This window comes from Pelecanus crispus, chromosome 5 (assembly GCF_030463565.1).
Source record: "Pelecanus crispus isolate bPelCri1 chromosome 5, bPelCri1.pri, whole genome shotgun sequence".
NCBI lineage: Eukaryota > Metazoa > Chordata > Aves > Pelecaniformes > Pelecanidae > Pelecanus > Pelecanus crispus.
In genome coordinates, this window is record NC_134647.1 from 5,609,712 (window position 1) to 5,753,890 (window position 144,179).

General features: G+C 39.3%; 2 protein-coding genes across 4 annotated transcripts in view; both read right to left on the reverse strand.

The window, feature by feature from the left end:
* Nucleotides 1-76, reverse strand: part of ARHGAP15 (Rho GTPase activating protein 15) — a 322,363-nt gene extending 322,287 nt beyond the window's left edge. Inside the window, exon 1 of the mRNA XM_075710898.1 lies at nucleotides 9-76. The gene's annotated coding sequence lies outside the window, so the exon portion shown is untranslated. The remainder of the gene's footprint in view (nucleotides 1-8) is intronic.
* Nucleotides 77-26,467: 26,391 nt separating this feature from the next.
* Nucleotides 26,468-89,381, reverse strand: KYNU (kynureninase). Of its 3 annotated transcripts, none has more exons than XM_075711179.1 (14): nucleotides 89,334-89,381; nucleotides 81,376-81,565; nucleotides 75,385-75,505; nucleotides 68,454-68,536; nucleotides 62,635-62,696; nucleotides 61,162-61,233; nucleotides 59,680-59,754; nucleotides 58,190-58,336; nucleotides 51,852-51,950; nucleotides 51,005-51,078; nucleotides 33,463-33,515; nucleotides 31,865-31,950; nucleotides 28,151-28,381; nucleotides 26,468-26,620 (listed from the first exon to the last, which is right to left on the reverse strand). In XM_075711179.1, exons 1-14 carry the CDS (start codon nucleotides 89,340-89,342, stop codon nucleotides 26,468-26,470), a joined length of 1,455 nt encoding a protein of 484 aa, XP_075567294.1. In that variant the 5' UTR covers nucleotides 89,343-89,381. The 3 variants fall into 3 exon arrangements, with proteins under 3 accessions (XP_075567294.1, XP_075567295.1, XP_009480359.2); XM_075711180.1 differs by lacking the exon at nucleotides 89,334-89,381 and adding an exon at nucleotides 87,068-87,085; XM_009482084.2 differs by lacking the exon at nucleotides 89,334-89,381 and adding an exon at nucleotides 86,288-86,379.
* Nucleotides 89,382-144,179: the final 54,798 nt, after the last annotated feature.

Sequence of the window (144,179 nt, forward strand, 5' to 3'; positions counted from 1 at the left end):
CGTCTTACCTCATGTGTCTAAAGGTTGGCTTTGTAGTCACTCTTTTCTAGTCCAGTATTTGAGGACTTTCTGCAAATAAAAGCAGAAATGGCCCACAGGGTTCTTCAGGCAACTCTAATTTACTTGTACCCATGCCTCTCCTGTGGTCAAAGAGAAGAATAAAACATCTTTTCTGTTTTGGCTGTAGCAATATCTTACTGCCCAGCATTACTCTGTTAGCAGGTGTGGAATATGCTGTTCAGTACATTATTCACAATTTTATTTATGCTCTGAGGTATGTAATCCAGTCTCTATGAAGGATGCACCTAAAGGCAAATTTCTTGACAAAACTTGGCCCAAATCATAGCAGACTTCCTCGGCAGTAGTGCAATACATGAAGTAAAGCATTTTCAAGCATTGTGAAACAGCTCTTAGGCTACAGAATCTTTGATCCTTGAGTTTTTAACTTGTTCCTTGATATAAAACCATTTTTTTGATTTATTGTCTTATATCAAGACAGGGTTATATTTTACAATAACCTTTGGTTAATAACTAGATAATTCTCATGATTGGAATCTCACAGCTTAATATCCAGTAGGAACAAAATGTGTTATCATTTAAAATAATTTCTTCCTACTTTGTGCAATACAGGGCATGCAGTTCCAGACAAATCTTAAAGGCCTGATCTTGATCTCGGGTTCTCAGTGAACCCACTGAAGTTGATGAAGTTACAGCAATGCAAAGTAACATTAAGCACACTTGAGCAGGAAAGCCAAAACTTTTATTGCATTATGGAGCCAAGGTGTGGAACTATATAACAGATTGCAAAAGGGAAGCACACAGACTTGCACCACTGTGCAGCAGTAACCATGTTGTTTAATTCTGCATCTAAGAACATCCTCTAAGGCTGTTTTGATGACTGTGTTCCTAAGAATTAAAGTGTTAAAATGCAGTACTTAATTTCTCATTCCCAATAATCACCACACGTATTAGGAACATGTGATTCTCCCCATTACAGACCTGCATGGGTGTGGAGTCTATGCCACACAGTAACTTACAGACTGTTACAATTTGATGCTTCAATGATTTCCTGCTCATTGACGACAGTGCTAAAAATATGAGTGTTTACTGTTATAAAGATTGCAGGTTCTTTCTACTTTTCCAACTAGTAATAGAACCTGACACAATAGAAAAATAAAAGGATAAAATAAAATAGTAGAAGGCTGATAGAGTCCCATTTTCTACCAGATGGCAGCAAAATATCTTAACCAAATATATAGTTTCAGTGGAAATATTATTAATTTTTACAAATTGTTGCTTGATTTGTGTCAAGGATTGGATGAAGAGAGACATGAAGACAGAAAATTTCAGAAAATTTGAATAGCTGTGCTAGACTGGCAATGCCTACCAATAAGGATTTAAGCAGGGAGCTAAGGTCCTCCTTTGTGTCATTCTGAAAGTTTGTAGAAGAAGATAGCTGAAAGCCCCAGGGTCTGTTCCCCACTATATGTAGACCCTTAAAAACAGCAGGATCAGATGTCAAAGAAAACCAGGGATCTGGAAAAGCTACTTGTACCCTATAGGGCAGAGATGTGTTATCTCTGGAAATGCTTTCCTATCTGGATAGAAACGGCTTAAGAATTAGAAAGAGAAGAGAATGGGAAACAGTTACTATTGCAAAGTTGTGCAGATACAATGACAAACTCTTCACATCCATATTTAATGACTACAGATTCATCGCTAATCCTGTAATCCTTCATGACCTACTGTCTACAGGACTTCCCTGCACAAATAAAAGCTTGCTAAGAAATATCACTAGGATATTACTGGAAATAACAAAACTACATGCAAAGGGTAAAAGAGCTTCTTCAAGTCAGCAAGTGACTGCATATGGTCATGTGTCTTCTTGCATCACTTAGTTTCATAATTATATTACATGTGAAGGTCTCAGGAAATGTAATAGTTGTTTCATCTGTCCCAATATGTCATATGGGATAGCATAATGGAGTCTATTTTCACCACTCCTATGACAATTTAATATCTCAGTTTCAAGTGGAACTTTGTGTACAGTTTGGCCTGCATATGTTCTGGGAACAGTCGTCCATAGTAGAAATTCAGTTGAATATGTAAAAGAACATGCCTGGGAAAAATTGCTACTTCTAGGTCTTCCTGCTGGCAGCGTGTTTCATTTCTTTCTGGAGTGCATCTGATCCGTGACACCTGCCTCCATTTTCCATGCTGTGCAAGCTAGACTACAATCCTTCAAATGATGAATATTGGTCATATATACACAGTATTAAAAAACCAAACTATTAGTGTCATCCGATATGTAACACTTCTAATGCAACCTGCAACACTGAATAGCGGAATGAGTATGGTTTAGTCGTTAGGCCAGTGACAGCAAGTAGTTCCCTACATCATAGAAGTTCATAACAATTTAATTGATTTAACACCAAATAAGACCTGAGAAGTACTAGAGGGGCCCAGAGGAGTACTGTTTGGTTACTTCTGACCCGCCCTCACCTATCAGGTGAGGAAAAGATAGTTACCTCCCACCTCTTTCTTTCTGCTGTATATTTAGGTACTGCAGATAAGTACAGATTAGATTCATGGATTTCCAACCACCACAGGTAGGACTGACCACCTCTAAACTCATTTTACACCTGCGTATGATGCTTGTCGCACGGTAACTTTTTAGTTTAAAGCTGTCTAATTCTGAATAAAAAGAATCCAATGTTTTCTCTAGGAAGCTCACATAAGAATCACAAATTTTCTCCGGTGCTTGAAAGAAATCTGTTCCTATAGCCTAAATGTTCAGAAAAGTGTTGTTACTTTTAATGTTGCCAGATCTGAAGTGATGAGATACTATGGGAAAGGTTATTCTTGCAGTATTTACAGATACAAGCAGAAGCAGAAGTGACAGAAATTTCAAAGTAAGACTGCTTGAAATACTTCCAGCTCAATTTTGCAGAACTTCTCCTCACAGAGATTCAGATATTCATCCAAACTTTCCATGCTTACCTGAACTAGACATGTGGTGATGGTAATTTTGGAACAGCCTAAACTCTCTGGGGAAGTGGAAGAGTTAGTACCACAAGACGAACGGATGTATTAAAAAATATTTTTCTAAATGTCTGAAAGCTTGCTGCAAATAGCCAAAGAAACATACTTCCTATAAGTACTAAATTTTACAGCTTTGCCAACACGAATTTTGGTTTCAGTTTCACAACAGTTATATAAACAGGCTATGACAAGGCCAGCTCGGGTAGGACGTTACAGCGCATTTGTGACCCACACCACATTCATGTACATGCACATGCTCCACGGGTTGATCCACAGCGGAGGAAGCACCTCGTGTTCATCGCTGAGTAAGACTATACACAAGTTTTATCCCACTCTACCTCTGAATCAGTTATGCAGTACTGAACACTTGGAGCAGCTGTAATCCATGCCTCAGTTTGCCTCCCGGTCCTTAGTTCCTGCAGCAACAGCATCCCCTTCACTAGAAAAAAAATGCTTTCCTGAGCTCTATTAAGCCTTTGGCGAAGCAGTGGCAGTTGTTTTAACCTCTTAGAGTACTTAGAGTCCCTCAAGTTAGTAGTTTCAATGCACATTTGCCATGCCTTAATCCTTTTGCTGTTCCATATACCCATCATCCTACAGAAGACATTTCTGTCAAACTGAGACACAGAGATTAGTGAATAGGAAAGGCTCTAAAGCTTCTCAGACTTTAGAAACAAAATAAAAAATAAAGTAAACTTATAATACAACTATTTCTTTCTGACACTACCTGCCTCATTGGTGTCTACAACAAGAAGCTTGCCCCTTATTCGGACAGCAAGACCCCCTCCCTCCCACTCCCCAGGATAACGTTCAATTCCCTGTGCTGTGCACATGAAACAGTCCCTCCTACCCTCTCTCAATCTTCCTCCATACATATCTGCAGCAGTTTTCATGCTGTGATCATGCAGCTGCTCCCTTACTTCTTCTCACTGCTCCCACTTCCCATCTGAAGGGGGAAAAAAAAAGCTCCAGACACTTTTAATCTGTTCCCACATTCCATCTCCACTTTCCTTTGCACAGCTCCCGGTGCTGCTCTTGTAAGAGATGCTGCTGTGAAACGCAGCAGAGCCAGCACCTACAATTTTAGGACAAAACTTTTAAGATACAGCAGGAACGAGAAGGGGAAATTCTTTGTGGCTTGCATTGAGCAAGCCCCTCCCGTGCATCTCGTGGGGCCCCTGGTTTGCTTTCTTCACCAGCCACCTCTGCCATGGTCCAGAGCAGAGCAGAAGGCGGCAGGCGTGCCTGCCCCACCACGCTGCCTTTCAGCTCCACGTGGCAAAGCGGGGAGAAGACAAAGGCATTTGTTTTATGTGATAGTATCTGATACCACATTGTGTAGCTAAGATGTCTGCTTTCAGCAAAGGGGAAATACCAAGGGTATTATGGTGTCAAAAATATACTTTCTTTCATTATGCAAGAAGCTTGAACATAGGCTCTGTTAATTGTGTCTAAAATTCTTACTGCAACTGTACATTGTTTTGTGAGAGACCAGTGAAAACGTGATTTCACTAAGGTGGTTCAAGATGACTCCAGAAACCTTGTATGTATGCTTTCTGCAGGTCAGGGGACCAGAACACACGTGCACCACCAGTCCCACCACAGACGTGCTGCATTTGGTAGGAGCAGTCAGAGTCAGCAGCAATGACAGCAGGAGTGCGATGGTGCCAGAACCCCACGTGAATACCAATAATCACGGTGAGAAGAGTGACAGCCATTCATCTGCCCCCAACATTGTTAAGAACAAAAATACTTAACAAGTATTATATCCTCTGTCAGCTGTGGGTTTGTTAGGTAGCGTGGTAACATGCAGAGCTGATGGACTCCTCAAATCCCTTATTGGCTGAAATTGCTGCACTCAGCTCAAGTGAGCCCTTGTAGTCCTACACAGGGGGATGTGCCCGAAGGAGGCTGTGACCCCATGGGAAGCCCGAGCTGGAGCAGGCTCCTGGCAGGAGCTGTGGCCCCGTGGAGAGAGGAGCCCAGGCTGGAGCTGGTTTTCTGGCAGGGCTGGGGACCCCGTGGGGGACCCACGCTGGAGCAGGCTGCTCCTGAGGGGCTGCACCCCATGGAAGGGACCCACGCTGGAGCAGTTCGTGGAGGACCGCAGCCGTGGGAAGAACCCCAGGCTGGAGCAGGGGAAGAATGTGAGGAGTCCTCCCCTGAGGAGGAAAGAGCGGCAGAGACGACGTGAGATGAACTGACCGCAGCCCCCATTCCCTCTCCCCCTGCACCCCTCAGGGCGAGGAGGGAGAGAGAATCTGGAGTGAAGTTGAGCCCGGGAAGAAGGGAGGGTGGGGGGAAGGTGGTTTAAGATTTGGGTTTATTTCTCATTACCCTATTCAGTTTTGATTGGCAATAAATTAAATGGGTTTTCCCCAGGTTGAGTCTGTTTTGCCTGTGATGGTAATTGCTGAGTGATCTCCCTGTCCGTATCTCGACCCATGAGCTTTTTCATATTTTCTCTCCCCTGCCCAGTTGAGAAGGGGAGTGATAGAGCAGCTTTGGTGGGCACTTGGCATCCAGAGAGGGTCAACCCACCACAGCATGATACAAGTCTGGTAAGAAATGTCTTCATTTAACTTTTTTCATTCTTCTATTTTATACAATTTTTGCTCCACATCTTAATAGATTCCCTCTCTTCACTCACTCGCACTCTAGGAAAGATTTTATGAAAACCTCAAACGTTAGATGAAAATTAAAACTAGAAAAGAAGTTTACCAGTTAAAATCTCTGTACAGCAATTCTGAACATCTCAAATCTATACAACTACATACTGCTGAATCCACAGCCAGTGCTAGACTGTCCAAAGAAAATTCAAGAATGGTTTGAAGAGACCAGTTTCTCTAAGCCTCTGCCAAGACCAGGGGCACACCTTGCCTTTACCAGGGCCTAGGGATTAATCATAGAATCATAGAATCATAGAATCGTCTAGGTTGGAAAAGACCTTTAAGATCATCCAGTCCAACCATTAACCTACACTACCAAGCCCACCTAAACCAATCAAGGGTAGACTAGACTAAAATGAATGAGAAGGAACTGAGATGCTTTTACTTGGGCTCTTTTCACTTCCTTTGCCACTCCAAGAAGAGTGAATGGATTAGTGCCACCTCCTAGACCAAAAGTCACCACAAGAACTTGATTACACATTACTACTGGTTATTATACTTTGCTTTTTTTGCTAATAAAGTAACCAAGCATGCAATGTACTGCTGATAATAGAAACATTAATCTTTCTAGATCAAACCTCAGAAATACTCAGCCCAAAGTACAAAAGGTAGCATGTGTCAGAGCAGCTCAACCAGTTGGAAAGTCTGATGTAACATCTTCCTACTGGAAAATGTTGAATCATTTGTAGCAAAACCATTAGCTAGAAATGAATTTTGTGTGAGAGAGCCCAGGGAGGCTTCTGTTGGTGTTTGCTGTGGCTGCCCATGGTGTTACCATCAGGCTCTCCTGCAATGTGAGAGGGGTTTGGCTCTGGCCAGCATCACGATGTGGGCTGAGGATCCCCCAACCAGTAGGACACGCTGCCAGCATTGGGTCCATTCCCCCACCGTGGACTGCTCAATTCCTCCAGCTCCACTGTCCCAAGCAGACATCTGGCTGGCCCAGCAGCAGTGTCTCCTGAACCACAGCTGCAGCAGAAACACCAGAAATGCTGAGAGCATCCTGACACCCAGCAGGCTGCTGATGAACCCACCAGCCATGGAGGTCACTCTCTTGGGGACAGAACTCCAGAGCTTCAATTGTCTTCACAAAATATCTGTGTCATTTCCCTCCTCGCCCACAAAGGAAGAGAGTTTAGTAACATCCTGAGCAGCAGACAAACAAGTACAGGTGCCAAGCACTATGCCTTGCCTAGGAGGAGCTTTGGTGCCTGGTTCAGATAGGTGCTTCGGTATCTGATTCAGCACCAAATACAGTGGTGGCTTTGCTTTGGTCAGGGTGTGGCAGGAAAAGAAATAAGAAAGAAAGAGCAAGAACATAATACTTAAAGCACGTCTCTTCAGCTCTAAGCCACATTCACTTCTGGTTTTTCTTCCTCCTTTTCTCCCTCTCCCCTCTTATCATGTTGCAGTTGTGCTGAAAATGGATGGATGTCTTGGAGAAGGAATCAGAAGTCACTTTAAGTTCATTTATTTGAGGACTGCACCCGTTTAGTATATCAGGCATAGACTTTGGAAGAAATATTCTTGAAAAACCACAGCACAAACCCACAATACCCAGCTTAAATGCAAGTGAATGATTTAATACCTGTCAATCTTCTCAATTGTCAGGAAGTGTTATATTGTGTCTTAAAGGACCTTAAACCACTAACCATAGCAATATCAAACTAGTTTAGTTAATTTCTTGAAGAAATTCTTCAGTAGGTATCTGTTCACCGAGCTAGTATTTTACTATGTAACTTGCACATACCCCCAGAAGTTTAGAAGCTAATTTGGAGAATACCCATACCTACTAAATAACCCTCTGATATCTTTCCTACTTAATTCCCAAAACAGTTCTTTCTCATGCTAAGTAAGGGGAATGAAAATACAGAGAAATTAAGAAAAAAAGGCCAAAATTTTCAAGCACGTATGAATTTGGGGTTCTTAGTTTCTGGCAAAGTGGACTCACTTTTACACATGCCAGACCTCAACACTTGCAGGTGACTTCAGCATGAGCCAGTAATGCACTGGAAATCAGCATGACCTGGCTGCATCCACAGACTGAAGTCTAGCGTGAGTTAGATTTCCGCCATGGTCAGTTTGCAACTTTTAAATACCTGTGCCCAGAAAATTAATGACTGCTTTTCTCATTCAGCCAGCCTTCTTAAAAAAATAATCAATAACATTTCTTTTGCTTCTATTTAAGCAAGCCTGGAAGTTTGTACCCCAAGGTGCTTCAAGTTGTAATAAAGATGATGGGATTCCACAGACTCTGTGATAAGAGGACTCAGTCTTAAAATGAAAAGAGATCTGCATTGAGGAAGTCCCTGTGCAAATGAGGAGCTAGCAGCGTTTGTTTTGTAGTGAGTCTCCAAAACAACCTTTTTATAGTATTTCTCAAAGCAGGGAAGACTGACAGAGGGATGTCAAGAGCACAAAGGCACAATCTTAACATCCGGCACAGCAAAAGAACAACCACCTCTGTCCTTCAAATGTCGAAAAGAGAGTTGTCAGTGAAATTAAGATTCATTGAGACTGCTGGTTGGAGCAGACCAACCTTATGAGAAGGTTTCAGAAGCAGGTAACACCATTGCCTCCTGACCTAGAGCAAGCTCACAGGTTCCCAAATGCACACCCAACAGGGAATTGTGCCACTGTGAGCAGCAGGACCTTCAGCCTACTCTGAGACTAAGAGGATATTACGGCAATTAGATTGATGGTGAGAAAAGCTGTTGGAAGCCACCACAGGATGGAAAAAGGAACAGTTTTGTGCAGGTTGTGTAACCACGTAATCTGTTGTTGTGCTCTAAATGGCACTTGAATTATCATGGAAGATACATGGTCAAAAGCTGGGCCAAAATTTTATCCCATCTGTTTTCTTCAGGACTAATGCTATCAACAAATGAAACCAGGAAAACGATCAAATCATCTTCATACAGCTGGTATCCACCAGTACCAGCTTCTGTCTTTGTAGCACTGAGAAACAGGTTTGATGCATCCATGTGGAAGTCTTACTTTGGAGAAAAGTGAAACATAGAGTCTTTAGCTAGACCTTAAGTGATGCTTTGTTTTGTCTTTAAGAGAGATCAGCCCGAACAACACCTACATATACAGGATTAGGGTACATTCTGTACAACTGCCATGTTTCAGGTTTCTAATTAAGAACATACCTAAGCGCTAACAGACCTCTTCAACATCAAGAGACAGTTTTTAGCAGCACACAGGCTTTAACAACTCATTAAATGGTTAGCAGCTCACACTGATTGAGCTGACACAGCACAGATGCATCTAAAAAAAGTCAAGAAAAATAGGCAAGTATCAGAATTACACGTTGTGAGCCTCAAAATACTCAGAAGACGCTGCCTATAACCCACTAAGTCCCATGTGACTCAGTAGAAACAGGCCATAATACAGCTAAAAGTCTGTAGGACTGCTTAGCAGAGAACCAAGCTGAAGTCTCTGAGCAGCATAGCAAAAGCCATCCTCACTACAACACCAGAGATCACGATGTGTGCACCATCCCACTTGCGTAGGATACTACTTTTTAGCACCTGGCCTGAAGCTCCGCACTGCAAAGAAGTAATAACTTCTGGGACCAGAAATAGATAGAGAAATCCAAACCAGAGCTGTGTACAGCTGTTTCAGCTAAGCTAGCACCACAGGTTGTGGTGCTGTGCCACCCAAACATCAGGAGAAGAATCGAAATGTGTCTCTGTCACCATTTTAGTTTCTGGTTCCTGCCTCACTCCAGGTGGGGAGGAACATGCCCGAGACCATGGTTTGATACAGACCTCTCCTTTGCTGCCCTGGCAGTACCAGCCCCGGTGAGAGAGACTACCGAGGTGGCCTCACACTCATGCTTGGTCGGAAGAAGATGGGAGTATCTCTTCCAAGCTAGGGTACCTCTTGTATCAAAGCAAAAGGAAATTTCTATAAGAAATGTTGCCAAAAAGGCAAAGTTTTTTTGTAATTCAGTAATAGTGTACAGCAGGGGTTTTAAAATACAGAGAGTGCTTCAGCTGTTCACTCATTTTTGGAAAAGAAAATGAACAAATGTGCATTACAGATGTAATTGGATTGAGAGGTAAAGTGAACAAGAGATGCTGTTTTTAAATGAATTTCCTTTGGACACAAAGAGGTAAGTTGCAGGGAATGGAGAAAATAAAGAAAAATAACTCTGAGAATTCAAACTACTTTACCAAATCTCACAGCTCTGGAAAATGCATTTCAAATGACTCTAAGACATTGCAGCAGTAACATAAAAACCACTACAAAAACAGCCCAGGAAGAGAACATGTTCTTTTTATACAGTTTTCCTGTCTGTGCTGATTTGTGTATGCAGGCAGGACAGCTTTTTTTCTCCAAAAAGTACAGAAAATTTGAAATGTAATCTTACAACACTACGCTAAAATCTGTCTCCAATTAGTATGCACAATTTCAAAATGAGCTTCAAGCCACGTGTGATATCTTTCAACTCTGACCCATATTTCCAAAAGAAAAACAAGTTGCTTCTGACGATAAGGCTATCTGTTACAAACATGAGTACATGTCACAAAGTTTACAGCAAACTACATGTTACCAGGAAAACAAATCTTCACCGTAGAACAAATCTTGCTAATTCTGGCTCTCCTTTACGTGGCCCGTAATCAAAGCCTTATATCGTGTTATTTTAACATCTTCCTAAGCTACTATTTCCTTGTAAGGCGCTGAAGGCCAGAAAGCAGCGTTTGCCGACTGACGGCAATGCTAAGCAAACTTCTGTGATAGAAAGCTTCGAGTAAGATGGGGACTCGAGACACACAACCTTCTTCTGGCCAACTCTGAAGCAGAGGAGGAATTAGTCTGGATCTAAACAGCTCTTGCGGGAAACACGCTACCGTAACATCTCCATTGAGCAGCTCCACAAGGAACAGCGTTGAGAGTGCCCATAAGCAAACCAAGGATGTTTTTTGTACAATGTCCCTTATGCCTCCCCGTGTCTTATTCCTATTAGCACCACTGATGAATAATGGAGTGGTACCAAACCTTTTGATACCGAGCAGGGCAAGAGACCCCTCTATCAACCTGTTCAGTCTGTAGTGATACGAGTATCAACTAGATACCTACCCTTACCACTCACTAACTCTTACAGTAGCCACTGCTGCTCATCTCCTCCCTCGTGGTCACCAGCAGGGAAGCCAGTTAATCAAACAGGGCCAAACTGAACCTGGAAAAGGCAAATGCTAGGAAACTTGATCTAATCTAATTTCCCAGCCAGTGCCACCAGCCTTTTCTACCTTTTGGGGACAAATAGTTAGTACCGGCAGGGATAAGAGAAGTGGTTAGTCGTTTGGGATACTAGAGGGGGTCAAATACAGTCGCATCTTGCATAGGACGCAACAGATTTGCTAGATTCTGAATACTGATTTTGCCTTTAAAACATCGTTTCACATCTGTACCCTCTGCGTCGTTGCTCATTGCTTTCAAATTCACAAACGCCAACAGAAATAAAATAATTGTGTAATTAACATAATCCATTTTGAACGCGTACAAAATACATGCAGTTATGAGTATTTTAAATATCTTTAGCAACAGGTTTCCTAAACTTCATTAAGATAAATTTAAGGCTCCTTACCTATAGCCTCACAGACATCGCCGTCTCATCTCAAACTGCCATCAACCAGCAACAGTTTTAACTATTTCAAAAACGGAAAACATCTAGGTCACATGTCTACAAACAGCATTTGGGTTAATCTCCCACAGCTCATAAAGATAGAAAGAAAGCAGGAAAAAAAAGTAAAATAAAACCACTTCCTGCAACAGCAGAAGCAAACCACCTCACCAGTGAGCAACTTACACCCAGGTTTAGAGCAAAGCTCTTCAGGATTGGCTAAAAAGCAAAATTTTAAAGTATGAAAGCAGCTCCTCTGTTACAATTGCAACAAACAGGGAGGGTTAGTTTTTGCAGAAGGTAAACATGAGGTTTAAAAGGAAATGCTGGAAGGAATTACGATTCTAAGTCTGAAGACAACTTCCCTTTTCTTACCTTCAATGAAACCCTTTGAGTACTGAAATAAATAGCTTGTAACAAATCTGCTTTGCTATTTTAAAATGTAGCTTTACTAAACATGACAGTTACCATACTGTTACTTTATATTTATAAAACAGCAAATTGTAGCCAATCAGAGTTTGCTACTGAGAAAAAAAAAAAAATTACTGGTAGTATTGCCTCATGAAGTTCACCCAGATAAATACTTCTGTTTCTCTGATTTTCTGTTTTAACACTTCTCCATGAAGCAGCCCCTGGAGAAGCACAGACACACACAGCTGCTGCCCCACTTCACTTCCCACAGAATCTCACCCTGTAATGGTCCCTCTCAGGCAGGGTGAACCCAGAGAACCAGCAGATTCTGACGCAGCTCTGCATCTTCTGGGCTCTAGAAAAGCCCCTTCCTTACATATGCTTTCACCAGCATCTTCCCCTGGTGTGGCCTTTTTTTCAGCAAGGAACAATAACATCTTTCTGGTGTTTCTAGCGTGACTTACAAAATGAAGGCTCATCTACGTGGTGCAGCGGGGGTTCCCTTGCAAGGCAGGGTAGCTGTGCTGTGTGTACGAGGACCATCACGGTGCTCGTCAGGATGAAGAGCCTTCTGTTGATGCTTTGGCAGAATAGGGGGAATTTTTTGGTTGTCTCCTGCAATAAAACAAAAAGCTGCCATACAACCTGAAAAAAACAAGACAATCCTGAAGGTTAAGGATTTGTCCCAACAATGAATTAAATGAACCTTATTGACAGGGGGTGCCAGTGGAGTTCCTCAAGAAGATGTGCTCTGTCTGTCCAGATGCCCAAATTCACTGGGTACCCTAAAGGAGGATCCTGTAGAACATCTCGTGGAGAAAGGGCAGAGATAGTTAGTAAACAAGGGCTGGGGCTGAGGCTGGAGTCGAGCTTAGGAAGACCTAGAAAGTGATCATGACAAATTTTACAAGGCTGCAAAGAAAAGACTGATTTGCAGGCAGCTTATTTCCTATTGCAGCAATAAAAGATGCAAGAAAGTTCCTGTAGAGAACAGCTTCAGTGCATCATGCACTTACGGAAGCACATTGGAAACAAGACCTTCAGGGACTCAAGAAGAACACCGGAAAGACAAAGGGGGAACATAGCACTGCTGAAGGAATGGCAGAGCTATTAGGCTACAGAGTGACCCTTACAAATATTATTATCGATTTTGTAGTAACTTCTACAACCTCCATATCATGGCCAAAGATCCAATTATGCTAAAGGCCATACAAAGCCAGAACCAAGACCATCCTTATTCCCAAACACTTACTATGCGTGCCAAGAGGTAACACACACTACAGACAGGAGAGGGAGTTGAACACCATGACAGATGGTCTTCACCATTCTGAACTGAAATATCATTTCTTTGTAGGCACTGCATTTTAGGGATGTATTTTAAAGATGGACTTTTGGAACAAAAAAGTGGATGTTGCATATGAATGGTGATGAGTTGTTCCCTCCAGGTGTGAGGAGGTGAGAAAGCAGTGCTGTGCTTTTGTGTAAACTAACAACTGCTAGTGCTTAAAGAACCTGCAGTAGCACTAATTAATTTCTAGCTCTTTTAGAACCAGTATACGTTTCAACTAATTTTGTCATATGGAATAAATTTTAATTGAAAAATCTATTGTAGCTTTGTAGATCTTAAGATTTCCCTCAAATTAAACCATCAAAATGCATTTTTACAATTACAAAATATTTGTGAACAGTGTGGACAACAGAACTTCATCACTAAAATGTGAAGAAACCATCAGCAAACCTGTAAAATACTGCAGCAGAATTTGCCTACGTTACCTTGTCCAAAACCTAGATTACTGGGGACATGACATTTTTCATGAAAATGTCTTTCACTGTACACCTAACATTTCAAGTCAAGTTGCATACTCCGCCTGATTTCCTTCGCATCCATTTGACAGTATGTCAGTAGTGACAAAATTCTATAAAAGAATGGCAGCTTTGCATACTGCTTAAACTTATGCAGCACAAGCTTCCTGTGTGATCTCTGAAAGGCTGAAAATACTTTAGATGTGCAAAAAAACAGTTTAGCAAAATCTAAGAGCTCATTTAATCTAAGTGAAACTAAACAGGAAACAGAAACTGCGTAGACATTACCTGGAGCAGATTGCTGCTCAATAGGTTGGTCTTTGTGTGTTTGCTGTGCAAGTTAAAGATGGAGCATAATTTCTGAAACTCAGATTTCTTGTCCCTATTTCAGTGACTCATGGCGTCATTGCTTGTGAGACATGTCATCAAGCTGGTGAACATCCAGATTTCCACTTCTCATAACTGAGAGCACAGAGCATTAAGGCTAAAACTGCAGTTTTATAAATCACTATTGACTGAGGATGCTGAATGCCCAGGAGCTGTTACCACCTCAGTTCTAATAAATTCAAGAAGTATCTTAAGTTTCATCAGGTGCTTGAACAGATATTCCAAGACGTGTTCTGGACCAGCAGTCTCCTGAGGGGGAAAGAAAACTTGAATTCTTTTTCTTTTTGCTTCGTTCAGCCTTTACTCTCTGTTGGAATGACTGACAGGCAGCCCATAGTCTGGCTCGTATAGCAGGCACCCAGTGGCAAATATAATTCAGTGGGTAAATCAAGCCATAATAGACAATACAAACCTGGACAGCATGCAGGCACAAGCCTGGAAGAACAACTATGCATGCAATGGCTAGTTCCAGAAGAAAATAATTTTTTGTTAATGAAAATGGATAAAGTTCCAAAACTCTGCAATTCAGTGGGAAAAACCCTAGGAAACTAGTAGACTATGTGATAATGGAGAAACAATACATTATTTCCCACATTCTTCACCAGAGGAATGATTTTTTTCATATACATACTAGGTTTTAAAATATTTAAATTAAAAAGAAGAACAAAGAATTAAGTCTGTATGGACCGTAATTCATACTCTTGCTCACAGCAATTGTTTGCCTAGAGAGCTGATGTCCATTCAGTAGCCGTTATTTTTTTGCTGTAAGGGCTTTGAATATTTAGTCCCAGTAAAAACTTTTCTAGGAGCACATTCGTATGTATCAAGAAGGCCATGCATGTGGCCAAGTAACAACTCCAATAGTTTATAGTCCAAGTTAACAGCAGTCTCTCATATTGCCTGCTTGGGCAATAAATGCCTATTATGTATGTGCTTGTATGTAAATGTCAATGTAAATATATGGTAATGGTTAAATTCACACAACCCTCTCAGCCATAGCATGTATTATAAACATTCGAGTATCATCTTCCAAAACCTTTTACTCTGAGCTGATTTTTCCCCAAACAATCCATTTTACTTACCGCAGTCTTAAAAGCCCAAAAGATACCTTCAAAAAAAATTGTCACAGGTGGTAGAAAATAGATCTTTAGAGATTCTCCAGCAGTTTAATGTTGGCTATATGGAAGGAACATATGCGCTGTGACTTGAGGTCTAAAACCCACAACATTCAAATTTTAGGAGACAAATGATCTTGCATTAAAACACCTCTTAATAGCTGAGCTGCTAAAGTTCTGATGCCAGACATACTTTACAAAACAGCAGAGAAGTTTAGGATAGAATTCTCTGGACATTTACTTCCTAATAAAGATGATTTTGGCTTATAATGAGGCTTGAATTTAGAAATATGCATAGCTAAGGAAATAACATATTTCTTTATTTTTACACTCATCATTTTCCAAGCCTACCTAATGTAATTTTTACTGTTAAAAAAAAAAAAAATTAAAACACTGAAGTTAATGAAAACTACTAGGCAAGAAAGTTCTACATAAATCCAAACTGGTCTTTTTCTCTCTCTTTCCCAGCTGTTTTGGGGATCTTGACACTTACTTTAAAGGTCAGCCTTGCCTAGTGCTATTTTTAATAACTTAGAAAAGCCAGTCCAACCCATTGTATAGCTATACTGTACTAAAAAAGAGACAAAAACCTAGCATATGTTGATGCATTATGTAAAGACTTTTCTTGACAGGATTTAGTTACATGCAAGCTTTAAATGCAGTGTAAATGCATTTTCTGGAGTGTTAGGCCTCCAAGTGCTAAAAGTGTTACAATACCAAACTGCCAGAAAGGTGGTTTTACATCACGCAATAACGGACCTTAAAAAGACAAATGAGTGGTGCACTTTGGGTGACAGTATCTTAATCTATGCACCCGTGAACAAGTCAGAGTTACAAGGTGGTGCTAGAAAAATCCTCTTCAAAGCCCTTCTCTTCTCCTTGGTGTCCATCACTGGCTTCAGGTGTGACCCAAACTCTCCACATCAATAGCTTGTTGACTGGAGATGTTCCAAAAACTGTCAATGATTTCACAGTAAAGGAAGAATGAAGTGGCTGTCCTTGATATAAAAATGATACTGCAGCCAGTGTTTTTTCTACCTCTATTAAAAAAGCTTCAGCTGCATGGTGAATAACAGTGGGGAATTATCAAGTCCTCTAAAATCCCGTGCTGAGGATGAATGCAGAAGAAACCTAAGATGTTCTGGGATATTCTCTTCTTTTGCTTCAGCCTTTGAGGAAGAAGAGGATCATTTCTCCAGTATCAAATTTCACATTCACAAAAAGATAAATGTAAGCATACAGCAGTGCAAGGCATTCACAAAAATAATGTGGCCCCATCAGATCTAGTGAAAATAAGGATTGCTGAAGTCATTGTTTGTCTCTTCCTAATACAGCTTTTATCTGTGCGGTAGGCTCTGCTCTTCCTCTGCTACCTCCCATGCTGCCATTGCAGAGTGAGTCAGAACTGCCTGAGCAGTTGTGCCAGATGAAAGAAGTCAATAAAAAAAAAGAGAAAGTCAGATGCAGGAAGTAAAACTCCTCTGCAGACAGATGATTGTCCTCTCTTGTGTCCAGAAGCTTTCAGGTGGGACTATGCTGCCTGAAATGGACTGGGAAACAAAAAAAATAATCAGTTTATCAAAGACTTGAAGCAGTTAGTTGAATTAAATAATTCAGTATGTCTGTTCCAATCGCTTCCTGTGATTTTATTTGCCCATGTAATACAAGGATACTTTTAGTTTTTGTGCATGGATGCACTCCGCTGCCCTTCTCCCCATCTCCCTCTTTCTGACAGGCAATTGCTGTTGAACATTTTCATATGATCTGGGAGATGTCAGGAAATCTTACTGGTTAGAGGTGAATGGGGATATCCAGATTTGGGGAGGGGAAAAAAAAAAAAAAAAAAGAAGGAAAAAAAAGGAATGCACCACCAGTGCAACTAATAACACCAGGTTGAGTATTGGGTACGTTGGCTGTTTGCACTTCTTGGAAGACTTCTTCACAGAAGCCACCCACAGAAAATAAGGAGGTCTTTACTCAGACAACTCCAATATGTCCACACAAATACATTTGATTTCAGCTTGCTTCAAGCAGGCAAAAATAGAAAACTGATAGCCCCCCTTCTATAGCTTTTGAGATTGTTCCAGTTTTTCAGTTCCTTCTAACCTCTATAGTCTGTTGTCGCTGAAGTCATATACTTCCTTTTCCCTCATTTCTCAAGACCATTCTGTCCTCCCCTTTCCTCTGGTTCAAGCTTGTAAATTTGCTTTTATGACTGCCTTTTTATTCTATATCTGCCAAACTTAATAGGGACTCTCCTAAAGCAGGTACACAGCACTGTCGTATTTTGATCCTGTAGTTACCTATGTAGGTTATCGTAGAATAATCACCTTTAAGCTATGACAGCAGGTGCCTAGTGCCATCCTTTACAACATTTCCACTCCTGTGTGGTGTGGGGGGGATGTTTAGCAAAAATATTAAAATGCTTATTTCTTATCAGCCAGAATTATGCCTTCTGAGCTGTAAAAGACATTCGTCCAGATTCATTATTTCTATTAGTCCAGACAAGTTCTGCAATAGGACAAAGTGGACCATCAGCAGTTCAAAAGGCAAGTGGCATTTAAGGTTAGGGAATATTTTTAGGTTTTTAGGAGTATTTCAGGTTTAGGAAAATGGGAGAGAGGGAGTTTAAGATGTTAGGTGTGGCAGTGCAGGTAGCAGCCCCCACTCCTTGGTCATGCACGTGGACAGGAGTGTCAGCAGAACTGCATCTCTGCTGCAGCCTCTGTGGTTTTATAAAGACTCAATTAATTATAGTCCCTTTAGTCCACCCCCCTACCTGTGTTATCCGTTCACCTTTATTTCAAGCTTCAGTTATCGTGACCCTTCTAGTTCTTCTGAGCAAAAAAGCATTGAACCTGAAGCCTGTTGGGAAAAGTACTCTCCACAGCACTTTCTAATCCTGGTTTATTCTTCCCTTGGAACAGGGTCTGCAAAACCGACTTGCACTCATTACTCATTTCTTCACAGAGCCAAGAGGTTTTTTTGATAACCTTTAACAGCGACAGTGCGATGGAGGCACCAGCCCTTCTGCCCTCATGCACAAGCTTGCAAATCTAAAATAGGACCTTAATGAAAAAAAATTTAAACATTGTAACTCCGCATTATGATATACTGAATGCAAAGCAGCTGTTCCTAACAGATTTGGCATATAACAGGGGTAATGTAATTTTACATAAATCATTATGTTCATTATATTAAATTAATAGATTAAAATCAGTCAGCAATGTTTTTTAAGACCATCTTACCCGTAGATCCCTTTATCCTTATATTCTAAGAGTGGGTTTTTTTTCTCCTCAATATTCTGTGCAAAGGACATAAATGCCCAGATCACTAGGAGCATAAGCCCCTAAATTCATGGCTGTTGAGCCTCTTCCAATATAAGCATCTGAAGGAAAGGTACTTAAGGGAAATAGAAAATTATGTCATTTTTTTTCCTGATCTTTTGAAGAGTGAATTATTTTTTCCCATCCTAGAGGAACAGATTCTGGACTAATTTTTCCTGCTAAAGGCTTTAAAGTCTAAAATTCATCAAACATCTTGTCCTCAGAGACAATGTCATCCAAGTTCAAAGGATCTATAGCCCTGCAAAACTGATGTCTTATTTCAGAGCTAACGTCTTTGTTTTCATTGAATGTTTGATTTCATCAAATTAAAACACTTCTTACACTTTCTATAAATGTGAAAAAAAATAGAAGACAGAACCAAACATCTCGATTCTCTGAAGAAGAGTACACATATAGACACATACAGATGTACATATATATCATATACATTCAATTGGTATGTATTTCTGTCTAAGATTTTTCCAGCATAGATTTATTGTAGATTATGGGTTTTTTCAGATGCCTTTTGAAGAGCTTTTGAATTGAAAATAGTAGTCTTTCAAGGCATTTGTTTTAATGAACATCATTATAATTAAAAGCATGCTTTTCATAACTAAATATAAAAAGGATTTTTTTCCCCAAGTAAAGTCTGGGTCTGATTACTGATGGAGGAACTTCAAGATCTTTTTTTTGCTAAGCATTTCAATATTCATTCAGAAAAATGTCAAGATAACAGACTTTAGCATGTAATTTTGGTGATTCATACTTTTTCTGGGTTTTTATCACTTCAGTTTTAATATCCAGTTAAAGCAAGAAACTTTGAATAAAATAAGAATACTAATGAAAATGAAGCAGTCATATCTTATGTCTATATTCCCACAGAATTTAAGATCTTCCAAAAATTGACCCATAGCACTATCCTTCATCCATATCATACAGAACAACAGTCTTTCATTTGTTAGCTAAATTTGATAAGTTGAGAGTAATTTCTTTCCAAAATTCAGTGTACTTGGCACTCCTGCTTTGGTCCAGAAGGAGTTTACCTTATTTAACTCAAGTTCATTCAACAACAGATGAAACTTAGATGCTATAAAGAGGTTTATAAATTCGTTAAAATAATGTGCCACCGAACTATGTTCAAACTAGAAGTCATCAACAATAACGAATGGGATTTTCACATCAATTTAAGAGTCAAGTTCCACTATTTTTTAGTATGCCGCTATACATGTTGTATGCCATTATCTTACTAAGCCATTTTTGCACAACAGTATATTAAACAGGATAAGATCTAGGAAAGCAGGAAGCATAATCAACCATTAGATACTAGAAACCAAGTGTGAGGTCTCGAAATGCGCTTTAGCATGACTTCATAATCAGTAAAACTGAAATACCTGACACCAGGATGGAGAACCGTAGAAATCGAGTTGTGTCTTGAGGTTCCCTACTGGGTGGAGAGGAGGTCAGGCACCCAAAGGCAGGCTGCACCGCCAGCAAAGGGAACGACGCTTCAGCAGGGCTTTCCACTACCCCTGCACTGAGCAGAGTTACCCTAAATTCAGCAGTGAAAAACGTCTCTCAAATTTTTGCCAGTTCCTGCTGGGCTCAATGGCTCTGGCACACTTGGCAGCACACCTCTCCAGGCTGAAGCTCACATGTTGCCTGCCTGTCGTCCCCCAGCACAGCTCTACACAATTGCAGCTGTTGGTTAGCATCTATTTATAAAAATGGAAAAAACATGGAATTCCCTTAGGCTGACAATGGCATAGTATGCAGAGGCCCTGCTCCCCCCTGCTCCCAGGGCTGTGTTCCCACCACTGAGCTCTTCTTAGTAAGGCTGATGGCTCCAGCATGCACTTTTCCACCAGAATAACTATCATTGCTCTACTTGCTGCTGGGTTTTACCCAGCTGGGGCATGCCAGGGAGGTTTTCTCAATTCTCACTTTGACTGGGCTGCTCAGGAGACCAAAGCACTGCTTCGGTCCTGGATGATGAAGGACGAACCCTTCAATCCCACATTCTAGTGGGTGAAACCTCTTCTAAGCTGATGTGCTGAAGACCTTTTAAGATAGCCTATTGTAAACAAATGTATGTTATTAACCATTATATTTATCCCTCACTCATAGATTCTATATTTTATAGCTATCAGATCAAAACCATTTTTACAGGCTCAGTGGTACAGAAACTCAGCCGTGGAATCAGGAAATATAACCCTTTCAAAGGCAATTAAGAGAACTCAGAGGCAGGTGAATCTGGACTTTCACTCACAGACAATTTCTCTAAGGAGACCTTCACCGTATTTTTCTCTGTAGGAAGCAACAGTACAGGAAAGTGTACAGGAGCATTCTTAAAAAGAAACATCCACACATCTGCAAGTTACCCAGTTGCAAGGTGTTGTTCTGTCTAAGAAGGTAAGAATTGGCAGAATCTGTTGGCTCTTGACCACCCTGGTTTAAATTTGATGTCGCGCACAAAAGCATCTGAGCACTTTGCATAAAGTTTCAGCTAAGACATTAAAACTGCTTCTGTGTCCTATCTGAAGGATGAATATTTCTGAAAATTTCCTTTCGCCTCCCAGGTGGAAATTCAAATAAAACACTCATTAAAAAGAAACACAGTGTCAATATGCATGAGGTATGTCAGACATACCTCACTGCTAAAATAGAAAATATATTACAGGCCTGTTTCTGTTGAGATTCATTAATGGCATTTTAATAGCTCCCAGTTCTTAATATCTTGCGCTCAAGTGTCCGTGTGAACTTTGCAGACGTCCTGCAGACAGCCTTGCAACAATCACCTCACATAACGCTCTCTCCCAGAAGGTAAACCAAGGCACTGGGAAAATTTGCCAAGTAGCAAAGTTGCAAGCTGGACCCATGAGGCTCGATTCATACTCTACCACCACAAACGGATGGTAACACCTATCCCACTAAAGTCTCTCCAGCAGCAGGGAACTTGCTCGGTGTTGCAGTAGGTGAGACCATGAGCTGTGCCGCAATCCGTGTGGGTATCTATACAATCTATACTCCACTGGGCGGGTGGCATCCCAGAAGGCGTAATTCCTTTCAAGCTGCAGTGGTATCTCTAGTGCTCAGATGCTTGCTTTCATTCAGAATGTGCTTTGTTATGAAGAAAGAATTGGAAAAGTTTTTATATAAAATCCTCCTATTTATACCTTGCACTGTGATGATAAAACTGCCATTTGCTTTTGTTTCAAATGAAGGGTTTTCAGTACTGCTTGCCCCCATGCTTATTTCAGAAGCCTGCATAAATCTTGCCCCGCATGGGAGTCATTTTGAACATATTAAATAATGATTTTTCTATTGTCTCCCACTTTAAGGTAGCCTCCTAGGAGAAAGAACTATCCTGGATATACAACTTGGTCATGTTTTAACAATTTGATGATCTCTTCAAAATCCTTCAATTAAAAGTAAGTTTAAAAAAGAACAACTTCTGCACCTATCTCAGTTGGTAAGAGGCCCTGTTCCCCACAAATTATAATGTAGCAACTTTTTGAACATATACTTTAAAATCACAATTCATTTCTTATTTTTAAATCTATTTTTTATAATTTGATTAATTGCTTAAAACTGTATGAAAAGATAAAGGGAACTTTGAAATTCATACCTTGGAGTATTAACATGTGCTCAGGACTCGATGTAAATGTCAGAAAGAAAAAAGACCTAATGAACTCTTTATTGGTGAAATACTGTATTGCAGATGCCTAGAAATTAAATGGTTTGTAGCTAGCTCCAAAGCAAAATAACTGCAGAAGTTTACTTACAGCATGGACTCTCATTCAGCATTTCTAATGTATTCTTCCAGGGTAGATGGAAGCCATTTGTTTTGTTAGAAGTTGCAGCTACTTCATTTTGTTGAAGTTTAGTGGATCCTCTTAACGTTAGCAAAATGTCCAGGAAAAAAAAAAAAAAAAAAAAAAAGAAAAAAAAGTGCAACCACAGAAGTATTTTTCTGTCTAGAAAATTACACAACCATAAGTTTTCCTTTTCCCTGATGTCTTCTCTGCCATAATAATGGCTTCAGGATTTAAATCCTTTGCTGCTATTGTGACTTCAAAGCCTTAAAAATGCAATTGAATGAAGTAGTTCATCTGTCATTATTCAAATATGAAGCAATTATGATGAAATAAAGATAGAATTCCATTGAGAAATACCCCAATCAATTCTCACTTATATTTAACTGGAAATATAAAATGATGCTTAGAAGAGTAAGTTTAAAAAATAAAAACTTGGAATATAAAAAGTATGAATTACTGATCTATAACTTATTCATTTCTGAATAAGCTTTCTAAATATATTTCACAAATATTGACAAAAGTTTAAGCTTACAATGCAAAACTGTCTCTCAGCTGGTTGTAAAGAGTGACTAGCTTTTCAGAAATACATTTTCATCAGTTTGGGTGCCCAGAGGTTCAGATGGGAACCTGCTGAGATTTTTAAGGGTCTCTGAGCAGGTCAGCTCCCTCAGAAACATGTTAGATCATGACATATTAATTACATCTTAAACTAGCGGGGTTTGTAAGTGAGTATATGAAATAACACACCGACCTTGTCCATGTCTTCATTATATTGCTGTCACTGCTTTGATGTTTACACATCCTGTAAAGCCCCTCTGCGGATTTAGCCCTAGGTGCTTATTTTCACCTTTCGGAACACAACCAAGGCTCATCCCTACCCCTGGGGCTAGAATTTCATGGGGAATTCCCACCTGTACCCGGTTGTATTTGGGAACATGACCATAACATAACATAACATAGGTTAAAAAGTTAATTATTTTGTTTTATTATCTTCCATCCCTTCTTTCTCCTTTCATCTTTCTTGCTTAATCTACCCACGTAAAATACTCTGCTGATAAAATGAAAGCAAGGTGGATTCTGCAGTAGTCAGTCCAAGGGCTGCCAACGTTTTGCATCTTAAACTCTTCAAATGGGTCATGCCCTTCTACCATTGTCAATCACACAGCAAGCTCAGATGAGAAAATAACTAATAACTAATACATCATACCTTTTTCTTCACTCATAGTATACTGGTTTTGGAAAACGAAAACATCCTTTTCTGCTTATGCAAGAGAACTTTGCCTTCTCTTTAGCCTTCCCATGGCAAAACAGGGCAAAACGAAATGCACAAATGGATCCTATAGTATTTTTCCCTCATGTTTTCAACAGTTGCAGTGAGTTTAAGAGATCTGTACATTATTAAATTGTGCCAAGAAAGATCACATACAACCAGGGATCTACGTATTCACGTTTATCTTCTTTCATTTTACAGGCATTTTATCACTCTACCTAGGTATCAATTTTCTGTCACTTACAGACACTCGTGTCTTGCAGTTTCATTTGAAAAATGTAATTTCTCAACAATCCAAGAACTAAATGTTATCACAATTAGAAAGCAGTAATACTTAGTCCTGAATTTTAAATCAGAGATGTAACTAGCAGAAGCATTCGGGTTATATACAATTAATTATTTCACACATAATTATTCCTGATATTACTCTAACTGTGATAACTTAAAACATTTGAAAAAGCAGACTGTATTTTTTTTTTTCACAGAAGCTCTTTCACTTGATATTCTCTTGCTAAATAATATGTAAAATACTGACACCTAATGTTAACTTTCAGTATTATTCATTTTGCAAAACTTTTACTACAAGTAGGAAAAGAGGATGTGGAACTGGTGCTTATGCTGCAATTTGGTTTTAGCAAAATGCCATATAGCCTTCCTTCACTTTCTGGAAATAATTTTCTGAATTTATATATATGCCTATAAAAGCAAGGGGCTTTCATGTTTATCTTCACAGCTCACAGAGAGAACAATTCAGAAAAGTTGAAATAAGTGAGTTTTGACACACTGAATTTATTCAAATCCATAAAATGGAACACAAATGTTTGTTTATAAAGTCAATATTTGTACCTGTAGCCTGTAGAAGCATTACTAAAAGACAAAATACTGTTAAACATTTATTAATAATCTGTTATCTTTCGAAACCTGGACTGTATAGATTCAGTAAGTACTTTACCTACCGTACTTGGTTCACTTTCCGCAGAGACACAAGGATTTGTTTTCACAGTTCATGAATTTAATGCAGATGCCAAACTGTGACCTCAAAATTCACCATTTATCTCCCTGTAACTTCCAAGACAGATGGTCCAAACCTGATGTTTAGGTGCTATTTAGAAAGAGATGTTGTGGTTCTTACTCTTCCTGGGTTTGTCACACAACCAAGGTCCAGCTGATATCAAAATAGGGTATATTTCACTATGACCTAGTGTCATATCTGGATTTATGTTAAGCTTGCCTGACTTTATAGGGAAAACATAAGTGACTGTTAGCCAGAGTTGTACAGCAGCACAAGTGCTTCAAAGGCACTGGCAGTGAATTAAACCCTTTTTCAACACAGCTGACCGTCACAGTTTTATATTCAGTGCCTTTTTCGTCAACAATCACTTTATGGAAAATGGTCCTTTTCTAAGATTGTGTCACTTGACAGATGAAAGTAGTTGTGCTGCAGATGCAAGTATAAAAATAAACCCACAGCCACTGAAATACAGATACCTGGTCTGCAACACAATGACACAGTCTCAGCTGAATTACAGAGCAATGACGTCAACATAATCAAAACCTCTTGAGTGAGCCGGAGCTTTCCAACTGATTAGGACTCTTGTGCTGTCCTTTCTAACAATATTCTAGTTCAAGAAGCTGTTCTTACTCTTCACAGGTGCTAAAAATACCAACAAATGCTTTATTTGCAGTTCTTTCAGCTTTCCCCTTCCCATTACAACCAATGAAATAAGTATTACTGCAACAAGGATTTTAAAACTACCCATTTGGGGGGAATTTTAGAGCACAGGTAGACACTGCAAAGTCTCTTGGGTTTTTCTGTGCAGCAGGAGATGCTGAAAGAGTGTGAAAATTTCAATCAACAAAAATGCCCTTGAGCCAAAATGGAGTAGTCCTTGCTTCTTCTCCCAAATCCTCTCTCACCCCTGAAGCATAATAAAAGGGACAACCAAAAGTAATTTTTTAAAGTGTTTCATACCAAAAATCAGACACATTGAGTATCATAAGACAGAAAGTTTAAGTTGGTTCTTGAAAAAGGGTATGCACTGAATAGCTACAGACGTAGGAACTCAGTTACCATTTATACTAAGGTGTTATTTATGTCTTAAAACAACTCCTGGTAAAGTGTTGGTTAAATGTAAGCAGTTTTTCTTCATTGCTTTTAGCTGTCTAGTGCAAATCTCTGTAAAAATTTAAGCCACGCTGCAAGTTAACAATGAGATATTTTGCTGCTGCTTAAACAGTTCAGAGTTCATTTTGCCTAATCCAAAATAAGCCTTGCTAAAACTGCAGTAAGTGCTCATACAGCCCTTCTCACTGGCTTACAATTTAAAAATGTTCTCAGCTTTCTCAAGCATGTCATCTCCAAGATGACTACCTAGAAAGATAAAGAATAAATGTTTTGTTTTAGCCAACTGTATCACACCAAAGAAGGTATCTGCATTGTAAATTCATTCTTCAATTAAATAATTAATTAAACTAGATTTTCAAAATGTTGGGCCCTTTGAAAAATCCAGTATGCAGCAGTTAACAGTTTTTAAACAATTGTTCAACTTTTATTTTTCAAGTATACCACGTACTTTAAATAGAATTGATAAATTAAAAATGTAAATTGGACTGTATCTTTTAACTGTTGGTGATTTGTCTATTTTTCACTTTTTATTATGCATCATTTTTATAATAAAGAAGGGATTTTTTTTTCATTCCTGTTCTAGTTGATAGCAATTCTTCCATGCTTCTCAAAGCTAATGTAATAAAACTACATAAAATGTTTAAGAAAAGCCCCATTAAAATATACAAAGCATACTAATTCATGAAGTCAAAGTCAAAGCAGAGTGGAAATATGAGCTTTAATAAAACTATGTCTGTTGTAAATAACTACTCAAGCACAGTCATTTTTTTGCAAATTGCATGGGATATAGTTCAGTCTACTCGAAGCAAAGAATCGCTCAGCAGGATAAATGCATCTTAGTCAGAAATAGATTAAAAGATACAGCTGAGCCATCAATAAGAACCAGATAGCGCAGTATTGTTTGCTGTTTGTTTTGAAGATGTAATTGCAGATCCCAGGATTTCAAGAAATCTGTGCACATCATGGAAAGAATTGTAGAGAGGAACTGGGGCAATGCGAAGAGCATTTGGTTCTCGCATGTCACACTGCAAAACAGAAAGGGAATGCTTAGTAAATTCAGGTCACTTCATACTTATCTGTCAGAGTATATTTTTAAATATCATCCTTGTTTTCAAGGAATAATGACTGGACTGACAAGGAGATACACGTAAAAACTTGGGGAGCCCCAAGAAACTACCATGAGGAGCGTTATTGTGAAGAACATAGCAAGAAGAGTGGTGTGTTGCCTGAAAAATTATGTCCTGCCCAGAATGGGCAAGACTCTAGCAGTGCCATTGAGGGGCTCCAAACCAGTTGTGTAGCCCCATAATTCACCTTAGCACCTACAGCAACCCATCGTTGAAGAGGCACACAGGTGACAAAAAAGCCACCACAAAACAGAAACATGCCAGGATGATAGAGTGTCTTGTACTACAGGTACAAGTAATGTCGCAGGGCTTGCAGTATTTTTCTTTCCTCCCCTCCATGAATTTGAACATTTTGCTGAATAGAATAATCTCTCATATTTGAAGCATATTACTGCATCGCAAAGACAAGCCAACAGTGTAAGGCCCCATGCCCTCTTAAAAGCAGCAGTTCCTGGAATTCCCTGGCAGCACCAAACCAACAGCACATTTAGCCTAGAAGAGTTGCCCTTTGGGGACACAAGTCACCAGCAGAAATAAAACTCATATATCATTTATATGGCATTACGCTATCAGCCTCACCTCCCAGCAGTTCTAAATCACTGAATGTATAGCCTTAAATTTAGCTTTTATTCTTTTTGAGCAGTGCTCGCCGGTAACCGTGCCATTACATGCCACTGCTGTTCAGTGGCCTCTTTTTCTGAGTGCTAAAACACGACTCTAAGGGAATGATACCTTTTTAGTTTCTCCATCTCAATGCCTCACAAAGAGCAAGGGTTTGGCCATTTGCAGATCTGGAAAGGGACCGGTGGAGGTTCAGAGCTCCTTGTCATTGTCAGGCTGTAGGTGTGCGAGTTGGGGCACTGAGGGTGCTGAGCACCCCTTGAGCTCTGCTGACTACCAGCACCCCAGGGTGGCACAGATCTCCTCCTTGTGCTCTCTGGCCTCACGCCTGGACCCACGGCAGAGGACCTGGACATGCACACTGAACAGGAGGGGCCTGTGTAGGCATTGCATTGCCCTGGGCATCTCTGACACACTCATGTTTGTGTTTTTCCAGTGACTTTTTTTTTCTCCTATCTTTCCTGTTCAGACCATCAGCTTCAGATCCATAATGCCTCCCCCATCATAATGCACCCATAAAGCAGCTCTAACCTCAGTGGTGACTCCTGGGTGCTACCCACAGAACTACTGGAAATAAATCAATAGAGAAAGGGCAGTATACAGACTAACAAATAATTTATAAAATAACTCTACTTATTTGATTATTTGCACATCTAAAGATTGAAGTTGCTATGTAAGCAATTTTCATCATTCCTAATCCTTTTTGGCCTTGTACAAGACTACATTTGAACAAAAGCAAAATTTTTGCTTTGGTGTGGTATAGGTTCGCAAAACAGTGCGTAAGAAGATTAATTTTGATTTACTTACAGCTACTCCTCTCTTCTCCAGCTCTTTAAACACAGATTTGATTGGAAGGGAAAAAGATAGCGTGAGTTGGCATCCTCTTTCCTCAATCCGAGATGGTGTGATTATTTTTACAAAGGGCTTCTCTGGATTTTTTTTATCCTCACTGTAGTAATGCTTTATCAGGTATTCCAAGTAACCGGTGAGAAGAACAGATTTCTTTCTCAATGCTTTCATTGTAGTTTGACCAAAAACCTATAACGATTTTAAATCATTAGAATGATAATACACTGCTATAGAAAATAAAAAGGTAAAGACAACTAAGGCTATTTCTGAGCTTTTTAATAACATAAATCATTTTGGTAATACAAGGACCAAACTCTGTCATCCTTACTTTGTTAGGTAGCAGATTTCTCTATACACATTATCATTGGAATCAAGCGGTAATATCAGATAGACATTATAGATAATGTCTTTATATAATGAAAGACATTTCTGTCTACTGTCAAAGTTTTACACACATCCATATCTGCATAAATGAATTTGCCCACAAAAACACTTTGCTAAGAGAGCACTCTTTTGCATATCTGAAGAGGTTCCATAATTTCTCTATACATTCAATAGGGCTGCATGAAACTCAAAATCACATACAAGTTTTTCCTTGTAAGTACCTCAAGTAACAAAAGCCAAGGGTCAAGACCGAAACATCACGACTGATCTACAAACTCTTGTCTTTGAAAACACAAAATTTGTACTAACGTATTGACTTTAGTGTTTTAAGTCCTGTACAGGCTCTGGCTCTGTCTCTGCTAGTCCACAAGAAGAAAAAATATATGCTTGATTGTGGTTTAATAGCTCTGTGCTCTTACATGGCTGCAAGGACTGGTGAGCTGCAGAAACTCAAAACATCACGAGACACGCAAAAGTGATTGCTTAAAAATGGCTGTAGTAGTTTGCCATACAAACAAGAACAAACAATGAGGCAGAAGAGTTTGGGAGCAGGAGAAGGTGCGACAGTTTCTGCTTGTGCTCTGGAAAGGCTCAGTTACAGGGAACAATAGCAAATGTGAGCCCAGAAACAATATCACACCTGCCTTTCCCAAAACCCCCCTTCTTGTCTTCCCATGCAAGCAGCTTCAGGGAAAGATGACAAGATACAGACATGCAAGTACCCAACAGTCACTTCAAATCAGATTCTGGCACATAAATGCCATATAGCTGCTCACGGACAATTGTGCCTCCACTGGCTGCAGCTGCAAAATCAGAGACAAGGTGGAGGTCCTGCATGAAAATCCATGACCTTCACTCTCAAGAAATCACTGCTCCACACTAAAGGAGTAACGCTTTTAAGATTACTTATGTCATAACCTGGAACAGTGTATAAAGAGGTAACTGAGAAATCCTATTCAAAATACATGGTCTGGTTTCCAGCAGCATCTGGAAATCACTCTTTTGTAGAATATCCCAAGTATTACTGCATGATGCCATCACAGCCACTAGATGCTGCACAAAACCAAAAGCCTCTGCACGTATTTTCTGTGAAACAAAATATGGCTGCCTTCAGACAGACATTGCATGGAGATGGTGCAGTCACGGAAACGAATGTGACGGGGACCAGAGCCGTCAGCAGTCAGCACTTGCACAGGTCAACAAAAATCTAAAGGTTCTTCCCTCACCACAGAGGCAAGCCGAGCGTGCACGTGACTATTCAGCACATTACTGGAGGTGAAACGGAGACCTGCCTCCTATTCCTCTGAGCTTCGCAGCAGCATGAGGGATGGCTCTCCTTAGGCTGCATGCAAAAATCTGTTTGCTCAGGCTTTGTGCAAGGAATATTTGGCCTCCTGGGTGAAGTTTTTTTAAAAAGATCTTTTAAATGTGGCTGTAGAGCACTCCCCTTTTTTCCATAAAAGGGAGCAGCTACTGCCATAACAGTCACTTTAAGCATTATTGAGGAATAACATCCATTAACACTTGCAGTTTTCATTGTTTCCATTGGAAACACTGCCTTCTGCTTAATGTGTCCCAGTGAAGGTGGCATGCAATTTCACTAGCCATCTCTTGCCAGACATGAAAACTATTTTGTTTCCCACTGTATTAGAGCAATTAGCACTGGGAAATCCTGGCTGTGCCAAAAGGTAATGCAGGCATGGAAAGGGGAGGCGATGGAAACTGCTCAGCCCTCATTGTTTGAGGCTCCCTGCAGTGGCTAAATGACATCAACCCACACAAACTGGAGCACTGACAATCTGGGTCATAGCAGAATAGCTTTCAGCTTATCTCGAAGGTCACATAAAGTTTAAAAAAATATATTGGATGTTTAAGGAGTAGCAAAAAAAATTGTCAGGCAGAACAAGAAGCATTGCTGTGCCCTTTGCAGTCCTTCAGCATTGCATGTAAGCTGGAGAGAGCGCAACTGGCAATTTTCTGGCTTTGCTTAAGATACTGTTTTTCAGTAAATAAAGAGGGACATACCGCCGTATGGACATTGTTCTTTGTTCCAGCATCAGCTTTGTTGTGACGCTAGCATTAATGGAATGCTAGCAGAAATAAATTTCTCCCGTTTATGCTGATGGCAAAACCTTGCTAAGCAAGGCAGGCTTGAAAAGCAGCTTAGGAAAAAATTTAATATAGTAGCATATGAATCATATAGTAGGGAAATCTATGTAAAACCATCCTTTTCAGCCACAAAGACCTGCATTTCAGGTGTGAATGATCCATAAGAGAAATGCTGCCACGTCTCGATATGAAACGCGGTGTGATAAAAGGTGTTTTGAGGACAGCTACATGCCTTCGGACAGGGCCGAATTGTGTGTGCTCTCCAAGGTGGACCAGAGGGCTTTCAGCACACGGGTGACCCTTTCCTAGCCAGGAAGGGATGAGCTCTGTATGGCAGGACTGCCCTTTCCATAGCTGCGATCTCAGGTCTTCTTATAGAGACGGGTCAGAGATGGGGCTCTGCTCCTTTGGCCACCAAAAAACTAATGAAGAGATGAAACAAAACCCATTCTGGAGCTATACCACACTCATTAATTCCCCTTTTAGGAAGCATTCACAGACAGCTTCTGTCTTTTCTGTTTGTAATAAAAGGGACTCCAGCAGAGGATAGGTTTCTTGAGCCACCAGTTCAGTTTAGACTCCAGGACACCAAGTGGCCAGATCCATTTTCTTTCATAAAGGAGCTAAGTCTGTTTTGCTCAGGGAAACACATGTAGAAGCAACTCTGGATGCAACTTTTGAGAGTTACATGATTCCTTTTCCTAGGAAGGTCTCTAACAGCATCCTTTGCATGAGTTGCACTGAGGCAAGCCCTGAGTATCTCTATGGGAAAAGCTGCTGTTTGTACCGAGCGCCTACAAGTCGGGACAAACACAGTGCTAGCACTCCAGCCTGGAGGTGCAAACCTCAAGTATACTGGGTCCAACAGAAAAGTTTGTGACAACAGTGAAGGGATGAGTATATTTATTAAAGGTCTTGGTCTCTCAGGGTTGTGGGGATATGGTTTAGTGTGGACTTGGTAGTGTAGGTTAATGGTTGGACTGGATGATCTTAAAGGTCTTTTCCAACCTAAATGATTCTATGATATTTTGTTTGTTTTTCATCCCCCCCGCCCCCCCCCCCGCTTCATTTTTTAGCTCTTCTGCAAAATTTTTTAAGGGAAACGGCAATAATACACGTAACATTCATTTAACATTTTTATACTCTTAAATTCAGGCTCAAAGTAAAGCAATTACTTACCTCTAAACTAGCTTGCAGAGCACAGACCAGTAAAATTGGAGGATTCGATAACCGAAATCCATTAATTCCTTCACTTAGTTGTAATTCTGGAAAATAAATAACTTATATTAGTGTTTTTGATTTCTTCCTTTTAATGGATTGGACCTTATCTTGAAGTCCGTCCTCACGCAATAAAATATTTCACTAATGTGGCCTGTAGGAATCGGTCATTAAAAGGAAATAGTAATCTATTCACAGCTAATACTTTTAACTTCGAGAGAAGCCCAATTTTATCCAGCGGAAGACTTCATTAGCAGCTTCATGGGAACTAGAGAACTGCAATTAATTTGTTTAAATGGTGTGTGTTAAAACCACCTTTACACTTGAATCTCTTTTAACACTGACACAAAACAGAGAAATTCCAAGTCAGCAGAGGCACGCTCGTGCAGAGCCATGGTGCTGCCACGAGCAGGGAATCAAGTTCCTTAACTTTATTAAACTGACGAGACACGTGGGAGACTGCATGTGCAGCTAAGTGTAGCTGCAGGCCATGTAGAGAAGTTGCATAGACTTTAGGCTGTGAAATTTCACAAAATCTATTTAATAAATCTATAAAGCCTCGCTGTAAGTTCTGTGTCACCGTTTATATTTCATGCTCCAGCACCAGAGCAAGAGGATGCTGCGGAGGAAATGTTTTTCACGCACAGCCGACTGGCTAATTTTATAATGATTGTTGCCCAACTTCTTCCCTATAAACTGCCCATGGAAACAAATAAACAATGTTTTTCTTCTTCTAACAGTATTTCAAGGCAATTTGTGTCTCCTGCTGGCTTTCCATAGTGCCACTCTCTTACATTTGGTCAGAAAACAAAGAGCAGACTGAGGCTATTAGAGAGGTGTTCTCCAGCCAAAGTCACATCAATAGGCTCTGTCACAGAAAATTAAAAATATATTAAAAACAAAACAACCAATCAAACCAAAAAGCTCCTTTCTCCTCCTGATCCCTCAGGATATTCTCTCTGCCATGCTTTAAAATGGAACCGAACAGTCTAGCTGTCAGATTTGGAAAGGAGTCCTCATTTCACATTGGGACAATAAATACGAAGCTATTCAGAGAAGGTTTGGTTTTGTCTTATAACCCATCATTCGCTAGTGCAAGGAATTTGGAGATGCTGAAATATTAGTAGTGTTTCATAACTTATGTCAGGTTGCCTTACCTTTATTTAGATAATTTCTCATTAATTCCAGTGGAACTAATCCTAAAGTAAGATATTACCCAAGAGAAAGATAGCAGATTCTCGCTCCTCAGACTTACGTGTTTAATTCACTGAGATACTTTGAAAGTTTCATCCATATTCTATATGTGCATTTTGAAGGTATTTCAGCAAAATGTCTAGAAGCAGACAGTCAGACCCATATGCCCAGACACTAAATTTATTCCCACATTTATTTTGTTAACTCCATTGCATTACATATTTGGGATGAGTTTAGCTTAATACCTTTAACATAAGTGAGGAAATGTAAGGTTCTATCCTTTCTACTCAAACTACTATAAAAATGAAGCTGGTTATATATAAATTCATCAAATAAGGTAAAATTGAAAGTGTAAAATTACATACTGTTTTCCATGAGGAATCGTGTTTTGAAGTCATGACCCCACCAGCCGATTAGCCTAAGATTTTGTAAAGAAAGTAAATTAATAGCAATCTTGGTAGAATATCTTTGAGTTTACATTTGAGAGTTAAGAAATAGATAAGTAAGACTAAGAAACACATACATTCCTAATAATAGATTGAATTTCTAACAGTGACATAAAAACACAATAAATTCTATAAAGAGCTACCACTAAAAACTTAATATTACTGTTTAGGAATTTCTCTTTAACTTGTAATGATAAAATGTACCACATCTTTCAATTAACTATCGATTTCTAACAATATTCATTTTGCCTGAATTTGTTTCACAAAATGAAAAATAGAACAGAAATATTTCCACTGCTTTGTTCCAAGGCATTAAATTCAAACCCCCACTCAAAGTCAGTTTAATGAATATTGAAAGCTAAAAGGTGTTATAAAATCTGACTTAGTTCCACCAAGAAAAAGAGCTAGTGATGGACAGCAGACAGATAACAGGACTTCAGAAGAAGGATTGTGCAGGCATTGCCTTGTCCTTACTGTGAGACAGCAATGTGAATTTTGAGTAAACTTTTCTTCTCCTGAACTAAACTTATTTTTCAAAAAAATTTCTTTAAAATAAAAACCAAACCCGTTTAATCAAGAAATCTTTTTTTAAGATCATCTTCCAAAAAAAAAAAAAAAAAAATTAAAGATCAATTCTTTTGAAAATCATTTATCCAAGCTTCTACATTGAGATGACACTATATTAACTCATATTTGCTGAAAAATATGCTCAAGGACATAACTCTAAACAGTTTTCTACAGCAGCTGGATGCACTGGATCACCTAGTGCCCAAGGCACACCTAGTGCCCAAGGCACTGCAAATAAAGTCAATATTGCAAAATTAAGGAATGTCTCCCCACCTCCCTTGGGTTCTCTACTTCTTAATTCAGTACATGGTAATATTGGTGACTAATAATGTCAATACTACTTGAAATTTCCCAGGTATTAATGCTGTTACAATATTAGGAAGTCACCACCACAGACTCCTTCCTGACCTTCTAAGGTCTCCAGGACTGGATGTACTGGACACCATTTGTTCCAAGGCTTTGCTCAGTTTTCTCTGTGCCAGGTAGCAGAGTTGTTAGGAGCAAAGCCTGGCAAGTGTTCAAAATTTGTAGTAGTAAAAAAAAAAAAAAAAAAAAAAAAAAATCTGTAAGTAAAACTCACGGTAGATCAGCCTTCCTGGAAATAAACAAGAAAAAAAACAGTCATTGCCCCTCTCTAAAGCAGGAGCAGTTCTTTGCAGTATGCTTAAAAGAGCTTAGCTCTGCAGAATTAAGACCACGTTTGAGTTAAAAACTTGTTATATGAATACTGCATGGTGTAAAATAAAGTACTTCATATTTCTGTATAACAACATAGGTTTTATGTTTACTTCTATGAAAGGCTCAGAGCTGCATCCAAACATAGTGTATACAGAAAAAGCATGCTTTTTTTCTTTATTTCTGCATGATGTTTTTATTATTCTAAGACCCATGAAACTCAATAGTGCAGTATACATTCATTTCAAATGAGATATTACATTGGCAAAATGAACATACCCCAAATAAAGTATAATGCAGCTTCTGCCCAAGTGACTCTGTTCCTGATACTTTGAATCATAAAAGATATTCCAGCTATTTAATATGAACTGTATAATATACATAGAACATTTTACTACTAACTCTGAATATTGTATGTTACTACAACATACTAGTAATGTCAATGGCACACACATTCCATGAATTCCAAAAGTTTTAAACAGAAAAAAAAAACCACATGGGAAATACATTTGGACTATTACTTTGTAGCAAGGAGAAAACAATACCACGTTCTGTTTGGACCACATCCTGAAGTCAAAGACAAAATAAACGTCAACCAGAATATTACCCAGATAGAGCCTGATGAAAAGCACTCTGACTGCATTTTGAATGCTCAAAACTTGCTAACTCTGAAGCTGGCTTAAAACCAGATCTCTGCTGCAGCACCACATTTGCAACTTGGAAGCACAAATTTCAGAACTTTTCCAAAATGACAGAATGAAGGATTTTTTTAAAGACAGTTTTAGCTGTCTTGCCCTTTCCTACCATAACTTTGACAATTTGCTTTTTCTTTCTTTTTTTTTTTCCTTTTTGGCTGTTCTAGAACTTCAGAGGTGTCACTACAGGATGTGCACTTTGAGGCAGCTCTGGTCCTACACTCTCATTGATCTAATGGTCCATATGGATGTCACATTATTTGACATTTAAGTTGACAGGCTTCAAAGCGTGGAAATTAACAAAATCTTTACAAATTAGCAATTTGCTGTTTACAAATTTCTGTGAAAATTTTGAAATGAATGTTGCCACTGCTATGGCAAATTTCAACCTGTTATGATGGGAAATAGCTAAGGTGTTAAACCCCAAACATAAGGCTTTATAAATGCTCGCTAAAAATAATAGGCAATAAAACTGCACATTAAGATACTGCAGTAAAATTTCTTATTAAAGAGTTGCTACTCTGCATGCAAAATGAGTATTTTGAAATGCAGTCACCATTTTGACCATTCCTGCTTCAAAAACAAAGGCACCATGATCTAAATTGAGTTTGAATTCCAAAACCATAATCTTCGCAAAATGCATAATGTGGAAGGCTCTGAAAAGCCTTATATGATGGGCTTGTGTTTAAAAATACCTTAAACTTGTTAGTTATAGGACTGTAGACTTACATCCTTTTCATTGCAGATAAAATCCATTTTCTGAAGTGTGGTAAAAATCAGTGTCTGGGGAGAAAAGGGTCTAATTCTGCCAGACGGTCCACTCTAAACCTTTGACTGGTAAAACACTATGATGAATGACATTTACATGTAAATGTAAACAGTGCTCTTCTTTTTTAACACAGCACTAATCAAAATGGTTATCCCAGCGATGGCTGACTGACATCCTACTGTCAGTCTTAGGTACCCGCAGCCTCCCAAGGCTGCTCAGCAGAGGTGCTCCTGGAGCACCTCTACAGCTAACATCTCTCCATCCAGCAGCAAAAGCATACACGAAACCCATTGCCATCATGCCAAAAAGGAGAGTAAAGTAGTGCTGAATCAGCTCTGGGTTTTTCTGTGAGATGTGCATGTGCTTACAAACCTACTTCTATTTTAAAAGTTATTTTCTTATAGATAACATGTTGTTCTATTTTATGCCTCAAATAAAGCCCACGTCCTCATGGTTTGATAACACTGAGAATTTCCCAGGAAGTTCTGCAGCTTTCCAGTCTCTGCACAGAACTAGTTTTTGAATGTACCACATAAAATTTAAAGCAAAATGTTACTAGCTCAATTTCATGAAACAAGTAGGCATATAATGAAATATTGCTGAAAGGTTTTCAAATTCCTTATTTCCACCCCAACAATATACTCTTATTTTACAAATCAATGAACAAACATTTGCTGGGTTGGAAAACGACTCCAGAAACAAACAGTATCCTCTCATTTAGTCATACTCTCTATAAGCACATTTACACCAGGGAACAATCCCTTCAATAAGTATTTTTATTTAGTTCATTTTCCTCCTTCATATCTGTCTGCATTAGACTGAAACGCTGGTTGTTCATAACTTGAGTCATCTCATTTGTAGTTGCATTAATGATGCAAGAGTGCAGGATATAACGAACATGATGTATGTGCAGTGTAAACATCAAAGAAGATCCAGTTAAAAAACACAGGAAAAAATAGAAAAAAATTCCTTTGACCTTTGCTTCGAAGTTACAGATGATCATGCTACTCATTTATAATTTACAGCCTGAAGCAACACAGGTCTCATTTCCCTTCTCGGCAAGGGAAAAAAAAAAAAAAAAAGAAACTCTTGAATAGTGATACAGAAAACAGGGAAATGCTATTAATGTGGCCCAACTTTTACAATCCAGGGCAATGCACTGGAAGTATCCAGTCATTATATTGTGTGAGAAATCATTTTATGTCCGTGAGAAAGCATGTTGAAAAGCTGCAACAGGAATGCAGTGTGAAATTAGTGATACTTTATATTACACTTGCCAGCTTCACTGGGTATGGAACAGTTTGTCTTCTCTCTGTTATCAGGTCGCAATGCTATCTAGAGATTTCATATTCATTACTTGGATTATATCTATATTAGGAGAATATACCAGCAAAGCATGCTGTGTTTATGAAACCATGGATTAAGCTAAATCACAAACAGGCAGCTTTGGGGTGGACTGTGTCCGCAAAGCAGCTGATGTAGCCGCTGGGTAGCAGCTAAGCTCTTCATTCACACATCACTTTATTTCTGCAAAAACTTCTGGGTGTTGGCAAAGATTTGTTTGAGTTTTCATGCTCCTGTTCTAGTTATGAGTAAGAATCAGCTTTGAGTAGTTAATGAGACATCTCCCTGCTCCCAAAGTTTATTACACAGAACTGAGGCAGACATTATGCTACGTCTGCAAAGGCACCCTTGCATAGGAAAAGGAATGAAAGGGCCAACAATAATCATTAAGTTCAGTTTGTTGCAGTCCTGTATGTCTATGACACAACTGGCTGGCTGAAGAGCACATCCATAACATCCATTCTCTGTGCTTATGGCTCACGACATCTTTAAGACCTATAACAGACATCTAAGAGGCACAGTGTGACACATGCTTAAAGAGTAGAGGTTAACTGTGTCTCCAGTATCACTCCATTAGCAGGAAATGTGTTAAATAAACAACCCATGATGTCTTCAGAATCAGACTTCAAAGGAATACGGAAAGCCTGGAGGCTGGAGCCAGCCTGAAGTTAGGAACAAACTACATCTGACCTCATCATGGTGACTTGACCGGGTTTGGTCATCAGCCTGCTGCCTAGGAGAATGTGATGGTGCCACATCACTAATGCCACATCCAGAGTCCAGCTCTGCCCAGCTTTCTTGTTTCAAAAGACACATTAAAAAAATACACCAAAAAAAACCCCACACCACCAAACAGTACACTCAGCTCCCAAAGATAAAAAGCATTCCTAAACGTGCATTACACCTATCTATGAAGCTCCAGCTCAACTGAACATTTACTTCCTAACCTTGGAGTACATTCCTCCAGTGTCCTGGGCTCCATGTAGCACAATATAGCTAGAAAAAGTAGCTAGGACTGAGGTCTTGAGCTGGAGCATCTCCTAATGCTGCTGCACTCAGACAAAAGTCAATCCCAAAAGCCAAATTCATATAAACAATTGTATCACCCCCTCAAAGCCACCTTACTCCCACCCAGATTTACAAACAGCTTTCCACAAACTGCGAGCACAGACATGATCCCCAGGCTCAACAGCTGGGGCAGAGTCTCTGCATTCTACTCTGCATTAATTTTATTGCAGTTTTCTAATTGCAATTTTTTATGTTTTAATTTCATTTTTATTGCATTAATTTTATTGCAAGCACATGCGCATGATTGTGTTTCTTTGGATTCGATGCCAAAATTCAGAATAAATGGCAAGAATGACCTGCCTCCCCCCCCAGCCCCCACAAGAAAACAGAAAAAAAATGTTCATTGCTTTACATAGTGTATTTTTGGCTCACTGACTAGAGTTTGAGAGGAGTTTCAATTTTCTTTGCTATCACAGACTTGTCTGATCGTGGATGAGTCATTTAGTCTTTCCATGCCTCAAGCCCTCAGCTCTAGAAATGCTGCTCAGTACTGCCGTAACTCTCTGGTGAGTGGTGAGAATATATTTGTTAAAATGTTTTCTCATACTTAGTAATGAGGACCATGTAAGAATGGAGAAAAAGATTTCCTTGGAGTATCTTATACTGGATTTTTTGAAATACAGATAGGAAAAGGGATTTGGAAATAATAGCTGATGCCACTGTTTTCTTTTTTCCCCTCCTCTCAGCCTTTCCCCAAATTATCCTGTCAGGCTCAAAGGTTGTTTCCAATGTCAGGTTTCTGTTGAGTTCAGAATTTAATATTTTTCTTGATCCATTTCACCTAACTGGACCTTTGGGGGGGTGGGGGTGGGGTGGCAGGGGGGTGGAAGGGAATCAATATTTCTATTGCTTAATTCCACACGGTGTTTTACAGCTCTGCTGAAAAGAAAACCTGAAGCCCAAGTGGATGGACAACGTTATTCCACTGCAACGCTCCCCTCCGTACTGGGACCACAGCAAGGTCCTGCTCTGACCCAGGGCTCCGCTGCTGACAGCTCGCTGGAAGGGAGAAAAATAATTCATACAATATTTGGCGTGGCGATGAGGAGTCTGTTTAATCAAAACAAAGAATAATTGAAAAGTGACTCCCAGTTTCACCACTGAAATACAGAAATCAAGTATTTTAACCCTCCTGCGTAGGTGAAATTCTTCATATACTGTGAAGCTGTCAGTTATGGAGTGTACTTCATAGTATATATATATGGGCTAGGATTTGCATGGGGGATTAAGGGAGTTAAAAGCTAGCTCCTGTTAGGCTCTAGCAATATTTGGAAACCTAACTCTCACTGTCTCCTTCAGAAAACCTTGCCAAGATTGCCAGAAGCTATATTTAAAGCCTTTTCTTTTCCCCTCCCTTATATCTATTTAGATATCCTTTATCCCAAATGGTAAGATTGGATTTCTTTCATTATTCTCTTCTGTGCAATATCTGTTGTTAATTTTAAGTAGGATCTGTTGTTAGAATTTGAAAAGCTTTTGAAGCCCAGGTAATTATTAGCCTCAGACTTCTGTAGTTTTGGACTTGCACATACTCTGATGCTTTCCTTACCCTTTTCAACTCATTACAAATGTTTCCTAATTATTAAGCATATGTGACTTGTGAGCAATGCCATACATTATTAATGGCCCAGTCTCTTAGAACTCAGTGGAAAAAATCAAAACTCCTTATGAAAAGTTGCTACTGTGAAAGTGGTAACTTTTCATATTTAATATCAATGAGGCTTTACTTTGTCAAAAGACCAAAGTAATATGATTGTATTAGAGGCTAATAGCATGACATTTTTCTTCTGTTAAGTAGCTTGCATTTTCAGTCCCATCTAAAGGGAGATAATTCTTCTCCTCTATTTTGAGGCTTGTCTTGGTTAAAAAAAAATAGCTAAATTCACATTCTGCCTAGCAGCAAATTTTAACAGCAAAGACCAAAATCCTGAAAAACAGTTTCATAATCTAAACAATGACACTTACTTAACTATGCAATTGCGATGGGTGAAATTAAGAAGTCTCTGGATTTGAGTAATCACCCTTTTTCCAAAAGTAGGTGGGCAGCTCTCAGCTCCCTGAGCTTCGCTGTTCTCTGAGGTGGGGAATTTAATGCAACTGTTGCCACAATTAGAGACACTCTTGGGTGAAAACCTAGATTGTTTGGTCAGTCAAGTGCAAGGTGATTTACAGCTGATAGGTATTTGAAGATAGAGGGTACACACGCTCTTCTTGAATTGATTTTTTCCTTGTTAGTCTTTTAGACTCAACACAAGTGGGAATACACCAATTTCAACATGTCCCTCCATATTACCCCTCCAGGTCAAAACAAAAGGAGATTGAGTTCACTTTTGTAGCAGGAAACAAGCTGCTGTGATCAGGGCATGAGAAAGAGAAATGGTTGCAATGCTGCGAATCCAATCAGAGCCCCTTGGAGTCACACAGAGCTCTCCACCAAACCTCTAAGGCGCTTGCGATGAGGGATGATAATTTCATTCACCATGATCAGGCAAAAGAAAGGTATGATCAAGCGGCAGACAAAATGGAAGCCTAAATTAAATCCCAGGAGAAGATCTCACAAAAAACAACCCCTCTAAGGCTAATGAAGTTGAATTAAAAACTGTTAAATCAGCTTACGAACAACTATTATCACGAAGCGCTCATATATCACTTCCACTAGCCAAATATCAGATATATGAAAAGGGGGAATACAGCCAACAGTATGTTAGCACATTTAGTAAAGGGAAATCAAATATTCTGCCTAACACCAGAAATTAAAAATCAAGCAGGGAGCCAATTTACTCATAGAGATATTAATAAAGTTCTCAGTGATTTTTATAAAGTATTGAATAGTTCCCAATTATATTATGGTGATAAAAAAAGCATATTACATTCTTTAAGAATTCAGTAATTTTTTCTAGTCTGTTTCAAATAGATTAAATTAAACAAGAAGCAAAAGCAACAATCCCTCCTAGAGGTACTTTTAAATGTGAATTCTGACTTAAAGGAGACTTGGATGGTTTTGATTACTGTGATGCATTTACTGAACTATACAGTCTCCTCAATCCCTTGAATGAATCTTTGAGGGGATGATATCTAGATAGATTTCTAAATAATACATGCATCTGACTGAACTATAATATAAAAATTTTAAGATATGGGAAGTGGCGCTTCCTTGGGTCTTTGTTGTTTTTGAATACAGTAATCACAATATTAATGCAAGACCTTTATCATACTAGAACCTTTATTAGCTAAAATGTAAGTTATCACTTCTGCTCTTTGCCTGAAACAAGAAGCAATCCACATTAGATGAGATTTTTTTTTTAGTGTGGTTTTTTTTTTTTTTTTTAATATCAGTGGCTGGAACTAATTGAATTCAAAGTTTTAAGCATCAGCAGAGTTGTCACAGAATCCAGTAGCTGTGTTACAAAACATTTACTAACACTAAGTGATACTCAAGGAGAAAAGAACTCAAATGGATTTTATTGAACAGAAGTCTAAGACAAAAAACTATTAAGGGAGAACAGAAATGGGCATTTTTCAGAGTTATTTTAAAGAGTCCCTCCTCAAAAAGTTGAAGTTTCATCCATAACTAGAGAACATGAGAGAAATGTGACTTAGGGACCTTTCTTTACAGGGTTGCTGTTGCCCTAATTTTCAGTAGGACATGAACTATTTTGGGCCCTAAAATATATGTTTGACACAAGGTCAAATGTTTGACATGAGGTTCAACACTGGTTTCAGGAGCCCCCAAGCTCTTCTCGCTGCAGGAGCAGGTGAGAAGCCATCAGATAAGGACACTTACATGGGCTTATTCTCCTGTCACAAGCTAACTGTATCTGCAACGCTGACCACCAACACATACTGACCAAATCTCTCCACACCTGCTTACAATGGGTTGCTAGAAAGTCAAGTCAGAAAACTGTCAATGAAAACAGAGGAATGCTGAAAAACTGGATTAGGTTAGGAAATTATTAGATTTTTGCTCAATAAACTGTACACAGCTAAAGAAATTAATAAATAATTCTTCACTTTGAGAAGATGTTTTTTATGCCGTGGGACAGAAAGAGCCTATAAATTTCCTAAAACAGTTGCATTGATGGGATTATGTCCCTGATTTGATGCCATGCCAACTGAGAAACTAGGAGAAGAAAGGTGAAGAGAGAGGGATTCAGTGTCCCTCCCAGCATCTCACTGGAAACTGCTCTTCAGGCACTTGAGCGAGCACTATATTGCTGTAGCTGCCCTATAGTTTCCACACAGTAGAAGGCAGCAAGAAGCAACTGCCAGCAAGTACTGCCAACGACTTCAATGACAAATGAGGAGTAGTGACTGTGATAGTAAGACTCTACCATCAGCAACAAACAGCCATGAAAATAAATATTTCACAAATGGAAAGTGAGAGGAAGGATGGCTTAAAGCAAAAGGGCAAGAAGAAACAATATATGTCGTGAAGTCTCTAAGAAGCTCCTGACTCAAAGATGTGTGGAGATGGGCAAGTAGTAAAGGACAGCAGGCTGTGGACCTGCTTTGCTGGACTTACCAAGAAAGGATCTATCTTGCCCACAACAATGGTGAAGATAAAATAGATTTGACTAAGGGAGCCCAAGGAAAAAGAAAAAATATGAAGATGTATGCCCTGGTGAGACCATCTTCTCCTGGCTGAGCACCGGAGAGATGAAGGTTCAGCCAGGAGAAAAGGGGGGTATGAGGGCCAGAAACCCCATGAACAAGTAGAAACAGATAAGCACAAGCGGTACACCAAGCAAAAAAGAAACCCCCCATGCAGTCACCCCAGTGCACGCACACAGAATGCCAACTTTGCAAGAAATAAAGAGGCTGAATTAACCTGGGCAATGACCTTCCAACTACCTTTAAAAATGCTTATGGTTTGAATCAGGTGCCGGCTGTGATATCAATTACAACATGAGCTGTATGCATGTCCTGGCTAAAGCCAGAGAGGTGTTCAGCCAGGACAGGGACACAAATAGCTCTGGGAGACACGCGGTGCAGGAGACCCCATCTGAACCGGTAACTGACAATTACAGGAATATAGTCCAGGGAACATAAGTGGAAAAAAAGGTAACTGTATTAATGGCACAAAAGCATAATGGCTATCGCCGGTACTTTCAGCTTAGAGCAATTACGAGGCATACCACGATCTCAAAGCACATTCAGTAAGGAAAAATTAGAAGCAATTCCACACTGTGGGCTAATGAACTAATACAAAAGCATGAGCAAATCTCATTCTTAAAGGACATGTATAGACTACAGCTTTAATTGAGAATCTTAGGAGGGAAGCATCATAGAAAGTACCAAAAGTGGGAATCTGAAGTAGAAAAAGTGAAAAAAATGATCAAATATTGAAAGTAAGTCCACATCGAGTAGGAAACCCCAAATGCAAAATTGCATTAGTTCCAGCACATTTCTGCACAGAGGTAAGCGAGCTCTTAAGTGGAAAAAGCAGAAGATTTACTTGACGTTTTTTGTTGAAAATAAACCTTTTTGTCCCTAAGAGAGAAAGGTTCTGTGAGGCTGATACATAAACATATAGATTGAGATAAGCATAAGAGGGGAGATAATGTCTCTGTTTGTGACTAATTCAAGAGGCAGGCAAAGAAGGTTTTCTTACCATCTTGTTAAAGGTGTGTGACACTAGTTTGAGTGTTGCATCCCTGGAAGTTTGTTCAGCCTTCTCTTACTGGGAAAAATCAAGACACAGCAAAGTGCTTTCAAAACCACCTGTGCCAAAGTGGAGAACTGGGGCACAAAGAGCAGGCAGCTAACAACACACGTCCTTTGAAGTGGGGAAAAAAAAAATCACAGCAACCATACAGACTCTGAGGAGAGCCCCAGGATCTCTTCCTTGCTAGTTAACAGGGATGCAAGAGTTGCCCCCAGGCTACATTCACCTTTCCATCAGGCTAAGCCTGTTGGGTTCCTTTCATGTGTTCAAACAGTTGTGTCTTACACCATCTGATGAGAAAAGCTAGAGGCAGCAGATGGGAAATCACATCCACAAGGAAACACAGCCACCTCCCTCTCATTTCCAAGGCTGGGAGTGGGAAAGGGCCATGGCAGAGCAGACTACGTGGTGTATGTCCCTTCAGCGTGGTCCAGAAGGAAATGCATGAGAAATTTGAATCTGCTCAGATCTGACACATAAACTCACTAGTTTAATGAGTGATTACTGAAGAGTGAATACCATTAAGGACCTATTGCAAGAATTTGACCAGCCTCAGCCTTAAAATAAAAATTATTAAAAAAAAAAAAGGGCTGTGACAAGCATCATGCTTTAAATGATGTTTCTTCATATTGTTGGCGGGGTTTTGGACAAAAGAAAGAGCAAGCTGTTGGGCAAAGATTTAAATATACATAAAATCCTCAAATCTGCCCCCAAGATAAGATACCTGCAGATGTCTGCAGCCAAACACACGTATGCTATAAAGACTATTTCGGAGAAGATATGACGCATAGAAGCTAAGTGCTTTTGTTTACTTGTTCATCTCCACTTATGCCAGCATTTTGATGCCTTGATAACAGGCATGAAAAGCAGAAATCAGTCCAGCACCACGCTTTTTAAAAAACACTGCTTTAAATATTTGAGAAATTTGACAGGAACCATGTCTCTGATTTTCCACACGCTCCATTTTAAGGTTTGAGTTTTGAAAACTAAGAGTAAGTGGTCTAGGTAGCATGGGAGTACACACAGGGAATGAAAACAGCTCATTACTTTCACACTTACTCCAACTATCCTATAGGTGACACAGACTTGATACACAGCACATTTACTCGTACACAGTCCTCTGCGTTTACAAGGAGGCGTACAGCTCCTCTCTCAAACACCTTCAAATCTAACCAGGGCAAAGATGACAAAACATAGGGGAAGACCTTCAGGAAGGACAGAATGAGGAGATTATTTATAATGAGAGAAGCAGCAAGATTGCTTGAAGATACGGCTTAATTACAAGGGAGGATTTGAAGGAAGGTAGAAAATGCTTGACAGAGAACAAGGAGACAGTCATGGGAACCACATATAAGGATGTACAGAGCAGAAGAAATAAGAAAGAGAACAGATGATGTGATTGCACATTAACCTCTCTCTTTTTTTCTCCCAGACTCACTCCAAAGTTAAAAAATGCTCTTGGATATTTGCCATTCAGTCGGTGAATCCGAGAACGCACCCCTGCAGGCCCATCATGGGTCTAGATTGGCCTAATAAATCACTTGTCCCAAGACAATGCAATTACGCCTAATTAGCCAATGCCTTTATTCCTAAACAGTCTCTTCCCAAGGGAGGTTTTAACTTTTGGTTTCTAAATTAGCTCAAGGAGCTAAATTGTTCTCATCTCCTTGGCAAAGAAACAGCTCATTTCTACCTTAGTACGTGATACTTCATGCACTCGGGGGACGTGTTGCGCTCCACGAATAGTTTATCCGTATATTAGTCCACACTTTGAGCCCACTAGGACCAGCGACAAACCCTTCTGCAACCAGCAGCGTGTACGCTTCCATCTGTGACCACTAACTTTCCACCTTGTTGCGTTCATACAGCTCCCTGGAAGTCTCTACGTTGCTTCTCCAGATCCTCTCCTTGGCTGGCCAAGTTGCTCTGTTCTGCTAGAACTTTCAGTAGTGCTGAGATACTCAGAGCTCATAGACTCCAAGGGTAAGCGAGACTTGGACCATCTTTATCTATTATTCCTAGAAGCATTTTAAACAAGAGCAGCTTTAGAACTTTCCAATACAGTAGTTATAAAACAATGATCCCAATCTTTTTATGTCTGTCCTTTGCTCCCCAACTCACATTGCTCCAAAGCTACATTATTTTCAGCAGTTCCACAGAAGCTTCAGCTATTTAGTTTGGGGACTATGTGGCTCTAATTCAAAAAGGAGTAATGTGGTATCTCCTCATAGATCAAGAAAATAACTAAAGAAAAACTCAGCTGGAGCTACCAGCGCTGGAAGGGGTTGTGCAAACTCTTGCAAAAGAAAGTTACTGGGCAGAGAGGGTTTGCACTGGAGCAAGGTGGGAATACAGAGCACCTGGAAAAAATGGGAAGGGGGAGGCGTATGGAGTTGGAATAGTGTATTTTTGTTTATCTCATGCCAGGGTAAAAGGTCGCATACCAAGAAGCTGTGCAGGTCTCTATAACATCGTGGCAAGAAGCCATTTGTGCTCTGGCATTTTCACTGGAATCAAGATGCCAAAAACAAAAGTGATCTAAGAGAAAGGGGTGATATCTCACCTCTGTCTACGAAGAAATTTTCTGAAAATACCTTGTGTTTCTCAAAGCTAGTATGAAATAGTTACCTTTTTGTTTCTTGTTCTTTGATACTTTTTTTTTTTTAATCCTATACTAAAAGCAGACATGCTCTTTGGACATCAGCTTCTTCCTGCACATACAGCATTTCTTCACATCACACAAACTTTTTATTTTTAAACTCTACCTGCTGCTAGTTTGTGCTAAACTTAAGTCTTGATAAATCCTTTCATTTTAAACACTAGACTGTGTACAATTTTCATTTAATCCTCTGCTAAGGCTTGTTATTATTCTCCTGGCCGCTTTACATACATTTATTTCCCTTTCATCTTTTTAACTTGTGCCTCACTTTTTCTTAGAGGGATTTGACTAGGACTTTTTTTTCTTCTCCTATCTCTGGACTCTGTGAGTTTGTCCCCTCCTGTCCCTTATGCCAGCTGACAGCAGAGCTGAACTCCCTGCACATTTACAGCTGCAGATACTCTGCTGTGAACACCTGACTTCTCCTGTACCTTCTTTCCCAGGTGCTCAAAAACATTCACATTTCTTTATAGCTAACTTGCTTCGTACATTTTAGTTATCCTTCTTGTTAGAAATGAGGAAATTGAGAAACAGGGGAAGAAAAAAAGAAGGGGAGAAAAAAAAAAACCCCACAAACCAAAATTTTCTGGAGCCCAAAAAGCTAGTCAAGCAAAATTTCAGTATTAGTATGTAACCCTAGCACTCTCTGTGTCTTGGAAACCTGTCTTCCACAACATAACTGCGTTTATGTGGAAACTTGGTGGCACAGGATCAGCCTGCACTGATCAAACAGTTTCAGTAGTGTTTCATAGCTCTGCTCTGTCCAGGTCTTTTTTTATTTGAAACCTTCCCATAGAGAAATCGCCCTAGCACAATTAGCTAAGAATATATTGCATCGTGATATATAGAGCAGGTATTAAAAAAGCTATTTGAGTATTAAAAGAGACTTCAAAGGAGGTGAGATCATGAGAGAATAAGGATATATTGGACCCATATATGTCAGATTGATTCAGTGTTACTGCTCCAGGAAGAAAGATAAAGGACTAGCAAAGGACTACCCAAACATATGTGGGTCCAGGTGTTAATTAGGATGGTTACAACATGTAACTTTTAGACCCATGGCCCTTGCAGTGAATTAGAGAACTAACCCTAGCTAAGCCAGGGAGCACGGGATGGTGTTTGCAGTCACACAGAGCAAGGGGACATACGAGTCTGCATTGTCCACAGCCTCCATCTTCCAGCCGTCAGACCTAAGGATCAAACTTTGCTCTTGGGCATAAATCCTTTTCCAAGTTGGTGGATGACCAACTTTTAAAACTCTTGTGGAAAGCTTGCACATCCATAAAACAGCAATATTGGTGTTGCCTTTTGTCTGCTAGGATGTGACACAATATTACTGAGTAACACCAGTTTTGGGTCATGTAGGTTTGCAGTTCGGCTGCCACAACCTCAGTCTGCAGACTTAAAGCAGAAAGCAGTTTCCGCATGGTTCTAGCTGCTGGTGGTAAGGCTATTAAATACATTAACAACTCACTCTCAAGTTGCGTTTTAAAAGAAAGCAGCAGCAAATAAGTGTTTTGCTGTCCAGGGAACAAGCTCTAGATGGAGCAGTACCCATGGGGAGCCCAGTTTCAGAAACTGGGTTCAACTACAATGTGAGCACCTATTTGCTTACACTGCTCTTGTCAGCAAGACTCTGGGCATAGACAAAAGCAAACTCGTGGAATTAAGGGAAGTTAAAACAAAATACCTAAATGCCTTTGGTGATGGGCAGGAGCTGAGCTGGGGGGTTTAAAATTAAAATTTTGGATTGAGCTGTGTAATTTTCAACAAGTTCCAAAGTCCTTTTTGCCCCAGCCTCAGTCGGTAACAGGCAAAGGCACTTGGCAAAAGTTCTGGGTCTGCCTCTCTGAATTATGGTCAGAACATACGTTTTGATATTAAAATACAATACATTATTTCTATATAAAAAAGAACTACCTAGTCAATAGCTTAGAGAAAATACGAAGGATGAGACAAATTAAAGAAATCTATATAGGCAGGTAAAGCAACTTGCATAATATTGGCCATGAGTTAAAAACAATATTTCAGACACTTTGAATGACAAAAGGATTATCAGCTGGATTGGAATTTAATTACCTGCTTATATGTGGGCTGAGATGCAAAGAAACAAAGCATTTGGTGCTTCTGTTTTTGAACGAAGTTGTCTGGCCACTGGGTGTCATCCTTGATTCAGATGACAGCCAAAGACTTTTTAGATACAACATAAAACCTGCAACTTCCAGAGCAGTTAAATTCCACTCTATTTGATTGTACAACATACAGAAAATTGCTCTGCATTTAAATCAGCTATAAAATTGAATGCTTTGACATAGACAAATTCTCCTTTGTCTCAGCACCTTATTTGGAGACCTGAAATGGCTGGTTGATGCAGAAAAGAAAGAAAAGTAATGCAACCGGGGCATATTAACCACAAACAACTTGATGAGTGATTATCAACTCTCAGGAAATATGAAATAACTATGATTAAATAATGCAAAGGGTCTGTGAAGGAAGTTTGGAATTATACCCTTAATTGGACCCCAGGCTGAAAAAAAACTATTTCATATAGGCAATTGTATTTAAGACATTCAGTATCCAGATTCAGTACACGAGTTAATGACTATGTATGAAGAAGCTGGTTCAGGAAAAACTAATTTAAGCTCTTACCTACAATACCAAGCTAGTACCCTCACAGAAGTTTCAAAATTTCATCAAGGAGGAAAAAAGGCTTGAAGTCCTTGAGTTTTATTTATTCCTCTTATTGCTATTCTGTGATTTCTAGCTGGCCTACATTTTTTCACTGCTCAGCATCTTCCCAGCTCCCCACAGAGCTGGTCCAGAGGTTTGGCCATGAGAAGAATGCCTGCACCTGGCTAACAGGGAAGCAGGGGGAAAAAGAAAAAAAAAAAAAAAAAACACCACAAAACTTTCCAGAAGAAATATCCAGATATTCAGAATATTTTGCCAGTCTTCACACGTGAGGATCGAATCAGCTCACAACAGGTCATATGTCATCCTAATGAGTTTTCTGTTGTGGATGACTGAGAAGAACTTATCAGTGTTATTTTGTTATCTCCTAGGAGTCTAGACAGTCTGAAACCAACACACAGTGCAGTGAAGCTGCTTATTATAATATTATTTCTCTCTGAAACCTGATTTAGTTTGCCTTCTTCGAGCTAGAATAAAAGTGCCAGAAATTTCTCCAAACATTATAGCCAGAAAGAAATGTTTACATTTGTCAGTGCAATAAAAGTATTAATCCTACTGTTCTTAATATACATACATAGTGTACAGTCATATAACATTTTAAATAACAGGGTTTTTGTTTTTGTTTTTGTTTTTTAATGCAGCTAACCTCAGTTGATAGCACAGCTTTTCATGGATTACACAGTCTTTGAGAGCACAGATCTCCATGTAATGCTTCCTAGTTTTACAAGTGGATATAATTTAATGAAAACATGCCAGTATTAAAGAGCTGTTAGACACAGAATTGAAATTGTCTTTGATTTTGTTCACCAACCAAAGACTTCAATGATTTTAAAAAATCCATTTTTAAAGAGAGATGTTAAATATTCTTTTTACATTAAACAGTCTCATAGGCATGATTTAGGTTACTTTTTTTTAATATTATAAGCATTCTCTTTTATGATTATATTTAGTTTAGAACTGGTAGCAGGCTTCAAGGAGAAAGTGCATTTAAGATGTAAGCATGTACATTAACAGTTTGAAAGTTTATAAAATTAGTGTAAAACAACCCATCTGAGGTAACAAATTCAGATAACCAAATTATCTAAACTTGTACTACCATTTTCATTCATGCAGTAAGTCAGTAACAAATATTAGCCCAATTAGTTTTTTTGAAGCAGGGAATTACTTCTGCATCTATAGATATATACATACATATATACATAAATACGTCCATAGTCTATGACTAGGAATCTATACACTTTCTCATTTTTAGATCTCAATTCAAAGAGAAAATATTTTCCCATTTAAACCTCACAGCAACTTTTATTTGGGTATAGAAATACACTTACACTGGTTTAATACTCTGGGAATGCTTCTCATGAATGTAGGCACCAGCAAGGCCTCCTGCTCCAGAATTTAAATACTGCAAAGAATAAATCAACATGTACATGTCATGCTCATTATCTGTAAAGTATAGCTTTTCTTCCCTCACCCTGCTCTAAAAAACAGACTAATTTTAACATTTCTAGTGGTTTCTAACAGGAGAACTTAGCATTTGTCTCAAAGTGCTGATGTAGGTAAAAGCAGATATTTTTTAAGATTAGCTCTAAAAATATCTTTCTTGGCTTGCATATGATGTTTGAAGTCTAACAGACAAAAGGCTAGAAAATTGAAGTACAGCTGAAATAGTCCCATGTCATAATACATATAGCAAAGTCATCAGACAATTCTTCTGACTATATCTGTCGATTCTTAATCTCAAGAGAAGTCAAAGGAACTAAAGATAACTTGCTCTATGATCTGAAGTTATTTAAGTTTAGGCAAGAATGTTCTCTTATTTAGGGACCACTTGAGAAAATCCTATAGCCCCAAGACCTCGGTTTGGGAAATAAGAGAAGATCCTCTGATACTGTGACCACAGAGCAGAATGTGCTTCAGAGCAGATGTTTAACCACCACTAGCATCCATCTCACATCCACAAGACCTTGCAGGTCATTGCCACTATTATCTTTTGGAACCTCTTGTAATGGGCACCGACTTTAATGGTGACTTTATCTCATCATTGTGGCTGGTTCAAAGATTCAGCCAAGTCTTGATCAACAGTTCAGGTAGAGTTCTTACTCCTCTGACCTGTTTTCTGACCCATCATATAAGTGACATTATGGAAAATAGTCTGAAACAATGAATCTATTTTACCTTGTAGGAGCACCAGCAGGCAAAATCTACTCCCCAGTCATGCAAATGAAGCTCTACATTCCCAACAGCATGAGCCAGGTCAAATCCAACAAAGCAACCCTGCAGGAAAGAGATAATTAATATACTACATATCAAGATAATCAGCGCTATCAAAATAATTTTTAAAAACATCTTTAGAGCTTTACTTGCTCTCCATATAGGCATTCTATCAAGTCCCATCTGTTTTGAGTTATTACTAGAAACATGTTTTCTATACCATAGATACATATAGAAATCATGAATCGTTTTGTGGGCTTGCCTTCAAGGATGCTCGGATATGGTTTAGATTCCTAAGTTTTTTCTCATGCAGTGAAGTAGAATCACTTGAAATAAGTATTCAGAACAAATGCATAATTTCCAACCGCTGTATGGCATGACAAGTTCTAGGCAGAGACAAAATAGTAGCGTACATAATGATGCCAGTCACTCATGAACAATTACTTTCCACTATATACTTATACTTGAGGTGTCCCTGATATTTAAACTATGAGGATCTTGCTCTTTGAGAATCCAACTGGGTGAGATAACATCCTATGCAACACATCGATCTTTAAGTACTTTTGTACTTGTCCCTAAAAAGTTACAAAAGCATTCTGTCGTTTCTCTGTAAAAAGTGTTGTATTTGTCATAACTACAATTTGCATAGGGCACTGGGGCGGGGACGGACAGGACACATAAGGACCACAGATGTATAGATCAAAAAATAGCAGTTTTACACACAAAATAACCACTGGATGGCAGCATTTCTAAACTAAAAAGTTCTTCCAAGCTTTGCTATTTATTTAAGCGCGGGGAAATAAAACTGCCTTTTGTGCCTGGACTACAAATGAAACACTATTTTGCATTTTGCTTTTAAAACACAAACAGCCTGTTTGCAAGCAGCATGGTAGGAATAAGAGTGAGAGCACAGGCTTCAGAAAAATCAACGTCCAATAATAAAACAAAGGGTTTTTTTAAGAACCTCTTGCGGTTTCTTGCACAAAGGGAGCCTTAGCTAAATTATTTAAATGGTACTTTGGTATATTTAATCTTCTGTATAAACTACATAACAATTTGAATGAAGCAGCATTTTAAGAAGATGTGACACACTAATTCTAATGGAAGCGTTAGCGAAGATATCAGCTTGAGCAGTCGCTCCAAAACGATGGGAAGAAAACTCACTGCCATAGCATTTGCACAATCTGAACATTTGGTCTTTAATAGAACCAAAGTTCCAATAAATAGTCTTGCCTTCACGCCATTTGTGGCTTATCTTCACAGGGACACTCAGAAGTGAGTTAAGACAAATCAACTGAAATGGTGAAGCTAATGCAGAGAAGCTGAAGCACACTGAGTGTCCATGGGAACATTCTCATTCAGAGATAAAATGGCCTTGGTTCAGAGGAATAAGCTACAGCAAACTAAAGCAAATCTGCTATTGAACGAGAAGGTTTTCATAGGGTTTTGAAGCATTAACTTCAAAACTTCAGTTGACTGGATTTAAACATTTACAGGTATCCCTTCGTACATACGTCCCCCACAAACTTTGCTGAAGAACTGCTGTGAGAGATTCATCGGTTGCAGTGGAAACCAGGAACAACAAGATATGCTAAGAGTCTTGCAGAAGGTATGTGTCTGGCAGTACAGTGACAAAATTAAAACAAACAAACAAAATGGTAGTTACTCATTAAAAAAAGCCTGCAAGAATTGTAATTCTATGGTAAGTCTTGTGTTAAAATCAGTTGTCTTTTCCCTGTCAGTAACTGATAAACTTTATTAAAAAAAAAAATATGTTCAAGCACAAGATGGCAAATCACAAAAAGACAGTAGAGGGAAGGTAGGACCAGGCTCCTTAAGACACCAGCAGGTTGGATGCCCTCACAGTCATGGTAGTGTAACGAGGCTCCATAGCCATATCTATACCTGTAACCTCAACACCCCCAGACTTCCCTGGGCACTGACACTGGCTGGAATAGGACAGCTTGCACCCACACCATGGGCTCGTAGCCTGCAAACGGGATGGGCACCGACATGTCACCCATGGGTCATCTTCCTGAACTGCTTTAATTGCTCCCCAACGCTTTGAAATTGGTTGATAAAGCCTACTGTGCACTATTGAACTTACTAGTGAGGCATAGCCTGAAAATCTGGGTTCGGTGCTGGCAGGTTTCCTGCATCATCTCAGAAACACCCACTCGCACCATTTTGTTCAAGTCCTCATCTGCAGGATGGGCGGTGCTGGTTTGCTTTCTCGGGGGAAGCGTCTGGCACTCGAGTCGCACAAACAGCAAATGTTTAGCCACACAGATTGCATGGGAAAAAGTAAAACAAACTGAAACAGCTCTCCCTGCACAAGCCACGCAGAACAAGGACTGCGTGGGAACGTCGCTTCCCCAGACTGGGGGGAAAACAGAGCTCTCCATCTGCTCTGGGCGAAGAGGGGGACATGTGCTCTCCCCTGCCTCTTCCGTTTTATTCTAACATCTAAAAGTCATTTCTGCAAAGTGTCTGGGTAGCTGCTGATAACCAGCAGGTAACAACTCAGCATGGACAATGACATTTGGAGAGAGGGAAAGAAATGACAGCTTCACACCAGCAAAGCTGGGACATTTAGAAAGAGAGACAGGAAAAGAAATGAAGATGAAGGATCTTAAAGCTCTTCCTACTGGGACTCAAGAGATTAAAATACTTTACATACGGTACAGAATCAGTGGAAAGTACAATATAACTTATGAAATGAAAATTGTATTTGAAAGCTAGAGTCTCCTAAAAGTCATCCATTTCTTTGCTTGTAGAATAATAAAACGATTCAACCCCCTCCATCCTCTAGAGTAAGCTCAAAAGTATGAAACAAGGAAAACTGTTACATCCTCTTCAGCCTGCTGATGAGTCTCTTGCACAATACGTAGTAATTTTGATTTATCTGAGAGACCCAAGATGGAAAAATAGCCTACGGTAATTTTTCAAGCTTAATTTAGTTCATTTAATATTTAATGACTTAATGAAGCTGTCTATGTGCAGAGCCTTCACTCTGGGAGGAATCTTAACGTACGCAGAGAACTTAAGAAATTGGCTTAAAAAAATGTAAAAGGAAATCAGCAACTTAATTCATAAATGATTGACCTCAAGAATCCTAGGACATTTTCCAGACCTGAGCTTGCAGCTCAAATCTCTAGCCAATCCCTGACAGGGCACAACACTGCAGGATTTTATTTCAATTGTACATTAAAAGCATTATTAAGACCATCTGTGTAGGACTTTTCTCTCTACTACACTAGATGAAAAGTGATTTTTTTTCCCTCCTCTTCTCAAATGACATTTCTACCTTGTATTTTCCCCTTCTGACTTTCTTACTTGTCAGCTCTCCCCAACCTATTTTCTGTTCAGGAGCATGGGGTCATTCACTACCCTTCATCACCAGGAAGGGGACCCTTGCATTTCTGCTATGAACAAGACTTCTCAGGCTCTTTTAATATACATTTCAAAGGATTTCCAGCCTCTCTGTGACAATGTGTCATGTAAAAGACAATCGTTCTAACCACTGCTGGTTTCATCAGGTCCAGAAGCTCTTGAAGGAGATATGGTCTTCAAGTCCACACACTTACTGTCCTGAAAGCTTGCCAGCCTGGGGACAGGGACTGGCTGGATGCCACCAAACAGAAATTAAGCTCACATACAATACCTAGAGGCTAATGACTCTGGTTCAGCAGATTTTTTTGTTCACCTCTAACCCAACAGCAGCTCCTAATATCAGCTCTGACCTGGGAGATAGGAGAAGAGCCAATTGCTTTTGACGATGCAGCATTTTGGGCTTTTTAGTAACCAGAAGCCCTGAGACTAAGAGAAGGAGCAGAATCCAGAACTACCTCTTACCAATATTAAGACAACAAACTTCATGAATCACTGATTTTGTAGCTGTTCAAGCAAATATTTGCCACATGCAGATGTTTAAGTGTGGTGTAACAGTACATTACGTAATGGTTTTGTAAAAACATATAAACATCACTTAACCTGGGGGCAGAATCCATAAAGACATTGAGCTGACTGTATGTGACAGTAGGGAAATAAAAAAAAAAAAAAGGACTGGCTCATGCTTTTCAAGCCTTATGGGTACTCAAGCAGTTCTTCAGGCTGAATTACTTTTTCTTTTTCAGCACACTAATGACATTTTAGGTCATGAATCTACCTGGATCCCAGTCCTACTTGCTCTACCCACAAAGAGGCTGGCAATTCTTTTTTTTTTTTTTTTCAAAAAAGGGGAAAATCTCTGGAAGAAGAGATTCACTTCTGCATTGACCAGCTGGGTTAGCTCAGTTGGTTAGAGCACGGTGCTAATAACGCCAAGTTCACAGGTTCAATCCCTGCTTACTGCAGTGGGGTTGGGCTCGATGATCTCTCAAGGTCCCTTCCAACACAAAGCATGCTATGATTCTATGCTATCCTATGATTATGGCATTTCTAACAAGCATGCAGGTGGAAACAGGCCTTTGACATCTATCTGTGCCTGCTGGAGTACTGAACTGCTGTCAGAAATTGCTCTCTCCTTCAGTAACATGATACAGTATCTGCATAAAGCGTGCAGTGTTTTTGTGTATATCCATGTGGAAGTACATACCCCTGAGTTAATAATATTTTTGCACTGCCTTATAGAAATTTTAAGCTCTCTGCCAAGTCCTGGTTATCTCCTCAGTTAATATAAACATGAAATGCATTTTTGCTCCATATAATAAACTATCAGTGACTATTCTTCCCCAGAACACAGGTTCTCAGCCACTTTGGGGTAGTTTATAGCTTTTAGTGAAACTGCATCACTTCCACTGATCCAAGCATGCATTCCACAGTGCAGAGAACATCCTTAGAGAGGCAATAAAGTGATAGGCTTTTCCCAGGTTGTTCATATTTACAGTAGAGAAGAAAGATTTCTCTCCCAGACACCTTTCAGACACTTCACAGAGCAGATTTCGAGGAATAAGCACTGCAGGCACGTAGGCATTGGCGGCTGAATGAAGGCTTTGCTGCCACCAAGAGTGAGAATGAGAAGAGCAGTGGGTGGCATTGTGCTATTAATAACCTATCTTCCCTTTCAAACATTTCAGCATAGCCTGCAGATTATTTGTGGTCAGCAAAGTACTGGAAGACCTTCAAGGAAGGCACCATGAAGGTGTTGCTTTTAGAGGTACATGGAGCTTATATGCAGACCTGTTTCCCCCTGCAGCCGACTCCCCCTATTTCATTCTTCTTTGGATTTCTGCATCCGTGTCAGAAGGCAGTCTTGTTTTGTAATGTGTTTGGGACCAATTTGGTTGCCAGGTGCTGCTCTGTGAGAACATTCCCTTTTTATATCCCACGGGCCCTGCACTAGCTCTCACACCTGCTGTGCTCTCCCAAGGGAGACTTTACCATCACTTTCCAGCGGCATAACTTACTCCCTGACCTCCAGAAAAACTTCCACTGCCAAACCTACAGCAACAGAAGATGTATAGCCTGATGTGAGCCAGGAACTTCTCCAGAGAGTTAAAACATCAAGTATACATAGTTAGCTGGTTTGCCAAAATCCAGTGATGCTAAACAAGTTTCTCCTTGAGTGGTTTAATCTTATATGAGATAAGGTACATCCTATAAAAACTGCTCCTACGTCTTGTGACATTCTGTTGATAAGAAGACTTAATTAAAAACTATTTTCTCTTGGATTCCTGAGGCAAATGAGATGGTTAAAGAAGTTTTACAGCTATGTCCACAGAGCACGCTGCCTGCAAGCTCCAAAGGCTGTCATCATTAAAATACAGTCCTCTTGCAACGCTGATGTGCTCCACATTGTGCCTGTCTCCAAAAAACTGATCAGCTGAGTCTGAACACTGATGGCTTCATGGGCAGCTCACCTCTCTGCTCACTGGGGGCAAAAACTGCCACAGCGTGGCTGCAGGAAAGGAGGAAAATCGTGAAAGTCTGCCAAAAAGCAAAAATCTAACACAAAGTAACTTTTAAAGACAGATTAGAGCTGTGATTACCTCCTCCTCTTTCTCCACTGAACCTCTTGAAATTCTATCCTTCAAGAAAAGCCCTGTAGAAGTTAATAGTCATGAATTATGTCTCCATATAGTTTAAGTCACACCTGCAAGATTGCTCTCACAGGGCTATTTCTTCATGCAGTACACAGCCCCCAAAGGATCTTGGCACAGAGTGCTTTTACTTTTTATCAGAGCCCCACAGGTTTCCACATGGGCTCTGTTTTGTTCTGCAAAAAGTAGAAATTAAAAATATTTTGCAAGGAAAATTGATCTAAAATTGGTGTTAAAAGGACAGCTCTGGAGTAATCCTACCTTTTCTTGGCCAGCCTTTGTTATTCTAGGGATGTCAAACAGCTGTCCCGTGTAGTACTGCACCCCACTGAACAGAATGACAGCAATAGAGTCCCCTTCCTTCTCAATTACAGCAAGGATGTCTTCAATCTTCAAGGTCTCCTCCCCCTAAAACAAAGTTAAAGCACACATTTTACATCAACCCTGGCAGTAATGAAACTGTCATTTCTTATTTCATAATCTATATTTTACCATGAGCTGTGCTGCTTGCATAAGGAGATCAAAAGCAAATCCTTAGCACGGTAATGATATACAAAGGTAGTGCTCTGAAGTAGCCTATGAGTTAGTTACCTCAAAATAAAAAAATCATTAGCAAACTTATCTTGAAGGTGCCAGTTACAAAAAGTCTATTCACTTCATATTCTAGCCTGCTTCATACTTTTTAATATTCCAGACAGTTTTAATTTACAGTTAAAAAAACCTGGTGCAAACAGCATATATAATGGTTTTTATGTCATCTGAAATTTGTGACACCCACAAGACTTGAAAGTTGCCTATCAGTTTCACTCTGCGCTTTTCTGATAAACTTCGCATCCCACAGGAAGCTATTATAAACCTGCCATATTTATATTTCAAAAACAATAAGTCTCACATCATCAAAAGTACAAAAATCCCCAAACCTGGAGTCATTAAATATAGAGGAATTTCAACCAAAAAAAAACCCCACCCTAATTCTCGATTCTTTATAGGAAAATTACTGCCCCATCCTCCTCCCGTCTTCCTAGCAAGGGATCATGTGAAATATACCACCATCTAGGGATCAATTAGACAGCAAAAACCTAGAATTAAATTAGACTTGTTACTGAAAAGAGCTTGGGCAAGATTGTTGAATTGCAAGTAACTGTTATTATCTCAACAATCTTTGCAAATCTATCAAGCATTCAGGAGTGGGCTCTTTACTCACAAGATGACTCAGATTTCAGAAGCAAAAGGTCACCATCAGTTTATAGTTAGGTGGCAAAGTTCTTAATATCACAAAAGTGAGGCAAGGCAGTCTTTCAAATTAATCTGAATTGCATATTACTCAAAGCAGACCTTTCCCTTAGTCTGTGCTCATACACAGACTGCTGTTGTTCATGTTATGGCAATCTTTTACCTTAGGACATTAAAAGAACATTGGGGCTTCTTAATGAGCTACTCTATTTTGCAGTTCTCTCAGGATGCTGTCAGGTTTTGCAAACAGGAAAAACAGGGGAAATAACATTTTTTTGTTCTATAAAGCAAATGCACTAGTTGAACCAGACAATTATGAAATGGGTTCTAATACCAAAAAAAAATATACACAGAAACAGAATACGCTATTCATAAATTTTTACCTAAAAGTATTAGTAGGAATAGATTATAACTTCTGCAGGCAGACACTAGAATATTTGAAAATGTATGACTGCTCTCCTGTGAATATGCTTCTGTCCTTAGCAATAGCAAGCAGAACAGACGTATTTCTCACCAACCTCCCGTGGCTGTATCATGAGCATACATTTCTCCACATCAAGCCCGTGAAGTCGAAGTTGGGACTCAACAGCATACTGGAAGAGATTTCCATACAGAACATGTTAGCATAGTTATGTGATAAAACAACTAAAAGAAAAACACATCAGAACTTCAGAAAAGGGATCCAGATGCCTGCCTTTCACTAAAACTGAAACACTTGAAAGCCTAATCCAACTCCACTGAAAACTTTCTAGATTTCCTTTGGTTTGAAAAAGATCGGAATTTAATTCACATCATCAGACAGCAAGGATAAAGTCAAAGCCTAAATCCTACAGGATAAGTTAATGGAGCAGATTGAAGGTAGAAATGTGGTGGAGGATGTGTTTTACCAGATTCCAGCAAGCAAAGCCTGCACAGATAATAGCCACGGAGAAGACTGAACATGACCTCTCCAGGGGCCCAGGGTACCCGCTTTGCTTGGTAGCACATGCTAAATCCCAGGCTGTCACGTATGCACTGCTGTCAACGCAAAAGAGGTTTGGCCAATGCATATATGCCGTCCCATGCTGTTCTCATGTCTTAGATTTGCTGCACAGCTGGGAGGAAATGAGAGCTCTCAACTCTCGGGCTATTTTGAAAATCCTACCCACCGATTTTATCAATAAATAACGGTTCTGGAGATAGCATAAAAATAATCGAATAATACCATAAAATAGTTCAAAATTACATGACAGGAACTGAAGTGACGGCAGTTGCACAGGTTATTACTGAAGTGCTGTAGAAATTTAAGTAGATGGAGTCCAAATGTACAAGTGCGCCTGGAACAAATGTGGGATTAGTATGAACATTATTTAAAATAAAGGCAATCTGAGGTTTATACACATCTGTGCCGACATCTTCATTACAAATAAACCTGTTAGTAGCTTGAGTCATTTTTATTGCACCTTAGAGATCAAACTTGTTATCAATTTCCACGAGTTTACAGAGTTGATGGTAAAATAGCAGTGGGCCACAAACCCAAGGATTAATTTGCTCTAAGCTGTGATGCACAGGCTATTGTCTTCTATTTTGTAGCAGACAAATTATGTTTGAACTAGTAATCTAAAGTGCTAAGAACAAACATTTCCATCTCTGTCTGGGGATATATAAGTGTTAATGTTGTGAGTTTGTATTGATTTGGTTTCATAAAATAAAACAGCAACAAGAATTAATAAAACATTTACAACTTTGGTTGATTTAGGCCAGTAGTTTGCTCAATGTCTTTAAAAAGACTAATAAATCAATGTACCCATTCAATCTTTTCCTCTTGTAACATTTTTTATTTGAACAAAAGGAATAAAGCTACGATCTGTAAAACATGCTGAGCTCAAAAGCTTCTGACAGATTTTTTATTGTAATGTTACTTGGACAAGATGAGCTAATAAATATTCAAATCAGGCTACTGATATTCTTTGGAAAAATAGGATTAATAATACAAATATGGTGAAATATTAATTTCTTACATGGTCAGAGGGAAAGGCTCTGGCTTCTAGAAGAATTTTATAGCGTCTTGGAGTAGGCTTAAAGAAAGATAGCTGTTAAGAACAAAAAACAGAAAGATATGTTGAAACGTATCTAAGCAGAGATGAAAGAGATGCTCCCAGTATATAACTTAATAAAGACTGTTTTACTTTCATACAGACTACAGAGAATCCCCCAGAAATTACAAATATTTCTTTGCCCATATAACATTTATCAAAGTAGGAAAGCATTATAATACTGTATTCCATATATCCTTAAAGGCCACAAAAATCCAGCAGTGAAAACTTGCACCTACAGGAATCAACGGCAAAGCTTTGACGGTAGCCAGGGAAGCGGGGATTTCACCCAGCTCCGTCCCACAAGCAAAAGCAGCAGCTGAAGAGTAGCAAACAGTGCAAAGGAATTGGATTTCCATTCCTGCCCTGTGACATTAGTTATTACATCATCCCCTCCTCTGAAACAAGCCTGAACAAGGACTGAGCCTTCTGCAGAGACCTCAGCTCAGCACCTTTAGGTGAATGGCCTTTCCTTCACAGTTCCTTCCGTGGAGACAAGCCGGGCTTGCCACCATGCCGAGAGGCCTAGGAGAAGACTTACAAGCCCTCCTGTTCATGCTAGCAGTGGTTACACAGAGCTCAGCACGGGCTGGGCACCTGAGCACTTTGCCATGAGTCTGGCTGCATTGCACCTAAGTGGCTTGTACTTAGCCCCATCCTTCCCTGCTTCAGGTTTTTTTGATTTAACAAAGGTCAGAGACATGTTACAGAGAAGCAGATCAGAGTGATAAATCTTTTTGTGTGAACTACACAAAATGAAGCTTCACGCCTTCATTCAGCTGAACCAAATCTTTGGTAATACTAGAGAACCAGAGACAGGCTGTATGAACCAGCAGGGAGATGTGCTCATAAGGAAACCACATCAATGGCCACTATTCGATAAAAATCAAAATCAGATGCTTTAACACGTTTTAGGGGGGTATATAAATATATATAGAGAGAGACCACAACTCAAAATGCCATCTCTTGTATGCTACTGCATTTTAAGCTTGACTGAAATTACAGTTTTGTCTTGCTCACAGGTGAACTCTCGTTTCATAAACTTTGAAATTTGGTGTGAAATTCACATTGGAGAAGATATTTGTAAATGTTTCTTAAATAATAAGATCTCCTTTCTGAGGACTGACATGTAGCACATGCAAGAACAACTCAAACTTTCCCTACAGAGTCCTTGAAAATATTTCTCTGTCCAGCTTTTCTGCTTAATATTAAGTAGAGCCAGGTCTTACACAAGCCAAAGCATCATTCAAGATACAACTTCCAAGGCTTAAGAAAAGTTAGATTATCATCCAGTGCTGTCTTTGTGAGGTCCTCGGAAAACACTTTGCTTATATTCACAAAGAAAGGAAAAAAAAATATTTGCCAACACAACATCAAATAAACATCATAAAGACGTACCATCTGGAGGTGCAAGTTAACAGTTAACCCATTCATTAAGGCTACTTCATGTCTTTGGGCCCCTGAAACAATAATAATAAAAAAACCTGGTTAGGGGTTTTGTTTATAATTTCAGAGAAATCTAGTACAGTGTTGAGAAAGCAAAAGTATGATTTCAGTCAACATTTCTCTAAAGACTGGAAAGTAAACAAACATTTGAGGTGTTATCACAATGAAGTAAAAAGATTTCTTGTCTGACTCACTGCACCACACTGGCAGGAATATATTTATTTTTTTCAGGTCAGCCACAGAAAACAAAAAACAATGAAGTATTTCCATTTCCCAGCAAAGCACCAGTAGATTTATTATCTTTAACACCTCAGACAAAAATCAGGTCAGAAGGCTACATGCAAAGCAAGACTTGCAGCCTTATTTTTGTCATAAGTTTATATGTAAAGCAAGTCAGAACACATACTGAGAAAATCATCTATTGTAAGTGGTTATTGTAATGTCAAGCTAAATCTCATCCCTAATAAAAAAAAAAAAAAAAAAAACAAGCAAAATTGACCTATTGAATATAACAGACCATTATTAATGTAGCAACTTAGCAAGAAGCAGCCATAACCATATAGCTCCAAGGACACTACTAACAGATGACTTTTGGCTACAGCTAATCACAGGCAGAGCTAATGGAGTAACAACTAATTGTTATTACAAAGTATTTAGTAACAAATTCTCAAACCCTTATCAACCAGTGGTGAAAGGTTTTAGGCAGGACAAGGGACTGCGTGTTGGGCAGGGCGCCACTGAGATATGGAGAAAATCAATTCCTGTTTCTTTCCGTTTTGCCTGATGTCTGTTGTTGAAAAGCAGTAACTCATCCTTGACACAAATCAGTGCTTTGAGAGTCTTCTTCAAGCTGGAAGATGGGCTCATGTGCCTTGCCCTAGTCATCACCCCAGAAGTGGAGTTGGCCGAAGGTGGAGAGAGGTTGCAGACAGGGAGGGATGAAGACAAGTGTAAGCAGACAGGGAGGGCAATAGCCACCCTTGAGATAGATAAGGAGGAAAGGAAAACATGATGTTGGGGTAGAAAGGGTAAGGGTAGCCACAAGAAATGGAGATATGAATCCTGGCTTTCTCCTGTCCCTGACTTGGAGGGCACACAAGGTCCCAGCCAACATGGGAGAAAGGCAGCAAGAGCACCAAGACACTCCCACCATATCCCACAGAGTTTAGGTTCATGAAGTTACTACTTTGCCAACCTAGGAAAAGGCATAAGCATGGGTTGAACTCAATACGAGCAAATATAGCCAAAGAACATGGAAATCTATAATTCGGAAGGGTTTATACATAAATCCTTTCCAAGCAGACCTCAGTTTCTGCCACCACAGGAGAAGCCAAGAATCATTCTGATTGAGGTATTCGGGGGCCTTTCTTGGTGTTGCTGAAATCTCCAAGTATGGGACAAAAAGATTTGTCAACAGATGTCAGTGACTCCAGAGGATCTGTCCAGGGGATGAGCCAGGAGGAAGAAGAGATGTCATCAGTAAGTTCCCTCCTTCAGACACCAGGAACACCAAGTTTGTGGGAAGAAACATAAGTGGACCTAGTTCTTCATAGGGGAATATTAGCTCTTTTCCTCACTTAAACTCCTCTCCTTTGCTTTCATTTCTTCTCTCTGATAGCGTTGCATCTGCAGGCTCCATGCTGCTGGAAGAGGTCACCTTGTGGCTGTTCTATTGCAGATACAGAAGACAGCTAGAGAGAGTGATTGCAGCTCAAAACAGTATTATTTGCAGTCTTAATATTTCTATGGAACTCTTGAGGCTGAAAAAAGGGATAGCATCAAGAAATGGTATTGTTCTTATTTCTCCCTCTGCTCCTTCCATGAAATCTGTGGCTTTCACGACAAATTCTGCACAAGCAATCCTCTGCCTGCTGTACCATTTCCATATAAAACAAATGGTTAATCTGTAGATCACTTTTAGCTGCATGCTAGCATCCCAAATTAAATATGACACTACATTTGTCATGTAAGTCTTGGTCTTCTGTAAATTATATATTTATTAAAAGCTTTCCATTATTGAATTTCATGCTCACAAAACAAACCTCATCCGTGTCATTGGAAAACTGTTATCCTCTATAACCTGCACTGCGTTTCAGAAAACAACCTTTCTATGATCCAATTAACCTATTACAATATTCAAAGACCCAGCACACAGGAGGCAAAATTGTGTTTGCTTTCTTTATTTCCTAACTTTATATCGTATCTGCAAGACAGGCTAAAACCTGTATGTTCTGCTTGATAAATTTCCTCTTTAATAAAAGGAAGCAGCATTTGCAAAGTACAACTTCAGAGACAATTATGATTGCGTTAGGCAGACACTGCCATCCTTCTCCTCTCTGACTGCAGCGGGAGCCTGATCCTCAGCAGAGTAAGTAAAAAGCATTTTGTAAAATGATTGAAAAAAGGCTAAGGGTCCCAATTCTGAAAACAGCTTGGTTATTCCAAATAATCCTTATCACTCAAAGTCACTACAAATCTGCTAAGCACTCAGTCTTCCCTCAACAGAGACCTGCCTGAGCACATTGTACGGCAGCAGCCATACAGTTAATCTTGTTCCATCAGAAGGTGATCCTGCCAAGGTTGTAATGTTTTAATAAAGTCTGGTAGGAGAAGCCAAGATTACCGTCGCCACGTTATGCCACTCGGCGTGAGCATAGAAAAAAAGCTTTGGCCTCCACTGACCTTGACTCTGTATTTCACAGTGTATTTACTACTGTAACTTTCATTGAACAAGAAAATGTGACTGCATTTAATAAGCAAGGTGTTATAGCATTATAAACCATTAAACAGACAAAGATATTTTACAGTCTTTAGTCCGTTCCTGAATAAATCTCACCAAATAGTTTTTACTTACTACTACTACTTAGAGTGAGAAATGACAATCCCTCCTCCTCCATAACACATTAAATATTGAATAGAAAACAGGGTAAAATTCTGTTTATGTTCTTACATTAAATTCACTAAAAAAGGAAATTCAGAATTCACTCAACTCATACATACTCAGTATAACACCTTGCTGTGGAAAACAGTACTTAATTGAAATACCACATTGGAAGAGAGCATTTTAACATAACATTTTTCCTGCATTTATTTTCTTAACCTTTTCACTATTAGCTATAATTTTAAAAATCAGATTTTGTTACAATGCATCCATTATTTGGGAATTATTAATTCATTTGCATTCTAAGAATCACTCACCTAGGTCCTGAAAAAAAAGCTATGAGGATATTATATAAATAAAACCCTGCTGGCATGGGAATCCAAGGGCCAAATTTTAACCCCAACCACATTTTGTAGTTCAATTAAAGTCCAAAAAATCCGGAGAACAAAGTCCAAACTGATAATGTTGACATACCCTTTACTGCTGAGGAAAACAAGATGACTATGAAACCCTTCCCAATAAAGAATTTTGAGAACAAAAGTAGGTTAATAGTAAGGTGACCTCAGTCATCGTAATTTTTTTAATAGAAACTTTAAAATATATGCTTAAAATTAACAAAGTTGTAATAAGTTCATTGCAGTCTGGCCATTGTGATAAAGAAAGCACCAGTGCCATATAGAGTTTGGAAAAGAAAAGAAAAATAGACTGATAAGAAATTAGATTAAGTTTAAGCAAAGCTCTCATTTTCCTCTCCTTACACCCAGAATACTTTTAGTTAAACAACTATTATAATACACACTGAGCTGGCAGCCTCTACAAGACAGATGGTTAAGGGAAAAAAAATCCCAGCCTGACTCCCTGCTTTCTGCAGTGACTCTTAACCTAAAGCCAAGGCCGAGCTGATGCTGGCACCGGCACTGGCGGGCGGGCGGCGCGTGGCCTGCCCCGATACCCTGTGGGGAGTTCACGGGGGCCCACGTTTTGCTAACAGAGCAGTGGCAAACATTCACAGAAAGTGGTGCAGAGAAGGATGGTAGTTCAGGTGCTTCAAGCTGCCCTTTGGGGGATCTTGACCCTCTCTCCTGGTTACGTGGAGAGCATCAAAGGTCTTCCTTGTTACTTTACTAATTTAAGTGCCTGAAAGCATGTAGCGTGACTACTTTCCCATTCTTATAAGACAGAAGACAAATTCTCCACCCTCCAGTTAATTAAGTTCAAGGTTTCGGATTTAAAAGCCATTACTATGCATCGGGCTAGTTGTGTGACAGGTCACATCTCCCCAGCTGCCCACAGCTTCCCAGTCATACCCTACCAGAATCACAACATCCACTTGTCAGGAAAGATTAGTCAAACTGGAGAAATCCCTAAATCAGCTCTGTTTAGCATTTCAACACCCTCCACCCCTTTATATTCTCACATTTTTATGTTCTATGATAGCATACAGATTAATCTACTGGGCTTGCCCTTGAACGTAATAGAAACCAAGAAAAGTAATTTCTCAACCTCCTGAGCAATGCTAGGTACTACAGTAGCAACTTCCAAAATCAGAACAAACAATCTGCATTTTCATTTTTATTTCATTCTGCAGATAGGATCGCTCCACATAGACCAGTGATGCCCAGTCTAGCCATGCTTAAATTTATGTTATCTGAATGTTTACATCATGGATAGACCAACTATAACAATGTTTTCTTATATTTGCTCTGCTCCAATAATAATGTCCAGTATTCTAGCTATTTGGAAACTTCATGAAGAAGTCAGGAAGTGACTTTATTTTAAAATAAATAAATAAATCTGTTATGAAACAATCCTTTATGTCTCTGTTTCCAGTTGTTCAGACCCCATTTGCCTCTCCTGAAGGAGAAAAACCATAACTTTCTCATTGAACACTTGTCTATAGTTGGAGGAGAAATTATGAGACAATATCTAGCACACAGTAGGTCAACTTAACAGCAATATTCTTCCTTAGTGAAGGCACAAATGAACACTTGATAATTCAGTTCAGACAATCAGTATTGACAGTAACATTCAAGAGCTAAATTGAAATACTGGCCAAATCTCACTAAAATCTACCAACCCAGCCTTGACAATGGCTGTAAGGGTTGGGGAGAACAAGGGTCTGTGAGAAACCCTGCCAAGATCATTTCTCTTCCCCCTTCTGACAGCAACAACTCCGAAGGAAATCCCAGTGAAAACTTATTTCGGCAACTACACACAGGTTAGAGTAAGAGGCGATAGAGGAAATTTGCATTCAGACTCAGACGACTGCTTTCATGGCTGGCAAACTCACTAGGAGAAGTCTCCAGGGCTCCTCCTCAATCTCTAGGATAACCAGATGCATTTACTGCCAAGGTCCTGCAGCACTGCAGGCTCCTCAAGGGGTACAGCAGGGTAATGGGGACTTACAAATAGCAGGTCCTGGCCCAATTATCTGCTTCATTGACATAAGCAGTTCTCAAATATGAGGCTGGATTTAGTGGCAAGGAAAGGAGGGAAAGCAGAAAATGTCTAGATAGAAATCATTTTTCAAAGGGGAAAGTTAATTGTTTTACTTCTAGGAGAGAGACTGAGAATCTGTAATGCCAAGTGCCCTTTAAAAGGACTTCACGTGTTAGACCAAGTGGTTTATCAAGCTCCAAGAAAACCTTTGCTACAATTAGTTTCATGATATGCATATGCTCATATACTATCGCATACGTTCATCTCTTAAATCACTTGCAGCCTTAAAATAGTGTTAGTCTACACACAAGGCAGTCAGAAAAACTACTTTAAAACAAAAGAATGCAAGGAACTAAATTCTGGTTACAGAGTTTCAGGAATTTCAGTCTTAAAAGAAACCAAATTTGTTTTCGTTTCTAGAGAAAGATTTTTCCCTGCAGTTCACACCTACCAACCAGCTCAGCCATCAGGTCCAAGATGCACTCATCTGCCAAAGCCCACGGACGCTGACCATTGAAATGGCCATGAACACCTCTGAAAAGGAAGAGGCAAACGATGAAAACATATACTGTTCCCTTTGGATCAGTCCTAAGGAACATACCTGACTTGGAGATCCCACATTTGGAGGAGGGAGGAGGAGACTCGCCTAAGATGAGCACGGCACTTTTATCATGCCACTGAAGCTCAGACCAAATGCAATTCATTTGTTGTTTTTTTAACGGGTTTTCAATTGCTTGAAAAATATTTATTTTGGCCCTCAAAATTCCTCTAGAAATCCCTCAAAATTAGAGATGATAGCTTTTTCACAAACCCTCTGGAAGTGGCTGCACGGGTACAAGAAGTCTCCGGGAACCGGCACACCAGGAAAGGGCATGGTGGTGCCCAGCACGGGATGGCACCCCGCTAGCCCCGGCTCACGTAAACTACACAGAGCAGAGATCACCCTGCAGAGTTACTCCGTCGGCATTTCTATAAGAACATTGTATGGTGCAGAGGATGGTAGACTTGAATACAGCCTTGCTCCCAGACAGAAATATTTCTTGTCAGAAATAATTTCTGTCCTCCTGAATCTCCTGTCTGAACTCACCCTCCTGCATAAACCAGCAGGTACTTAATGTATATGCAGGGAAGCACCTGCCCAAACAGAGCTGCTTGCTAATTTTTATTGCTTCTCTTCTCTCTGCCAAATTGTTCTAGATCTAAGTGTGCGTAAAGCTTTTTGGTTTGACAGAGGGCATTTAAAAATTTTATTTTGCAAACCGTTCCTGTCTACACTGGATCATACAGACACCTTAAACCTGAATGCATCACTAGTCTGAAGTGTCAGATATGTACATTCAGTTCTGGATTAAGTGCTCTGAACTAATTTTTGCTTCAAATGTGACAGAGAAGTAAACTTCTAAGGTAGCCACCATGCATATATAAATAAAAAGTTGCAAAGTTTCTAAAACATGCAGGATAAGGTATACAGATTTAAATGCAAATGAAGGCAGATTGTGAAAAGTAATAATGGTGCTAATCCAGGGGAACATTGCTGTGGGCTTCCATCTCACACTGGATGATTTTCATATTTGCTGAGCACCACGGGGTACTTGTAGAGTCAGAAATGCCAGGCTGCATGCGGCTCAGGCAAACCAAGTATAAAGCTGTTTCAAAACAGCGACAAAAACGGTAGAAAACTGGGTAAAGAGCAAAAAAAGCCTAAAAAAAAAAAACAAACCAAAAAAAAACCTTTTTAAAAAAGAACAGGCACACAATGTTCACTCAAAATCATGAGAAGACATCTGGCAGATTAAGACATGAGAAAGGAAGGTGTATGAGACAATACCAGCTAGTTCCCCATGCTTAAGGCTATTTAAAAGATTGGTTTTCCTTATTCACCTCCTACTTTCCCTTCTCAGGTAGAATTCTGTCCTGTCTCCCACACAAAGTACCTGGATGTTTGATAGTCAGACCCTTTCTGATTGACTTGGGTCTAATTCGTGCCTCCTAAGGATTTTTCCAAAAGAACCACAATCCTAAAGAAAAGAACTGCTTCAAAAAGCACAATTTGTATTAACCATTTAATGCCTCTTATCCTTGCAAAATACTATTTACTTTTGGACTAGTTTAGGTCAACACCTGAAGGAGGGCACAGGTACAACTGAACACCTCTTACAGATAAAATAAGCTCCCTACGTTCAACAAGTCCAGCCCCAGGCAGACAACAAGGAGGACCCCGATCCCCAATTTGGATAAGGTCGCGGTACACTAGCTGACCACTTTTCTCCATTTCTGAATTGCTCTCTGATGAGAACTTGATAGCAGAAAGCGGGCAGTGTGAAATAGCACTCATTTGCAAGAACATTTCATAGATGAGGAACAAAGGCAGTAGGTGGGTAGGGGAGAAAATGCAGTAAGGGGCAGGATTAGTGCTAAAAGTTCCTCCCTTCTCTCAGACCATAATGCAGCTGCTTTCCCTGAAGACAGTGGTATGTGTTTCACAAACAGCAAGACATTTATTGCTAATTTCCCTTCTTATTCTTAACTGTAATATAGTGACCAAGGGACTTTGAGGTAATACAGACTGTTAAAATGAAAAAAAAACCAAAAAAAACCAACCAAACAAAAAAAAACCCAAAGATTTTCAGTGACTCCCAGCCCAAGGGGATCTGTATTTCTGAAAGAGGACAGTGAATGTAACAAGATGGAAAAAAGAAGACCTAACTACCTGTGGGATTCTCTTTCATTAGCTTTCTCTGATTTTATAGCCATTAGTGTCCTTCTAATGGGAATTTACTGATGAAAGCTCTCTCTACCAGCACACAGGACTAACAAAATTTCAGAATAAATTTCCAAGTTATCATGAAAACAAATATGAGATTTTGGGCATGAGAATATTTTATTTTGAGAAGAAAATATTGAAATTTAAGTATATTGAAAGAGGGGAGAGCTGGCATTAATTATTATTCATATTATTATTATTATTACGGCACAGCTTACAGCTTGCCTCCCTCTTGATGGCCAATATAAATGCCAAGAGAGAAAAAATTATTGCTGCTAAAATGGTAGTTAAAGGCATATTCTTGGACCCTTCTTTTATTTTAATTACATGAAACTCTGTAGCCTTTGCTGATGGCACAATACATCCTATTACACTTAGGTTGTAAAATTCTACGCTCTGCCTCAGAGAATTTATATCTCTGTATATTATGCCACCCCTCTCTCAGCTCTGGTAGACACTGGGGGTAATAATCTTTAAGGACACAACTGCAGTGCTTCTGGCATTCCCCTCAGACACGGATAGACTATGTCTCATTTTGTTTCCTCTGCACCCTAGATAACAAGAGAGAGATTTAAATCGAGGTACCCAAATTAATGAATACAAAACATGGCCTAGCAAATCATAAAGCATCACACAAACAGAATTATTTCTTAAACTACTGTGAGAGTTCCTCATTGTGCAAATTAATTTTTAGTCCGTTAGCATTTTATTTTCAATTTGGCAAGAAATCACAATGCCACATTTTATTCGCTGAGGTCTGGTTGATTTAAAGCTCGCTAGGGGAGCTAGAAACACATTTTCTGATACAATCCCAGGGTTTAAAAGGAGGTAACAAAAGGGATTTAAATTAATTGCCAGCTTCAGGAATCTTCTGCGCTCATCCAAATCTTGTTCAAGTGGAAATTTCCTTCTTGCTTCTTTGCCAAAAATGATGCAAGGTATTTAATGAGCCAATACAGACTCTTAAGTTTGATGATGGTCTCAAGTAAAGAAATAGCCAAAAGAAAGGAAGACATATCCAAAGAAAAAGAACTGTATGGGGCAGTAGACTGAAGGCAAAACTAAAAAAAACCAGGGCATTAAACCAGGCATTTACAGCTTTAACATACAACCTGCTGAAAGGTGCAACGCAGAGATGACTCCGGCCGAATGGCAGGAGAATTGAGTTTGTCAGAATATGACCAAGCCCTGCCAAGCTGCATTGCTGCTTGCAGGGCTGTTAAATCTTGCAGGATTAGTTCAGTACATAGAACCAAAGATACTTTTTGACTCGCTGAAAACAGACCTTTGCTGCTGCAGGTTCTATATTATGAAGCCCTCCAGTCTTGGGGTTTTTTTGTCTACTATACTCATGTCAGAAGCCTGTTGCCAGACTACTTCAATGCTTAGAAGTATATACACATATTTAGTTTCTAATTTCTAGAAATTTATTAATTTCTAGTTTATATTTACTCTGACAGCATGTTATTTCACATAAGTGACTTCTTTTTCCCTCCTTCTATGTTTACCCCTTGATACATTCACAGAGAACAATCATTTTTCCTTTTGGTCTTCATTTTGCTCAACTAAACAACTGTAATCCTCAAGACTTCCATTCAGCAGGTTCTCCACTCCCCAATCACCCTACCAGTCCTTCACAAGAGCATAACAACTGGCTATGGCAGACTCCATTCTGTTTTAATAGTTCCACTTTAATGAGTTACTCGGACATGAGAGACATTGCCCGCTGCAGTAAGTATGTTCATGTGCAATAATGATTCTATAAAACACATTAATTGCTTAAACAGTTGTGGCAGGGCAAAGCAAAACCAAGACACTGCAAAGCACCTTTTGGCCTTTATCCAACCAAACAAATCACTCGAACCTTGGTCTTCTAGATTTTAAAAAAATGGATTATTAGCTACTCTAGGCTAAGCACGGAAGAGACAACTCTTCATCCCTTTTTGCCCCTCATTCAATAAATCCTGGATTTAGCCAAAATCAAAACAGGAAGAAAGATGAAGTCTCAAAGGCTCTTTTTTAATCCATACTAAGAATGCCAGTGGCTTGAATTTGTAGTCTTTATACATTAGCATAAAAAAGAGGACTGAGGAATGTGGAAGGAAAGAATACAAAACCCGAACAGGTATGTGGGAGGCAGATGTAAGAGAAGAAAGCTATAACCTACCATTTAAATGCAGGGGGGGAGAAAAGACGGACAGTGACACTGTAAGAGGGAACACAACCAGAAAGGAACATATGAAAAGGCCTCTTTTTCTCCAGGCCTTACTTTAATGAGTTGCCATCACTATGCAGAGCTAAAGCTATGAGCTTCCCTGCCCTTGACAACAACTACCAGGTAATCTTCCTTTCCACTCTTGCCATCAGCTATAAGCAGTGAAAACCATTTAAATAGACAAGTATAGTAGCTATGAGATGAGTCCCAAGACACAACAAGCAGAAAATGCGATAAACCAATTTATAAGAGAGCCAGAATCTATATCAATGCTAACTTGAAGGATGTACCTAATTTGCATGCCACTTCTTAGATTCTCGCTACTTATTTATCTAAGCCACAGACACTGAATTCCACACTGCAAACTCACAAGACATTGAACAGGCTTCGGCTGGTAACAGCTACTACCTTAGACTGGATTTGCTAAGCTATCTTTGGTGACTGGAATAAAAGCATCCATTTGTGCATCTTCAACCACCTACTGCTTTGCAGCCCCCTGCACCCAATCCCGCCATCAGCTTCTTCAACATAAATTGCTCTGTTCAAATTTAGCTTTACCTCACCTTGACTTTCTCAGTTGCCTTAGGGTCATCTGCAACTGGCAGGATTTTGTTGTGGGCTTTTGTTGGGTTTAGTTTGTGTTTCGTTTCGTTGGCGGGGGGGGGGGGGGGGGCGTGTTTGGGTTTTTTTGGTTGGTTGATAGGTTTTGGGGGTTTTTTTTAACTTTCTGATTTATTCTGGGTGTTTGGGGCCAAGCTGTATTTTTGGCAAACAGCCTTCTAAATTTGCTCCCTCTCTTCCGATGTCTTGAAATTATGTTCAGCCATATTTCCCCCTTAGACACACCTACTGGAGGTACTTTTGATCTTCTGGAGAAACATGCTGCCTACCCTTTTCTTTCAGATTTTTATAATCATCAAAGAAAAAAAAATACCCTTCACTGTAGCAAAGACAAACATAAGAATGGAAGTGAACCAATGAAAAGGTACAATAAAGGAGCTGAAATATGTTTGCACTCCCAGTGCATCACTTTAACCGATAAGAGTGCTATCTGACTTTTACCTTTCGAAAGAGCTCAGCTGTTTCCCTGATAAAGTACGATAATCATACAGAAATGGACAGGGTTGCAATTTTTTCAAATGACTGGAGAAACTGCAGTGTTGTGCTGAATGAATAACCAGAAGGAACGAGTACTTTCCAAAGTTCACATTCATTCCCATGCAGTCTCAGTCTTCGTCTCACTTACAAGAATGCAAGTAATAAATAGGAAACAGTAAACCATTTTTATTAACCCACAGCATTCGTACGTTAACAAGTGAAACAGAAGCTACAGAGTTCTCACATTTACATTGTGAAGCCTCCATCTACAGCTTTTCTACTGAAACAAGCCTGCCCAGTTAGCAAAATTAGCTTTTTCTCTTCTGCCTCCCCATATTTCCTCTGCTCTCTCACCATGAAATCACATCAGTTCCACTCATATCCCGCACCCTATAAAACTGTTCATCTCTTTTCCAGCTCACTCACTCATCTGGATGTTATTTTCCTTTCCCTCCTTCAGCTCCCTGGTTTTTATTTATCTTTTCCCTTACTCCTCCCTGCTCCAGCTGTTCAGGCAGGTGCTGGACATCTCAAAGCACAGACTCTCCAAGGAAACAAAGTATAATATAAAAAAACCCCCTTCCCCATATATCTAAAAGTTTCCCATCTGTTAGGACAACAATGCCCCTTTTCCTGCAATGCTGAAATGCGTCCCTCTTTTGTCCTCCTGTCTCTCCTGCATCAGCTCCATTCAGCAGAGCTTATTGCGATCCACTCAGCTCCCCACTCAGAAGCTCCTGAGAAGACAGGAATGCTTCTTTCTAAATAAAATGAACTTGTCAGGCAGAGACCTGGTTTAAGAGGAGCCAAAAACCTGCCAGAGCTGGCAGTAGCACCACCCGCGCTTGGTGCTATTTTAAGGGGAACTGCCCATTGCAAGGCCTGCAGGGTGAATCACACGCGGCTAAAAATACTAATTAGAAAATCACAGGGCCTGAAAGTGAATCATGTTCACCAGCAAGCAGCAGTAACCCAATGAATGTGTGTGTCGTGTGTATAAACACACATAGCAACTGGATAGGGATGGTTAAACTGTGCAGGTCCTCCAGATGAGCCAAAGCAGAGCCACCATGCGCAGCACAAGTTATCACAGCTGGAAATTTCTCTTTGCCTGTTTCGCTGCCCATACCCTTATAGGAGATTTAAATAGTGTTAGGGAAACACTGAACATGTTCTGCGCCTGGGCTGTAGTAGTTGTAACACCCTATTCTTCTATTCAAGCATTTTCAAGGCAGATCCCAAAAAACCCCAAAGTGCTCATCTGAAGCAGGGGTTAGCATCTCGCATACCCTGCTGCATACTCACGTTCGAGCCCACTTGTCCAGTTCTTCATCCAAGTAAGTTTTAACTTTTCTTGGCTGGAGCCCAAGAGAATTCCCAGCAAAGTATATGCAGCTCTCCTCTCCATTCACCAGGCTCAGGTCAGCTGCGGAGGGAAGCCACAGAAACAACGCGCACGTCGTAGTGAGCACAGGAGGGACAGCGCACGTGCACACCCACACGTATCACCACCCAGAGATCTGCCTGTTCTGGAGCTCCCTCGGACACCATGGTCCCCACGCACGAACAGAGGTGCTGCATCCCGACCTTCCTCCAAGGACACCACACAGGTGACCCTGCAAAGGGATCTAAGGAGGAGAGCAGCCAGGCAATTTGCAAGCAGTTATTCCCCTCATCCTCCTGCAATTTTTGGCTGACTCCATCTATACCTGTTCTGGAGTTAATGTGAGTTCAGGCAACATTAAATCCCCAGGTCTCTGGAGCTGCGTGGGAAGCAGCCACTGGCACCAATTTTGTCAGGTCTGTAACCAACAGTGAGTAAAGTGGGAGCATATTCCTGACCAGGCTATCCACTTTTCTTCCATCATCAATATATTCCTACTCCAAGTCATGAAACTACTTGAATCATGCATTTAATAAAAGTTAAAACTAGGTAAATCTGTGTCTTTCATGTAAGTTCTCCCTGCATGATTAAATCGCTATTTAGAAAAATGTAGTCATTGCACAGAATATTTTAAGGCAGTCTCAAAAGTTCTTGTCTTGTCAGCATATATTGTGAGCTGCACTTCATGTCATCATCATCTGAGGAGGAGGAAATCTATGTTGACAAATCCTTTCAATGATTAGGAGAAAAGCAAGGCGGTAGAAATTTATAAATAATAGCTCTAGTGAAGTTCTGAACAATCTAATTACCCCGTGTCATCATCTATCAATCCAAACATTGCCTTTTTCTATTATTTCTCATGTTTGAGATTCTTGGAGGGACAAGTGATGGTGACCTTCTAGAAGTAGTAAGTAACTTTCATTCATCTATCCATATACTTACAATACCCCAAAAGCTAACATTACATGTATTTTTGGTAAATATAGTCAATATACCTCAGAAAAAAAGATTGAATGAATAAATACGTTGAGATACATGTTAGAAATGAAGGATGAGATTGCATTTCTGTCTGTGCAAATTTTGTGTTAGGGCTGTAGAAAAATAGGTTAGATGCCTGGAAAAGGTCTCTTACTACCTTTTGCGCTAACAATTACCAACTTCATTGAACTTCACCAGAAACACATTTTTCAGCAGTATAGACAACTTGGGCAATTTCTTAATTAAAGTTTTAGAAGCTTTTAAAAAGCATAAGTCAGAGAGCAATTTCAGCTTAATCTGTTTTACAGATACTGTGTCTGGTTTTCATCTCTATTCTAATATGAATGAAAAGAGAGAGGCATAAATATTATCCATGCTCCTAAATTGGTTGTATCAACGGTTCTTTTCCTATCAAGAAACACAATAATACTGTCCAACTGGGACTAGAGAGAAAGATCTTTGCTCAAGAACTTGGAGCTCAATCTCACTAATACTCTTGATACTCCAATCAAGCATTAAAACAGGTAAGGAATTATAAGCAAGTTAGCTTTTCCTGTACCACAGTCCTTTCTATATAGAAACGCCTCTGGGGTCACTGTTGGAGAGAAATGGCATTACTACTTTGACAAAGTGTATTCTTCTACTTTTATACCTGTTACTTTGGATTTTTTTTTTTTTCCCCCGCACATTATCAAATCTGTATCGGGCTGTACTGTTTTCCTTTTCACAAAAAGCTGTTTACTTCCCCCTCTCTGACATCATTAAAAGACTCACTTTGCACCACTGTTGCTTCCCAAACTAGGTGGGTTTTTTGCAGCATCTTTGTCATTTCATGACTTCTCCTGACCAGCACACTGTTGTGTTCCAACATTTCATTGGTCACTGTGATATTCTTTCATAGAATCATACAATCACTTAGGTTGGAAAAGACCTTTAAGATCATCCAATCCAACCATTAACCTAACACTACCAAGTCCACCACTAAACCAATTAAGGGTAGAGTAGCAATTTCATGTTTCCTGGCTTGGTGGCTGGATATTTTTTAATGAAAGTAAAAACTAGAAATCATTAAGGTTGGAAAGGATCTCTAAGATCATCAGTCCAACCATCAACCCAACACCCCCATGCCCACTAATCATGTCCCAAAGCACCATGTCTACCTGTTTTTTGAACACCTCCAGGGATGGTGACTCCACCACCTCTCTGGGCAGCCTGTTCCCATGCTTGACTACTCTTTCCATGAAGAATTTTTTCCCAATATCCAATCTAAACCTCCCCTGATGCAGCTTGAGGCCATTTCCTCTTGTCCTTTAGAGTAATGCATTTATTTTCTTAAGACTTGCACTTGTCTTTTATCAAATTACTCTCATTTCTCACAGTATTGGCCCTATTTATTTCTGGAGAAGCTGTGGTTGACATGCAATATATTTTGAAATATTCAAATAGGAAATAAGCATAATTGATGAAAAAAAGTCTGGTGCAAAACAAACTGGAGATAATGTGTCCTTAGAGTAGCCTGAATAAAAAAAAACACATTAACAATAATTTACATTAGGATTAATTAGATACATTATAAATTATTATCACACCCACTCAGATTCATGCAAACTAGTCAGATCTAGTAATGTACATTGTTTTAGATACTAAATATACCCATTTGTCTACACTGAATATGTATTTCTATACCTTTTAAACCTCAGAGAAACTGCAAGTTTATTTTCAGAAATATTCAGTCCTAACAAAAGGGAAAAATACAATGCCTTTATTAACCAGAAAGGAAGGACTAAATCTGTTTATACATTATCTGAGTCCTATCCCTTGTTGAAGGATAAAAGATCACCTCTTTCACACCTACCTATAGCCCCCTCACAAGCCCTCCAAACAAAAAGCCAGATTTACAAGATTAACCACTACCTTCAACCACCTCTTCAGGGAAATATAGCTCAACATTTTCACTCTGGGACATCTTTTTATTCCCAAGAAACCCAGATGATGCTCTATTCCTTTACAAGATGACAAAGCACAAGCCATAGCCTTAATCAGATTGGTGATTTGGCGCCCGACTGCCAAGTGCAATCCAGTCATTCCTACCTCCTCCCCAGCGCACGAAAAAGCATTAAAGACACTTTGTTGTCATCTCAGAGAGGAGCGAGGAGATCCAAACATTTCTCTAAATCTTCAGCTGTCACCTTGTCCTATTTGCTCACCTGAGCCTCATCCCTCATGCTTGCACATAAAAACTTGAAGATTTGCCAGGGAGTTAGTCTGCTAGTGGTTTCCACTCGATCAATATAACAAGTTAACAGCTGTGACATTTTATAAGTTGATAACTAAATTAAACTATTATAATGACTTTCTAAATATTTTTATGTATGCAATCTCACAATTGTCTCCTATGGATGTTTTCATCTGCTTCTTGTGAGGCTTCGTTTTAAAACCTCATTGTAATGTTTTATGTAAATATATAAAGAATATTTGATGGCTGATATCTGTAATGACATTTATCTTCAGAAGCATGTTATCTAGCATCCGCTCCTGTGCTCGGATAAATGTCATGGGAGATCTGTCTCTATCGTACAGACAAACAATGTAAATATATATGTATTTACACCCCTGCTGTTTTTCAGCAGGGAAGCTGTTCCTGATGACAGCTGAGGCACAGAAAAAAAGAGAGACAGGAAAAAGAGGAGGAAAAAACTCCTTAATTTGGGAACACGAGAATGATGGGTTCTCTGTGCTGTTCAACTGGTACTACTATGTAGGCTGCTTATCTTCACTGAAACATATATATCCACAGTCTCAGGACTAAATATTATAATAAGGGGGGGGAAAAAAACACATCAGCAGTCTTTAAGTCTAAATATTACAGTAATTGATAAACAAGCAATAATGAATGTTAGAAGGGAAGCAATGAAAACTGTCACAAGGGTATCAAAACCTCTATGTACTTCTCGGAAGATTCTTTAATCTGAAGCTGCTGAGACTCTACGCTGAAAGGTGACCGTTCATATTCTTGAGAGATATTTCATATGCCGCAGCCAAAGACACGGCTGCAGTTCAGGTGCCCTGGTTGAGCTGGACTTCAACAGCACAGCCAGATGAAGGGCAGCATTTCAATGGCCATGAGAGCTGCCTTCCAGCATCTTTCCAGCTTTGGAGGGACATTTTGCAGCAGCACGGTGGCAGCTGAAGTGGTTTTGAGTACAGAATAGGCATACCCAAACAAACAGATGGGGTTTAGGAAACCCTCTTAAGCAACCAGTGGGAAAAAGAAAAAAAATTACTTCTTGGCAGACAGGCTGAGAACACCTCCTCCGTGCGGAGGAAGCACCAAGTTTACATATTTGTAAAGTGTCCAGTTCTGCTCTGAATAATATAAATAGCAAAACTCAAGGATTTAAATGTGGAGAAAGATAAGCCAATAGCACCAGTACATAGAGAACTAAGAATTATCATCCTTATGTCCTAAAGACAGGAGCAGACTGCATTCCCAACATTCATCTTCTCTAGGCAGAAAGATATTGAAGACAAAGATAGTTTGAAAAGATGTCCAGGAATTCAGACAATTGATATGATTTGCTATCACAGATATTTACTGGACATAATTTGGTGAATGTACCTGTAATTTCTCATGTACCATCTGTATTATTATTATCAGAATAAAAAAAAAAAATCTGCAGAAAGTTGTATCTGCATTTATTAGGAAATGAAAATGTTTTGCAAGAAAGTTCCATGTTATTTTTTCCTTTAAGTTTTAATAGATGCTTTCTGCCAAGGCAGAAAAGGAGGAGAATGACTATGCCTACACATATTCACCGTCTAGGGAAATAATATGCCATTTCTTTGGCTTCCAGTGTGCTATGACCAGGGCCTGCAGAGCAGGGACAGCTTTTGCTCCCTATGTATTTGACATGGAGCTGAAGACAAACCCAGACAGGACTTCAGAAGCAGGAGAAGAGCCCAGGACCATGTTGCCTCCATAGGTACATGCTCACACCAGGCTTCCCCTGTACGATTTTGGCCAGACACAGCAGCAGTGGTGGGTACAAAAAAAACCCTGTGGAGATGTTTTGTACTTTCACTGGGCTAGGAGTGCTAACTCGAAGCAAATCTTTCCCTCTCACCTTGCCAGCCCTCCAGCACACCCCTCCTTGCCTCCCTGCCTACGCACCAGGTCCTCTCTTAATAAATGAAACAAAGGTACCCCTGCTCCCACGCCCAGGCATGCCACAGGCTCCTTGAAACAACCTACAGACCAGGAATGAAGCAGAAAAAAAACCCTGAGAACCATTTTGCATGGCTACATTGAAGCCATGTGCAGTTATCTATTTGCAGGCAATTCATGAGGAAAGTGGGAAAGATCTTCAAGTAAAAGGTTTCATTATGAATTATTTGCTTAGATCAATTATTTGTTCTAAGGCACAGCCTTCCATTTGGCCTCAGGAAGAAAATCATCTTAACTACTAGCAATAAGGCATAAATGTTAATACAATATATGCACCATCTCTTTCATTAACTAAAATAATTGTAACTAGATAGATAATACCAAACTATATTATACCAAGGAAGCAACTACTCCGAACTATTGTAAGCTACATTGCCGTTTCAAACCATTAGATAGAAATGCTTCTGCCTATAATTTTCAATCAGTCACTATATTGTTCAAAGCAGCTGACTGACAGCATAAGCACCATGTAAGTACTGTATCCTCGCATTTTATTCAGGATGGGAATGAAAGCATAAAGCTTTTGGTGCTAGAATAAGTTGATGGATTGATTTAGCAACATCAGGGACATACTGTGCTCAGATAGGACTGCAATTGCTCAATTATCTCATAAGTGACAATGATTTCCAAAGAATTGTGATAAACACATGCAGGAGTTGTGAAGCCCCACCCTTTCCCCCCGCACCCCCACTGTAATTATAATTCTCACTTAGAGGCAGATCCTTGACTTTTGGGATATGGAAACATTCACGAAGATGCTTTAACTCGTCGTCTTCATCTAAGTGAAAAGCAAGTTTCTTGTCTGTGGGACTGCATCCTAGCCGCAAGGCAGTTTGCTCTAAAATGGTTGCTGGTAACACAGGAGAAGATGGATCCATTTTCAGGTCATTCAAATGCACCTTAAAATAAAAAATGCCACAGTTTAGCTTCTGCAGTATGCATATACAGAAGTGACTGATAAGTAGCCACTGAAGCTGCATCATTCAAGACCCAAACTTACTTGATGTAAAGCTTTTAAAAAGTGAAGTACTTGAATAGAATGGTAAAACTGATCAAGTATTTCCAAGGCAACATACTGCTGCAACCCCAAAGGCTTTTTTTTTTTTCCTCTCTGTAGATGCTTTTCCCTTTTTAAGCTATATCAGCAGCTCTTAAAGTTCTCCCACCAGACCGATAGCAGTTACAAACACTGAAGTGTCATTCACAGTTTTGAGATCGCAAAGCCAGAGGCAGCATTATTGTTTCTGCAGTCTGTGCTCAGCTACACTGAAGTTGTTTCCAGGCTGTGCAACATTCAGCCTCTTTCAGCTTTTCTTCCTTAAAAATAGGAGGGGGTGTTTATGTACGGCCATACGCATGTACAAGGGCAGAGCAGGCAGGATACAGATAGTAGACAAAAGCGTTGTTAGAAATGTAGCTTTCAAGACCAGGACCTTGAATTAATATTTCCTTCTAGCTGCACCAAATATCCTGGTGCTTTAGGTCCGTTTGTCCTGGGAAAGGAGAGAAGTCCAAGTCAAGCTGCAAACATGACAGTCTATAGTTTCTAATAGAATATCCAAAAGCATATCTGGAAAATCTGCAAGCTCGTTGATCTTTATAAGAAGAATAGTTCTGTAATAGTAATGCTCAGAGACACCATTGTGCTCAAGACAGCATTTGTGCACTTGGCTTTACAGATCTACCTGTAAAGAAAATTTATGACACGTACCCTATACTTCGGGGCAAAACTTTGCCAGCGTTGCCTCCCATGTTCTGTTGCAGAAGTCAGTCAAGAGGCTCACTGAGGTACTTGGCGGTTTCCCCAGTTTAGGGAACTGTATAGTTAGACCACACAATATTCTCTGCCTTTTTAAACATCCCCAAGAGTCTTGGTGCAACAGAAAAACTCCAGGGGATAGGCCAAAATAGGACAACATTAGCACATAATATGCTGTAGAGCTACTGGAGAATGTAGCTTTTTTCCCCCCCTCTGTTTGAGAAAGAAAACTCTTTAAGTACGTATAAGTACCAGCTCTCTTTTCTTAAAACCAATAGTATATTACTGACATTTATCTAGAAACAAGCTGTGGAGAGAACAAGAGAAGATTATATGGGTTGTAGCCAGTTAAGCATTACATCCACTGTCACCTAACCTAGCTCGGGTTTTTGTGGAAGAGGGGTTCTGAGAGTCAGTGTGACAGTATGTTCCAAGTTATGGATTTTTTTTGAATTAAATCCCTTATGACACATTTGTCTCTTATTTTCAGTACAAATACATAAATGCAGATTAGGGGGGGGGGGGTATCATTTTTTTATGCCAATCCCTGAAGACCATCCAAAAGAGCTTCATCAACGTATATGGAAAGGACAACAGTTGGTATTATAATATAAACCCCTAAATAGCACAGCCTCATTAGTGCCAATTAATCCAAACCTGTTTAGCCAACTGGCCAGCATGATGCTAGTTACCTGGTTTAATTTGCTATAATTTAGTTGATGATGAGAACATTTTCTTTTTCCCCTCCAGACTTGCTATCTTACACAGTAGCTATTTTTCCTCTCCCACCAGCATGTAGAGTTAAAAAAAAAAATATGCCAGTAGAGCTCTTTAAGACAGCAGTTTTCATTTAGTAAATGTTCACCCTCTCCTGGGAGGTATTGGAGATATCCTATTTTTGTGCTGTCTCCACACAGGTTGTTCAAACCTCCTCATTGTCACCAAATTTATCATTCCCACTCATTCATCCTAGTCATCCCTTAGCTGTTAAAAAGGAAAATAAAATGGCAAAAATGGTTGAAAAAAGGTATTTGAACATCTTTGTTCTCAGAGTGTTTTTCAAGGCATCTAGGAGGCAGAGGGCTACCCCTAAACAAGTAGCTGGGTGTGATGCTAAAGTGGCTGAGCTGGCTGGAACCAATACACCCAACCGGCCACCTCCCAAAGAGCTGTCACCCTGCTGAAAGCCCCATGAGAGATGTGACCAGGCTCCCTGTTCCCCAGGGAACCACTTCTCAGTTCCTCCACAGCTGAACAGCAGATCCAAGACCTTGCCTCTGCCAGCTCTCCTGCTGGGGTATGGTACCAACATGTGTGCTCTTCTGCAGGTCAGAAGGGTATTGACCTTCTGGACCTCATTTGGCAGTCATCGGGGAGGGTGGTTTAGAGATCTTTATTACCCCCAGTAGGTGTTGTGAAACATCTAGAAAAGCAAGCTAGGCTCACGGACACTGCGGCCATCACTAATGCAGACACCTCGTTATAACCTAAAGACACCTTAAGGTAACAAATTTCACTTCTCCAAATTACAAATTTTAAGAACCCATGGGCTTAATCAGTAAGTCAGGGTTTATTTTCAAGCAGTATTGGGACCAGCACTTAGAAAGTAAAACTGCTTTTTGTTTCCAAAGGCTTATTTCTTTGATTTACAACACTAGCACGGGTGTCCTGATCCTGCAGGTATTATCAAAGCATGTCCAGTACATACTCACATAATCAATATATAGTCCTCTGTTTTTAATAATGAGTATTTAATGCAAATTATGGAAACAATGCTTGGAGAAAGGGCTGGAAATCAAGTCTCCCTGACTGTCTCCTTCCAGGTAGAAGGACCACAGAGTAGTCTGTGTAGCCTTTTCTACACAGTCACTCTCCTTCCCCATTCAAGTTAATGCCTGGATTTTTTTTTGCTCCCCAGTTGACACAGCTCCTGAAGTAAGGAAAGGAGCATTTTAATCTCTCTAAACAGGTGACTCGCTTGAGTTGGATATTTGTTCAGTGACAGTCAGCTCCCCTGGTCCCTAGGAGGGGGACTGCGAGGCATTGGTATTGCTGTCACCTATGTCCTCTCCTGGATACAGCCTACGAGAAAGGTTTGGGAGTCTCCAACGTTTATCTCCTGGGGCCCACACAGGCAATGCCAGCTAATTCCCTTGCAATTTAGGATCAGGCAGTGGATGATAAGGGTGCATGAAGGACAGTTTTGTTTTATACACCAGATCCCTCTCATCTGGTCTGTAGATTCTCTTCTTTACATCATGTGAACGCAGCGCAGCATCATCCCATTTGTCTTACTAGTCACCATTTTTCAGTAAAGACACACAGTAATTACAGTGGATTAATGGCTATCATATTCCAGGTCATCCGTGGACCTGTCTGGCAAGCATAGATGGGTTTTGTTTCCATTTGAGGCCTGACCCAAAACCCACTGAAGTCAATAGGTGTCTCTATTACAGATAAAGATTTCTGGATCAGGTTTTTTGTTCCCTGTCATTGCTGCAGCTTGCTGCATCTGATCAATGACTTTCGTTTATTATGATTCTTATTTATATTACATTTTGACAGCAAATATAATATTAAATACAAAGATCTAGAAGCTAAAAAATGATTAAGTGCTCAGAGGTATCTGATTTAATACAAACATTATGAAATAAGATAAAACTACTAAAATAAAATCAATCAAAATACTATTGAAGAATGAAATCCCAGAGATCTAATTCTGAAACCAGAATAAGAAAGTACTTTTGTCCTTCGAATGGGAATTAGACTTCATAGAGAGGGAATCACAAAATTGCTTGGGGTTTGGGTTGGGTTTTTGGGGGAGGGGGAAGGTGTTTGCTGTTGTTGGTTGGGTTTTTTGGTGGTTTTTTTGTTTGACTGTTTTTTTTTTTTTACTCTGAATGGCATTATTGCATTTTCTAATTGCTGCAGAATAGAGTCCCATGCAATTGTTTTAAAATAATTCATAAGTCATTTGTTATTTGCTACATGTAAACACATTTGTATAAGAACAACACACCTTTATTACATCCAATTATTTTAATTTAACGGAAAACTATATTCTGTATCCTCTTCAAATTAAAATCCAGACCCACCAGTGCAAAATGTAATTGCCACCTTAATAAATGTGGTTCCTTATCAGGATTTTTTTCATACAACTTAGAGCCAAAATAATCAACATTTTAAGAGAAACAACTTGCCTCCACCACCTACTTTGGAAAAAGCATTCAGGTGTTCTCTTCTCCCTTTCCTTGAAACTTCCTTACACTATTTGACTTCATAGATATAGATGGCATGAAGTCAGCATTTTTTTTTTTTTTTGACTCTGTCTTTGCTCTTTTGACTCTTCCATAGAATTTGCATCTACTGCATACTGATTCAATGTAAAGAACTCACCAATGACTCTTGGCAATCTTTCCTTTTCAAAAAAGGCATATGCAACTTAAATTAACAAAACAGTCATTATTACATATTTTATCAGCACAGATATCAGCCCAGCTATTTCATTTCCCATTTTAAAACTATAAAAGACAATGGATGAGAATTAGTCAGACACAAGTGACACAAATGTCTGGGTGATTATTTCTGTTTTGTCCTTTATGCATAATTTACTGACTAAAGAGAAAAAAATCCTGTGAATATTAGCAAGCCATCTTATCAAACTTACACAGGAAGGTCCATTAGGCTTAATTATAAGAATGATAATTTGTCCTATTTTTAGATATTTTTATAGATCTACCCTCTGCCTATCATTGTAACTTGATGTCTTCATTAAAAAAAAAAAAAACAAAAAAAACAAAACCTGTAAAGTCCTCTCGCCCCCCTTAAACATTTTCTTTAAATATTCCAAGATGTTACTCACAGTCTTGCTACCCAGCACAGTGCTGACAGGCATGGAATGAATCCCTATTTAAAAAGCTGTATCAATATCCTCAGAGAAAAAGAGTTTACCATGGAAATAGCATGTCCTGCACTTTCGGTGCTCCAAGAGCTGTTTACCAGGTTGCTAAACGCAGCTCAGCCCACGGACCTTTGACACTTTCAGGTTAGTGTCCACATGAACTCTTTGGAAGGAAAACTGGGGGTGTGCACATGTATAAGCGCGCAAGTTTGCAGTATAGGTCCACGCTGTCAAAATACACCCACTGAAAACACCAATAGCACCGTGGATTGAAGTTGCTTTAAAAACAAACAAAGAAAAACCTACAGAAATGCAGTGTGTAAGGGCCGATTCTCCTTCCCATCTTTACACCAACAAAATTGCTTTTGTGAACACAATTTTGCAGAAGGAAGATCCTAAAAAAAAAAAAAAATCACAGCCCAAAGCAATGCGCATTCCAGATTACTTCAGGTTAAATACACGTCAGCGAATTACAGAACTGCAGAGAAAGAAAAATCTAAATATTCACAGCACACCCAACAACAGACACACAACGGCAAACACAACTGTATAATTAAATAAGTTACACAGCACAGTGTCACAGCTGCAGCAAGGGAATGTGACAGAGAGGAATTATAATAAACTCAGTTCCTTAGAGTAATTTAGGCACATATTGACCTTCATGTCAAGAAGTGTTTCTGCGTTAAAAGTAATTTTACATATAAAGCCCATCTTTTCCCCTCCACAGTGAAACCATGTTACCCTGCGGTTGGCAGCCATTCCTGAGACAGCATGATGAAATTCTTGTGCAAATACTCAGCAATGCATGAAGAAACAGCCACTGTCATATGCCTGCTCCTCCAAACTCTGACCCGCACAGCAACCAGCCACATGACCTCTGAGAGTTAACCAAAAACCAGGTGTATATATTTATTTATTTTTCTTTGTCACCATGGCAAATTTAAAGGTCTGATTAAATTAAGAAAGGCAGCTTTCTCCCATACAGGCACAGGAATACGCACACAATTATAATGAAAATTTTTTTAAACCAAACTCTTTTGTACTGAAGGAGCAAGTCGGTAGCGTAACACCTAGAAGTCAGCAATGTTCACAACCACATGGCAGAGGGAGTGGTGAGAATTGACACAGAGCATGGATTTGCCAGGGTGGAAAACAGAAGAAGAATTAGAGGTGAAATTAGAGAAAAAGAGAGTTGATATCTCTCTTCATTCTATAAACATTATCTCAAACCAACCACATGGTGTTAGCTTAGTCCCCTCCATTCAAGCCTGAATGACACCCATTCCTACATATAGCTAGAACATGGTCATCTGGAAGCAAGACAATTAGTTTCTCTCTTCTCAGCCTCTGAAACCTCAGGGTGGGGACTGGGGGAAGACACACACCCCCTCCAAACAGTGAGGAGAGATATAGGGGCAAAGGGGTCAGAGTTGTGGACTAGCAACATAATTCAGGGATGCAGCTCCATCCTGGTGTTCTGCACACACAGACCCCTGCAGTAATGCTTGTTTATTATCTGGATTTCCATTTTCAGTAAGCACCAATATAATTGACACTCTTGAACTGTAACATTTCACCTTTGCTAAAAAACAAACAACAAAACAACCACACAAAGCACTTAATATTGACCCAAAATAAAGCTAACCTCTGTCCATCATTTACTGCACTATCCTTGCCCTGTTTTCCACTGCCAAATGATTTTTTGGACTTCCTGCTAACTTGTCTTGTTTATTCTACCAGCAAGACAACTGGACTGCTACTCAAGAAACTTTGTACCACCAGGAATTTGGGCCAAGAAAGAGAAGCAGGAGGTTGAGGCACTTCAGCTACTGAGGCAAGAGGGATCCAACGTCAAACTCGCCCCAAAAGGGTATTTGTTCCTTGTTTGGTTGGCTGTTTAGGTTGAACCAAGCTGAAATACACTGCAACTTTTAATTTTGCTCTTGGAAATAAAACAACATGAACATTAGAGTGAAAATTTTCCTTTGAAAAAGCATCTTGAGTTTTATCTTTGACTATCAATGGTGTCAGGAAAGCAGCTGTGCTGGCAAAGGCCATATGTTTGTAGACTTTCATGAGAGTAGGAATATTGACCCCTTCTTCCCAGCTATTCTTCTCAACACTTCAGATGGAATGAAAGAAAAACAAAGACAAAAACCTTTGCCCTTAAATTCAAGGCTCAAAAATCAGCAAACATGTCTCCTTGGTATCTTTTTTAGCTGCAGAATGGAGCTAATGGTCTGTATGTTTTTTCCTGTGGTACTGAGTTGCTGGCTGGGGCTAAACCACGACAGATGCTGCAAAGTAACCAGAGGGCAGGAAGAGAAGAAGGAGCCGCTGCAAGCCATGGTGAGACCAATGTGCAAGGGAGTGAAGACACATGAGACATCCAAAGTCCCAGTGGGTACTGGCTAATGTGGCAGAGAGAAGGCAGAAAATGTAATGGAGGGCAGCCCTGCCATCACTATCTCAAAGGAGCTGTTAGGAGAGTGTTAGGAAGGCAGTGACGTTTGACAGACCGTTCAGAGAAGGAAAAAGAAAAAAAAAAAGAAAAAAGAAAAAAAGGATTTGCAGCTTTGTGGGAAGACAAGCTCTGCATGTCTCTAACTGAGGGTTTTATGGAGTACATGGGCTGGAGAAGGAACTAAGGGGTGGACAGGCAAGCATGTTTCTCATGCCTACAGCCTCCCCGGCTCCCTTGGAGGTGCTTAACCATGTTAAGCCACACACTGCCAGACACATCCATGAGTGTGCTGATGCTGCTTCATCTCACCCTTCACCCTAACCATTTGCCATACCCGGCTGCCATCCATCGCTGCCAGTCCCAGGTTCACCAGAGCACGTTCAAGCCCTTGTCATGGGAGCCTTCTTCCTCAACTGAAAGGAACTATTGAGCTTTTCCACAGGAACACCAGTAAAACTTGTAATAAATTAATTTGACAAAACATATGCCTTCTTCTCAAGGCATGTGACAACAACAAATAACCAAGGGTGCCCTGAAGCACACCCACCCCATGCCAGATGGGGTGCCAGGACACTTGGCCCATCAGGTCATGAAAGCTTGCCTTGGCACTGCTAGCCCAGAGCACTCTTGCTGTCGCGAGGGTAAAATGATCCAGCAAATAAAGAAGGATTCTCTTTAACAGAAAAAGGCAGGTCTTACCCAGGGTGAGATGGCCTGGGAGACCTTTGGGCAGGAAAACACTGTGGTTTCTACAGCCTGAAAAGCAGCAGTAGGGCAATGATGTCTCCAAGCAGCACACACTGCACCTGCAGCACAGAGTTCCGCTCAGCACACAGATGCTTAGCAAAACTAAAGTTGTCTCTATTTATAAGGCAAGCCTCACAGCTATTTTTTAAAGCATGCCATCTGCACCTTATGATGGCATGATGCATTTCACCTCAGGCCTAACAGCAACGGCTTAGTAAACAACAGCAAAACCTTTGGTCTTCTTTCCGCTGAGCTTGCTATACCAACTTTTGTATCACTTTTGTTTTCTCTTCACACCTTCTCTTCACCCTTCACCCTTATCTTCACCCACACTCAACACTTCTGCTCTGCCTGAAAAGCTCATCTTTTACCTCAGGCTGCATTTAAACCCTACTTGATCAGGATGCCCTACACCTGCTCTCACTTACCTTGTTCTCCTCCCTCCCAGACCCTAGAGAGTTGTATTTTGCTTCCGAAGTGATTTGAAGGGAACATGCATATTTGGCCTATTTGCAGCCGTGGATCGCTCTGGTTGTGCAATTCTGACTTTTGGTCTTCTGGTTAAGACTGAAAAAACCTCACTCAGTCCATTTAGTTTTACCTTATACACAGTTAACTCTCTATAACTGTGATCCGGGTTTTTTTGGTTTTTTTTAATGGAGCAGTTATTAGTAGCTCCTGCTAAATTATTTGATGCCTTTGTGTGACCAAACAAAGCCCCTGAAACCTTCTTGCTTGTCTGAAACACTTTTCCTTCTTTTCTTTTCAGTTGGACTGTTAGGCAGACCTTCCTAAATACATATAGCTTTTACCCTGGTTTGTGACCTGCTCCTAATGATATTGTTTTTCTTCATGCTCTGTATCAGTTATCATTTTAATTTCTTTCTGAGTCTTTAAACATAGTATTCATCCTTTAAAATCTATTCTTAATGTAGAGTCTCTATAGTGGTGAAAAAAAAAATAGAAATAAGAATTTATTTACTTTTCTGCAGTAACAATTAGGGAGAAGTATTCCACCACTTCACTAACAATAGTAATAGTCAGAGAGGGACAATAAAGGAATCAGGGTCAAGAGATGTCCACACAAAGAAAAACAAGAACAGTAACTCCCCCTGGCTTTGGTAACTCCGCAGTAGTTGCAGCAGTGAGAGAATGTATTTTGAATAGATGAAATTTCCTTGTACCTCTCCAAGTTAGCTGCTACTAATAAAAGAAGACTGTACTTCTTGATGCCCTCACCTGCATTTCCAAGTGGAATGCACATACGTATGTGTTTTAAAAGCCTCTTGCTATAAAGAATGGTTTATCACTGTTGTTTATCTTAATGTTTTGCAAAGGATAAGAGGGTTTTTTTTCCCCTCTGGTCAAATATTTGGTGTTAATGTTTGCTTTTGACAGCGAGGACTTTTTGAGCCGTTTTTACTAAACACAGGGACTGGAGGGGGGATGTGTCTGTCCCTTCCTGAGGAAGCAGTAGTCTGACAGCAAAGGGGGAATTTGAGAGACTGAAAGCAAAATGGGGGACCTGGCGCCCCCTTTTCTCATGGCAGCTACTTGCTATGTTTTGCATAACCTTCTTAAAAATAAACGTGAGTACTTTGGGGATGGATTTATGGCAAATCTCCCAACTACTCTTTCGCCAAGGTCCTCTCAAAGACAAGTAAAAGTGCCTGTGTATCAGTTAGTCTCTGCATAGCCCCAGTTTCATCTGCAGGTCCTCACCCACCAAGTGCCCAGCTGTGTGTCCAGACTCTCTCAGTACCGGACAATTGCCAACTTCTTCATCTACTTGTAGAAGATTTCTTGCCTGGGCTCAAAATGCTTCTGAGAAAGGGAAAATCAGAAATCAGCTAACGGCCAGATGCAATGGGATAATAACAAGAAGATCTTATTGAGAGGATCCCCACAATACCTTTCTTTTTTTTCTTAAATATTTGTGTACCATGACTTTTGTGATGCACTTCATAACACTGTAGGTTATCTAATGTCTGAGGACATTAACTGGACCTTGGTTCAATTAATGGCAATCGTAGACAAATGATCCCAGTGCATTTTCTCTCCTTTCACTGCCCCCTGTTTGCAGCTCCATAAAAGTGAATGCACTTCACACTTTCATTTTTATTTTTAAGCTCTTGCAGCAGTTACCACAGGGAGCAAGTCTCAAGGAGGGAAGACAGACGAAAAGAGAGGTCAGAAAATAACAGGTTGAACTTGTACTACTACATGTGTGTTGTATAAAAAAAAAAAAAAGAAAGAAAAAGAGTGCCACAGACAACATAGTACTGATTAATGAGAAGCACCATGTGGATCCACACCCTCCAAGAGCTGAAATTGCAAAGACAGGCTATGCCTGATTTAAATAGCACACTACTGTTCTGGACAGCCTGGAAGCAATAGAGGAAGCAATAGTAATAGAGGATCGTGACAGGTAGCAAAGTAGTGTATGACACCCGGGGGAGGCCACCATAAAAAGCCAGCAGTGGCTTAGGAAGGAGATCTATTCATACACGTTCTGTGATAAGAAACTCATTCTGCAGCTTTCTATCAGAGGGGCTCTAACAGCACACATTCAAACCGCGGTAGATCATTTTGGCAAAGCTGAAATTCCTGAAAAATACTTTAATGCCAAATAACAAGAAAACCAACAAGCTCCTGCATTAAGGCCACTGGGGCATGGCATTGCTCTTGCAAAGGGACAGAGGTGAGAAGAAAAACCTTGCCCTTTATTTATAAACTCGGCAGGTTCCATGGGGACGACAGATAAGTACCCAGCTCTTTCTAGAAGAACAAATTCAAGTTCTTGTGCCTCTCAGAGCAGCCTTTTGATATCCATACACTCACTTCTTCCATCCCCATCCCCAGATTTGAACCTCTCAGCCTTCCCTAACTGAAGATTTTATCTTTCTTTGATTCACTAATAAAGGGATTATGCAGCAAATCAGACCACAAACCAGCCACGGTCTAAATGAAGCTTTGCCAATACCCGACTTCCTACCAATATTTATAATCCTCAAATAACCCTTTGCTTGAACCCCTGGTTACAGGCAGTGACTCAGCAGGCACAGGGCTCCCATTAGTATTCTCGGAGCATTTCCAGAGTGTTTTAAACTGACTGTCTCACTTGTGCTGTGATCAGACCTATCAGTTTGTGGTGAATTGCTCTGAGGAAGGTTACGGGTCTCCATAGGGACTGCACATGATCTTTGAAAAGTGCATTTCCCTCTAGCAAGTCATAAATGCTCAGGAGAGTTGATAAAGATCATTCAAAATATATTATTGAATACTTTGATGCCGCACTCTCATTCTGTGTTATCATACACCTAAAGTATATTAAAACGTTCCCTAAATACCAAGTGCATTTGGGTGGAATAGATTTTTGTTTTCCAAAGGCAGAAGGAAATAGCTTTGTATTGTTACAGGATATGTAACACTTTTTCTGCAATTCTGCAGAATGGATTATAAGCGTTTGACAGTGCTTTTTTTTTTTTTACTTTTTTTTTCCCTCAGCTCCAATGACTGTTGTGATAGACTTTACTTAACTTCTTTGGATTGTTTTTTAACTTGCTAACAGTCCGCAGTCAAAATGAAAAATAAGAACCTTCTGGATCCTGTCTTGATAAGGTCAGATTGTAGAATTTTTCTTTCCAGCAATTTAGCCAGGCTCTCTCCTTCCAGAATGCATTTACTCAGTAATAAACATCTCCAGACAGCCGGGCTGTACAGACTGGAAACAATTAAGCCAAAATTGGGGAAAGCAGCACATGAATAAGTATTCCGCTTTAATGAAATTAGACTGAAAAATTCAGGAGCAAAGGAAGTAAAAGCAGTTTCAAATTGTATTAATTAGACATATTTGTAAAAATCTGTGTTCATGCAAGTACCTTATGCATTTTTTAATATCAAACTATGCAGAAAATATGCTGGGTAATCACAAGCCTTTGGTGCTGTAATGCTGCACTCGAGCACTAGGCTCACACCAACATTTGGGGTACATAATTTAATGTCTAGTAGGAAAAACAAAGAAGTTTAACCAGTTTTCTTTAAGCTATATAAAAGGAAGCCTGCCAAGCAACAGGTTAACAAGGTTTGTCTTACTAAAGTAGAATAAGCTTAAAAACCAGATTATTCCAGAAATGAATTAACAACTTATACTATGAAGAAGCCTCATCTCTCAATTAGGTAAACAATTAAGTAAATACATTTAGCTGTCCCAGCTTCTTAGAGCACCAGGTAAAATCCCTCGGAAACAACCCAGAGTTTTTCTATCATCATGAAAATTTCACCAGATCCGAAATTTTACAGTTTTCTAATTTCTTCATAAAGGTATTTACCACTTAGATATCACACACTTAATTGCAAATCCATCACTTGTTTACTTGCAGTAAGACAACAAAAAGCACCTCCTCTGTCTAACATCCTCAAATAGTTTAGACATAAATTCTAAAATAACCTAAAATTGAATAATTACATATCATGTTTGTGACATCTCTTGGTGTGGTTTTGAGTCAAGAGATTCAAAACTAGTACAAAACTAAACTTGGTTTTATAAAGCACTATTTCAATTTTGAAAGCTCACAGCACTTTCAAGAGGAATTAATGAACGTTGCTAATAGCTGGATCCAAGTTATAAGGCATTAGGAGGACACAATCATGAGGAAAGGCAATATATAACCTTTAGATGGGACAATTAGCGATCAATTATTAGAGCCAGAGAAGAGCATTCGAAAGCAGCTTCTTCATTAATCAAAGATTATCTCAAATTAGAATGTTTAATTATTTGCCAAGGTTCTTTGTATATTCTTCTGTACCAAAAAAATAAAAGCCAGGGGCTTTTGGAAAACTGCTAGCTTTTTGAACATTTCATTTTAATGTGGTTTTAAAGCTAAAATACCAAATATTTTAAAGAACACGTAACACAGTGAAAGTAGCATAACTCAGAAAATTACACCGAAGATGCCATATCTGCTGGTTTTTAATATACTAAGTCTGGTGGGTATTGTTATCTATTTGGATGTCTGGTTACATGGAAAAAAAATGTTTTAATAGAAATGGCAAGAAAGGAAAAGATGTGAATATCCTATGCACTGTAAAGTTTTGGGGCAGGATCCTAGGATTTGATGTTAGATTTAGATCAAACTTGTAGGCATCTGAGTTTTAGGTTCCCAAACCAGTGACATATTCAAAATTGAGAGTGGGAGCCAGCATCACGAACAGGCACAGAAAGGGTGATTAGACCAGCTGGTGGGTAGAAAATGCTGGGCACCAGCATCTGCTCTCCTGCCACCACACAGAGAGCACCATCTCCCATGTCAGAGGCAGTCCTCCAAAAGCAAGCCGCAAAACATGCTGGAGGTTGGTTCAGTATTACCTTTCCTGGGCTAGTAGCCATCACTGACCAAATCACCACATATATATGTATATTCTGACTGTTTAGATGATAGCTGGGAGGAGATACACCTGGATTGAGGGAAAGGCCTTTTGCAAACAGGAATTTTTGAGAAACACAAGGGGAGGAGAGCTTTGCTGAGACCCCTTTGCAGTTTAGGCAGGTGCAAAGTACATGGCTCAGGAGGAACAATAACTCCTACTCATCCTTATAAGAGCTGAAGTGCTTGGGCAAGTCACCTGTAAAATGGCCCTAAAAGCTGCTAGCTTTAGGGAGCACATCTTCAGCCATGGCAGCATATAACAGCTGAGCTGTCCTGCAAAGTCTTCATGGTCATTCCAGTTCTCACACTCTTGGGGAAATGCCATCCGCCAGTCGTTCACAATGGAAAGTCTGTTCAACCTGTGCTTGGCACGCTCACCATTTATCTTCTACAAGGGAGATAAATGCTTGGTGGACACAACGCAAGCTGTCCATGGGGCTGTGGGCACCTGAGTACCTGCTCATGGATCTTCTTGGGAAGTGTGTCCCAGTGCAGTGCCTGGGCAGTTATTCTTCAGTGACAGCCAAACACAGATATAGATGTAGTCTGGGGAACCAAGCTGTTCCCATTATGAGATACCTTTCTTACACAATTATATTTTTTCTCATGGCCAACCATATATTCAAGCTACAATGAAACTCTTTTATGTCTTTATTCCTCGGAAAGGTGTATCCTGAAAGTGGATACACTTTCTTCTTCTCACAGATGACCTTCGCTCCTTACAAGGCCTCGTCCTTTGTCCGCTAGGTCAGGATGACCCCAGGCATGCTCAGAGTAATGTTAACTAGACTTTTGCACACATTGCAACCACAAATCTTTCTGGTATAGCTCTGCTTTTAACAGAAATGCCTCCTGAGATATTCTGATTAAAACCTGTCACTCTTTGTGAGAAAGTACACTAGCAACCGGAGACAAACAAATGGCGCTCAGCCTCTGTCTTTCACCAAGTCTCTCCCCACTGTTCGTTAGTTTACCTGCTGTTATCATGAAGATTTGTCAAACATGCACATTTTGATGCAACGATCTACTTAATCAGCACTAAAGAACATGGCAGTGATACCTGTGGCACACAACAGCTGCTGCTGTAATATACCTTGTGGAGTATATATGCAACGAGGTGTGAATTCAGGCATTGCAGAAGGGCTTCCTTCCCCCAGAGCACTTAGCATGAGTTCAGAGAGGAGTTCCTCCACCGATGACAGTAAGAGAAGGCAGTATAGGGGACACCAGGGTGATCCTCGCTGATAAAAGAAAGAGATAAATGCAAAGGAAGATGACGTCAAGGACGTAGGAAAATCCACATGATCATCTTCAATGGTCTAGAAATTGTCTTTATGGAGACCAGAGCTAGGGTCCTGCACCGTCTCTTGGCAGTGTCACCAGAACAAAGCAAAATGTTTGGCCCTTTCCACACCAACCTGTGATGGGTGAGGCGTGCCAGGTGTGCCATCACCCTTTTATTTAATCGTTACCTTTTTTTCCACTTCGAATTCTTGACATTCTGCTAAATATAAGGCAAAATGATGGATAGCTAGTTACATTGTGTGCTGTTTGCTGCAATTAAAGTCAATTCTTGAAACTATTCAGTCTGTTTTTTCTCAGACTCTAGGGAAAAAGTTATTTTCACACTTTCCACAGTTTTTTTTAAATACTTTAATTCTTACTAGTGTAAGAAGATAACAAAATGAGGTGTTATTTAGAATGACTCAAATGTTCAGCTAATAATAATGCATGACATAACTTTATATAGTTATAAACTTTATCAGAGAGGCTGTAGCCAAAACAGCTGTTTATGGGAATGTTAAGCAAACATATGTGAACATTCAATATAATATATAGAATATAACATAGTTGTTCCAACATTGTTCCTATTTTCTTCAGTAGGAAAAGCATCCAGGTCTGAGGAAACAGGACTGTGGCCATGGCATATCTTACACCTTATTGATTCCTGGCTGCTTTCTCTGCCCTTTGAATCAGCCACTAATTGCATTGGTGAGAGCAGATTTCAGGATGCTCAAGGTCATTGCCACTCAACCCAACTATGCCAGACTACTCCATTTCTTAATTATTTATGTCTCTTCACAGCGTAAGTCACACACGCTATGGTGCCCTGCACTTCACTTGCCGTTCCATAAAGCTTTATAGGTAAGATGCATGTCTCAGGTTGAAGAAAGGAGCTAAAAGATTGCAGTTCCACAATCACTTTAAGTTGGTGCAAGACTTGGCGACTGTTGACAGGTTTGATCTCTCTCTGTCTAAACTGTGTGTTACTGCTCACCCTCTTTTTTGCTAGCACTAGCACTTCTATAACCAAAGCAGGAGCTGCAGCTATATATATGGAATTGCTGGATTAATTTTCAGCCATATATCTGCAGGGGTGCTAGAACTCACATGGGGAAAATAGCAAGAATAAATAGCTACTCCAAAGCAGGGTCACCGAGGCTTCAGTTGTCTATGGCACTGCAGCCTAAATCAACCCCTACACCGCATAAGGGGGTGGCTGCCACATTACGCATCTCCATTTCTTGAATGCACAGAATTTAGCAATGCAACACGAAGGCTTACGTAAATATCTGACCCAATAAAGAGCAAGGAAATCACAGTAGGGTGTCGACATATTTGAAAGCTGTTAAACAACTTCTTTTTTTCAAGTAGTATATTCATGTGTTTTTAGACTAGAGAAGCAAAAGCCCAGGCTCCTTCATGGTTGGTTCAGGGCTGTGGCAACTCAATGGAAGGAGTCCCAAGTGATGGGCCAGATTTAAGGCACGCACTGTCCTTAGTGTTTCCTACAGGCAAATTATGTTGTTTCTTTCTTGGCCTGCTGGATCTTACTTAAAAAATTTACTCCAACATATGACACAGGAAGAACTTAAAATTATTCTATAGACTAAATACTTGCCGATTAAACACTTGACGGGTTAAATATATACTCAATGGAAAAAATACTGGTATAAATTGAATTATGCAGCAATCTCTCCAAAAACTGACTTTCTGATAGTAGATACCACTCAGTTCCCTGATACAGACTTAGTAATTTGTGGCAGAAGAGCCACCTCTTAGAGCTGCCCATTGACTTCAGCCAGAATTTGAGCCAAATCAGTGAGATCCAGTTGCAAGTTTTTTGTTATATCAGTGTGGGGAAAATTACTTGTCCCACATTTTAAGAAAGCACACAATTTACCTGTAAATTACAAAACAGTCCACCAATTCTACCATCTATTGGCATGAAAATTGCTTGTTGATTCAAAGAAAATGCTAGAAATATTTTACATAAAATTACTGTGCTAAAACTAGAGTTTATAACACTGAAAACTTTTGTAGAGTCGTTAAAGGGAGGAAATTAGTTCTATGATACAAAAGGATAGAAAAGGTTTAAAAAATGTTTTGCAAAAAATTAAATGCAGAAGTTTGGGGTTTTTTTAAATAAAGCTATTTCTATTTAAGATATACAAATATAAAAAAATAAATATATTGTTTCTTTTAGCTCATTTTAATTCATACCAAACCAATGCTATCTGTATAGAAATGCAGGTTTTTTCTTCAGAAAGCAGAATCATTTATAGCACTGTAATATATCAAACAAAATTATTATAACAAACAATTCAGAGTAAAGCATAAATGCAAGTATTGTGGCTATGCTAGAATCATAGAATCGTTTAGGTTGGAAAAGACCTTTAGGATCATCGAGTCCAACCATTAACCTAACATTGCCAAGTCCACCACTAAACCGTGTTCCTAAGCACCACATCTACACGTCTTTCAAATACGTCCAGAGATGAGGACTCAACCACTTCCCTGGGCAGCCTGTTCCAATGCTTGACAACTGTTTCCCTGAAGACATTTTTCCCTAATATCCAATCTAAACCTCCCCTGGTGCAGCTTGAGCCCATTTCTTCTTGTCCTAATAGAATCATAGGACCATGCTGCTGTACCACAGAAGTAGCTCTCAACCTGTTTAATCATTTCCCTTTTATGCACCACAGAAATGTGTGAGAGAGGGCAAGAGAGCCAGGAGAGAGCTGGTACTCGTGCACCAGCACCGGCTTTCCTTTATCAGTGCTGAATGGAAGTAAGCGCCCTGCCTTGACTTCACAAAGTTATTCTTTAGGGTTATTCACACACTTAAAATGAAACACCCACTTAAGTGTGGCTAGATCAAAGCCAGAGCTCCCCCCAGTAACAAACCTTCCCTGTTCCGCTGGTGGAAAAGTTTGTATTTCTGATTCAGCAAAGCACTTAAGCATGCAGGTCGATTCATCGAAGTCCCCATAAAGCAACGTAAATATACACACGCTTACAGTCAAGTATGTGCACAACTGCTTTGCTGGAACTAGATCTGTATCAACAAGGGAGCTTCTTGCCACTCTGTTAATCCTGGTTTATCGTATGTGACTCCTTCGGTGCCAAAAGTGTGTCCAAGACAGAGAGCAGGAAGGGAATTTGCAGACATTTGGGCTTCTGAGGCCATTTTAATGAAGCAAAGGCATAATGTGCTTCCTATTGGCATAGGCTGAAGAAGTTTACACCAGCCAGAGATTTTGAGAGACAGAGCCCATAAAAATTATGTTACCTGACAGTGGCACAGGCTGCACATTCCTGGCAGAAAACAGGTTTCACTTGACCTTGGAGGAAAAAGTTCCCAACAATTTAAAACCGAGGGCTCATCTGCTTATACGTTTCCACCGGCTTTATCTGTGAGCTCTCCACCATCCTCCTCCCTAGTGTTGAAAAAATGAGGCCACGACTACGCAGTCAGTTGCAAAACTAAGTTTAAGATAAACTTTTTGCAGCAGGGTGCATCTTTTCGTTATGTCTGTTCAGAGTGTGATATAAGAGGATCCAAATACCTCCTCACGACCACTGTAAGCCTATGCCAAAAAAAAATAAAGAAGAGAAAAAGATAATGATTGCATTAATACAGGTGCTGGAGCTCTGGTCAGCATTTCAAATTGCCCCAGTCTGTTAAACATATTAACCCACCTTTGAAAATAAAATACCTGCCTGGAGCAATTCTCAACGCATTTCCCATTAAAAAAAAATCCCAGTTCAGCTACTTGAAAATTTGTTGCATACTTGACGAGGTATTTCTACAGTATGCCAGGCTCAACCCCAAAATGTCCTTGGTTATTCCTCTACATTCTATTACAAATGCCTGAAAACAGGATTTATTACAGAAGTGCTTGATCACAGCTTTACAAAAGACAACACCATAATTTTGAAGTCTCAAGAAAAGCACCTCACTGCAGGTTATCCCAAATTTTTATTAGTCAATATCTAATTTTCTTCTGTATCACACATAAAATACTACTGCTTTCAAGTGTCTCGGAGCAGTGCTAAGGTGCAGTAGCCACCAGGTAAGGGCCAGTCCGCCCAGCCAAGCTCTCAGCTTCACTGCAGGCTTTTTCTACAGTTCCTGTACTGCAAAAGTTCTATAAATACCATCAATAAAACTTCTCACATGTCTTCCCAGTACAAGTCTTAGGGATTTCACTGCTGGAGTAGTACCCTTCCTCCCCCAGAAGGTTATCTTTATGGAAAGAAAAAAAAAAAAAAAAAATATATATATAGCTAAAAAACCTCAGTGCCACAGCAAGCACTACTCGTGAAATCAGTCAGAAACTACTGAGAGCTCCGGCAACATCCTTCATGATTGTGCCGGGGGGGGAAGTGGCTGCTCAGCACACAGCAGAGCAGCCGTGCAAAGCTAGGATTCCTCCTCCTGCAGAAAACATTGCCCTGCAGAGGAGGGGGCTCCCATCAGGAATCAGCAGTGACCCCATGCACAAAGCAATTGCAACATACGGTCCATAGGAAAATGAGTCCTGAATGAAAATGCTAGCGGTAGTTAAGGAAAGGGAAGAATTCAGAGAGAATATTTGTGGCAGCAAGAGCCACATATATGTGCAGAAAAAATTGGATTTTTTATTTCAAAATTGGGGCTTTAACACCAGGTCTCAGTAATAAGGGGTGTTCAGTTTTAAAAGTCTGATATCAGATGCTGGACTAATTAACAGTGTGTTGTGAAAAATCACATTCTCTAGTCCATTTTTGCCTCTGACTTTAGAAGGACAAATGTGATTAGCAGAGAACACATCCACCTGCATAAGAACATTTCCTAATTATTCATGTGGCTATAAATGACCTCTGGCAGCTCATAACGTGGTGAAAACTGAAGATGAACAGTACATGCCATTGGGAAAATAGTGCAAATCCTTCCCCATTTCCCTTGAAAATGAAATTTTTTGCCTTGCTATGGCAAAGAAATAAAACTGAACACACAGTTTTATTAAGGTTTAAGATCCTCTCGTGTCTTGGTCACACGCTTTCAGCACCTCTCCTGTGCCAGCACCGATAATCATGTGGCTGAAAAATTATCTTCGTTCTTATCCTTCTTTTTGGGGATTGGGTGGGGTTTTTTTTTGTTTTAAATCTACCTTAATTTTCAGCCATGTCAGATCCTGATCCATCTCCAGGACTACTGGCTTTTGTGGGAGATGCCTAGCTGTTTTGCACAGACAGAAAAGGGGATGAAGGGATGATATATTCAATGCTAACATGTACTTGGACCTGTTCAAACTAGTTGCAAACTTGCAGCCTGATTCATCCTCATCTGAGGTAGCATAGACGTCCATATTACGTGAAGACCTGTGCAATCTTTCATGTTGTGTTTGGGACTATTAACTGCTGTGCAAACACCACACAATATAATAAAACAAATTGGTTCTGTTTGAAAACGGGAGAAGCAAACTTGTTAGATAAGATGAAAGTCTCTGCATTTCACTCAGAAACAAGCTTTACAGCTTAGTCATAAATACCTAAAAATCTTGTTTTCTAATAGAAATGTGATAGAAGTTAATATATTTCATTTCTGGGTGGCACATACAGCACTAGAAAATCCAATGTGTCCCCATGGCAAACCTACGACTGGAAGATGCAATGTCAGTTTTTCGATACAGCTTACCTACAGGAACCAAGTCCAATCTAGCCCCAGCTGAGAGTTAACTCAGTCATAGTGTTTATTACAACAGCCCACAAAATCAATGATATCATACTAGTATTGCCATAAATTGTAGTATATAGTATTGAGGTAGCAATGCTAAATATATATTTATGAATTTCTTCTTGAAATAACCACTTGAATAGCGGTTATTTCACAATTTGCTTTGTCCAATAAGCAGATTAATTTGCAGATGGAAATACTAAACTTTTTTCCTATTAGTTCTGTTTTCATAGAGTAATATCCTTATTGTACTATTCTATCTCACGATAATTATGCTATACTGAGATAGCTTTAACAATTCAGTAGCTATTTAGGAAAAAAAATGCCAAAAATTTATGCAGTTATTAAAGTAACATTAAGTGCTTTAATAATCATTTTTGGTTGGGGCACATACATTATAAATAAATTCAAACGCCATATTAACCTTAAATTAAAAAATAGAAAAATTGCAGTCAGCAAGAAAATTAGATGTCTTACCAAACTTTGTATTGCAACTTTTAAATTCCCTGAGAAGATTTTACTGGAAGTGATACTTAACCTTTACATGTCATGATCTTGGAATGGCAAGGTCTACACTTCTATGGCCAGGCCAATTATCTTCAATTAAGCAATAAATGTGCAAGGCTTGTTCAGTGCCAGTATAAATTCCCTAGCTTTATACTGTACCTTCAGAAATACACTAAGAGTTAAAAAACAAAATCACCTTCCAGTAACATTTTAATGAAACACATCTTTATGTAACTTCACCATTTAATACCTTTCATTTAGATAAGGTTTTACAGCAGCCTTAAAGAGTAAAACTGCTTGGCTACCCTAATTTGAAATAGAAAGCATATTGCCCTAGTGCCTTACAGGAGTGTCTTAACTATCCGCCATGTATATTTCTTCTGGACAATGACCATATAAAAGATTAATATGTTGAGCGTGTTCATTTTAAAAAACAAAATTTATTGGAGCAGTTCATTTTTTAAAAATTTCTATAAAAGATTACAATCACCTACCCTGCCAGAACAATGGTAATATATCTGTAACACAGCTTACTCACACAGTTCTTTTGGTTTTGGTATCGAAAAGGTATATGAAATATATCTGAGACACACGCTTACATTTTTTTTTCCAAGCTGTATCAAAAATATTTATTTTTTCTCAGAAGTAACATATTTTACTGAAGTGCTTTTATTAATTAGACAAAAGACACTAATTATAAAAGTATGAAAGTAGCTGTACGGACTAGTCTGGCATTACCAGGGCACAATAGAAAAGATCCAAATGTGTAGGAGCAAAGTGAGATACAGTGTTCTCCCTGATTTTCACTGAGTGTGTACGGGCCACTTACATCCCATTTTGCTTTACGATGCAATCCCAGTGTGCACAGAAGTTTTAGGATTCACAGACAGGCTGTTATGTTTTCCCTGACTCAAAAAAATATCAGAGAATTTTTAGGGTGTAGGGACAGAAAACAATACAGGAAAAATAGACCACAAATTATTTTACAAAATGCAGCATGGCATTTACTACCATCTGATGTGCCTTTTAAGCACTTATTCCTCCTATATGTGTTTCCCAAAATGAGTCTTGCAAATAATAGTGAAATAAAAGATCACAGTAACCGTGTCCTTTCCTTACTAACTGGTGAGACCAATCGCTTTTTATATCACTCTCTATGCATAGCCACCTTTTTTTACCAATGCATTTCTTCACAAAATTATAGGACCAGATCGGTCCTGTATATTAGTATCACATTCACCGGGGTTCAGCTGGGTGGTGCTTTCCAGCCCAAAGACACCAAGATAAACTACCAACAGGTTTGAGAGGAGAAGGCTCTGAGGCAGGACAGGGCACAACAGCACAGAGAAGGACACCAAGGACCCTCAGAGAAGCACAAAGCAGCCATTTGCTGATAAACAGCAAATATCTCTAACAAGGAGGCTGAGGATACCCTTCTTGGTACAAAGAGAGAAAAGAGAGAAGCAAAGCCCTGGGCAGGTCCAGCCTCCACGAAATGTCATCAACTGTTGACAGGAGGCAGAGAAGAAATGCAAGACCACGATGCAGAGGACAACCCACGGCTGCAGCTCACCCTGGGATTCACTTGCTCACGCTCAGAGCAAACTCCTCAGCTTTCTACGTTCACATTTCCGATGCAATGGGTGAGTCCCACCAAAAGCGTGTTAGGAACTCTGATCTGCCCAAATTGCAGGAGCCAAGGTGAAAATATCCAAAACATTTACTCCTACTTCTGCGTATAAGCCCTCTGCTGTTTCACGCGCTGCTCTGTGTTTTGCATTGCTATCTGTGTGTGAAATAAGTGCATGTTGACTGGCACCGAGAAATCTGGGTTTCATTACTCAAAACAGGCAGAAAGGACTCCAAAGCACCAGGCAGCTGGGCAAGGGATAACACAGATTGCTGGATGGAGCCTCTAGCCACATTTCCCTGCCCTCTAACTTACTGGCACAAGGGAACTCACTGGGCTTAACATTAACCAAAAAAAAAAGAAAACAATAGTGCCAGCTGCCAGGCAGCCTCAGAGAAAATACCTCATTATTTACTGCAGCGAAAAAATATTGAACTTGTCCTTAAATATTTTCAAATGGTTTAGCATTCATTCTTTAGAATTTGTTAAATCAAGCTGCTAAGTCATAAATATTTGCTATTCTGTATTAAAATAAAAACCTTTGCTGACATTACTTATATTTTGCTGCAAGGTTCCAAAGCATATATGCATATTTTACGTCTAGGATATTCATATAGATATGTTATGATCATCCCACAAAATCAGGTTTCAAAATGACCTTAAAAGAGCCTTGTTTGTTAATTGGATTCTCCAGAGCCCAGAAACCCTTGTTTTTCCTCCGAGTCAGAATCCCATCAGCAAAGTAATATTCCAAAGATGCTGTCAGATCCCTCACTTTCAGTTGTCTCCTTGGTTTCTATGGGGGGGAGTGCTGTAACGCATCTCAGAGATACACAGGTCGTTCATAGCCAGAGATGCACATATTACCCTGCAGCCTTCCCAGCAGACATTTTTCACGGCGGATAATTGAAAAAGGAAGGGCTAACATCTATGCAACAGCTTTAATACATGTACTGTAGCTCTCCTCCCACCTCCGCTTCTCGCCGGTTTAGATGGTGAACCTGTGAGACTGCTCTCCTTAGCGTAAACTTTTTGTAGAGTTTCAAAAGCAGCTATTGAACACATCTAATAACCATACTCCTCTCAGTGTCTTTGATTCCTTCCAACAATTTGCTTTGCCTGGCTCTCACTAGAGATAAAAAGGATTCAACTAAAAATCTCTGATGTCTCACGCCTTCTCTTTCCTGTTACCCTCTCAGTCTGTGGACTTTAAAAATGAAGTCAATGCTGCAGCGCAGCAGTGATTCTGTGTAGAAACGTGGTCCTTAACTTCCCAACGAAGGAAGCGGAGGTGCTTCCTTTAGCACAGTTTAAGATCAATCACAATAGCTGAAAAGGAATCTGTTTCTCAGGTTTGCCCTTGTTTGGCTCTAGCCAAATAAATTTGGCAGTAATTTTTCTATAACTTTATAATGAGACTAAGGAAACAAACATGCAATATCCATATATTTAATCAGAGCCTTATATGTACTCTAACTGATACATCAGTCGGACATAGGGGAGTATCTATACCGTTAATACAGCCTTTATTTTGTAGATTGTATTTCCTGATGGTAAGTTATTTTACAAGGCAGTGCTTTTATTCCTGTGGCACTGCTAATTATGATAACATTTCTTATTAACTAAATAAACGATCAGAAATATGCCTTTTAGATGTCTTTGTTGAAAGCCCAATCATAATGTCAGCGAGTCCATCAGGAAGTGGTTGGAGGCTTCCATACCATGTTTTTCGATGAAAAATTATCTTTCGTAGTGTGGGCACTTCTATACGGTACATGTTATGCAGAGCATGTTTTCCTTGTACATGGCCACCATATATAACATAGCGTACAGATGATTCTCATCTGCAAGTCACAGCGACGGCACTGCTCCATCAGTGTCACGATAATTTAAAGCGTTGTAAGCTGACGTCTTACATGCTTCTCCTCCCTTTCTCAAGCCAGCATGCATGCTCCTCTGTTTCCAGGAGGAGCTGATGTGAGGGACTATGAAACAACTCACCAAGCAAGGAGAGCGGCTGGCTCAGCTCGCAGCACTGCAGCAGCCGCAGGCCTGGAGCAAACAAAATGCCTTGAGCCTGCACTGTCTTACGTACCCTTGGCACAGACAGCAGCTTTGCTGGGTATACAACTCTTCAAGAAAACAGTGGTACAAAACGTAAAAAACCCAACAATTTTGTCTAATTTAATGTTCTTCCCAGAGTAGAACCTGAGCATCCACAGGAGAGCTATAGGTCTCAGCATTGCAGTGCTCCCTCCCTCCCAGGAGCCCATATCCTGAACAGGAGGAACACAAAAGCAGAAAGCTGGAAAAGCAGACATAAGAGTACTTCTAAGGAAATATTGCCACCACTGCTTGAGATGTTGGAATTAATAAAAATTGTCAGATTTGAAATTTCACCAAGTACGCCTCTCTTTCTTAATCTGAATAAGCTCTGAAACATTAACTGGTTTTCCAATGTAGGTTGCACTTCAAATCAGAAAATAAACTCGTGGCTGTGCTTGGAAAAGTCTTCATAAAAGTATAAAACCTGTTTTTGTGAAGGGCGACAGAAAGGACTGTTCAGCGACTGAGCAGAACCAACAGCGGCTTTTTGCTGTGCCCGTGACCAGAAGGGACTGTCACAGCCCATGTAAGCACTCTGGCCGCTGCCACTGCCCCGCAGCAACACCTCGGTGGCCCGTTATAGGACAGATATGCAAAAAGAACAAAGGAAAAATCGCACAGACAATTACACGCTTGGCATTTCTTAATTCCAAAGTGTTTAACTTCACCATTAAAATACCGCTCAGCCAACAGAGTTATTTTGTACGTGATCTATACTTTATGAATATATATGGAGGTGCTGTACTAAAATCAATGCAAAAATCTGAAAAATATTTTAATTTTTTTTTTATTCAATTAAGCCAGTGGATCTGCTAATCTCTATGCACAAATCTATTAATTTCAATTTAATGTCCCCCCGGGTTATTTTTTTATTTCTTTGTCCTGCTTTGATCAGGCTCGTGACTGATTCCAAATTGCGAAGCCACTCCTTGCAAAGTGCCTATAATGTGATGTACTGAGTCTATGTGTTTAAGAACATTAATATTAATAAGGATTTGAAGTTTTTCACACATATCCAAGGCAATCAAATTAGGATTATCTTCAGCAACTTGAGAACTAATTTTTATTTCTATGTTGAATATCTACTTCTCGTTCAAGATGAGATTTCTTGTACAATACCTCCAAGTGTAACAGCTTTTATAGGAATTTGCAGTTGATAATATTTATAAATTTCAAGGACATTTTAGAATTGTCAGCATGAGGCGGCCAGTATTATGTCACTCAAATTGAAGTCCTCTTCGACAACACAGCATTTTCCCCCAATATTACTGACAGATGTCTCAAGAGCAGGTCACCTGTTACGTTCAGTGGCCTGTAGCTGACACTTCTCTTATTTTATATGCTAGAACATTACTCCACAATAATTTAAAATGATTTTTCTCTTCAATGGCTTTGAAACAGATAAAGCCATTTGTAACACAAGCCAGACATTTTTTACACTGTGGTGGCACATCACACATCCCACATTTTTCTCTTCTGCAAGAGTTTCACTTACAGCGGGAACAAGACACCTATTTAATAACATCCAGGGTAAAACTCACAAATTTTTGTGTTCAATTTACCAAGAAAAGCAATGAGGTTCTAGGCATTGAAAGTAAAGGCACCGCACATGGCTCTGCATCTTGCTGAACAGTTTGCCAATTCAAAGGGACGTCAGGAAGAAGCAACATTTAACTAGCTGCAATATGCATTGATTTTATGAAAGATTAGGTTTTGCCAAATTGGAAGAAGAAAAAATTAGGCTTCAGAAATTCACTTGACATAAGGGAATGAATGGTGGAGGCTCATTAATCAAAGTCTATAAGGACTTTATTAATAACCTTACCTGTTAGTTACAAAGGAAAACAATATTATAAAACATTTAGAACATTTAGAGTACCTGCAGGAATTGCCTTTATTAGAAACTGTGTTCATACCTAAGCTCCACTAATAAGATGAAAATTGCTGATATCAGTTTGAGGAAAATATAAAAGAGTAATTTGGGCAAAAATGTGCTTGCAAGAATGCATAGTTAATGAAAGCATCTGAGACTAGGTATTTGGACCTTTCCCTGGGCTATATCTATTGACACAACAGCATCTCAACATACCAGACCACATTAAAAAGTTGTAAAAGTAAAAAAAATGAAAAGAGCTGATGTTCATCTGGTTTGCTGTCTTCAGTGACTTGACATAGATGACTGTTGGGGTTTTAGTACATGGGGTGCAAACCAATTCTTTAGATTTTGCATAGCAAATCTATTAATTTTTGTTATTAATTTTTGTAATTAGTCAATGAAATGCATGCAGTTAGGCCTATCTACCTCATCTGAACTAATCTTGACAGTGAACCCAATATTTCTGGGAGAACATCATGTTTTGTGCTTAAAGATTAATCCTAGTCTAATTCTTAATGTACCAAAAGGTAACTTGGAAAGCATTTGAAAAAGGTCATTCCCAGCTATAAAAGGATTCAGGGAGAAAAAATTCCAGAAGCAAATATACAACATTGATAATTAGGTTACTGGAGAATTGAGTTAACCAAAGTTTCTGTAGCGGAAGCCTTATCCTGAACTTTGATGTATACTATCTAAAATTATTTTCATGTTAAATAAATAAGTATATAAATGAACACAGACTTTTTATGAATGTTCAACTGAATAGAAAATATATGCTTTTCCAGTTTACATAATCCTTATTTTTCAGCTGCACAGTCCTATTCCTTTTAACTTTAAATCTTCCTCTTTCTCTGCAAGATTATTCAGCATTTGGTGAGGACCTCACAAAGCATATTATCTAAAAATAAATAATATCCTCTATTTCAGTGCTTTTGTTCTGGTGAATTTGTGTAGGTACCTTTAACAAAATTATGACTTTTTTTGGAGAAACTTTGATGTAGAACCACTAAATTATCTTTATTGTACTGTAACACATCTCTACAACAGTACTCAGTGAAAGCAATCAGGCCATATTTCAACTCATACTTATGTAAATCAAAAATAAATCATTTGAAGCCAGCAGGCGTGACCCAGTGAGAACAGGTTCCCAGCTGTTAAGTATGGGCTTAGTAAAGAAAGATTTGTTGGATTCTGTGATTTACGCTAAATGCAAGTAAAGAGCAGATTTATCTTTGCTCCTGGTTTATAGAACATGCCTGGAATTTGGGCTTTTGTAACACACATTATCACTTTGTTCTTCCCTGAATGTATACCGTGTGTTAATTACTGTAAGCAGAAGGAGTTGTGATCCCATTCAAACTCTGATTCAGACCCAGCTACTCACTGACATCCTACTGGCACCTGAACATCCTTTTCTCTACACTTATCACACACAATAGAGGCAATTTACTGACAAACTGCAGAGCCAGGGGGAGAAATAATGTATCCCCATCTCGCCATTCTTTTGGATTAATTTCTTCAGGGTTTAAGCTAAAAATCGCAACCCTGAGCAGCTTCAAATACCTGATCCTTTTTTCTACTGCATTTATCCTACTGCCTGTTTCAGAGCTGCCCTTTGCAGGCTGTACAGTGAATCATAGAACCATAGAATGGTTTGGGTTCGAAGTGACCTTAAAAATCATCTAGTTCCAACCCCCCTGCTGTGGTCAGGGACACCTTCCAGTAGACCAGGTTTCTCAAAGCCCCATCCAACCTGGTCTTAAACACTTCCAGGATGGGGCATCCACAGCTTCTCTGGGCAACCTTTTCCAGTGCCTCACCACCCTCTTAGCGAAGAATTTGTTCCTTATATCTGATCTAAATCTACCCTCTTTCAGTTTAAAACCATTACCCCTTGTCTTATAACTACATACACTTGTAAAAAGTCCCTCTTCAGCTTTCTTGTAGGCCTCTTTCAGGTACTGGAAGGCTGCAATAAGGTCTCCCTGGTGCCTTCTCTTCCCCAGGCTGAACAACCCCAACTCTCTCAGCCTGTCTTCATAGGAGAGTGCTCCAGCCCTTGGATCATCTTCATGACCCTCCTCTGGACTCACACCAACAGGTCCACGTGCTTCGTACGCTTCGTTCAGCCCCAGAGCTGAACACAGTACTCCAGGTGGGGTCTCACAAGAGTGGAGTAGAGGGGGAGAATCACCTCCCTCAACCTGCCTGTCACGCTTCTATTGATGCAGCCCAGGATACGGTTGGCTTTCTGGGCTGCAAGCATATGTTGCCAGGTCATGTTGAGCTTCTCATCAGCCAACACCCCCAAGTCCTTCTCCTCAGGGCTGTTCTCAATCCATTCTCCACACAACCTGTATTTGTGCTTGGGATTGCCCCAACCCATGTGCAGGACCTTGCACTTGGCCTTGTTGAACTTCATGAGGTCTGCGTGGGCAGGGCTCAGAGAAAAGCCACAAGACATTGCGCCACAGGGTTGAAAGGCAGCATCAAAAACCATTCTACACTTCTTGATGTCTTATTTATCTATTTGTAAATCATGCTAATTGCAGTCTATCTGATATAGCCTGGCTTGCCTTGTACTTGTTTTGAACATAATATTTTATATGTCTGAGAAGAGACAAATAAGACTGTTTGGGCTGGATAAGGGTAGCGTTTATAGAGTTTCCCCACATGGTGACAGATGAATATACATTCATCCTCGTACAGGCAGAGTGCATGCAAACATCAAAATCAAATTTAATTTCTTCTCTATCAAATAAGACAGAGCACGCTGTATTCTTCAAGCAATCAGTATTATCTACTCAGGCACTGATATTTCTGATCTCCTAAACTCTGTTAGCCTGGCCTTTGGAAGATCTTTCTCTGTGATTAGATAGTGGATATAATGTGGTCAAATGAACAGTGGTATCAGTTCACATACACAACCGCCGATGTCTAGGCTTTGATACTGGGAAAACCAGATCCGTTGTGGTCTGCATCCCAAAATCTGGGGAGAAGGTAGCGGTCTGTTAAATAAAGTAACATCAAATTAGAGGGAACAGGCTCTGCTTTCCCAGCTCTAAATTTACTAAAATTTACCTTAAGGTACTCAGTACAAAAAGACATGCAACATCAAATCCCACATGGAAAAGGCAACATTCTCCCAGAACCTGCTGAATCACTGGTTAATAGATTGAATTAAACTAAAGCATGATTTTTTTCCTTAGTATGGAACTTTCTGGGGAATAAAACATAATAATTGTTTCAAAAACATATCTTCCAAAACTAATATTTCCTTTTAATAAAGCAGATGCATTAAGGGACCAAAGCCTTATTCAATCTAAGCATTTAAATTACTTAATGGAACGTAAAACGGAAGCAAAAAGTTAGACTAATCAGGTACTTTCTGGACAATATTCATCAGTCAAACCCAACTTCCAGGGCTCCACACCTGAATAGCTGATGGTGAAGTCAATGGCTGGTGTTGTGCTGAGGTTGAGATCCAACAGTTCCATGCAACCTTCAGAGCTCAGTGCCTGTATGTTTTAGGGCTTTTTATAATCTGCCCGGTGTAAATACACCTGATATAACTCAGTCTGTCTTTGTGCTCCCTGTGCTGGATTCTGGTCTCCACAGATCACCCTTAAGCATATGGGACCATTTCACCAGACCTCATGCATAGCCAGGGCTTGAGTCTTGCTTCCACCACCATCAGCCTTTTCTTTTACAAGCCTGGCTTAGTTTAAAAGCTACTTAATTAGGGTCTATCATCTGCCTTTATGAACAGATATTAGTATATGTTTGGGTTTTATTATTAAAGAGTTACATTTTCCAGTAAAAAATAATAACTTTAATAGGTTTCTTTATATGATTAATTCTATTTTTAAACAGACATAGCAGCAGCAAGCAATACTAAGAGTTCAGACCTTCTTGAGTCCTGGAATCAGGAATCATTCAAGCAAGTTAACTCAAAACAGCTGCAGTAATTGGCTGAAATTGCCACTTTTAATGACACAAATTATACCAGAGTGATGTTTAATGAAAGCTACAATTCCCAGTTTCTACACGCAAAATTTAAAGCATTCTCCTAAATTGTGTTGACCTCTCTTGTTTAATACCCTGCTAATCTTTGAAAATTGGAAACAAATGCTTCAATTAAGAGACAATTAATTGACAATTAATTCAACAATAAGCAGATGGCCAGAAAGAGCATCCTGCTATTAAATGAATCAAATGTGAGAGGGAGCATTTGACCTTTCTTGTGTAAAGCCTCCCTCCCCACACCCCGAAAAAAACACTTCTCTTAAAAAAAAAAAGAAAGCTTGTGGATTTTTTCGTGTCATACTGTGCAGAGCTATAACTTTGAAAAATGAAAATAAAAAGCTTATTTACATCAGTATTTTGGTCTAGGGGATAGGAAATGTGAATTAAGATAGGAATAAAGAGAAATAGCATGCACAAGTGCAAGAGGATTTACAATAGCTCGTGCACCCCAAGGCCTAATAGAAGAAAATAAAGCCGCCATTATCATCAAAACTGCAGATGATCTCATAAAGGGCTTGTCTACACAGGGAGGTCAGCGCAGAACAAGCTCTGTTATGAATTTAAAGTGTGGCTGCAACTTTGGCTAGCTCCCCGCGCAGGCACTACGGCTGCTTTTCCATGGTTACGATAGATGAGGCGCGTTAAGAGGTTGGGGTAGAAGTGCCCGCTCTGATCCCTGTGCATTAACCAAAACTGGAGTAAGGCACGGAAAGCACAAAGCAGAGGTCAAGCACGTACCTTCTGCGGGGTGTAGCCGGGGAGATGAGTGATTTGCATCGTGTCGCTCCCTTCTCAGCTGTTCTGCAGGTGGGAAAGGGGCAGTTCGGTGCTCCGGGAGGAAAAGGCTCTTTACATTCATTTTTCCACTCCTTCCCCAATAACATGCCCACACGAACTAGCCTAAGGGTTTATTATTATTATATCTTAGCACATGCCTAATCATTTTGCAGTATGGGTGAAGAGAATATGACTAAAGCCTCAAATTCCTGAAGTCCATGGCAGAACTCCCTCAGCCAAGCCAGGACTTCACTCTACGTATCTAAAAAGATCAAAGCCAGATTCTCAGTGACACTGGGGATATTTTCAGGTAACTTCAGAAAATGGTCCTTCTTCAGCTCTTTTCTTCTTTGAGAAGATGATAAGTAAAATTCTATTTTTTCTCAGAAAACTGTCATACATGTAAATACAAATTTATGCTGAATTTGTAATGCAGTGCATAGAACAGAGAAGACACTCATCTTATGCAAAAAGAATTATGTTTATGGGACACTAAGAAATTAATTTTATTAGCAAAAAAAATTATTATTTTGTCTCAAATAAATTACAAAAGATAAATCGATGAAAAAAGATAGAGTTGACTAAGGTGAGAGGTCATGGCAAAGAACCTGACCTACAGATAAACCAATGTTGCTGTTCTCCAAATTTTTATTTAACCTATATGAAAAAATTAACATGATTAATGATTGAGACATATAAACTAACATTTGAGTCATCCTACACATAGCACTGCAGGACCTTTTACTATGTTTCATTTGTTAGTGTATTTTATGCAGTCTGGCTATGACTTCATTGGCAATTTATACTGCATAAACCTTGACACCTTGTGTGGCAGAAGCAGTAAGCCTGGCTTTCTAGGGCTTTGGCATAGGCAAAGCAAGCTGGGTAATTATTGCTTATACCTAGAGCTGTCTGAGTTTTGTTAATATTCATCAGATGCTCCTACCCTTTATTTCAATGTATGTCTCTTAATCCCACCATAAGAACAACCTAATCCAAAAGCCGGAGCCGCAAGACCATTAAGCAAATTCATGAATACTTTCCTCATAATACTCATCTTTCCTATGTCAACATAACAGTGATGTTTTTTTCCTTTAATATTAATAATACATTTGTACTTGAAAAAGGTTTTCTTAAGTATTCCAGAACAAAATAAAAGTTGCTGTGTAATATCAGATATATTCTGTGACTTGTGCTTGGACACAAGGGTGTCTCCTGGAAAGCACCTCCTGACTTTGTGAGACTCTATATAGAAGTTTGGATGGTTTAGACAAGAAATGCGTAGACAGAAATAATTAAGCTGGATTTCTCCAGGTAGTTCCTGGAAAGTTGAAGGCATTAATGGAACTGGAAATACATTTGAACAACATCAGGGCAAATATGTTTGTATCTGTCAGAGATCTGGGAACTCCAAGTGCATAATAGCACGAGTACAATTTAGGACAGGTCAGACAAAAGCTTTATTAACTATGATCACAGTCAGAGAACATTCGGACGGCATCTCCCCCTCTGCTGCCCTGATTGTGCCCAAGTGATTGCAGAGACCCAGCCTATGTATTGTTTCAGGGAAAAAAAAAAGAAGAAAGAGGTAAGAAAAAACAATAATTTCAATGTTAACAAAGCCAGACACCTTAAGTAGCTTGGTAACTGCCACCATTCTAGGAAAGAACCAGACAGTAAATAATGTGAAAATATGGAGAGATGGCTCTTGGTGGAGTCTACAGAAATGGAACAGTCAGTATTATCTTAGCTCAGAACTGGGGAGCTGGAAACAATCACAGCTTTTAGTTGAAAGGAATGTTTTTTTAGTTGGGATGAACTTCTTAGCCAGACCTCTCAAATCTTAAATATTAATGATTTCACCACCACACGTCTTTGATTCCTGTTCAGTTTCCTCCTGTTCAAGCTTAGGACTTGAGACTGTGAAATAATAATGACAAATTCTAAATAAATTTATTATGTTTAGAGCCACAGAGGAATAATTCTTTTCTCTTCTATAAAGACTTTTTAACACTTGAATACTGAAGATTTGATTACCCAAGTGGTTGTCACAGTGGTTTTCGTTTTCAAGAGGAGGGGTCTCGTTACTGATTACTGAATTATCTTGCCTTTTGTCAAGCCTAGCCATAGGTGTTTCGTCAAACTTCCTGTGTTAGCAAACTACAAACTGCTTTAAAATTGTAGCATTGGTTCCAATTTCATTCTTTAATTAAACTTTAAGAGTCCCCTAGCAGTTTCGTGTCTGTCTCTTCACTTGGAATATCTCAATCAATTCCTGGCCGGCATGCTGCACAGTGCTGAGTCTGCACACTCATTAGCAGATGCCATATGGGTCGGGGGAAAGAAGATGCAGACTATGATTCAGGAAGATGTGCTGAGTTTGTCTTCACAGCTCATTGGAATTTTAAAATATTTTTAATTTCCTCCAATATGAAAGATGTAAAAGCAAAAGCATTTCTTGAAAAGAGTCGATTTTGATTAACGTCTTGACATAATTTATTTTAAAACTTGAAATAAGGGAAAAAGTGTATTCTTACTTTTTTCATTTTCAGTTTTCTATTTCAAAATGCCTTTTCAAACTTTATGTTGTAACAAAGGAGTCTAAAAAGTAAAATACAACCAACAAGCAAACACACACACACACCCCCCCACAACCAAATATATCAAAAGCATGATAAAAGGTTTTCTTGGGAAATTTGCTATTTTTAACTGTCATCCCAGTATGAGATTAGGAAAAAAAGTACAGATCAGCAAGAAAAATCAACTTCCACTCATATTCAGGCTGTATAATGTGAATTTTAGGTAAACATCCTATTTTCTGAAGTTTATGAAAAGAACTTCTGTTCTGAGTGCTATTATTTTGTCTAATATTGCTAAGATTAAGATATCCTTTGATTTTCTGAAAATAATATGTCAATGGTTCTATTCCTGTAGTAATCAAGATAATTAGAAAAAAAGGGGGTTTTATTAGATCCATGTCATAATTTTAAATGGCTGGCAAAGCAGCTATCATAACCATTAATATAACTTATATTTGTAAGTGTCCATTATTACATTAGTATAATATGGAGTTAAGAATAATCCGGGGATATTCCAAATGACCAGAAGAAAACTGGACCAAAACATCTTTTCAATATTTTACAGAGTGCACGAGAGCATCTGTGTAATTATATTCCTTAGCCTTTGGTTCCAGGCTCAATCTACTTGTCTAATGACACCAAAATTGAGGGTTTATCTAATACAGTACACCATTACTCTATAACAACCATTACCATGAACAAATTGATGAGTACTCAACACTGCACTGAGATCAAATAGTTAGATATGTTGGATATTTAAACTGGCAAATTCAAGTATAGTTGATTTCCTTTGATAGGGAAGGTATTTGAAATAATAAAATACATAAATAAGGGTGCGTTTACTATTCCATCATTAACAATATCTAAAGGTGACATCTTATTTCACTGGAACTAGTTGAAGAATTTGTATAAAGCTGATACAATCCAGGGATCGGACATGGGACCAGATGGGTTGCGTTCAGTTTTACAAATTGAAAGAAAAAGAAACAAATTAACAGTTTTTCTAGTCTTTTGCCCTCATTTTCCTTTGTTGCTACTGGAACACAGGCTTAACCATTTTTTTTTTTTTTTTGCCCTTCAAGTCTTGGCAGCTTATCGCCAGCTCCAAGGCTGGATACGGGTTAGCAGAGTATTAGCTCTGTGTCATCTTCACTTGAGACCAAAAAAACATTGTCAGCTAATGAAAGATATAGTAGACCTGGCAGTTTATTATAAATCCTGTGCAAGCATAAATGGTCCCAACAAGCAGGTACGCTCCTGCAGCTCTCTGATCCGCAGTCAGGCATTTCAGGGATGCGTGGAGGATAATGATCCCTTTAGATCCAGCTCTGCCCTTTGCTAATCTCCTGTCAGCCAAATTCTCCTTGCTCTTCTCCATTTTGCACCATGTTTCATTTTAGAAATCCCTAATTAGACACCGAGGCAGGTTACAAAGGCGTGACATCACTGATGAATCAGCATTTTGGCTAACAATTACCAAAGTTTTTAGATTTCTTTTTTTTTAAGTCCCAAACTCAAGAAGTGTCTGGCTCTGCAGCTCACTTTCTGGGTCTTTGAAATGCAAATAAGTAAGTCCAGTAGACTGAAACTCAATCTGAATTACTCAGAAATGTCAGAACAAGAAAGGCTTTGCAACTGCAATGCCTTATTTAACAAACCTTTTTAAAAAGATCATGGTGGAAAGCATGGAGTTTGTTACTTGGGAGTTTTTAAAAAATGGTCTGCCTAATCACATTTACCAGACCTTTCTGAGCAAGATTTTGAACATACAGGTAGAAAAACGTCCTTAGCTAAAGTCCACAGCTTGCATCCAGTTCATCAAAGACCCTCTTACTGGTTTTATATATAGTGTGGTCTAAGTTCAGTGGTGCAAAGGGTGATGAGCTCAACAAAATAAGTGTCAAATCCTCAAAACCAGCTTTATTCAGCCATGATTTCTGCAATTCACATTATTTTTCAGTGGTACATGTGAAAAGTGACCTTAGTCCCAGTTAAGTCACATTTCTATGAGGAGAGGTGAGCAAATGTATGAGAATCACCTTGACTGCATGCTTCTCTGACAGACTGCTTCCTCCCATGCAATAATTAGTAGGAGTTAATTCAACATAAGAATTTGCTCCTATAAGATTTTTTAGAAGCATGGGCCTTCAAAGCCCACACCAACCAGAAATATCCTACGCAGTCATTAACTGTATGATTCACCAGATTTAAATGTTATACAAAAATATCTATGTGGACACTCATTCCCAGACGCATGACATCTGATCTCCTCCTTTTCCAGAGTGTTCAAATAAACTGATTGAATACCCTTATTTGCCATGTTGTTGCCCTGTTCCCTCACAGATATGGGGCCACCTCCCCTTTTCCCGGCTGCTCCTGGTCATTCTCCCTCTCCATCTCTCATACTCAGGGAAGTGACCTAAGCCTTCATGCAAATTATGAGCTACATCGGTCTACAAATAAAACACAGCACAAGACAGAATAAAGGTGTAGAAAAGATGCACTGGCAACTGCTTATAATTTACTCACCTTTTACAAGACAAATAGCCCAGACCTGCTGGAGTGGGTCCAGAAGAGGGCCACCAAAATGATCCGAGAGCTGGAGCACCTCTCCTATGAGGCCAGGCTGAAAGAGTTGGGATTGTTCAGCCTAGAGAAGAGAAGGCTGTGAGGAGACCTTATTGCAACCTTCCAATACTGTAGGGGGCCTACAGGAAAGACGGGGAGAATCTTTTTAATAAGGCCTGTTGTGACAGGACAAGGAGTAATGGATTTAAACTAAAGAAGAGTAGATTTAGACTGGATATAAGGAAGAAATGTTTTACAGTGAGGGTGGTGAGGCACTGGCTCAGGTTGCCCAGAGAGGCGGTGGAGGCCCCATCCCTGGCACCATCCCAGGCCAGGCTGGACGGGGCTCTGAGCACCCTGCTCTGGTTAAAGCTGTCCCTGGCACTGCAGGGGCTGGGCTGGGTGGGCTCTGAAGGGCCCTGCCCACCCAAACCATTCCATGGTTCTATGATTCTATGATTGTGCTATGAAGGCTTTTCAGAACAGACATTAAGGTTAATCTCAAGGTGAATGTTTTGTAATATGACTGTAAAAGTCTGTTAGTCTTCTAACCCACTGAATACTTCCGGACAGTCAGGGTGTGCAACATGGTGGCCACTGCCATCAGGGCTTGGAAGCTGCTTGGCAGAGCTCTGGATGACAGCCACCTATCTGCCCTCCTGCTCCACCTGGGGAATGCTGCCTGGGCAAAGAGTGGTTTGCTTTTCAAACAGAGCCCTTCTGTACTTCTGTGTGGATTCACTCAAGAGCTCTTTGTAAGAACTGCCTGAGGAAGAGTGGGTGCAATCACAAGCCCTACAGCGGCTCCTTGCAGAGCTGAGTTGGTGTTGCCCAGCAGGCTCTTCTACCTTGCATCCCACAGATCGGTAAATGCTGCTGGGTACCACCTAGTGTCCCACCTAATTATACCCACTTGGGATCTCTAAACACAAGAATTTTCCTACCAGCACAGCCAAGAACCCATTCTCAGATGACAAGAGCAGCTCCCTGCTTTATGTTGAGGTGAAGTCTTAGGTCAGCGTTTTGCTGTTACAATACACAGATGAGCTCAGCAAAAGTCTTTAAGAAAACAAACCTTCTCAGACCTAATTTCAACCACCGGTGAGCAGTTTGTGTCACCATTCTTTCTCACCAGTCAACACCTATGAGCTCAGCCATTTCGCCTCACCCAGTAAGTTACTTCAGATCAGTGCTGTCAAGAATATAAATAACTTTTTTATTTCATCCCATTGCCATTCATTTTTCTCCAACAGATTCAGAGATTTGATTGTCCCACTGGAACAGCAGACAGAAATTCACCCCCTTGTTTGAGTCCAAACACCTGTGCACCATTTCACTTGCATGACGATTGCTGCACTCATGGTCCAACCACTGCATCTTCCGCATTATTTGGCAATTTATAAACAGAGCTGAGAAACTAATGCATGTATGCCGTATGGCTGCCTGTTTACCCCCAGCTTCTGTTTGGCATCTCCCATATATATGAAGAAAAAAATCCCACAATGAAACAAAACAAATCATAGGAATAATGAAAGACTATATCATGAGATACTTGCTCAGAATAGAGTGATTAATTCAAATTAGCATAGGGACTTTAGTGGGCCACAGGGACACAATGATTAATGTGAAAAATACTTCATGCTAGAATAACAAAGTAGACTTACTCAGTTCCATATATTACTGCAATTAGAGAGAGAAGGGGGCGGGGGGGGAAGTAGATTCTGCAATATTTCCATGGAGGCTAAACTAAAGGTACATCTATATCAGTCTTTAGTGTGTATGTCTTTAGCCCAAACCCTTACCCCCAGCACTTCCTAGCTCTTCCCAGCGGCCTCTGCCATGCCCCATGCCTCATCCCTGCGCCTGCACCACCCCTGCAGACACAAGCCAGTCTCCCCTCCCGCCAGCAAGTTTCACTTGGCTCAGTCACACCTCCTAAAAGGAATGTAAAACAACTGCGAAGAGAGTGCAAACAAACAGGAGCTGCCACATACGTGTTCTGGAAGAGCTTATTCCTGTGTGGGAAGTGCTAGAGCGCATGAAAGAACTTTTCTATCTGTGTAAGCGTAACACCTTGGGATCGTGCCAGCACTGCCAAAGAAGGAGAATTCCACATCCCTGGTTAATCTGACTATGAAAACTTTGTGCAGGCCAAAATTAGATTTTATTAACATTGTTCATGGCTTATGGAGCATTCCCGTGCATAACTCTGAAATGGGATGAAGAATGTCCTGCTTCCATTGCTTGAACTGATAAACAACTGAAATAGTAGTCTGCATGTGTGCATTTTCAGTTATACCCTTCATGTGTTGTGCAGGAGGACCATGACCTGAGGTCTGAGGTTCCTTGGTATCCGCAAAATGAATAAATACTCCATGAAAACATCTACCTGCTCTGTATCTGGAAAGACTCTGAATATAAAGTGCCATGTGCAATCGGGTTTTTTTACCATGCATTTTTAATGAACGGGGAAATGTCCTGACTAAAACCTAGAAATTTATATTAATAAGGATCAATCAGTAAATAAAAGCATTCAAATGCAATGTTGTCCCCCATGGCCAAAGAGAATACCTTTTATTTGCCTTAGCATAGTGGAGTCACTGAACTGATAAATAAATAACAGCTAGCACAGAGACTACTGTCGATGTTATGTGCCAAAAGAAACAACACACTACATTTGCCAGGAACAAAGACAAAAACAATACCTTGCATAATATGGTTTGCACTGTAAAATTTAACTATCCTCTGAAGTAATTAGCAAGCGCATGAAACATGTAAACAGAGAAAAAGGGACATCTCCTGTTTCTGCATCTGAGACTGTCAGCCACGGATCAGGAGTGCGAACCTGTTTGACAGTGACAAGGCAGCAGCAGAAAGCGTGGCACCACTTGGCTGGCAGGATTTCATAAAACCACAGCTCTTTCAGAAGGGCAAATTAGCTGTTCTTGTTCTGCTTTCTGCCCCTCCTAAAATATGCTGTCTGCGTCCAAATAGAGACATAGGGACGCAAGACAGCTGGGCTGTCAGGGATTCTGCTAACCTAGATCTGTCAAGGTGAACATGTGAAAGACTTCAATTTTCCATAGACTGGTTGGAAGAGGAAAATGATGTGCTGTCCGTACTCAGCTGCTGCCGTTGGGGAGCCAGGAAGTTTTCGGCAACACTCACTGGTGTTTGAATGCATAACCCATTCGACTTTTTATGCATAGTGTGGGGATGCAGCAATTAGGTGCCCACATGGAGGTGCGGCTGGTAAGATAAGGCATGGGAAAAAATCATGGCTTGCTTTGTTGCGTGGAGGGAAGAGCCAGGGTTATTTCATACTTCGCAGGTTTTCTTTACCAGGCACCCACCCTGATAGCATCAGACTCCCTGCAACAAAAAGTTAGCAAACCCAGCAGCATTGGCTCCATTTTTAATCTTTCCGCGGCAGAAATTATTTGAGGCTGTGTACTATAGGTGCTGGCATCCTTTGGGGTGAAATGTTAAAATGAGGAATCATGCCTGTTCCATCTGGGCATTTAAGAGCTGGTGGCATTTTGGTTACAAGCTGGAGTTCGCCACTGTCTTCCTAGCTTCTCCCAGAAATATTACTTCAAATTCTGACAATATTTTCTAAGGGTTGTCATTGAAGTTAAAGTTTTTCACATTTTTCTAAGATTCATGCACAGATGGAAGCACAGTGGTACATGCACCACCGTAGAAAAGATAAGAATTTTACTAAAATAAGAATTAAAGAACATCAAATGAAGAAAAGGCTACACTGGTAAGTGGGATCCTGACAGCATGCTCAGCAGGTATCTTTTCCAGATAAATGTAGTCAACACTAGGATGAGTTAAGAGAATACTTAGAGAAAGCAATAGGTGTTTTCAAAATGGATGGGCTATTAACAGCAGATAATTGAATCCTTGTGGTTAAGAAGTGCCATTGAATTCGATAGGAGCTGCACATACATCTGAAGCCAACACATGCTTTTGACAGACACCAGATAAGGTGATAGGGGAGCAGCACAATTCTGAGCAACAACAACAAAAAGCATTAGTTTACAATAAAAATTGAAAATACAAATTGAGGCTCAAATATTTTTAGCATGGCCAAACTTTTCCCAAAGTAATGAAAAGCTTGGGTGCAAATATGTGATTCACTCCTTTTGGTGCTGCTTCATAAATAGTCAAAGTCTCCCTTCCCTCAGGTCTGGTCTGGGGAAAAACAAAGCACTGGGCTGTTTCACCAGAGGTCTGAGATGGGGAAGTTGTAATTATGTGGGTCAGCCATAAAATTTCCTTTGCCATCTACCACTTATGTTGAGGAATATATATATAAATATATATATGTATATACACTCATAGAGTTTGGGTTCAAATTCAGTATCCTTTGGGTCACTTAACTTTGCTCCCATACAAGCAGCAAGAAAGCTGCTCCTACATCAAGAACTCCTACTTGTTCAAGAGTTTTGACATCCTCCAGGCCAATAAATGAGGTCTGTCAAGGGTTTTAGACAGCTTAACAATCTCCCATAGGGAAATGAGAGAATTCACATGATAACCTGACTAAAGCAGTTCCTGGAACACGCACCTCAGGCACACACTGGCAGATAGATAAGATCACCTTCCAGCTGTATTCAAATCCAGATGGTGTTACAGGACCATTTTCTCTGCCTTGAGATCACCTTACTGCATATGAGCAAACTCCAGACAAAGTCTCGATGGTATCTAAAGGCAGTAATTATCCATCTAGCTTTAATGAACCAGCGCAGCGATGCCTCACAGTCAACAGAGAGCTTATACCAGCTTCTCATTGATTTACAGAAAAACATTCAATCTGGTGGGTGCGTGTTTGTGCCTGTAAGACCACAGCAGTAGATAAAGTCAAAAACAAGATTTCATGGACTTCCTTCATGTTGTGAGCCTTGACTGCCCTAATACAGAGGTCCCAGAGCTGACCTGAATTCTTTGACTACTTCTCTTTGACCTTACCCCATCTGTTAGTCCTTTACTACATTACTAAATGCACATTAGCATCTTTGTATCCTAGGTTTTTTTCTTTGGCTTCAGCTACCATATATTTGATTATCTTGCTACTTAACTAAAAATGGCACTCCAAATACTCCTGTTGCCTCTGCTTTCACTTTGGAATTAATTATGCCCTGTTTTCATCTTTAATTTGGACTGTGGTTGTACATTTGCAAAAATGCTTTGCTGGGAATGCACGCAGCATATATTGCCAGCAACTGTTCTCAAAATATGCCTACTGAAGAAGCTCCTATGCCAGAAAAAAAATTGCAAAGTTCAAAAGACTTGCACAGAACTTACAATACTTTCTTCTAATTAAAACTTTATTATTTCTATTAAGCATTTGAAATATGAGGTGTATTTATGCAGCTTCAGAATACTATTTTCCTGTGAATTTTGTCAATCTGCAAAGGTATTTCTCTGCTATTTCTCAATATTTCTCCAGTATTTCTACATATCTTTGTAGGCCTCTGTTGATTATAGTTGCAAAATACAAATTAGCTCACAATTCTCTTGAAGACAGTGTTAGGACTAAATCTATAATGCTCTTCCCAATACATTTGAAAAAGACAGAAGTGAGGATTTCAGAGATATAATGCATACTAATGTCTGTGCTATGTCATACTTCACAGCCATTTTTCCCAAAATAAAAATGATTAATTTAGTCAAACCTTGGATTTTGAACCTGTAAACACTGATAGGCTGATGTTCCCCTGATATAAAATGACATTGTTCCACTGACATTGACGTAGAAAAAACAAAAGGCTTTCTATCTCTTATCTTTGGTTGTGCTTGAACTATTTTGGTTTAAAGAACTGTTTTCAAGAGCTAAAATAATCATAGATTGAAGCTGATTTTCAGTACAGTTTTTGGATGAATCAGAAACCTGACATTTTTTGCCAATGGCACTGGTTATGCATATGGGCCAGAAGAAGGGGAGTCTCCACTGTACAAACTACCCCAGTAATCTTAGAACTAAATATTTTGAGGCAATGACAGAATGATGTCTTGGTCTCCCAAAGGTGACTTATGGTCATGCTTTTGTTTACAGATTATTCCTCTGTAATGTCTAGATATTGTTTCATTACTGGTACTGTTCTCTAAAATTGAAGATGTTATATTTTATCACTTGAGAGCTGTTGAATACAAAATTGCAACCTGCATGATTCTGCTTTATGAGCAGTCTACCAGCACCAAAAACTCTCTTTAGCCTGATAAATATCTGTGGAAGGCTCCATTTGTATCAGGAATTAAATAGACAACAAGGAACACGACCACTTGAAAATAATTTGTGTCTCCCCCCCAGCTTCCACTTAGTCTTAGTCTTTTCCTAAGAAATATTTAGCTATTGTGAAAAATGATCACAGAATTTCTGCACATTTAAAAAAAAAATTACAGATTTTTATCCTTGCAGCTGACAAGGAAGAAATTACTGTGAGCCATTATGTTTTGAGAATTGGGAATACCTTGTGCAAGGGTAATGGTGCCAGTGATGCTGCTGATCTTTTTGGGAGCAGTGACCTTTATGAAGAGCAGCCACATACAGCACCTTCCTTCCCCACCCAAAAACACTAATCTGCAAAGACAGAGGAGGGATGCACAGAGTCCATAAGCACCTGGGACTAGTAGCAAAGGTAGCCCATGAATATGAAAATCCAGCGCACAGAGTGCCTGGCAGCACTCTGGCAGGCAATGTCACCAAGAGCAACGCCCTTCCAGTACAGAGGGTATTTTTTTTTTTTTTTAGTCCATCAGAATTTGTGCTTGTGCTCTGAGAATTCATCAGCCAGCTATAAAGGCATAACAATAGCTGGTCAAGGACAGAGCATACAATGCCTTTTCACAAGGGGCAAAGGCAATCAAGAGATTTCACACATATTTGTGCTGCCTGAGAAACATCCTTAATGTGTGGGGACACAGACAAGGGTAAGAGCAAGAACGATAAATTATCTTGCTCCTAGCTACAGTCAGCCTGTGGATAGAAGCAGATTGACACAGTTGAGTACAAGCACCATGAGCCAGAGACTGTAAATACCTGTTAGAGTGCAAGCTGGGCTGAGCAAGGAAAAATGCCTCTCTCCTTCTTCCTAACCCTTCTGCTCATCTTTACCTGTCTCTCCTGGTAATTTTATCATCCTTCTCAGAGATCAGGGAGGGGATGGAAAGGGTAAGTGGCATTTCTAACCCCGACCCTGGATATTAAGGGTGAGGTATTTAAATCTGTAAGATAGATTTAAGAGTCATCAACCCCTGGAGACGAGCTCTTAGATTAGCAGCTCTAAAAAGTCTTCGGGAATTACAGCTAAAGCAACTCATACAAAGCCTCCCCGTAATCCCATTTTTGCACATTTGCAAAAATGGATTGAGGAGGCTGAGAAATATTCAGTCCTTCTGAAACCTGGTAGCTTAAGTGGTTACTGCTGCAGACTTCGGCTAATTACACTACCGGGTGCAGATCCTACAGAAAGATTTGGACCTGAGAAGAAATATGTAAAAAAATGTTGAAAATTTCCTTGAAATATTCCTACCTGTCCTCTTCCTAAATCCTTCTGTATTCTGCATATGTTGTAAAACTCCTCCTGCTTTGTGATGGCTGAAACTTTTATAGAGAATACTACCTACTGAGACTTGTCATTTGCTGGATTCAGGTCTGGCACCGCACCCATCATTCCTGAGAAGATTAAGATACCAGTAACTGGCTAGATACAGCCAAGAAGATAAGGGCCAACCTTTAGCTTTCATGGTATCCTTAGCATGCCAGTGTAGCATAAACCTCTATTTTAGACCTGATTTAGGAAGTAGCCCACCATGCTCCTTTCAGAGGATGGTCCGTGCAGATGTCAGCCCTTTACAGAGCACAGACAGCTTTAGCATTGCCTTGTGGGAACCCAGAACTAACAAAAGGTTGCTACCAAGCTGATAGTGCCGCTGCACCCTGGCATACCTGAGGATCTGGCTTTCCTTGTCATTTAAACTACAGAGCGGGACACCCTTTTACGCCCTTCCAAACTGTGTGTGCAGGTTTCCCTTCGTGGAAACCAGGTCAGGGGAAGAAAAGTTGCTGAGTTTCTGAACCTTGTTCTACCATTTGCAGGACGTACTAGGGCATGGAAACTTGGAAGAATTTCCACTAATTTATATGTAACTAGAGGTAGATACAGCTATAGCTATACCTAACCTAACTAGGGACTGCACCTGGGAACATTCCAGAGAATCACTTAGGAGGGAGCCTCAGCTCCACAAGAAGATGTGGTCCAGAGCTTACACTACATGTGTGTAATGGACAGGAAAATTGTCTTGCTGTAGGACTTGCTGGTCCTACAAAAAAGACTTTGTCTTCTTACATTCCTTCACAGGAAAAGACATGGGAGAGCTCTTTGTACTGGGAAACTGATATCCTGAGATGCTGACTGTGTCCAAGAACAGAATAGTGATCATCTGGACACATGACCATATGGCAGGTCATAAATGGCAGGTGAAGGTCCCAGGAGAGGAGTTTCCACCTTCAGAATATTACCGCTAATGACTTTCCTCCAGACTGCAACAGGCAAAATGCGCAGGACCCCATCAGACTCATATAGAGGTCTATAAAAGAACTAACACATTCTGTAAATAGCAAATTTAGTACAATATTGAAATATGAATAAAAATAGAATACATTGGAATAATATTATCAATGCATTTTAAAATAGAACAGTAATACTCTTTGATGGTCTCCAATTGAATATTCTTGTTTTGTTTCACTTCAACTTTTGCATTTTGTTTTTTTTTTCACTTTGATTTGGAACTTATTTCATCTACAAAGAATTTACCACAAAACAGAAAAAAAATGTTGCTCATCAGTCAAAAGCAAACGCTTTGCATTTAACATGAAAACACAACTCCTTAGAACAACATGAATCCCTGATCAAAAGAGAAACTTCATTGTTTTTTCAAAATCAAATATTAGTGATTACTGTAAGGATCACTGTAAATATCATCTACATGAGTGCTGAAGGAGTCCACTGAACTCAGGATCTATTCACAAAGCAGCTATGCTAATAACCATAAATTAGACTAGAGTTTACTGAATGTTAAGATTGCTGAATATTAAACAAGAAACTTGTAAATTCCAACAGCGCTGATCATCCTTTAGATGAGCCAGTGAATAAAATCATCCTTGAAGTGTTCAAATTCATGTACTGTTGAATCACATTTTTCATCTCTGATTGAAAACCAGAATGACTTCACGTTATCTTAGTTTTATCTCCATGGAGAGCTCAAGACAGCTGCTGTCATCTTGTATGCCAGGTCTGTCACACTTGGGACATCTTACATTGGGAGTCTTACAGTACTGCAATTTTTAAGTACAGTCTTCTCAAAAGCAAGGTATAAGCTCTGAAAAATTCTTACCAAAAGAGGACATAAGAAAATAATTCCTTAAGTTGCAAGTTAGATGGAAAGGCACACTTCTTTGCCATTTCATTTCCAGAGAGAAGAGAAACAAAAATCATAATCAAATGCAACAGTTCATGATTAGAAACATGATTAAACCAAAATATCATAAATAACATCTGCTTGCTGCAGTTAAAACTTCAGGTACAGAACTGACTGCCTTCTAGGCAGTTCTGTCTTCTAGAATCCATATGCTCGCGTAGATACCATGTTAATAACTGCTTACCAAATGCTGATTGACATATAGAGTTGAAATATTATTGGCCAACTGTAAAATAACAACAAAAACATTTTACTTATGAAAACAGGTAAGTTAATGACAATACTTTTTAAAAATAAATAAAAATATATATATAGTTTTCATTATTACAATGAAGTGTGACCTGGAGTCAAGGCCCATAAATGAGATAAAAGAGAAATTGTGTGGTATCTGAAAACCGATCACCCCACCCTTCCACTTCTTCTTTTGTTCTCTGTAAAGAGAAGAGCCCCAACAATCATGTTAAGGCTTTGAGTGAACAATTGCATCAACTTGGGTGTAATTCCCCAATAACTGGAGCCTTCAGGAGTTTTCCCAGCCCCCAGGGTCTGGCCCTGTGGTTCAGCACAGCTGGAGAAGGGCCGTAAGGTGGTTTTTGTTTGCATGATGCCCCAAAATACCCGTGCATTACCAACCTAGCAGCATAACACAGAACAGGTTTGGTGGTACTGAATGAACCCATAAGCAAAATATTTGACCAGGTGTCAAAAACAATGCCTTTGCTATTAAAAATTAATTGTCTTAAGCAGTGTATGACATTAAAATGTAAATTTAAAGCTCAACTATTTAAGGTGCTGAACTGTATGGCTTTAATCCAAGGAGGCGTTAATGCATGTACTTAAACTTTGTACGTGTGTAGTCTTATTGATGTAAGCACTTTGCTAAAAGGGGCCAGATTACAACGCCTCTTTGAGGATCTAGCCCTCAACAGTGAATAGAAGTAGTTTAGGCCAAAGACATCAGAGTGGGCTAGAGCCCACATGTGTTATTTGCATTTTAAATGAAAGCATCTTAATAATTTAATCACTTTTGAAAACCATTGTACAGAGAGATCCCTACTCACTTTGAGGAACTAAGTCCTCTTAAATTCTAATTCTTACCCTTCCGCTTATTCACAAAATAGCTTTAAGAAATATCCTACCATGTCTCAGCTTTTCCATCTCTACAATACTTACCTCAAAGGGCTATTGTGCATGTCATTAAATAATGCTGGTAAAGCACTCTGAAGATCTGCACTGGTATATATATTCTAAGAGAAATCATTATTGTAGTGTTAGTACCATATGAAGTTTGATACAAATCCATGAACTATACCATTGGTTACAATTCTTTAAACACAATCTCTAGCATAAAGACATTAAGTGTAAGAAATAGTCGACTACTTTTGAACATAGTTCTGTAAAACCTTTATTCTTATAGCTATATTATATTCAAATGTCAGAATATATCCAAACCCCTATTTTTATTTTAAGCTTGGCTGATTTATTGATGGCTGTGCTTAATTTTTAAAACATTTTCTCCTTTAGAAATTAGTCTTCTGTCAACCTTTCTAATGTACACAGTCTGGAGTCACAGCGTTCATCTTAAGCAGCTTAGCATTAATGTTTAATTCTGCAGTCTTTACCCTGGCTGTGCAGAACAGTTTGATAGTTTATGTGCTTTTGCAATCAGTAGCTAACACATATTCCTGTATTCTCAACTGTAGCGATAGCAAGTTGCCATTGTCTCCCACTCTATTTTCCCTTGTTTTTTCTCCTGTAATTTCTACCTGGTTTAATACCCATATAATTTTTCAGTAACAGGGAATTTCGAAAGCCAGCAATGGAAAAGCTGAAGTACACAGGCTCTTTGGCCCCTTTTTGGATGCTGGAGTTCATGAGATGCTTCTGAATCAGACTGTCCAAACACCCGTGGACATGGTCTGCCTATTTGCTTCTGTGAGTCATTCCTCTGCCACCGAGGGCTTTAGACACATCAGTTCTTAGTGTTGTGAGTAGCTCCTTTCCCACAGAGCAGACCTTCACACAAGTATTACTCTTGTTTTAACAAGCAGAAACAGTACCTTAACCCTCTCTCATACTTCATATAGGACAAAATAAAACATGGGGTGCCTTACGCGCTGACGCATGCTCCCCAGGGGAGTTTAAGTTAGCTTAAATGCACTGTTTTTCTTCATTTTTCATATCCTGTCTACATTTATACATTTTACACATTCATTTCTTATACACCGCAGGTTGTGCTATCTACTAGAGTCCACACAAACGCAAAATCCTTTTTAATCTAGAAGAGTTTCGAGCCTGCTACTCTGAAGTATATGGAGATTGGGTAGGTCCTGATTCAATGAAGTATATGCTTAACATTAGCCCATGCTTACCTTCTGTTGAACTTAATAGGACTAGTCACTTGTTTAGCATTAATTATACACTTACGTGTTTTATGGATTGGGGCCTGGATTACTTATTTGATTACAATTAGGCCTGTGATTGCATGTTCACTGAGTTGATACTACTCAGCAATGAGCCTGACTGCTTGCCTACTCCCCACCTACCCTCATTTTGAGTAACAGAAGTTGCTACATCTGCAGTGCTGAGGGGTTTCTGTTAGCCTTGCGGTAATGATGGATTCTGTTCTTTTTACACAGTCAACTACAGAAATAAAAATACCATTACTCCTTTTCTCAGTGCCTTGTGACCGAGTAGAGAGACGAAGCTTTCTCAATGAGAGAATTAGCAAACTATGCCCAAAACACAAACCTTTTACATCTTCAGTACATGAATATACACATACATTACTTTTATCCAGAGAAGCTGTAAACAAGATGAACTCTTCTAACCTCACTCAAAACTGTCAAACTAAAACCAAGAGAATAAATACTTTAGGGAAAAAGAAGAGGTAGAGCAACCTTTAGCAGAGTAACAAGGAGATCTCACTGTTTCCACTGTAAAAGCAGAAACTTCAGGGGAGAAACTCCTGCCCTGTGAAACACTAACAGGCTTAGAGCTTAGTGTGACTGCAGCAATTTAACAGTTGACCTTGCGGAGTCAAAAATGACTGTCAGCTGGAAACAATATTAATTATAATGGTACAAGAACAATGCATTTAAAAATCATTTTATAGAGGGTAATGATTATAAAGTTTTTTAAATAGTTCATTTCTTTATGCAAAGTGTCTTCTCTAGACAAACACATTAAGAAAAGCTGATATCCTCATCAGAATGGTCTTGTGGTTAAGGTAACAGATTGGGAGTCATTTCTGAGGTCTATGTCCTTTTCGCGTCTTATCTTTGAGAGACAGATTGTGAACCAGTTATTCTCATTGATGAGTAGTACTCGCACTAGTTGTCCCATACAAAATAATGATACAGCTCATGCAGGCAGTCATCCATCACTGCAAAAAAGACATCCTCAATGTAACCTTTAGATTGCATGAGATGTTCAGGGAAGTTACTATCTCCTCCTGCATTTAGCACCAAGGTCTCCTTACAGCTGGTGTGTCAAACTATCTGCAATACAGGTAAAGACAACCTCAAGTGTAGCCGAACAATATCTTGCGAGAATATATAAGTAAAGGTTATTACAGGAAAAATATTAAAGTCTCAATATTTTCCATCACAAAATCATAGTCCACATCCCTACATCTACTAGAGGCCTCAAGAACAAATTTGAGGCTGAAGCTATAAAAGAAAAGGAATAGTTAGATATTGATTCATATATAAAAGCTTGGTTTGGTTTTTTTTCATAAATGACAATCATTCAAACTATTAGTCATCTGGAGAGGAAGAATCAGGAGGCAATCTAATTCAAGGAATCAGGTTGTAATGCCTGATGTAGATCTACCAGTTAATTTAAATAATGAGTCACCTGGTAGGCAATCAAATCTAGGTCAGGACATTTAGCAGGCTGAAAATAATGAGTCTAACAGCAACAGAGCTAACAAAACAATCCAGATAATGATGACAGCACAGAATGACAGTCCTAACATAATCAGACAGCGTGCACAAACTGTAAATAGATAAAGAGAATGAACTTGCGTAGGGAGGCAAAACATATTCTCCAATGAAACTATTATAGAAGAATTATATTTGGTTAAAAGGAAGCATAGTGACAATCACAATGAGGACATACAGTATTTATTTGCTCTTACTGCATCTACAACATCTGTGAAAGCATTCTTTTCCAGTTTTTTTTTTATTTTATTATTTTGCATGTAAAGCAAATATAGTAAAATTTGATTGTTGTTTCTGTTAGGAAGGGAGGCAGAAAGACAAAACTTTGCCTAGTATCTTTTCCTGAGTTTTGTCTGCATTCATCGATGATCTTGATTTTAGAAATTGCCTCTTGGTTCAAGAAAATAAGACTAGCAGGGGAAAAGAAAGTAAATGTTCAAATGCAGCTCCCCCTGCAGTTCTCTTTGCCTCGGTGTGCAAATGGATAGGTGTATCAGAAACGCAGTGAACATGGACAGGCACCAGAGCCGGGGAATTTCAAGCCTGCATCCTCTGCAACCCCCTCACGAGATGTCATGGAGCCTCGCACCCTGTGCTTTCTGAGCAACCCAGGGGCTGTAACCAAATACAGACACTTCTGCTCCTTAAGAGTACAAGCAGAAGATTGTTTAAGTAGAAAACACTAGATGTCAGCAGCCCTCCTCGCTCTCCGAAGTGCGTTCCCCACGCAAGAACACAGCACTCGGCTCTAAGCTAATCCAGATGTTCCTGGCCAGGGGCCCAGTTACCCTTTTAGTTTTTTTTTAATCTCCACATAGTCCTACCTGTGTCTGGCTGCCACAAGGCATTTTCTTCTTTGTGTTTGATTTCAGTCTGCTTCATTTGTACAAGCAGAGTGCAACTCGTTCGGCTGGTGTGCCGGGATGCTGGGTCTGAAAATGCTCTTACATATAGTCCACTGGGTAAAGCTCCTCACCTATACTGAAGCAAGGCCAGCAATACCTTCCTTCCTTCCCCATTTGTCTGGTCCAGCGTTTTTAAATGCTTTTTTTTTTTTTTTTTGTATTAAGAACAGCTTTGGCTTACCAACAGCATTACTAAGTTATTTGGAATGGCAACAGATTTACCTATTGAGATGTATTTTATGATCCATTACCCATATGATGCTCCAGGCAACTGGCACTCTGTTGGCTTGTTACTAATGCTGGTCTGTTGAATTTATTCAGCTTAAACTAATAGGGAAGCATATAGGAGATGACTACCAAATAAATATTCTTCAACTTTGGCATCTCATTATGTCTTAGAATGAATGATGGCACTTCTTTTCATAACTCCAGGTAGCTAGCTAATGTTGAAAACCCTTTTTTTCCTCTGTGAGCTGTTTTTTTAGTTTATAATTACAATTTCAGTTTTAAAAGCATTGTTGAGTTACATCCACAGATTTAAGAAAGCATAGGGCTTTGTAGTTCAGCTTCGTGTTTCCAAACGTGTCACCGACTTCTTTGCTCCTTCAGGAGAATCTGTGGGAGCTCTGGTGATTCCTTACGTTGTGCTTTTTTTCTTTGAAAAGTCAAAAGGGAATGATCAGACTTTATTCTTTCATACATCAGTGTGAATTATATTTGCCTATGGACTGGATCTACTGTGGTGATAAAGCAGTATCTGGTACTTCATCAGGTTTCAGTAATGCAAAATGGGTGACACAGAGCCTAAACTGGATTTTATAGATGTAACAATTGCACCTTCTAAGACAATCTTAGTCATTGGCTTGAGAGTTAGCCATAATATTTCAATTTTGTTTACCTTTTCACTTCATTTTCGCACACAAAAAAACAGTGAAAGCTGTTTCTAAAGCATTCAGCATCAAAAGAGCAATTGCTCTGCATTCCTGCAGCAGCACAAGTTGAATCACATCTGGATCATAATATCCGTGACCAAGGGGGCCTGACACAGTGCTCAGGGCAATGGCTGCTGAATGAAAAGATCCCAGCTATCCCTCCAGTTCTGCTAATTTTTTCTGTCTTTCCTTGCTGAAATCATTGTATATTTTTGTGCTAATTCCTCTCTCACCCTCTGTCTATATTGCAGATGTCTATTAGGACTTCGGAGCTCTACTGCAATGCAAGTACTAACAGGAACAAGAGGTTGCAGAGACGTATTACTCCATCACCCCTGGTCTGCGTTCAACTCGGCTATTCACAGTGTTACAAACTCAGATGTCTTTGCTGTTGTTCATACGTAATTCTATTTTATATTAATCAGTTTTATGTGTTCTCAAAGTTAAGAAGAACTTCCTGATATATCAGAGAAGTAGAATTCATTGCACAAAGCAGGTTGTGGAGTGTTTTGAGGTCCACTTAAATGAAGGGAGCCTTGTAAATGAGAAATGACAACCAAAGAGCAGGCTGAACGTTTTAGAATACACAAGAAAACACCAGCCTGTACGGGCAAGATGGAAATCACAGCCTTATACCTAGTCCCTGTATTTAACTTCTATGATTCTTGTTTCACAAATATTGGAGCCTGTCACAGCTAGAATGTTTTTCACAACTTGGGAGTAGCACATTCAAATTGTAAGTAGTAAAAACATTTGGCTAGCTGGCCTGCTAAAATGATAATCCTTGAAATACGAATTTTCCTCTTTTTACTTATATTTTACAGTTTATAGATGCCTGAAATAGTAATTCCATATGTAATTCTCTTTCTAGCCAAGCTTACTTAAAATGCTCGTTCAAAAGTAATAAGTGCAATATTTTTTCTAATCAGGTCCCTTTGGAATAAAATCGTGGAGAAAATGTTCCTGACAGTTCATGCTGATTACCTGTGTGTCTCATTATTCTAAACCCTATCTGACAGCAGCACAGTCATAACTGCCTTTCAACAAGAACTACCACCGAGTCTTTTAAAAATAATTTTATTTCAATTTCTAGCTAGTTCTAGCTTAAACAGCACATATAATTGCCTAATAAGCAGTTCATAAGAAGAACATAATTTCAAAGTAAAATGTTGGACCTATCCAGTCTTTGACAGTAACAGAAATTAGAGATGCCTTTTAAGTTCTCCAGTGCAAGTTATTCTGCAACAGAGGAATCAGCAACCTGGAAACTCGTTAGAATACTGATTAAACTTTCAAAGAATGCACAGAATTTAAAAAAATAAATAAAAATAATTGTTAATATTAAGCAACTACTGAACTTAAAAGGTAAAATCTATTAACTGTTTCAGAAGTAGTAGTAGGTTCTAAAATAATAAAAATTCCAACAGGTTTGGTATGTGGACAGGGAAAACTTTCCATGCCACTATAAATTGCTGTTATTTTGTTATCAGATACAGTATCTGTACAAATGTACAATGCACCATATGCAGGGTCTAATTTTGTCTGATGTCCTGTGTAACAAAGGCCACAGCACTCAATCCAGGTATTTTTTCTTTTAGCTTAATTGTGTGTGTTTGACAAACTCCCAATTTCAAAAAGCTGCATTAGCTTGAGGAGTCCAGGAGAGGATGGACTGGACAAAGTTGTGTTAAGTCCTTGAGGTTCTTTGGGAAATTTCCTAAGGACTCATTGCAGGTTGACTTCAGTCACCAGTGTCACAATATCTCACCTCCATTGCTTTGTCCACACATGTGTCTAAGTCTGTGCATACGTAATGGATCCCCCCCGTCACCAGCGAGCCCAGGTCTGGCCAAGGAAAGCCAGGCTGTGAGGGAAAGCACGCAGGGAGGAGGACAGGAAGCCCAGAGTCATTCAACATGGAGCTGGGACGCAGCTGTAAAGTAATTTGGAGTTAACCATATCCAAACAAGGCATGGTCACAGATGTGAAATCCTAATTCACCATGTTACAGGTGACAGAATAAGTCCCTCACTCACCTTCTGGACTTTTGTCACATCTTGATTCCTCAAATAATAAATGGTAGAGTCCAAAGCCTGCAACAGAGATAATGGCTTAGAAAGCTACCCCCTACTTCTCCTTTTTGAATGGTAGTAGTCTAGATAATGTGTTACCTACCATATTTTACAAATAAAAATTTTTGGCAAGTACCAAGAGAATCAAAAGTGGCCGGCAGATCAGGTAAACTACCAACCTGCGCATTTATTTAACATCCAGGAGCGTTTTCTGTATCTGGAAGACAGTAACATCAGTTACTACAGGAGATATACTATAGGAAGGTAGTAGAATCAGTTGAGATTTTTAATGGGAATGCTTTTCTGTTGAAAAAATATTCAGTTCAGGAAACCGATACATCTTGTCAGAATGCCTTTTCTCTGATGAAACTGCAAGTAAAAAAGAAAGAAAATAATTAAACCCCAGTGATTTTCATAAGGTCAAATGCACTGGAATATCTCCATCTGTTATTTTAAATGAGTTTTTCTTTTTTTGATGATACCATTACAAATTGGATGACCATGATGTTAAAAATTGTAAGATTTCTATATTCTGATTTCACCTGAATCAAATGGGAGACTCTTGGCTTCATTTTAAAAGAAAATATTGTGTTAATAAGATGCTGCAAATGTTTCATGAGATTACTTCTAGTAAAAAAAAAATCAACAAACTGTAGCTATATAGAACAAGTACCATACAAATTGAAATAAAATTGCATAATCAAAAAATATAAGACCTTAGTTAATACAGGAAATACTTCTGAAGAAGAAATTTCCTTCTCCCATCAGCTCAAAATAGAATTTCCTGTGTTTTTACTCCCAGAAAATGAGAAAATAATTTTGTCTATGAGCATGAAGATTTAAAAAAACCTAATAAACTTAAATTGTAAACTATAAAGCCATAAATCAAATGTAAGAAAAATTTCAGAAGTGATCAAATAATAATACATTTTCTGCTATAGATCTCTCTGTAACTATGCCTACGAAATACACCTTTAACTTGCTTCTCCTCATGATTTTGGGAAAGTATGGTATATTCAGTTCCTCAACAAAATTCTTATTAGTTAAAGCATTAATCACTGGTTAATTGTAATTATTTAGCCTGTGGAAAATTTGGGAATTGAATTAGACTGTGACTACAAGTCAAATAAAGTTTGCTTTTACTATTGATTTAAACATTTTTGAGACAGATGTTCAATATGGTTTGTTCAGCTTTTTTTTTTTTTTTTTGGTAATGCTTGTTCAATGTGCTGAATAATAATTGAACTCAGTCTTTATGAAAAATTTTGTATCACATATAAGTTAGTTGTAATCATCAATGTTCTTAACAACAGAGGACAACACATATATTGCTTTTCCAATATACCTGCACAAAATTACAAACCAAGATATCTTTGAGCTTCTATACATTTTGTTGTTCAATTACATGGACCCGATAATGTTAAAAATTATTTAAAGCCTGCAGGATACACTTTGATGTCTTCTTTAAACACTTCTAAACTTTTTCAGTGTCACAGTCCAATGCCCTTTTCTTAGTCTTACAAAATTTTAATTATGCTCAGAAGGCAAGATTCTCAACAGACTTTCAGTGTTGCAAAGCACCAACAGAGGATGGGGATCTGTCTCCATCCGACACTGGATTTTCTTCAGTCATTCAGGGCAAGCCTCTGAAAGTTAACATCAAGGGCTTAATTCGTCCATCACTGAAGTCAGTGTCTTTTTTTTTTTTTTTTCCTTCTTTTTTTCTCATCACCTTTAGTGTTGCTGACTTCAGCTATGTGAAAAAAATGTTCAGTTGTTCACTGGATTTGTTGGAAACTGGATGAGGTTACCTTCAGAGCTAGTCAAGCCCCTTCCCCTCTGTCCTTCCATCTATGCCACAGAGTCCCGCTAGAACTTGGCGCTCCCAAAGCTTCTTCTACCTCTGGTAGATCATCTGTAATGCAAGAAGTTCATGAGCACCTGAAGAAACAGGTTTGTGTCTTGTAAGGCATCGGCTTTTTAACTGAATTACATCAGTGGTTCACCTTTTTCTGTGTCTGAGTCTACAAGGGGGCAGACATCAGGCTGCCTTACTCACAGACACAAATCAGTGCAAGCCACCAGGGAATGCAGGTGGGAAGAAATTTTAACTGAACGGTGGAGGCTGTGTCTAATAAGGTGTCACACTACGTCTTTCTCGCTTATCCACCTGCCTATTTCACAAAACCCGTGGGAAGTACTTATTACTCTCGAGGCTCAACGCCTCTTTTGAAACGGGATGAAATTAGCCCAGTGGTCTAAAAGTCCATCCACTTGGAAAAACAAAGCAGCAAATAAGAACTTCAGAATAACTATTCCTGTAAATTATATCTCCCCAGTTTGAGAGCTTGAGATTGGTCATACAGATGTATATTTACTAAATGTATCACAATCTGAGCTGGCAAAAATGATGCACACCTTCCAGGGGAAACTGTAATTCCAAAAAGGTTAATAATTGACTTTTAAATTTTAAAAAACCCTGAAATGCACTACTTTTTAAAAGTGAGAAGTTAGAGAGAATTGTTCTTCCACTTTCTCTGTTCTTTGTTTTTTCTCTTTTTTTCAAATAGATGTATAAAAGTGGAGGGAGAGAATAAAACTGGGGAAAGGAGATACAGAAAAGGGAGAACTAAATCACTGATAAAAAGACTTCAGCCATAATGGTAAAATTTTCCAAAAAATATTTTTTTTAAAATGACAGCAAAGAAAACCTTTCCTGTAATATCATAATGTAATGATATAACAATATTTATTTTTACAGCAAATAAGTAGTTCACTAGTATTTAAAGTGACTACAGAAATTTTTCATGGGGCCCTGAACCAACCACACATTACCACTTCTAGTGGTAGATTATTTCACTTTCCTAAATGCTATTTTTAAGTCTGAATAACAGCAGCATTATTTTCTCTTTTCCATTCAGATTTCAAATATAATGGCATTTTATTATGACATATTACTTATTCATGCAGTTGGAATCTCTTGTAAAATACTTTTAAAAGGATATCTGAAAATATTCCCAAAGGGGGGGGGGGGGGGGGGGGGGGTGGAGGAGATATTTATTTAGAATAATTGGAGTTGTTTTATTTTAAATTCAGTACTGAATTGATGCTGCTTCTTCAGTTCCCACCATGACCGACTGTAACATGACTCACCTAAGATAGCTATGTCTATTATTATGCAGCAAAAAGGTAGGAGGCATTCTTTTTCTCACACTTTTAGCTAACTTTTTCCTCATTTCCAGTGAAGGCTAAGGTAATAATTTATTGCTTAGCAGAAAATTACAAGACTTCCACAGTGACTCATCTATGTTGGTTGGATTGTATGTGAAAGCAGACGTATAGCTCATCTTTTTCCCACTCTTTTTAACCTGTTTTATTCTTAGGTTTAGGATTTGGATACTTTTTGAATAACAAGATGGGTAGCAAAATGAAAAGATTTTGACACCTTAAAATTTTTAAACTCTTCAGCTCTAAGTTGCTGCAGCAAGAGCAGGCAGACAAACCAGGCTGACTTCCCAGCTTCACCCTCGACTCCAGCTTCTCCAGAAACCTGCGTTGGCGGTCAAGCCCAAGCCATATTTGCATCCCTTACACCAAAGAACCAGCATTTACAGCAACACCACAAGACTGCATGCTTTTCCTTCTCTTTCATCTTTCTTTTTTAACTGAGGCGATACAACAAAACCCATTAACGAGGAAGCAAAGTCCTTCTGATACTCACAGAATTCCCCATATTACCCCAATCCACAAGCAGGGGCTCAGATGCAAGTCACGGGCCAAATTTCATCAAGCCATGTGGGCCTTTATATGGGAAGAAGCCCTCTTGTCATGAATAATACATCAATAAACAAAAATGTATTGCCTTTCTCAGAACTCTTTCCTACAAATAAATGCAGTAATCATGAGTCTGTTCTTACAGACATTTTTCCATACACAAACAAAGACAACGTTTCAAAGCAAAAACTTGAAGAGAGGATGAATACAGAGCAGCGCAGCAGAAGTCAAGAGTTACAGTATAACAATAAAGAACAATATCAGCAAAACATTGCATTGGCCTCTCTGCATTTGGTCATGATATAATTAATCCAGTGCAAATCCTTTTGCAAAGGAAATAACTAGTAAGATAATTTTAATGAGTTTTAAATTGCATGTTATACTTCACATTCTCTCTAAATTTAAACATTGGCAATAATTCCTCCACCGAAATATTTTCTTCTATTATCATTTCAATAACTACAACGTATGTAAGCCATTTTCTTAGTGGAAGAAAAGAAACTTTGGATAATATATCATTAACCTTAGGCCATATTTTAATCTTCATTTCTAAAGGTTTCCCTTTCTGTACAGTTTATTCATTACACATTGCCCGCTTACAAGAAGCAAATTCAGCAAACATTATTTATCAGAGTTCCTTTGTAGGCTAACAGCTGCCTGGGTTTCCTGTTATGCTGTGGAGGACAAACCAAGGAGGCAGATTCAACCAAAAATAAATGGTTGATGCCCAGGTTTGCACTCCAGTTCTTTAAACACAGTGTAAATGTCCTTAAAATCTGCAGGGACACATAGTAAAGTGTCCCAAGACAAGACTAATTCATACGCTGACCTTTTATACCAGTTTGGTTATAACATGTATTCAATTATCCAATTAAAAAAAAAAAAGAGATGAAGAAAACAAATATAATCCATAGCAATATAGTCTTGATGCTTCTGATTCTTGAACTGAGTTATGCCTTACTTATAGGCTACAATGATGCCATCAAAAACTAATAATCCAAGGACAATAATATTTTTGAGAAAATATTCTAAACTGAATTAAACTTTTTTGATCGGGAGGTCTTTTTATGAAACTGTCAAATTTTTCTGTTATGTAATATCTGAATTTTCTGCCTACTCCTTACTTTCCTGTCTTCATAAAGCTGGAAATAAAAAAATATGTCCTCATCTGAAAGAAGAAGGAGATTCTTTATATCAAAGGGTAAACACTCCATTTCTATCTTCTTAAATGAGGTCATTTTCTTATTACTCCATTCTGCTTTTTTTTTTTTTTTTTCTTTTCTTTTCCTGGATTCTGAATTCTGAAACTAAATTCTCTGCATTTCCTTTTCTGAGGAACTGAAAAGGCAATTTTTGTGTACATCGTAATGTTTTTAATAACCACAGGGGTTTAAGTCTTGTAGTTTGTAGATAAATACAGCACTTTCTTTTAGTTAAAAGAATATACTGTACTTTTTCTAGCATATCAGTGTGTTATTTAATTGCATTGTACGTTCCATTTCTTAGCCATGTGAAGGTTGCTAAGCCACATGAATGAGAATAAAATTTAATGAGTTTTTCATGATACCCAAGGGAACATTGTCATAAACTTTGGCTACATACTAAGAAAAATATTTTCAAAAATATCTACTTACTTTGGTTAATTGGTCTTTGTATGATTACTGTAGATGCCAGATCTGTGGAGGACATCCACTGGTCTTATTTAAAATTGTTGGCGTTCATCTGTTTTCAGAATCCAAACTCCTATAACAGGCTTTTTTCTTCACATCACTAATGTCAGCCTGAGTTCTATTGATGAGTCAATGGTACCACATTCAAGTCTGTAAATTCATGTGACATTGGGAAAGTTTAAGTTTCATCAATACCATCAATCATGAATAACATAAAATAACAGAAAGAGTTTTCAAAGAGTTCTTGTTCAATGAGATTTTGTTGCAAAAGAGACACAAAATCATCTCCATTGCATCCAAGACTGATGCTAATCCACATTCAATGAGATACCTCACTTGAGCAAGAATTACTCATGTGACTGAAAAACATTGGAAGGAATGGCAGCAATATTTGTTATAATTGTACAATTACTTTCATAACTGAGAAATCATTGATCAGTTTTATTTTTCAAAGAAATTATTATATGTTTTCCAAAATTCCATTGTTAGCCTTTTTAAACAATGGCTGAAGACTGAATAGAATTACAGTATTCTTCTGTTGGGAAGCGAAAGATTAGATTACACTTCATATTTTATGTGAAGCAAATTGTGGTTATTTTGGCCATAAATACAGCCCGTAAGAAAAAAAAAAAAATAAAATCCCTGGATTTGGATTGCCAGTGCGATGCTATTATGCCAGAGTAATATAATATCCACACAGATATGATAGGTGCTTTCAAAAAAGTACAGATATGTAACACTCTGTAGATGAAACGTTCTCTCTTAATACATATCCTACATAACAATTTCAGTATAATAAACGGTGGGTGGATTTCTTATTATTGATTTTACCATCTCAGACAGTTGGAGGTCAGCATACATTTATACAGGACAAACTACAAATCCCAGTAGTCATAAGTACACTGCCTCAGATTTCTGCCCCCTCCCCCCCCATATAGTTGCTACCACAGTAAACACAGAGAATAATAATCCTTAGTGCTTAGCAATTTCTTTTATTGTCCTTTATATTATATACAATCTTCTAGTGCGAAAGCCCTTAAGAGAAACAAAATCAATAGGACACTATGAAACTGTAATAGGAGTCTACAGAAATCACTCTAAGAACCATCAGATATAATAGAAAGTGCTAATATCTCCATAGGGCTTTTCTTTCTAGGGCAAAGCATCTAATAATTATAAAAAAGGCAAAAAGCTTGTTTGCTTTTTCCTAGTAGATTAGGCTGACAGAGAAAAGGTGTCACTGTAGCTCTGAACATATCCTTGAAGCGTAAATGCAGAGGAAAAAGCTCAGCCCTCAAAGGAGGAGTTCCTTCCTGAGGGAGTCACAGAAGATGACTCTCCCAGAGCATCCACCAAGCTTCAAAAGGGTAATAATATAAAAAATATGGGAAAGACTGGAATGTTGGGGTGGGGTGGGGTGTTATTTCTCCAGGTAGTTTGAGATCACTGAGTGCTAAACTTCCAAAGCAATTTCTGAGGTATTATGCCGTATCAAGCCCTTATAGAGAATAAACAGATGATACAGCTCCTTCACAGATCCACCAGTGCTTCTCTATTTATCCCTTGGAAGGAAATCCCAAAGCAAAACAGTTTAGTTTTCTGCACAGCTTTTTTTGAAGATTTTTCGATATCAGACTGCCCAATTCTATCACAGTTTGAGAGCTTTAGCTGTGAAAAGTTCCTTCCCATAGTGGCACATCCTGATGAGCTGATGACTCACAAAATATATAATACTAACAACACTGAGAGTGCCACAAAGCTTTTCTTATTTAATTTCTATGTTTAGTGATACTCTCAAAACCTTTCAAGAAGTTTGAGTGATGACAGCAGTATAGTCCCTGATCCAAACTTACCTACAGTCAGTCAGACTGTAGACTTTGATTTATTTAATCCTGATTTAGCTAGATAATAAAGCCAGTGCTGAATTTTAAGTATACAAATAGTTCTATTAAATCTGATGAGCTTAAAATTATGTATACAAATCCATTTCCAGATTGGGGTGTATGTTAATATATAAAACACGGATAGATCTTCTCCAATAAGCTTCCTTTTCACAACTAATAAATTCACAATGGGAAGCCTCAGAATGAGTACTTCAAAATTATATTCAAAGATAAGTAAAAGCTTCAATGATCTGCTGGGTTAGAGACTGGAATATTCCCTGTCAACTGTCATACTTCTGAAACTGGTAAGCCCAGGCTCTTCTTCAGGCAGTTTAACTTCTGGTATTTCATAGGCTGCTCTTCATATAGTTTAACTTCTGGTGGCTCATGGAGGTATTTTCATTCACTCTCCGCAGATACCTGTCTTTCCTATATAGCCTACTCAAGCACCTAGCTTTGGACAGCTAAAATAGTGAAGTTAAACATCTAGAGAATCTGAAATATGTGGTGAACACATGCCCAGTCAAGAACGAAAGATCCTGTCAAACCCTATGCTCTTCCAAGTTCACACAAACTTATTGAAGTGAACGGAGTTAAGACCCATTTGCACTATGTATGTATTTGGTTCCATATTAATCCTCAAATCATGTGTGTAGCTCTACAGTAAGAGTGGAAATAAATTTCATGTAACCACGTAATCATGTAACCTTCTTTTTGCTAAAACAATCCAGACGGAGGGCTGAACTAATTCATAGCAGTAGTAATACTGAGCACATTAGTGTTCTATTTTCCCTCAATACCCCAGCCACAGAGACACCACTCAGCCCATATATTCATCAGAGTGTTTTAGTGTACCTTTTAAATTTTCATCATTCTCTTTGCTCCATTAATAGAACTATTTGCATGAAAGAAAGAACAAATTGTCTTCTAACTGGTCTATTACAAGGTACATTAATGAATATAGGGGAACTTTATTAGTACTTTTATGGTGTACCCGTTCACTTCAGATTGTCATCGGTGTTACTGTTATAACAGGATACTTCACAGACGTCTTAAAAGTGCTGCTAGGTACAACAAACAATGTATTAAAAAACAACTTTTACACTTGTACTGTTCTTTTTCCTTGTAAAATAAGTATTTTCTGAGCAACATTTACCACCAGGCATTTGATGGCATCTTAAATGTATTTGCTAAGCTAGGCGCTTCAAGCTCTATATGACTTTGGCCCTGCAAAGTGACTATTTTTTTAAAAAACAAAAAACAGTTGTAAAATAAATTTTGAAGAGCAGAGTATTAACTTAATGTTTTATCACATTAACTAAACAATGTCCTGTAAAAAAACTTTACTATAAAGTACTGCATTAAAGTTAATGCAAGACTGAATACTATACGTGGGCATATTCACTGCAATTTAGATCCTTACCAGGAGTAAGCTTCCATGGACAGCTGTGAGAACTTGGCTTGACTAAACA

Bases quoted from the DNA above. Each gene is read 5' to 3' on its own strand.
- KYNU (XM_009482084.2), bottom strand. From the start codon at position 86,320: ATGCCTGTCAGCACTGTGCTGGGTAGCAAGACT. The intron at 51,951-58,189 runs GTAGGATTACTC...TCTTTCCTGCAG, and splicing joins CAAAGGCTGGCCAAGAAAAG to GGTTGCTTTGTTGGATTTGA. The intron at 28,382-31,864 runs GTAAGTAATTGC...AAATCGTTATAG, and splicing joins CTCTGCAAGCTAGTTTAGAG to GTTTTTGGTCAAACTACAAT.